Source organism: Antechinus flavipes, chromosome 1, assembly GCF_016432865.1.
Source record: "Antechinus flavipes isolate AdamAnt ecotype Samford, QLD, Australia chromosome 1, AdamAnt_v2, whole genome shotgun sequence".
Taxonomy (NCBI): Eukaryota; Metazoa; Chordata; class Mammalia; order Dasyuromorphia; family Dasyuridae; genus Antechinus; species Antechinus flavipes.
In genome coordinates this window covers 672758289-672902467 of record NC_067398.1, presented here as the reverse complement: position 1 = coordinate 672902467, position 144179 = coordinate 672758289, and the positions used below count along the sequence as shown (strand labels likewise).

The 144179-nt window shown below is 41.4% G+C and overlaps 1 protein-coding gene across 2 annotated transcripts; it reads left to right on the top strand.

The window, feature by feature from the left end:
• The first annotated feature begins 44785 nt into the window (after positions 1–44785).
• Positions 44786–136144, top strand: CSNK1G2 (casein kinase 1 gamma 2). 2 transcript variants are annotated; one of them, XM_051972253.1, is made up of 12 exons: positions 44786–45009; positions 93027–93510; positions 126901–126941; positions 128358–128427; positions 129286–129434; positions 129911–130145; positions 130485–130570; positions 131290–131374; positions 131743–131891; positions 132020–132103; positions 132584–132690; positions 134337–136144. In XM_051972253.1, the coding sequence occupies exons 2-12, from the start codon at positions 93324–93326 to the stop codon at positions 134389–134391; spliced, it is 1248 nt and encodes a 415-aa protein (XP_051828213.1). In that variant the 5' UTR covers positions 44786–45009; positions 93027–93323; the 3' UTR covers positions 134392–136144. The 2 variants fall into 2 exon arrangements, with proteins under 2 accessions (XP_051828213.1, XP_051828214.1); XM_051972254.1 differs by lacking the exon at positions 44786–45009 and adding an exon at positions 84808–84916.
• Positions 136145–144179: the final 8035 nt, after the last annotated feature.

The window sequence follows — 144179 nt, the reverse complement described above, 5'->3', positions numbered from 1 at the left end:
TATAGCCACCTGGAACCAGTGGTAACATATATATATCATGACAACTGGAGATGGCCCCCGATGCAGTAGCAGAATATTAGGAAATAATTAGCAAAGGGAAGGCACTGGAATTAAGAGAGATTGGGGAAAGAAAAAAAAAAAAAGAGAGAGATTGGGGAAGGCTTCCTGTAGAAGGTAGAACTCTAGGTGATATAAAGGAAACCAGGGAGGTCAGTAGTTGGAACAATGGAGCACTTCTGACATGGAGACCATCAGAGAAAATACCAAGAGCCCAGATGATGTGTGTGGAGCAGGAGGTTAATGACACTAGATTCAAGTACATTTCTTTCTTTTCTTTATTTAATAGTATTTTATTTTTCCCAATATATGTCAAGATAGTTTTCAATATCTATTTTTGTAAAACTTTGTGTTCCCAATTTTTCTCCCTCTCTCCCTTGCCTCCCCTTCCCTAAGACAGCAAGCAATCTGATAGAAGTTAAATATGTGCAATTCCTTTAAACATATTTTCATATTTGTCAGGTTGTATGAGAAAAATCAGATAAAAAGGGAAAAATATCACAAGAAAAAAACACAAACAACAACAAATCTATATTCAGTGTCCATTGCATGGATGACGATGGCCTTTTCCATCCCAATGGCCTTGAATCACCTCCTTGTTGAAAGAAGCCAAGTTGATCACAATTGATCATCACTCAATCTTGTTGTTTCGATGTACAAGGTTCTCTTGATTCTGCTCACCTCACTCAGCATCAATTCATGTAGCTCTTTTCAGGCTTTTTTGACAGCCTGCTCATCATTTCTTATACAACAATATTCCATTACTTTCATATATCATAAATTGTTCAGTTATTCCATAAATGATAGGCAACTGGAGATGCAAGATTAGAGGCTGGGACAGGAAGATTTAAGAATCTTCATCATAGAAATGGTCATTCATTTTCCTTTTCTGTTATATTAGTCAATTTTCTAGGCTAAGGCCCCATTTGGTCATCATTTAGGTCCTGATTGACTCAGATTAAATGTAAATAGCAGTCATTTCTGCTTTGGCCAGAAACCTTGAGGGTCTTCTCCCAGATGATTAATTTAGATTTTCTTTTTGGGGGGGGGGTGGGAACTAGATGAAAGAGGAGATTCTTTGACTCAGTTGCTACCTAACCCTAATCACTGAAAGGGTCTAATCAAACTGAGACCTGTAGAAGACTTGAGCTTACAAAGCTCAAGGTCCCTCACTTTATCCAGGACCATCTCTAATCATCCTGATCTATATCTGGTCACTGGACCCAGATGGCTCTAGAGGGGAAAGTGAGACAGGTGACCTTGCCCAGCTCTCCCTCACTTAAATCCAATTCACTTGCACATCACAGCATCACCTCCCTGATGTCCTGGTCCTCTTCAAGAACAAAGGACAAACAACAACAACAAAGGAGCTGATGAGATCACAAAGTGAAATAGCATAGAGAAAGAAGAGGGCCCAGAACAGAATCCTGTGAGACAGCTATGGTTAGAAAGTGTAAGATAGAGAAGACAGAGATGGAGCAATCAGAGAGGTGGGAAGAGAACCAGGAGATAATAGTGCCCTTAAAGCATTAAAAAGTCGGTTTCTGCCCTCAAGGAGCTTCCGATGAAATAACAACAAACATGCTAAGCATTGTGCTTTTTACTATGTTAATGCTCAGCTTAGCTAGAACATTCAATTAACCAGAATCCCAGATAGGTTCATAGAAGTGAGATTACCCAGCTCAATTCCCTTATTTTAATGTTAAGGAAACACAAGGTTCCCAAACGGGTTCTGTAACTCACTCAGAGTCCCAGATGGGAAGTCACAGAGCCAGGATCCTATCCCAAGCCTTTCATCAATCAATCACTCCCCAAGGATTTATTAAACACTTCCCACCCACGTGCCAGGCACTCCACTAGATATTGGAGATACAGGTAAGAACAAGGTCACCTTTGACACGTATAGTCTGTGTTATTACATGGAACTCCCTCCCTCCTCACGACTTTAAGATTTGGGGAGAGGGGCAGTTCGGTGGCTCAGTGGATAGAGCAGCCCTGAAATCAGGAGGACCTGAGTTCAAATCTGCTCTCAAGACACTTAACACTTCCTGGCTGTGTGACCCTGGGCAAGTCACTTAACCCCAATTACTTGAGGGGGTTGGGGGGTTAGAGGGGTTGGAGGGATTGGGGGGAAGACTTAGGAGAGTATGGGGAAAATTAGGTATTGATTGTTCACCAGCCTTTACCTTTAATTTGTTTTGTAATCCTCTACTTTGCTAACGCTACACAATTAAGTGATTTAGGGACTCCACACTTCAGCAGCCTGCGGGAGGAGGCTAGGAAAGAGAAAAGATTAAGCTCCCCTGCCTGAAGACTAAATTGCAAGTACCAATCCTTATGCAGGATTTAGGGGGATGGGAAGCTGCAATCTGCACTGGCAGATGGAGTTTTCTTACCAGGGATTTCCCTCGAGAAGTAAAATTCCGGCTCTGGTCCTATCCTGTCTTAGCTAAAAGTTGAGTTTTGCCACTCTCTAATTGGGAATTATTGTGGCAGAGCAGCTGAGGTGAGAGAACGTAGCCGGTCTACAGCAAGCCTTTCCCCGTGTCTGTGAAGAAAAGGGGGGCGACCGGGCGTTGGGGCTCGGAAGGTCAGGACGGTCACCTTCCTCAGGCCGCCGGCCCTTTCTTGGAGGCGCCCCCCCTGCTTACGCCTAGCTTGGCGGCGTCGGGCTTTTTTAGGTTCGGGAATTTTTTTTTTAGCTCGGAGTTGCTGCTGACCTAAAATTGAGCCTGGGCTGCCCTGACTCAGCAGGGCACGGATGCGGGAGTCCAGCTCAGGGCAGAGGAGGCGGAGGCAGGGACTCCAGGGGCACACAGGGGCGCCCACCCCCGGGGCATCTGGGAGCGCATCCCCAGCCAGCCACGTCCGTGCTGGCGTCAGGGAGCTGGAGAGGCTGATGATGGATGGCAGGTGTGGCGGAGCCTCCCGGGAGCTGCTGATGGTTTCTAGAAGCAGAGGCTAGTCTTGCAGCAGCAGCAGCAGCGAAGATGTCCCAACTGGGCCCACCGGTCGGCTTAGCGACTGCTTCCAAAGTCAGGGGCGCTGGGCTGGGGGACGGAGGGAAGGACAGGGGCATTGAAAGTCGGGCTTTATGAGCCCTTGTTCAGCCCAGGCATCGCCCCTGTCTGAGATGTTACATCAGCCTCCTAACCCGCTTCTCTACCTCCACTCAGCCATCCAAACCCTTCTGTACAAAGAAAAAATTTTTTTTAAGTTTTAATTTTAAAAATTTTAAAGAAAAACTTTAAAATAAATTTTTATTTATATTTTCTGTTTCTTACATCACTACAGTTATTCCTAGTATCCCTTCCAGAGAGCCGTTCCATATAACAAATATGTATATATATATATATAATTTTTTAAAAGAGGAAAAAGAATCAGCATAACAGATCGATGAATTATTGTTTGGAAAATATGTACAAAGTGTTAACACCTGTGGACCTCCACACTCATTGGACCTGCTTTATATGAGATAATATTTGGAAAGCACTTAGCATAGTGCGCAATACATAGTAGGCATTTAATAAATGCTTGTTTTGCCCTTCTCTTTGTTCCCATTGTATATCTTAGTCTTCATTCATTCTTTCATTCAAAACACATTTCTTATAAGCCTACTCTGTGCAGAGCACTGTTCTGGACTCCGGAAGTTGGAGGAAGGGCAGTATGTGAACATCAGTTATGGTACAGTCTTGGAATATCAGATTTGGGAAGAAGCTCAGAGACTGGGAGGCTGGATAGGCTGCTTGTACGTGTTTAACAAGTGGCTCTCCATAAAAATGTTAGCATGCCATACTTTTAAGTTTAATCTGTGTTATTAACATTTTTTCCATGACTTTTTTTGTTGTTTAGTCATTTTTCACTTTTGCCAAACCCCCATGAAGTCACAAAGAATCGGACTTAACTGAAAAAGTTATTTTAAAAGCTTATTAAAGTTATACCAAGATATTTGAGATACCCTGAATTATCTCATTTGATCTATACAACTACCCTAGGAAGTCATAATAATAATATTTAGCACTAATAGAGCACTTTTAGTTTTGTCAAGTGTTTTTATGTATTATCCCATTTGATCCTCAAACAAACCTGGGAGATACATACTATTCTTATCCCCATTTTCACATGAGAAAACAGGTTGAGAATAATTAAGTGACATTTTTAGGCCACATAGCTACTATGTGTCTGAGAGCAGATTTGAATTCAGGACTTTGCAAGACCTTGTGTTCCAAAAATTTTTTCTCCTTCCCTTCCCCTAAGTCCCTCCCCTAGACTGCAAGTAATCCAATATATGTTAAATGTCTGCAGTTCTTCTACACATATTTCCACATTTATCATAGAGCACAAGAAAAATCAGATCAAAAAGGGAAAAATGAGTAATAAAACAAATGCAAGCAAACAACAAAGTGGTAAAAAATATTATGTTGTGATCCACACTCAGTCCCCACAGATCCCTCTCTGGATGCAGATGGCTTTCTCCATCACAAGTCCATTGGAACTGGCCCGAATCACCTCACTGTGATGGTATTCTTTTTACTGATTGCTTCTCTTGGGCTTTTCTTAATTGTTAGTATATTCACTCCTGCTCCCCACTTTCCCCAGCCCTACTGCTGTAATGTTCTTCTCTAAAGTATAATGTTCTCTGGGAGCAGGTTTCTTTAGGGCTTCTGGAGGCAGCCTTAGTTTTAATTCAGAGCTATCACCCTGCATACAGTCCAAATCCTTTATTGTCTCTTTCCAAGTATTGTCTCCTTCCTAGGGCCCTGTTAGTTTTCTTAGAGGCCGATCTCTCTCCTTGGTTCCGAGAGCTCCTGCCTTTGTCTCTTCCAGCTTCAGCCTCTGCTCCCTCCGAATCTCCAGTCAGCACAAAGGTGGAATATGGAATGAATCTGACTCTGCCTCCGAGAGTGGGCTTGTGGTCTAGTGGGCTTCCTCTTTATAGATGCTCTTAAAGGTATGGATCTTGTGGAACTCTAATAAGTACATCTAGAGAACTGTTAAGTACTCTGCTAAACAACCATTGTCTCTATCAATTCCACTGACTTAGCACCTTGTAAGAATTCTAACATACCGATGCATGCTTCCCCATTACCCTGTAAGTGACTGATCCCCAGCTTCTATTCTTTGGAGCCTGTGGTACTTTGTGACTCACTAGTGTGCAGCTCCATTAAAAGAATCTTGTTAAAAGGATGGGCCTTTCTAATTCCAATAGACTTGGGATGGAGAGAGCCATCTGCATCCAGAGAGAGGACACATATAATATGGATCACAACATAATATTTTCACATTTTTTGTTGTTGCTTGCTTGTTTTTTTTTCTTTCTCATTTTTTTCTTTTTGATCTGATTTTTCTTGTGCAGCATGATAAATGTGGAAATATGTTCAGAAGAATTGCACATGTTTAACCTATATTAGATTATTTGCTGTCTGGGGGGAGGAATAAAGAGGGAGGGAGAAAAAATTGGAATATAAGATTTTGCAAGGATAAATGTTGAAAACTATCTTTGCATGTATTCTGAAAAATAAAAAGTTATTAGTGTTAAAAAAAAAAAAAAAGATGGACCTTTGTCTTTAGGGAGAGATTTGATTTGAAAACCATTAAAAACACTATCAGTTTTCCTAGAGGCAGCTGAGAAAAGTCTCCTCCTCTTCAGTTCTAGGATGAGTTCACTGTCCTTGATCAGAATGCGTTCACCCACCTGCACATCATAGTAGAACAATAGAAACTCTTCATCCACTTAGTTTTTCTGATGTGGATAATTTAGGTGAAATCTTTGAGTGATGATAGGTCTCGTTTAGGAATAGGCAAGGAAAATGTAGGAAATTAGAAAATACAAGGAAGCAAAGAAGGAAATGTCTGAATTTGTCAGAGCAGTGGCTCACATAAAAATTTAAGAAGTTTCAAACAACTCTGATCATTAGAAACTTTTTTCCTGAAATGGAACCTAAAATCTGCCTTTCTACCATTTCCACCCATTATTCCTACTTGTTATTACAATTCTTCATAATAATTCAATTTATGAACTACTTTTAAAATGACAAAGTCCTTTCATCACAAAACCCTATAAATTAGGGAATTTATTATTAGCTCATTTTAAAATGGAAAACCTGATATTCTGAGCAGCATATTGGGGGTGTGAGAGAATTAGAAATTGAAGGGATGCCCAACAGCTGGGATATGACTAAACAAGAACAAGCTGTGGTATATAATTGTGATAGAATACTATTGTGCTATAAGAAACAATGGAGTGGATAGTTTCAGAAAAACTCGGGAAGATTTATATGATTTGATGGAAAGTGCAGTGAGTAGAAAGAGAAGAACTCTGTACACAGTAACAACAAAATTATAATGATGATCTACTATGAAAGACTTAGCTACTTTGATCAACACAATGATCTAAGACTGTTCTCAAGGATTCATGATGATAAAGGCTATCCATCTTCAGAGAGAGAACTGATCTAACTCTAAGAGCATAGTGGAGCATGCTCCCCCCCCCTTTGTTTTCCTTGCTTTCCTTTTTGTTGTCCACTTGTTCCAATCACATCCAATTCTTCATCCAATCCCATTTGAGATTTTCTTTGCAAAGACAGGGAGCGGTTTGCCATTTCCTTCTCCAGCTCATTTTATAGATGAGGTAATTGAGGCAGGCAGGGTCTAGTGACTTGCCCAGGATCACAGATGTAATAAGTGTCTGAAGTCAGATTTGAACTCAGGACGATGAGTCTTTTTTTTTTTTTTTTTTTTTTGCAACATGACTAATGGGAATATGTTTAGGATGATTTCACACGTAAAACTGATATCCCATTGCTTGTCTTCTCAGTGAATGAGGGAGGAGCAGGATGGGAGAGGATTTGGAAGTCACAATTTTAAAAAAATTAAAAATAACTAATGAATGTGTTTAAAATACACAGAAAGAAACAGAGACAGGGAGAAAGGGATAGAAGGAGGGGGAGGGAGAAAGAAATGAAGAAGCTGAGGTTCAGAGAGATTATTTTTATCTTTCTAATTCTTCATTTGAAGGCCACTAGATTTATTCAAGATCACCTGGCAGCAGATCTGCCCTTTGGGTCTCCCACTTAGCTTAAAACCAGTGACGAGTTGTCATTCTCCACATTTTTTTTTCAGAAGCCCATCCAGGACTTAAGTCTTGCAAAGCCTCAGCAGAAAGGAGAGGGAAGAAGGGAGAGAACTCATCCCAAGTCTTCCAGTATTTCTGCCTCCCTTATCCCCCGTGCTTGAGATTTCAGTCAGGATTAGACCAGCCACGGGTGGTAGGGTGGCTGATTGAAATAGCTATTGTTTTGTCTGCTATTGATCGATAGCTCAGCAAGCCTGTGACTGTGGCAGAGACGGTGAGAGGACATAGTCACCTCCTCTCCCCGTGTTTTCATGTGGCTGTAAGTATTTCTGGGCCCTCTCTGGGACACCGTTCCTGCCCAGAATCCTGGATCCAGGGGAGCACACTACCTACCTCAGGTGTTCCTCAGCCTGTGCAGGGCAGGGCAGTACAGTGGTCTGAGCATGGACAGTCAATCAACCAACATCTATTAGAACATCCTGGTTCTAAGAGCCCTCCCAGCTCTGGCCTCCTGGGTTCTAAGGGCCCTCCCAGCTCTGACCTCCTGGGTTCTAAGGGCCCTGCCAGCCCTGACCTCCTGGGTTCTAAGGGCCCTCCCAGCTCTGACATCCTGGGTTCTAAGGGCCCTCCCAGCTCTGACATCCTGTGTTCTAAGGGCCCTCCCAGCCCTGACCTCCTGGGTTCTAAGGGCCCTCCCAGCCCTGATCTCCTGGGTTCTAAGGGCCCTCCCAGCCCTGACCTCCTGGGTTCTAAGGGCCCTCCCAGCTCTGACACCCTGGGTTCTAAGGGCCCTGCCAGCCCTGACTTCTTGGGTTCTAAGGGCCCTCCCAGCTCTGGCCTCCTGGTTCTATGGGCCCTCCCAGCTCTGACATTCTATGTGCTCTTGTAGGTCCTTCCCACCGCTGACGTGCCATGATCCTATGGGCGGGGAAGCGTTGGGGAGCTGAAACCCGGGAAGGTAAGCTTTGTCTTCTTCACCATTTAGTCACCAGCTGGTCCCAGCTTCCTTATCCCTACCCTTTAATCAGCTGAGAGTTAAGCGAGTCCAGCTGGTCCTTGCAGGTGTGCAGGGGGAGGGACGGAGGGACATCAGACAACCTGCCAGTGGGTTGGCTGCAGCCGCATCCCCCTCACATGACAGGCCCAGGCATTGAAGCCTGACAGCTGTATTTATCATTCAGCTCTTGCAGAAGAACTAATTACACAGGATGAAAATTTCACACCCACAGTGGAAAACAGGATTTGTTCAAACAAAGACAGGGAATGTTTAAATTAATACATGTAAACATATCTCTCGTACAGGCTTTCTTGCACATAGATAGCCTGGTGCTGGTTTTGGGTTTTGTTTTTTTTGTTTTTTTTTTGGTAGGGGATACTGGATAGTGAGCATTAGATTTTACATCTGTAAAGCATATTACCATTTACAAAGCACTGGCCAGTTCACTAAGTGCTCTACAGTGTGTACATCATCATTTACAAAGGACTTTACAATTTGCAAAATGCTTAATCTTTTATGAGGCACAGTTTACAAAGTACTTTATAGTTTACAGAAGCTTTTTAATTTAAAATGCATTATAGTTTCAGTACTCTACAGCCTTTACCCTTTATAATTTCTCCTCCTTAGAGTACAGGAAGGTTGGAAAAATAGACAGGGAGCTAACCTTGGAGCAAGTCCTGCTTCAGACCTCACCTGGCTGTGAGATCCTGGATAAATCACTGCTGTAGCTGTGGAAGCCAGCTTCCACAGACAGAGGGAATATCCTCACCTACATACTCCCTCTACTCATGAAATTGGACATCTAGTATCTCTCTTCCTTTACATTTTACAAAGCTCTTTATGATTTTTGAAACCCTGTATTATTTTCAAAATGTGCTCACAACCCATTTCCCAGTGTCCAAAGACTTTCCAGTTGAAGATATTTTACAATTTCAAAAACCCTTTTTGTTTACAAAGTGATTTTTCATTTACAAAACCTTTGAAATATACAAAAGCTTCATAGTTTCCAATTCACAAAGTGCTTTACAGCTTGGAAAATGCTTTCAGGTCCATTTTCACATCAGAATCTCATCCCAGCCCCGAGATGTGTACGGGTTATCATCCCCGGCTTACAGAGGAGGAAACTGAGGGCCAAGGCTGGAGAGCTGGCTCAGCCAAGGGCAAGCAGCCAGTCAAGGGCAGGCCCCAGAAGCTCCATCTTCAGATTCTCCTCTCTGGTACCATGCTACCTTGGAAACAAAGGGCCTCCTGGGGGAGGAACGGCATCCGAAGCTGCCCCTCTGGGGGAAGGACTGGGGGTCCCCAAGGCAGGGAGCATCTCCACCATGGAAATGACAGCGTTGCTAAGGCTCTTATGGAGAATTATGAGCTTTGTGCATAAAAAGTCTGGGGGTGGATTCCTAAATGCAGAATCAGATGAGCTTTCATTCTTGGCTCTGCCGCAGAGTTCTATTTCATTCTCCCAAGATTTGATGTTCTTTGTGCACCACCCTCCCTCTGGCACTGGCTGGGCTCCAGTTCTCTTCGGGGGTGGGGACTTTTTGTTTCCTGACTTTGAAAAATGAGGATGATTTTGAGAAGAGTGGCATCTAGCTAAGATACGTGGAATCATCGGGAAACGGAGGCTGGTGAATGGCCATAAATAAGACCCAACAGAGCCTGGATTAACTGTCACAAAACGCTGCTTTCATCGCGGGTCCTCCCTCTTGAGAATCTTCCCCAGCTGCCCATAGACTACTGTCCAAACTTTCGGGTCAACCATCTGAGACTCTCCTCACACTCGCTTCAATTTTTCTTCCCAGCAATATCTTCCACGGCTCCCTTCCTCAAGCCCAGCTCAGTTTCCTGCCTGTTCCTCTATGTGAATTTATACGTAGGATTTGTAGCTGAGAGACTTTAAGCAGATTATACGACTACTTGTTGAGTGTGATCTTGGGTATTCCTCACTATATATTGGGCTATGTGGGAGGCTCAGGGAGGAGCCCCCTCTCCAGAGCTATTCATCCATCTTTGGGGTTCTGCTGGCACTCAACTCTCACCAGTGTCTCCAAGCAGCTGTAGCGCAGGTAGTGACCACATCCTGGTGAAAATCATCTAAAGGTATGGTGGCCCAGTGGATAGAGCCCCAGCCGTGAAGTCAGGAGGACCTGAGTTCAAATGTGATCTCAGGCACTTAACACTTCCTAGCTGCGTGACCCTGGGCAAATCACTTAACCTCAATTGGCTCAGCAAAAAATAAATCAAAATCAAAATCACCCGGGCAGATGGGCTAAACCAGAGAAACAGAGCCTAAGGGTAACCAACAAGCCTCAAACCCATGGATGAGTTAGGGAGATATGAAGACTTCCCCTGGTAGAATGGGTGGATGAGAGCAATTTGTTCCAAAAGCCAGTAAGACAAGAAGCAGAGACCAAGTGCTTGGTTGGGCAGTGAAGATGCCAAGGTCATCCATGGCATCTGAGGCCTTTTTGTCCTGAGACTCAGGAAGAGAGAGTGAGAGAATGACTTTGTGTAACTGTTCTTCACTTAAATCCAATTCTCATGTGAGTCAAGACATCGTCCTGTTAAGTCACAGTTTTTATGAAAAACCACAATAATGAAAGTCTCCTAGTACAAGAGCAGGAGCCGAGGAGGAGAGAAAAACTGTGATCCAGGTACCAAACTAATTCATGAAAGAAAGGGTGAAGGTCTGCAGACAACAGCGATCAGAATTTTGATTGGTTGGCAAATATAAATCACAAGAATCTTGAAACAAGGGAGATGACTGAGTGGTGGAAGCAGAGAGAGAAGCTGGACATAGCAATGGATTTATCACAATATATAAATTACAATCCAAGGAAGTATCACAATTCTCCTGCTTCAACCAGTGAGTCATGGGGAGAGTACTAGAAAGTCAGTCCTAGAAAGAGTGACCCGGGAGGCTGTGTCATCAGAGAGGAGCCAGTCTCAGTGATTGCTAAAAGATGGAAGGAGTGGGAGAAAACAAGATTTTAGGATGAAGGGGAGTTCATGTCTGTGACACAGTGGAAGGGCTGGGCAGGCTTTCGGTTAGGATTTGGGGGTTGAAAGGGATGAGACTAAGGAATTGATAGTGGGGGATGGAGGATGGAGTTTGGGCAAAGAGGGGCTCAGAATCACTGGGACATGACTCATCACCGACTGGAAGGCACACTTCCTCTTCACCCTTGGAGAAAGCTGGCTGTGGACAAGATGGAAGGCAGATGGTCAGATGGGAGGCTTCCTTCTACTTCCTTCCCAAGGTTGACTATTAGGCAGGAAACTGCAGCAAGAAATGGAAGCCAAACCTGCATAGCAGGAGATGGAAGTCTCCCTCTTTCCCTTCCCTCAAGGGGCAGCAGGAGATGCAAGGGCTGAGGTCAGAGGGAAGATGGATCTTTTTTGCACTGGAACTTCTCCCCATCCCAGTTGGCAGATCAGGATGGAAGCAGAAAGTAGCAGTTGCTTTGTTCTGATACAGAGGGAAGCTTTTCCTCAGAGAACTCAAGCAGCAGAACATTAAAGGCTCATGGTCATTGGAAGATCTCCCTTCTCTGGGCACAGCAGGAAGTGGACATCTCCTGGCCCTCATTTTACAAAGGAGGAAACTAAGACCCAGAAAGGAGAAGTGGCTTTGATTTTACTGCTGATAGGCAGGCAGAAATGTAAAACAAAGGATCTAAGGTGAAACCCCAAAGCCCCCAACTCTTATTCTTTGTCCCAGGATAATATACATACCTGGAACATGAGGTTTCAGTGAAGGTTCTCAGAGGATGAAGAATGACAATCAGGAATGGGACAAGAGTCCAAAGGGATTTTCCAGCCCTATGTCAGATAAAAAGTAGCTCTAGTGACTTCCAGTTAAAGAAACAAGTTCAAAGGACAGACTTTGTCTAAAGGCTCCTGCTGGTGTGTATGTCTGGCTGCCTCTGACATGGCCCTAGACTCTATGGTGTCAAAGATCCTTTATTCTTGCCTGGAAAGGAGAGCCTTACTAGCTGCTGTACCCCAGCTTATGGGAGCAGAAAAGAGGAGGTGACCCAAAAGGATGTCTGTACCAGCAGATGGTAGCAAATGAACATTCCACTTCCATCTCTAGTGGACAATATGGTGCCAAGTTCAATACCTAACAGAGCAAGAGAGCAAGGGTAATGACATCACTGGAGGAGATAGGCAATTCTTTATAGCATATATATATATATCTAGTCTATGTGCCCTTACACCCCAGGCCATGTATTTTCACTTAGTCATAATCACTGAAGAGATATGTATTTATATAAAACCAGTGAATACATGGGTATGTGCATATTCTTTCAGTATGGAAATATTTTCCTCAATGATGATGTGATTTGGTATATATGAGACTTCCCAAACAGCTGAGGAAAGAAGGAAAGTGAAAAAGAGAGAAAGGGAAAGATATATCCAAGTGAATGCAGAATTCCAGAGAACAGCAAAGAGAGATAAGAAAGTCCTCTTAAGTAAAAGAAATAGCAGAAAGCCTAGAATGGGAAAGACAAGAGATCTTTCTCCAGGAAAATTAGAGATCTCAAAGGAATGTTTCATGAAAAAATGGGCATGATAAAATGTGACAAAAATGATATGGACTTAACAGAAGAAGAATTTAAGAAGTGACAAGACTAGCAGAGGAATTATACAAGAAAGATTTTAACATCATCAATAATCACAATGGTGTGATTATTAATCTAGAGCCAGACATCCTGGAGAATGAGGTCAAATGGGTCTTAGAAAACATTGCAAACAATAAAGTTAGTGAAAGTGATGGAATTCCAGCTGAGCTTTTTAAAAACCTAAAAGATGACACTCTTAAAGTGCTGCACTTACTATGCCAGCAAATTTGGAAAACTCAGCAGTGGCCCCTGAATTGGATAAGATCATTCTACATCTCGATTCTAAAGAAGGGCAATACCAAAGAATGTTCAAACTACCAAACAATTGTGCACATCTCACATGGCGGCAAGGTTATTCTTACGAGGCTTCAGCAATATGTGAAACAAGAATTACCAGGAGTGCCGGCTAGATTTCAGAGAGACAGAGGAACTAGTGACCAAATTGCCAACATTATCTGGATTATGGAGAAAGCAAGGAGTTCCAAAAAAACATCCATTCTGTTTCATTGACTACTTTAAAGCCTTTGAATGTGTGGATCACAACACAATATATGACAGGTCCTCAAAGGGATGGGAGTACCAGATCATCTTATTTGTTCCTAAGGAACTTATATGAAAGTCATCAAGTAACAATTAAAACTGAACATGGAACTAGTTGGTTTAAGATTGGGAAAGGAGTATGAAAAGGCTGTGTATTATTAGCTAATTTATTTAATTTAAATGCAGAGTATATCATGCCAGGCTGGACAAATCAAAAGCCAGAATTAAGATTGTCAAGAGATATATTAACAACTTCAGAAATGTAGATAATACCACTCAGTTAGTAGAAAGTGAAGAAGAATTAAGAAGCCTCTTGATGAGAGCAAAAGAGAAATGTGTAAAAGGTGACTTGAAGTTTAACATTAAAAAAAACCCCTAAGATCATAGCAATTGGTCCTGACACATCCTGACAAATAGAGGGAGAAGAAATGGAAGCAGTGACAGATTTTATATTCTTGGGCTTGAAGATCGATGCAGTCAATGATGGCAGCCATGAAATTAAAAGATGCTTGATGCTTAGAAGGAAAACTATGGCAAATCTGGATAGCACACTAAAAACCTTGCCAACAAAGGTCTGTACAATCAAAGCCATGACTTTTCCAGGAAGTAATGTATGACTGTGAGATTTGGGTTATGAAAGCAAAATTAATGCTTTTGAATTATGATGCTTGAGAAGACTTCTGAGAGTCTCTTGGACAGCAAGGAAATCAAATCAGTCAATATTTAAAGAAATTAATTCACCCTATTCACTGGAAGGTCAAATACTGAAGCTGAAGCTTAAATACATTGACCACATCATGAGAAGATGGGATTCACTGGAAAAGACCCTGGGAAAGATGGAAGGTAAAAGATGAAAGAGATAACAGAAGATAGACAGTGTCATGGAAACAATGAACATGAACTTGGACAGATGCTGAGAAATAGTGGATGTTAGAAGAATCTGGTGTTCTGTGGCTCATGGGATCACAAAGAGTTGGGCATGACTGAATAACAACAATGGTATCTTCTCTTATTAAAATTTGCTATATTGTTTAATTAATGACTTGATTTGAACAAATGCTTCTCCTTGGCTTGGACAAAGTAAATGAATCATTTTGGTTCATTTTGCTGAATTGCTGTTTTTTGTTTTTATTCTTTGTTCAAAGGGATGTCTCTAGATGGAAGAGAGATATATTAGGAAATGTAGTAAAGTAAATACAACAGATGCCAAGTAAAAAATATTTAATGTGAACACATCAGAGGCAGAGCTAGGTGGTGAAGTGGATATATCAAAGCAGCAGTTTTGGAGTCAGAGAACCTGAGTTCAAATCTAGACTCAAACACTTACTAACAGTCGCTGGGAAGCGACTGAACCACATTGCTTCAAAAAAGAAAAAAAAGATCATACATATCAGGGTGAGTAGGGGGGAAGCCTTTCAAATTTGCCTTGAAATGCCTGAGTTTCTGGTAGACTTTGGAAGGCTCACTTGAGAGGAAGTAATCATAGAACCGCCTCTAGAACACTCTGGATCCCTAATGCAGGAATCTCTCCATGAACCATACTCTGTTATAATCCCAACAAAAATGAAAAAGGATATAAGAAAAGCCAGCATTTTTGTAGCCTTTTAAGGTGGGTAATGTGCTTTAACATGCTATATCATCTGATCCTCACAATGACCTTGGGAGGTAGGTGCTATTATACTAATTTTACTAATGAGGAAACTGAGGCAGACAGAGAAAAATAACTTGCCCAGACTCACAGAGCTGGTAAGTATGTGAGGTCTGATTTGAACTCAGAACTTCCTGACTCCAGAGGAGATACTATCCACTGCATCACCCAACTACCTTTCTTCAGTTCCTACTTAACACAAAAAGAAGAGTTTGGAACAAAGTCAGTAAATAGGAAAAGTGAAGGCCTTGAAGGATTAGGAAATTGTACATTTCAATTTAAATGATTAAAAGGGGAAAATAGAAGAAAAGGAGTTTGTTTTCTCTACCGAGGGAGGAACAGAAGGCCCTATCCCCTGCCCACCTCTCCTCCAGTTTGGACACTGATTATTGGACAAATCAAAAGCCAGAATTAAAGTTGCCGGGAGATATATTAACAACTTTAGAAATGTTCTTCTCTCTGCAATTGGGCTTTTTAAAGAGACTCCACTCTCCCTAGCCGGGTTTGTATTTCCCAGCAGTGCCAGGAGAGCTGCCTGGAGAAGCAGGCTGGCTTGGTACTGCTGGGCCCGACGAGCCCAGGGAATGGCCTCTGAGATCCCCAAGCCGCCAGCCACCCGCTGCTTGGGACTCGACATGACAAATGGAGGTTGTGGGGCCCAACTCGGACAACCAGCATTTTTTCTGAAGAGTTACAAAGTGCCAGACACTGATTATTTAAATAAAGGAAAAAATATGGTCTCTGTCCTCTCAAGGAGCTGACCTCCTGATGAGGGAGAGAGAACGTGTCATTAACTGGTCATCTATAAAATAGAGCAGCCTCCAGTGAAAGACATCGGGGAGGGAGGAGACTGGGAAAACCTACAGAAAGTCACTTTGGAACTGGGTCTATGTGGGAGGCAGAGAGAGCAGGCTGGTGTAGACAGATTGTAGAGAGCCTGGAGAGATGGGAAGCGGCTGGCTGTGAAGGGGCTGAAATGGCAAACAGAGGGGTTTCTATTCCCCGAGAGGGGTCTGCAAACGCCTCGGCCTCCCTGCCTCCCTGGCAGTGGGCAGAGGGGAGGACCCCTCATTGGGAGGCCAAAGATCCAAGCGGGAATCCCAGCTCTCCTATTTACCATCTGTGGCTCCCAAAGGAAGTAATTAATTTCTCAGGTCTCAATTTCCTTTTCTCTCAGCGAGGAGCCTGGATTAAAGGTCTCTAGGATTCCTCAGAGCTCAAAATCCTGTGAAGCTTCTTTCTGTCTTCTTCTAGGGAACAACCGAGTGAGAAAACTCTGTATTTAAATCAAACTGACTGAGGGGGGAAAAAAGGGGAGCAAAGAGTCAGTTATATATTATTTCCCCAGAAATGGAGAGTCATCATGTTCCTAGTGATGTAATGGAGAGATCTGGGCAACCTAGATTCAAATTCCAGCTCCCTGGCTGTGTGATCTGCCTGTGCAAGTATACTTTCTGGGTCTTGTTTTTTTTCATCTGTAAAATGGGAATGATAGTAACATTTGTACTATCTACCTCCCTGGCCTTAAAGCACTATAGAATATTAGCTCCAGGGGAGGCAGGGATGGTCTCCTATCTGTCTGGGTACATGACAAGCTCTTTCCCCCACCCCTGGCAGGTGTGTATGTGGCACAAATATAAGCAAAAATATACACACATGTATACACGTGGCACATACTAGCAAGTACATGCATGTAGATGGCCACACGTGGATATATATGCATGCACCTGCACATATAAGCGAATTTACTCGATGTCTGTTGGTTGATTGCTTGGCAAGTCAATGAGAAGAACGTCCAGGTGAGGGATGCTGCTCCCCCTCATTCCAAGCTGTGATCCCAGCTCTGATCTTGCCCCACTGGGACCAGGCCCCATGCTGGGCTCTAGGACTCTCAGTCCTCAAAGGATTGTGGACAGATTTCCTGGGGTCTGTGAACCTGGATGGAGGAAGAAAATAGATTTTTTCATTTTTATTTACTGCTAACTAAAATATAGAATTCAATTACTTAAAAATATGGTTCTGAGAAGGCTCCACAAAAACAACAATTACTAACATTTATATCACGCTTACCCTGCGCCAGACCCTGTGATGAACACTTTACAAATATTATCTCAGTGGATAATAGACTGCCAAGGGATCTGTCACCAGTAAGACTAAGAACCTCTCATCTAGTCTTAGCCCTAGAGAGCCCTCATCCCAAACTGAGCCCCAACACTTGTAAATCTCTGACTCCAGCCCCAGAGTGGCCCTTCTCTCCTAGCAGCTCAGTCACACAGCAGATGAAGGGTCAGGAAAACCTGTATTCAAATCCTGCCTCAGACATTTATTAGTTGTCTTATCCTGAGAGATCAATTAACTCCATTTGCCTCAGTTTCTTCAACTGTAAGAGTATCTACTTCCCAGAATTTTTGTAAGGATCAAATGAGACAATATTTGTAAGGCATTTAGTTCAACATCTGGTGTGTTGTAGTTTACTTAATAAATGTTGTGTCTCAAGGTTTTGCAAGGATGAATGTTAAAAACTATCTTTGCATATATTTTGAAAATTAGAAACAATATTATTAAAAAAAAACAAAAAAATTTAGATAAATAAATAAATGTTGTGTCTGCATGCCAGGATGGTTATGAGTGAGCAAGCCCCTTCGTTTTTTTTCTAATGCCCCAGACCACAGAGAGGCCTCCAAAGGGGATTAGGGAGATGACCATGATTTGTGCTAATAGGCAGGAAAATCCTTCGAGATCCAGCTATCCTGTCAGCATTTATTTGTACTGCTGGTGTGGGACAGGTCAATCCATTCACAAACAATCCTGACAGACAGAGAGGCTTTACGTGGAGCCTGCTTGGAATAAAGAACAGACAGATGCAAATCACACGACCACGCAGGACAAACTAAGCTGGACCTACCTCCTGCTTCTGTGCCAGCCTCTCAGTGTTCTCTTTCCTTTCCTACCACCTCAAACCATACCTGATGTTTATAAAATCACAGATTGATACTCATTCATTCATATATTCATTTATTCAAAATAAACCTTTTTTTGTACATAATCCCATGTTTGGTGATGTCTGTGGGAGACAAACTTAACAGACATTTATCATATGTCTACTACATATTATATATTATACATTAGAGATATAAAGACACTTGGCTAAGATGTCAGGAAAAGATTATGACAAATGTTGGAGGGGATGTGGGAAAACTGGGGTACTAATACATTGTTGGTGGAGTGGTGAAATGATCCAACCATTCTGCAAAGCAGTCTGGAGCTGTGTCCAAAGGGTTTTCAAATTGTACACGCTCTTTGAACCAGCAGTGACATTACTGGGCTTGTATCCCAAAGAAATCATAAAGAAGGGAAAAGGACCCACATGTGCAGAAATGTTTTTAGCTGCTCTTTTTGTGGTAGCTAAGAATTGGAAAATGAGTAGATGTCCATTAAGTAGGGAATGGTTCAATAAGTTATGGTATATGAAGATGATGGAATATTATTGTTCTATATAAAAAATGATGAATGAGCTGATTTTAGAAAGGCCTGGAAAAATTTACATGAACTGATGCTGAGCAAAACAAGCAGAACCAAGAATACATTGTACAAAATAACAACAAGAATGTGTGATGAGCAACTATGAAAGACTTGGTTCTTCTCAGCAGTTCAGTGATTTAAAGCAATCCCAATTTGGACAGAAAACACCATCTGCATCCAGGAAAAGAACTATGGAGATTGAATATAAATCAACACATGCTATGTTTACTTCTTTTTTTCTCTCCCATGATTTTTCCCTTTTGCTCTGATTTTTCTCTCCCAACATGATTCATAAAAGCAATGTGCATTAAAAATAAACAAATTAAATGTGCAAGTTAAAAAAAAGAGAGAGAGAGAAATAAAGACATGAAAGAAGCTGATCTTGCCATGAAAAAACATGCTCTACTGCAAGATACTCCAGGTAATCAAATAAATAGGAAGTTCTTCGAGGAGGAAATGAGCATTAATTCTTTGGGGAAGTGGAGAAGATGAGCGCATCAAGAGAGATTTCATGGAGGAAGTAACATCTCATCTGAGCCTTGAAGAAAGAAGAGCCTGAAAGGTAGAGATGAAGGAACATATTCCAGGAACTTCATAAATATTGCATCAATCCAGGTGAGCTTCTCAGTGCCTCCCCCCACAATGAGGTTCCCTGGGAACCTGAGAGGTATTTTTTATAATCTCCTTTTTCTAACCCTCTCCCCCTCAACTTGACCAACTTGCTGTGACTACCAAAATTATCCTGCTCATCATATTCCATAATGGAAAGAATTGGTGATTGTGGACCTCTTGAAAGCTCGTGGAGGATCCGAGAGGTAACACTAGAGCAGATGAGGACAAATGCCGTGCCCAGATTTTTTAAAAGGGGGGAATGAGGGACAGAAGAAAGAGCCTCCATAAATGATAGGCCGGGGAGCTTGATTTCAAATGCCTGTTATATTCTAAGATGTGTCACTGAGATGGTTAATGAATTAATATCAAGAAAGGGAAGCCCGGGTCCCAAAGACAACTTCCATAGCCCATGCCATAAGACACTCATTTTCATCTTGGATATTTATGGCACTCTTACATCAGAGGAATTCTGTTAACATAAAAAAATAGCATTTTTATGGCATTTTACAAATGTTAGTTCATTTGATCCTCACAACCACCCTGGGAGGGAGGTGCTATTATGATCCTCATTTCATAGTTGAGTAAAGATGGAGGTAGTTGAGGTAGAGATTAAGTGACTTGCTCAGGCTCAACAGCTAATAAGCACCTGAAGACTCAGGCCTTCCTGATTCCACTGGACCACCCGGACCCTCGGGACAGAGAGGTGTGAGCTGGACAATGGTACGGGTAGCATGGGATGAGTAACGGTCCATGTTCTCATTCTATTGGTGATATACCACATGTAAACAAGATGCATATACAAAATAGATTGAGAAGAGAATGGGGGACTGTGAAAGACTTCCCTTAGGAAGTGGCTGATGAGCTGACTCTTCAATAAAGTTAGAACTCTAAGAAACTGAAGTGAAGGGGGCGGGGGGTCCCAGGCAAAGACACAGAGGTGAGAGATAGAAGGAATACTGAGTTCTGGAAGCATCAGGCTCTTGACCAAAGGGAATCATGTGAAATAAGCCTGGAAAGGAAGGTTAGATTCAGTGTGTGGAGGACTGTATGTGATAAGCAGAGGAGCTGGTATTTATATTAGTAGCGATAGGGAGGCTCAGAACAATCAATTAATAATCATTTAGTAGGTGCCTTCTATGTCAAGCACTGTGCTAGCAACAAATATACAGGAGGGAGAGGTAATATTGTATGGAGTGAATAGCAAATAGGCTCATTTGGGTAGAATATACAAGGCATAATCAGCCTGGAGAAATACAGTAGCACCAATTTGCCAAGGCTTAAGTGCAAAGCAGGAGTGTATTTTAATCGAAAGATACTGGGAGAGAAGCTTCTTGAGCAGAAGAATACATGATCAGATTTGTGAGCTAGGAACATCAACTAGTAGCTATGTAAAAAATGGTCTTTTTTGGGGAAGGGGGGTGTAAGGCAATTGGAGTTAAGTGATTTGACTAGGGTCACACAGCTAGCATTTAAGGCTGGATTTGGACTCAGGTCCTCCTGGCTACAGAACTGGTACCACCTGACTGGTACTAATCTAACTGTACTACCTAACCGCCCAGATATGTAGAAACTGGATCGTAAAGGGAAGAAACTCTATGCAGAAAATCTACTTAGAAGTAACAGTCATTCAAAAAAGAGGTGTTAGAAGATATACTTGCGCTTTGGGGGTATTCTTTTGTCAGTTGGAAAGGGGACCAAAAGCCAAAATTCCGATTAAGAAGCTATTAGAATAATCAGGGGAAGATGGGAGAAGCATTTGTATTAGGCTGGTGGCCCCATGAATGGACTGAAGGGCATGGGTACATCAGGGAAGTAGAACTGTCAACATTCAGTAACCCATTGAATAGAGAAGGGAAGGAGGAAGAAAAAGAGGGAAAGAAAAATCTATTTATTAAGTACCTATTATGTATCAGGCATTGGTGCTTTATAGATGTTTTCTCTTTTGAGCCTTACAAATACCCCTCCAAGGGAGGTGCTATTATTACAATAACTACTTTATTGTTGAGGAAATTAAGACAAACAGAGATAAATTACTTTCTGGGAATCTTAGCTAGTAAGTGTCTAACACCAGATTTGAACTCAGGATTTACTAACTCCAGGCCTATACAGGGGGAAGGATAATTCTGAAGTTATGAGCCTGGGTGGAATTTTGGCCCCTGAAGCAATTAAGGGAATATAGAAAGGACCTTAAAGATAATCTAGTCCCAAATTTAGAAATGAAGACTTGGGCCCAGTCAGCTACTTAAATGGTAGAGCATGAAGTCTAACTCAGGTCTCTGACTACAAAGACATTACTTTTCCCACTGCACCCCACTATCTCCCTTAGTTAAAGAATTATAATGCTGTCAGCTGACACACCAGATATTTTACTGACCAAATGCTAGACTTTGGGAGCAACCACTCCCAAGAAAAGAGTAGAAGATCTGACGACGTAAGGGCAAAAAGTGCTCTCTCAGTGAGTGAAAGGAATAAGTAAATCCTGGCCTTTCCCTATCCATGGATTATCAACAAAAGCAGTTAAGGATAATAGAAGCTTTACAGATCTCTGAGGTATTAGGAGGAAGGGTACCAAGTGATCCCCTAGGGACTTGGGAACAAGCATTTTCTGAAAGCATTGCTTTGTAAACAAAACTGTTTTGAAGTCTATGAACCTCAGTGCTAGTAAGAGAGAACTAGAGGTCACTCTTGTAGTAGAGTGAGACACTGAAGTTTCCCAGGTTCCATCTGGCTATTATGCTAATTGGTCCAATAAGGAAGAGGTCCCAGAAAAGTCTCAGTTAGAAGGATTATCTCTAGTCTAAAAGACCTTTTAACTCAAGTGAAAGTTGTGAGTCATCTTTTAAAATGGGTGGAGGAGTACTAATAGACTTTAAGCTCTATTTCAGCTCAGAAATAAAGATAAAAATCCCTTGTTTAAATTCATGGACTATCAGAAATATAATAAACAACAAGTACAAATTTCTCATTTGAAAGATAAGAAAACTGAAGTCAAAGAAGGGAAGTGGACTTTTCAAGGTCATATATCAAGTCTGGGGAAGAATCAGGCTTCGAACCCAAGATACCTGATTCCTGAGCCTAAGCTCTTCTCTATATTAGGCTGCCTATCTCCAAAGAGAATGTAATCTTTTTAGGAAGAGAAAGGTTGGGGTGAGAGGGGAAAAGTCATTTAACACAAAATAATTAAACTCTAGAATGAGAATGGTGTCAATATTATTAAAGTATTTTTCAAAAAATAAAATAGATTCATTGATTCATCTTGATTTTTTGTGACATTGTAAACTCCTCTGAAGTCTCATAGCAGATTCCTTGAAAAACCAAGAAAAACTAACAAACAAAAGTATAGGAAAGGAGAGATGTGTCTCATCATCTGTAATACCCCATTTTATGGATGAAGAAACTGAGGCTCCTGGTTAGAGCTGAGTCTAGAACTAAAGTAACCCAAATTTCAAGGTGATTCTCTCTTTCTATATCTGTTTCTGTCTCTGAGTCTCTGACTCTGCATCTCTGTCTCTCTCCACCCATCCTCCTCATCCCTTTTCTCTCTGTCTCCTCTCTTTCCTTTTCTCTGTCTTTCTGTGTCTCTGTCTCTCTCTGTGTTTCTGTCTCTCTGTCTGTCTCTGTGTGTGTGTGTGTTTCTGTCTGTCTGTCTCTGTGTGTGTGTTTCTGTCTGTCTGTCTCTGTGTGTTTCTGTCTGTCTGCCTGTCTATCTACCACCCACCCTCCTCACCCCTTTTCTCTCTCTGCTCTCCTTCCTTCTGTCTCGGTCTGTCTGTCTGTCTCCTCCTTGCCTCCTCCCTCCAGCCAGTCTTGGACCACATGCTGCACTTGTAGGTAGGTGTGCACGATCAGAGAACACTGGGAGCTCTCTGACCCAGCCCCCTCCCCTGTAAGCCCACCAAGGGCTGGGCTGCCACCACAGGCCGGCCTGAAGGGCATGCTCAGTTAAGTGTCTGCTCCCGGAAGGCTCTTTAATCAGCTTTCAAAGGGCCCGTTTCTCTCGCCAGCTCTGCCAACGGCAGCAACCGTTTCCTCGCCAGGCTGTGCCAAGAGTCGGGGACTGGGCCTCTCAGAGCTCCTTGCTCTCCCAAAGAGAGGCCACGTGGCAAACGGCTGGTCCCCAGGAGCCAGCAGGTCCTTAGTTACTCACCTCCAGGCCTGCTGGATGGCAGGTTTGAACAGCATCCAAGACCCTGCTGCTTTCCTGCTCAATGGCCATCTTTGTGCTCGGCTCTGCGGCCCCGCTGGACAGACCCCAGAATGCAGAATGAGCTCTGCTGAGTCTCGCACCTTCGGCAGCCCTGGACTCTGTGCAGACACTGGCTAACCGAAGAGGACGTTTGTCCTGTGGTCTGGGCCCTTGGCCTTTCCCTTAGGTTTTCTCGCCCAAACATAAGATTCTAAGGTCCCCTCTACCTCTGAAACCCATGAAAATACGCCTTTTTGAACCTTAGTTTCTAAGGTCCTCTCTACCTCTGAAACCCATGAAAATACGCCTTTTTGAACCTTAGTTTCTAAGGTCCCCTCTACCTCTGAAACCCGTGAAAATACGCCTTTTTGAACCTTAGTTTTCCCATCTGTCAAATGACCTCTCTGCCAGGAACTGACTTGCTACCTCCTGGGAAAGTCAGGTCTCCTATCTGAGACTCAGTTTCCCCTAGATAAGATGAAGGTACTAACATACACGGGTCTGTCCAGTTCTAATATGCTTTGGCTTACAAACACAAGAAAAAAAATAAGATAGCATATGGGAAAAGAGTAATGACAGTATTTCCTAGGATGCAAAAGCTGGAAGAGACCATGGAGCCTTAATCTCCCCAATCTGGGGTGGGTTGAAGGCAGCTCATCCTGCTAGCTCTCATAAATTTTCATTGTGCATAGACATGCCTCAGACACTGGCTGCTAGACCAATCAGGGCTTGACTTAGTATTCTGGCGATTCTCTAGACTTAAGAAATAGATGGAGACAATGTCGATAATGCTGATTAAACTTGAGCGTGTCAGACTTTTTTTTTTTTTTTTTTTTTTGAGAGCCAATTAAACATTTACCAGTACATCACTGCCCAAATTGTATAGATGGAGAAACTGGCTGGACGAGGAGAAATGACCTACCTAAGGTCATATAGGTGGTAAAGAGAGAGACTTCACAGTTTAATCTTTTTATTATTATTATTACTTTGGAGGCAACATCATTAAGTGACTCCAAGGCCATGGCTCTATCTATTGCACCACCTTTTTAAAAGTGAAGGACAGTTTAGTAAAACGAGTAACCACCAGCTATTTTCCACCTTGTCACTCTGTTTCTCTACTTTCCAAAACATCAGAGACCATGACTTAACTCCCTACTCTGCAGGGCTATCTCCACTCTGTCACCCATGCATGCACCCTCCCCTCATCTTCCACCTTTTGCTCTGAGAATTGCCTCCAGAGAAGGAATGTCAATACACATATTGCTTCAGTCACCATCTTTGTGATTGCTCTAGTTCTCAGGCAGTAATTCCCTCCCTAGTAACTGCTCCATCCAACATGTTGTCTCTCTCATTAGAATGAGTTCCACGCTAATACATTGTTGGTGGAGTTGTGAACTGATCCAACCATTCTGGAGAGCAATTTGGAATTATGCCCAAAGAGCTATAAAATGATGCACACCTTTTGATCCAGCAGTGATACTGCTAGGTTTGTGTCCTGATGAAATCACAAAAAAGGGAAACGGACTCGCTGTACCAAAAAAGAATATAAGCTCTTTAGGTGGTGGCAAAGAATTGAAAATTGTGGGGATTTCTATCAGTTGGGGGATGGCTGGACAAATTGTGGTATATGAATGTAATGGAACACTATTGTGCTCTAAGAAACATGGTCAAGCAGATTTCAGAAAAGCCTGGAAAGACTTACATGAACTGGTGCTGAGTGAAGTGAATTAGAACCAGGAGAACACTGTACACAGTAGGAACAATACTGTACAATCAGTTGTGAACGACTTAGCTCTTCTCAGCAATGCAATGATCCAGGACAATTCCAAGGGATTCATGATGGAAAATGCTTGAATTATACTATTTTTCTAGGGTCACAGAGTTAGTAAGTGGCTGAGATCAAATTTGAATTTAAGTTCATCTGACTCCAGGGCCACTGCTCTATCTACTGGGCTACCTACTTACCTCTCAGTGAAATCTTTTTAAAAGTGAAGAATATACAAAGCAATCTCAGTAGACTTTGAACAGAAAATGCTATTTGCTTCCAGAAAAAACTATGGAGAGTGAACGTAAATCAATATGTATCATGTTCACTTCTTTTGTTCTGTGTTTTTTTTTCCTCTTTCATGGTTTCCCCCCCCCCCCCTTTTGGTCTGATTTTTCTCTCCCAATATGATTCATAAAGCAATGTGTATTAAAAAATAAATAAACTAAGTAGAAGAAAAAAATAAAAATAAAAGTGAAGGACAGTTTAGTAAAATGAGTAACCATGTGGCCATTTCCCACCTTTTCTTTCTCATGATTTTTTCCTTTTGCTCTGATTTTTCTTTCACAAAATGACTAATGTGGAAATATGTTTACCATGACTGTACGCAGATAATTCATATCAGATTATCTGCTGTTTTGAGAGGGGGGGGAGGAAAAGAAAGGAGAAAAATTTGGAGCTCAAAGTCTTACAAAAATAAATATTGAAAATTACCTTTTCGGGGCAGCTAGGTGGTACAGTGGATAGAGCACCAGCCCTGAAGTCAGGAGGACCTGAGTTCAAATCTGGCTCAGACATTTAATACTTCATAGCTGTGTGACCTTAGGCAAGACATTTAACCCCAATTACCTCAGCAAAAAAAAAAAAAAAAAGAAAGAAAGAAAGAAAGAAAGAAAGAAAAGAAAATTACCTTTACATGTAATTAGAAAAATACTAATAAAAAAATAAAGAATAGGGGGAAAAAATGAGTTCCTTAAAGGCAGGGATTATTTATTTTTTATTTGTAATCTGACACATAGTAAGTGTTAATAAATGGTTTGGGTTATCTTTCCCCATTTGTTTATTAGTTTCCTTATAGCAACTCTTCTGTACAACTCTTTCAATTCAAACTTGCATTTGTAGATAGACCCTAAAGGACAGCTGCTATCTTATGTTATAGGGAAAACATTCCTAATACTATGATAAGCTCCCATTGGTGTACTTGCCAATAACAATAAGCCAGTAAATTCAATTGGTTCTTATCAAAAGTATTTATTCAAATGGAGTAGTAAGAACAGTATTTACAAAACATTCTACAGCACAAGCATGCTCTTCTACAAATATGCACAGTATTTATAAGAGGGATTGGCTCACACTTAGTGATGATACATATAGAGAATAAATAGCTAATAAAGCTAATTCCCAGTATTGCAAGACCTAGAAAGTCTTTTTCTCTTTATAGGATTTTCAGGGTGTATTCCTCTCCAGAGCCCAGCTCTTGAGGGTATTACCCTCTTTGAATCTACTTTCTACTTTTTCCCTCACCCAACTATTTGTATCCATGTCTTTCTTTAGTAGGTGTTTCTGCTCTCCAGTTGATGATAAAGTGGTTAAGCACTTCAAAGCTACAGAGCCAATGTAGGGGAGTAAAATTCCCTCCTCCTTCCCTTGCAGGGTCTTCTCTACAACTTCTCTGACTACTTCTTCAAGGCTTAACTATTTAATTATGATAAAGGATATCATATTCTTTGCCTTCTCAATGGGTAGGAGAGTGGTGAAGGAAGGGAGATAATTTGGATCTGATAATGGAAATAAAAAATTAAAAGAAAAGATATTGTGTGTTAATTTTTTTAAAACCATTAGTTTAATACCTCATGAATACATTAGATTATATTATGGGTTTTTTTCTGGATAGACTGAAGTGGGGAAGGACTTCTCTTCCTTAGATATTCATCACCTCATCTGATCCTCCCTTTTAAGATGGCAGGACAGCTATTATCCTCATCTTGTAGATAAGGAAACCAAGATTTAGAGAAATGACATGACTTCATGGAGAAGCATTGTGGAAAGAATACTGGATTCGGAAGCCAGAGGACTCAACTTTAAATTCAGGTTTTGCTATTTATTAACTGTGTGACACAAAAGGCAAGTCCATTCATGTTTTTGAACCTCAGTTTCCTTGCCTGTAAAACATAAAGACTTGATTCTCTTTTTCTGCTCTGTCTTATACAAATTAATACCTTTATTTGATGTTTGCTAAACTCAGATATTAAAAATTGTAATTAAAAAATAAAAAAGATTGGACAGAGTAATTTCTAAATCCCTTCTGTTCTGACATTTTGTGTTCTAAGGTCTCCTCTAGCTCTAAATCTTATGATTTGCCCAAAGTTCATCCCTGGTAAGCGGCAGAGACAGGACCAGAATCTGAAGCTTCCAGGTGCTCATCTCCTTCCATCGCCTGTGGTTTTGATGTACCAGCAACATGGTTCTAAACCACTGTGATTTTTTCCACCAGCCCTCCCTCCCAACCCCCACCTCCCAAAGTCAGAAGGAGACTACAGGCTGGGGAAATCAACATGGCAGGGTTTAGCTAGAGAGTGAGTGACTGTCCCAGCTCCTATTTCAAGGAAATAATGAGTGTGCAGAGGATGGCTGGAGAACAGGAAGCCAGGAAGATCAGGTGGCTTTGGGAACAGAAACAGTTGGGAAGGCATGGCCAGCTTCTGGCACAGGTATAGGGCTTCTCCTATGGGGGAAAAATGATAGGAGGGAAAGGACAAAGAGCTCAGGGACCCATTGCTGGCTGAGAAATGGAAGAGAAGGGAAACTGGCAACAGACATTTATAAAGCGCTTCCAGTGTAAAAGATACTGTGCTAATTACTGAGGATAAAAATACAAAGGAGCTTCATTCTGAAGGGGGAAGGGCCAGGTTCAGCCTTTCCTTTGGGAAATAAGGATCATAGCTGGACATTAATAGAGCACTTTAAAGTTTGCAAAGCGCTTCACATGCATCACCTCTTTTGATGTTCCCAACAGTTCTGGGAAGAAGGAGCTATTTTTATCTCTGTTTACAGAGGGGGAAACTGAGGCAGATGTAGATTAAATGACTTATCTATGGACACACAGTGAATGAATGTCTGAGGCTAGAAATAAAATCAGTACATCCTGATTCTAGGTCCCAAATTCCACTAACCCCAACTAGCAACCTCTAACCAAGGTTTGATCTTTAGGGTGCCTCTCAACCCTGGTATTCTATGTTCATTTATTTCCAGTGTTTATATTCCTGAGAATGATCCTCCCGTATATCAAAATGAAATCAATCTAAAGCAGAAAAGCATTTGATTATATAACCAAAGTACCATTTGTTGTGGATGTTGATAAAGATGTCACAGTTATAGAGTCAATTCCATTGCACAAATGGAATTTGTTCAATGCTCATTAAGCACTGACTATGTGCAAAGCATTTTCTAGGTGGGAAGAATTTTTGTTGTTCAGTTGTTTCATTTGTGTTGAGTTCTTTGTTACCCTATTTGGGGTTTTCTTGGCAAAGATACTGGAATGATTTGCCATTTACTTCTCGAGCTCATTTTACAGGTAGGGAAAGGAGGGCAAACAGGGTGAAATGACAGGATCTTACTAAGTCTCAGGCCAAATTTGAAATCAGGTTTTTCTGACTCTAAGCCCAGCACTCTTATCTACTACCATCTATTTGTCCTAGTTGTGAGGAATACAATAATAAAAACCAGAATAACCTTCCTTGTCTTCAAGAAGCTTAAAATCTACATGGGAGAAATGTGACATGTCTACAGATCATGATAATATGATAATATGAGGCAGAAAGCATGGGGGAAATTACCTTGGACTAGCTCCCTTACAGCTGTTGTTGTGAGAAAAGTGCTTTGTAAATTGTAAAGTGTTATGCAAGTGGGGCCTGTGGTAATTTGGGAAAGAGATTCTCTATTTATAGATTCCTCTTTGCTCCCACCCCATCTTGATTTTTATCGCAGTTAAGAAACATCCTTCTTTTCCTCTCCTGTTCCTTTCCTTTGACTTTTTCTTTTCCTTTTTAGAGGGGCTGTGTTCAAAAAATAATTGGTGAGTGGGGAAGAAGCTTATTAATTGAAGTCCTTCCTCAGCAGGGTTCTAGGCCTGGTAGATTATTTGGAAGCTGTTTGTGTGACATTCACAGAGTTAGGCCTTTTTTGTAAGATTCAGGGAGGTGGGAGGTTGGGATAAGCTGCACAGAGCAAGAACATGTAGCCATATCTTCTCTCCCAGCCCCAGAATCCCAGTCTTCTGGTGTATATGCAAACCTCAAGGAGGATAATAGCTTAACATTTATATTGTGCTTCCCATGTGCCAGTTCCCATGTGCTAAGTGCTTTATAATTATTTTCTGGGGGTGAGGGGTTAGGTGCTATTTCTATTGTCATTTAATAGGAAACTGAGTCAAACAGAGGTGGTTAGGAAAATGCCTGAGGTTGGGTTTGAACCCAGGTCTTCCAGATTCTGAGTCTGGTACGCTATCCACGGTGCCAGCTAGCCACCTAGTTAAGGGGGCTTAAAGAAAAGGATCAGCCATTAGAAGGACTCCTACTCCACCTGGGCCTTGGCTCCCTTGATTCTCAACTCAGCCTTCTTCCCATTCTAAAGATTATTAATCTATCAACCTGCCAGCAGTCTGGCTCATCCTAGGACAGGTAGCTAGAGAGCAGGATTTAATTTCTGGCTTGGCTAGTGACCTGCTAGGTGCTGCTGGGGCCCCAGACCCATTTTCTCCATTGGCAAACTGGGACATCTGTTATTCTAACAGGCTGCCCTTGAGAACTGTGGACCTCAATCATACCTCTTGAATGGGTTCCTATTCCATATCCCATAATTACCATTGTCTCCTGCTTAAAAAAGTATTCCATATTATTGTTTTGTAAGAAATGATCAGCAGGATGATTTCAGAAAGGCTTGGAGAGACTTACATGAACTGATGCTGAGTGAAACAAGCAGGGCCAGGAGATCATTATATACTTCAACAACAATACTGTATGATGATCAATTCTGATGGACCTGGCCCTCTTCAACAATGAAATGAACCAAATCAGTTCTAATGGAGCAGAAATGAATTGAACCAGCTACACCCAGCGAAAGAACTCCGGGAGATGACTATGAACCACTACATAGAATTCCCAATCCCTTTATCTTTGTCTACCTGCATTTTTTATTTACTTCACAGGACCATTGTATACTATTTCAAAGTCCGATTCTTTTTGTATAGCAAAATAACTATATGGACATGTATACTTATATTGTATTTAACTTATACTCTAACATATTTAACATGTATTGGTCAACCTGCCATCTGGGGGAAGGGGTGGGAGGAAGGAGGGGAAAAGTTGGAACAAAAGGTCAATGCTGAAAAATTACCCATGCATATATCTTGCAAATAAAAAGCTATAATAAAAAGGAAAAAAGAAAAGGTATTCCAGCCTCCCAATTGGTTTCTCTTTCTCCCAGACTCTGATGATAATAATAGCTAGCATTTATATATGCATTAAGGTTTGCGAAACAATTTACAAATAATCACTTATTTTACTCACACAATAATTTTGGCAGATAGGTACTATTTGCTTTCAACCCTTTATGACCTTATTTGGGGTTTTCTTGGCAAAGACATTGGAGTGGTTTGCCATTTCCTTCTTCAGTTCATTTTATAGATGAGGAAACTGAGGGAAATAGGGTGAAGTGACTTGTATCTTACTCTGAGAATAGTGATCAAATTAATACTAACATTGCTAATGAAAAAGATGTAATATTCTGGTGACTTCACTTTACTTTCCCTTAGCCATCACTCATATATGTATTGTTAACTCCTTTCAAAATGTGAGTTCTTTGATAAGAAAGACTGTTTTGCTTTTGTATATGTATTTTCAATCTTGGTACAGTATTTAATGCTGCTTTTTAACCTGGAGAAGCCCTCTGGGACTTTTTTCTCCAATTCCCATTCTCATTGGCAGGTTGGGTCCTAAAGTCCTACCATCCAGAGTTCTAGGAGTAACCCTTGAAGGTGTTTTAGCACATTCCTTCCCTCCAGTGTGCTTTCCATTAAGATCAAACTGATTGAAAATTAACTTTTAGAAAAATATATTTACTAAAGAGATATAACTAGAATTTGGAATTATGACCAGAGAGCTATAAAATTGTGCATACCCTTTTATGTTACTACTGGGCCTGTATCCCAAATTGATGATAAAAGAGGGAAAGGGACCTGTATGTGCAAAAATATCTGTGGCAGCCCTTTTTGTAGTGGCAAGAAACTGGAAACTAAATGGATGCCCATCAGATGGAGAATGGCTGAATAAGTTATGGTATATGAATATTATGGAATATTATTGTTCTGTAAGAAATGACCAGCAGGAGGATTTCAGAAAGGCCTGGAGAGACTTACATGAACTGATGCTGAGTGAACTGAACACAACCAAGAGAACATTTTACACCACAACAAGATTATGTGATGACAACTATTACAGACTTAACTCTCATCAACAATGAAGTGACTCAAGGCAATTCCAATAGACTTGGGATAGAAAATGCTAGCTGTATGCAGAGGGATATGGAGATTGAATATGGATTGGTGCATAGTATTTTTGCGTTTTTTTGTTTGTTTTCTTTCTTCTTTTCTCTTCCCCTCCCTCCCTTCTCTCAGTTTGATTTGTACAACATGGCAAATATGGAAATATATTTAAAAGAATTGAACATATTTAGCCTATATCAGATTACCTGCTGTCTTGGGAAGGGGGGGAGGAAAAGAAGAAATTGGAACACAAAGTCTTACAAAAATGTGTGGAAAAACTAGCTTTATATGTATTTTGAAAAATAAAATACTATTGAAGTTTTGGGTTTTTTAAAAAAGAGGTGGTTAGAAAAGTTGGTATCTTTAAAAGCTTGGTGCATGCTCTCTCCCAAATACACACAAATTCATGAGAAGAATGAACTAAACTTAAGACTGTGGTTAAGGATGTGTCTTCTTGAGCCCACAGACAACATTCTTCTTTTAACAAAGGGCTGTTTCCTCACTGTGTGACTTTATTTCTGTGTATCTGGGTTTCTGCTCAATTTGCCCTTTGGTTGATTAGTCATTCTAATAAAACTGTCAATATCCCTGGAAAAGTCACTTAACCTCTGTCTACCTCAATTTTCTCAACTGTAAGATGGAGATAGGGTAGCTAGTTGGGAAGGGAAGAGAGCATGAGGAGAGGAGAAGGGAATGGAGAAGACAGAAACACAGAGGATTTCTATGGCTCTTTTGTCCACAGACCCAAACAGATATGTTTGATCCTTTCTTTCTTTAATCTAATCAGAGAAGAGCACAAAGAGTAAAGGGATGACTGGATGCAAACCATCATGTTTTTGCATTTAAACATCATCACTATTTGGGTTATTTGGGATGTTCAATGAGGACTAGCACCTCTTGTGTGGGAGTTTACTGAACCCTTTTCAGGGCTGCTCACCCATCTTTAGTGTTCACCTTCACCCAACTTTAAACTGTAGCAAAAAACTGTAGCATATACAGCAGCCATATCCTGGTAAAACTATCTAGACAGACAACCCCGAGGATAATTAAAAACCCATGGATAAATTAGAGAGCGTCCACCTCAAGCATGTGAAGACTTTTCCCTAGGGAATTAGTGGAACAATTTGTTCTAATAGCTAGGAAGGTTCCTGAAGCAAGCACTATGAGCTTAGTCAGACACTGAAGGTGCCAAGGTCATCGGATAGATGCTGACCATCCCTAATCATCCTGACTTTTGTCCTGCCACTAAACTTTAACTCTGGAAGAGAAAGTGAGTCTGATGACTTTGTGCAACTCTGCCTTACCTAGGATTCATTCATTCCACAGGTTTAGGAGGAGAAATTACTGAAAGAACTAATCTGATGGAAGAGATAGACTCAAAGATGGGCCTTGTCTTCCTCTGAGCCCAGAGCAAAGGAAAAAACCAATAGTGATGTGATCAAGTTAGATCAGATTAGATTTAGGAGCTCCCTTGCAAAAGATAATCTTAAATTTCTAAAAGAAAAGAGAAGACAAGGGCTTTTGAGTATGTGTATGTGAGGAGGGAATTTGGGAAGTTAAGAGGAAGTTTGGAACTATAGTGTCAGTGAATGTGATAGAGAAGAATAAAATAATTCCTATGAAGTAGTGAGGACCTAATTAAGATTAGATGACATAAACTAGCATCTAGGCAGAGCAACAAGGTGGCACAATGCAGTCAGGAAGACCTGAATTCAAATCCAGTCTCAGAAACTCATTAGTTTTTTACTGTTGGCAATGTATTTCACCCTGCTTGCCTTAGTTTCCTTCTCTGTAAAATGATCTGGAGAAGGAAATGGCAAAGTACTCCAGTATCTCTGCCAAGAAAACCCCAAAGACACAGGCAGACACAACTTATTACAATGGGCTCAAAGGTTTGACCTTGCTAGAGGCATCTGTTTAACTGAGGCCCGGGGACTGGCAATTTGCACCAATCCTCAGTTTTAATTCAGCCATGGGACTCTGCCTAAATGGTTTGTCTGTCAATCTAACCCTCCAATAGGCCTTTATGAAACATCTACTATAATAAGCAATGGGGATTAAAAAAAAAAAAAAAAGGAGATAAAAGAGTACCTGCCCTCAAGGAGCTCATATAATGGGGATAAACAAATATAAATTATGTAGAAGAAAAATAGTAAATACTTAACATAGAGAAGGCAATAATAGAATTGAGAGAGGGGAAAAAGGCTTCCTGTAGAAGATGGGATTTTAGTTGGGACATAAAAGAAGCCAGGGAAATTAGTAGGCAGAGATAAGGAGGGAGAGAATTTCAGGCCTAGAAGATAACCAGAGAAAACGCCTGGAGCTGAGAGATAGAATGTCTTGTTTACAGAATGACCAGGAGCCCAGCATCACTGGATTGAAAAGTATGCTGTGGGGGAGTTAGGTATAAGAAAACTGGAAAGGTAGGAAGGGACTAGGGAATGAAAGGCTTGAATACCAGGTACATTTTGTATTTGATCTTGGAGTCCTTAGGGAGCCATTGGAACAATTGAGGAGGGGTGGGGACAGGAGAAATGACAGGGTCTGACTTGGACTGTAGGATACTCTCTAGTAGCTGAATGGAGAATGGACTGGACTGAGGAGAGTCTTGAGGGAAGATGACCTGCCAGCAGCTACTGCAGCTATCCAGGAATGAGGTGATGAAGGTCTGCATTAGAGGGATGGTAGTGTCAGAAGAGAGAAGACGGGTATTTGAGACATGTTGCAAAGATGAACTTGACAGACTTTGGCAACAGATTGTATTTGTAGGGGTGAGAGATAGTGAAGAGTCCAGGATTATACCTACCTACTGATGGAACTTAAAGAACTTGCAAGATGTTGGTGAACATGAAAGGGATGAGGAAGTTTGAAGGAAGGAAGGAAGAAGGAAACAAAGTGAGTTTAGTTTTGGATATATTGAGTTTAATATGTCTGCTGGATACTTAGTTACAGCTGAGAAAGTAGAAAGATTGGGGCAGGAAAAGTAAATTTGAGAGTCATCAGCATAGAGATGTAATGACATCCATAAAAGATCACCAAGTGGATGTTTTATAGAGGGGGAAAAAAGAGGACAAAGGACAGAATCCTGGGATACACCTTCAGTTAAAAAGCAAGAAGTAGATAAAGATCCAGCAAAGAAGTGGGTCAGGAGGAGGTCCAGGAGAGAATGGTATCCTGAGAAATTTGAGAGAAGAGATCAAGAATAAGGTAACCAACAGTGTAAAAGGTTGAAAAGAGATCAAGAAGAATAAGAGTTGAATAAAGATCATTGGAATTTGGCAATTAAGAAAATATTTATAATTTTGAAGATATTAGTTTCAGTGGGATGATGATGTTGGGAGTTAGATTGTAAAGGATTAAGAAAAAAGTAAAAAGAGGAAAAGTGATGGCAGTATTACAGATAGCCTTTTAATGAGTTTAGTCACAAAGGGCAGAAGAAATATTGGATAATGGTCAGCAGGGATTGAAGAAAGAAATTAAAGTTTTTGAAAATGATGTTGAGTCATGGGAATGTTCATAGGCATAAGGAAGGAGCAACTAGATAGGAGAGATGAAGATATGGATAGAGTGGGGATTGTAGAAGGAGCAATCTGTTGGAGCAGATGGGATAGAATGAGACAATTTGTGCAGTTAGGTGGGTTGACCTAAGGAGTAAGACTGGCTCTTCATGTAAGACAGCAGTGAAGGATGAGATAATGGCAGGAGGAATATGAGAAATATGAAATGAGGAAGACAGGGAAAATGGAAACTTAGAACAAATTTCCTCAATTGTTTTTTCTGCAAAATAAGAGAGAAAGTTTTCAACTAAGAGTATAGGGAAAGTAGGAGCCATAAGCAGTTTAAGGAGGGATGAAAAGGCTTGGAAATGTTATATAGAGACCAGGAGAGTGAGTTGATAAGTAACAGTGAGAGCCCAGATGAGGTTGTACAATAAAAATTTGTAGTGAATCCAATTAGAATGGTTGTGTGATCTTTTTGACCTTTGCCCATCAACTTATTTGTAAGAGTGAAGGAAACAAATGGTGGGAGTGAACCAAGGCTGAAGTTTGGCAGGGAACAACTGGTAAAATGATAAGGGAGCCAGAAATTTAAAAGATGTAAAGGTGAATTGGTTCACCAAGAGTCAAAGTAGAAAAATAAAGAGTAGCAAATGCAAGGAAGATGGCTGAGAGAGAATTGGGGAGTCAAGGGATTGGAGGTGATATAGGATTTGGTAAAGGAAGGCCAAGGGAGAGATGGAAAGCTAATAGACTATGGTCAGATAAGGGAATGTTGGAAAGGAAATTGGTGAATTTGAGTGATGGTAAAATCAAGAATATGGCTATTTTTGCATGTGGTTGAAATGGGTTGGTCATGAGCAAGTTGAAAAACTGAGTGAAAAACTGAGAGGGCTTGAGGGAAGAATCAATATTTATGCTGAAGTCTACTAGTATGAGGAATTATGGAGGAGCAAAAAAACTCATTGAGGAAAGAAAAGTCATCTGGAGATTTGTAATCAATAGCTATCAGAATTCTTATTGAGTGACATATAATTCACATGAACCTCAAAGGAAGAAAGATTACTGAGTGATGGAGGTAGGGGAGGAAGCTAGAAGTGGCCATGGGGAGCAAGGAGTATTCCAATTCCTTTGCCTCAAACAGTGAGCTGAGGGAAATAAATCAAAGTACATACATCCAGTATTAGAAAGAATGGTCAGGGAGGCTGTGTCATCAGTGAGGGACCAGGTTTCAGTGACTGCTAGAAGAAACAAGAAGAGATGAAAAGATTTAGGATGAAGAGAAATTTGTTGGAGCAGGCATTCCAGAGGCTACAGTGGAAGGGATAGGTGGTATTTTGTTGGAACTTTAGGGTGGGATGTTTGAAGAAGATGGGAATAAGGACTTGGATTGGTGAGGTATAGGAAATGAGATTTGGATGATGATCTTCAGGGATCTGGAATCACTGGAATTTGTAGGATATGACCAGGTGTGAAAATATTCATTCCTGAATGGAAAGCACTGAATTTCTTCCTTTCTGAATGGAGACTTGAGATCAGACAGGCAACAAGTACAACACACATGGACAGATGTGAGGCTTAATTTCTTTACTCCTCTTCCCTTCAAAGGCTGGAAGGTAGGCAGGAACAGTTCAGTGGAGAGTGATATAAAATCTGCATCAAAACATGGAAATCCTTCTTCTTAGCATTTTTCCTCTTCTTCTTTCCCCAAGGGACAGGTGAAGGAGGGAATAGAAGACCCAAGGTCAAGGGGAAGTTTGCTTCTCTTTGTTCATCAAAGATGGGAGATCCAACTGTCCTTCCACAGAAAGTAGTCAGGGCTACTGGCACCTGAAGTCTTCAGTCAGGACAGGAGCAGCAGATAAAGATCTTACTCTTCTCACCTGAGGTTGGAAAGGTTTGCTGGTGTAGCAGCCATGAGTCTCTAGTAACCTTCCCTCAAAGAAAGGGCAACTCCATAAGCATTCTTGACTTGTCCACAAGGAAAACAAACTTCCCAATTCTCCTATTCTTTGTCTCATCCTCAGAATTGTGGGGAAAGTTATTATCTAATAGTAATATTAGGGTTCTACATTTAAGAGTAATATTTAGGGTTTCCTATTCCCCATGAAAGGGGGAAGTTAAAAAGGCACCTAATGTACAAACATGAATCAGGTATGGAATAGTGTTGTATCACGGGAGCCACTTGACAGTGTTGCTGGAGATCCAACCCAGACCTGCAGAATAGATCTCCTCATGTGAAAGGATAATACAAGGAGACTGAGAGGCAGTTGCTGTTCTTTGATTCCTCTGCCTGAGAAGCTGTTGTGTTGTCTGACCTCTCTCCTCTTCCTTCTGCCTCCAATTTATCTCATTCCAATCCGCAACACCTGTGTCAGTAAAGGCTGCCCTGCAACTACTTCAGATGCTATGACTCTTAGTGCAGGAGGCATGAGAGCCACCACAAGGCTGGTCAAAGATAGAATGTCTATCTTCCAGTCCTTCTTAGCCCTTATATACCTTATTGTAATTATGTCATTACAGTATACTGATTATGTGTGAACTTAGAGAACTATTACATCACCTCACTAAGTACTAAGTATATACATGAACTAAAGAACTATTATCTCATCAGTTCCACTGAGTTAACACCTTATTTCAAATATACTTCTCCAGAGTTCTGGCCCTCTACAGAATAGGTCATTTATTTCTACATAACAGAGGAAATGCTAAGCATTAAATAAACATGGAATCCATTAGGAGCTATTACACATATAGCTTACTTATAACTTAACTTTTGCAATCTGCTTGAAAGGCTGTTTGAGAAGCCTTATCAAGGCATAACAGAGCTTGGTAATTCTGCTAATTAGCTATTTCACATTCAATTCTTTGCTTGATATTTTTTCTTGTGACCTCTTTTCTGGTGGCAGTTGAATTGATTCATAAAAGTGTTTTTCCCTTACTCTCAGATTGCTATGCTATGCTGGGGGACACAGTGCTACTGCCTTGCTTGTGAGAGAGGCCATATTGCTGTTTCTTCACCAAGGTGATGCTAAAGAAAACAAATACAAGACAGACAAAGGTAATGAAGGTCTTTGTGACAAGCTTGGCTAAATGAGGCCCTGTTCCATGTAGGAAACAGTGCCATTCGATTGGAACAATGATGGGCTATCCTCCAACACGGAGATCGCTCCTTGTCCCTTGGAGGGCTGTCCAAGATGCCTACCAGAGAGACATAGCTCCTCTTCTTCTTCCAAGTATGGCACTCAAGTGTCATCGCCTCTTCCACCTCATGATTAGCCCAAAGCCAACCACCAAATTTTGTTATGGTTAATTTGGTGAAACTTGTGCATGTTCTGAGGGGCTAAGGGAAAGGGTACCTTACATACAACTTTATAGTAGATCTTGTTGACACGGCTGTTTGATTTCCTTTATTGGCATTCAACAGCACTCAAATTAGAGAAGAGAAGAAAGATGGTGGGTGGGAGGGGTGGGTATAATATAAGGTAGAAGTTTGCCAAGCACTCGGGATACACATATTCAGTGAAGATAGATCCTGCTCTCAGAAAGTGTACAGTAATCCTAAGAGAGACAACAAATGTTGGAAGGTTGATGGCAACTTAGGAGGTATCAGGATGCTTATCTTATAGAAGTGTCCCACCACCCAATTTCTGAAAGGGAAAATAAATCTAAAGTCAGAGAAGAATTCTTGTTTTTTCTAGTAAGAGGTTCAGTGTCTTGCCAATAGGGAAATAAAAAAGAAAACATCATTAAGAAAGTTGGGGGGGAGGTCTGTTCTGGGGTAAGGGCAGGGAACAGTGGGATCCTACTGATTGCTAGTTATGGCTCCTTAAGGGAGTTCTGGACATTCTAGAGGGGATCTAAGGTGGTCTGCTGTCAGGGGAGAAGTATTGGAAGCTTCAGCTGGAATCTTCCAGGTGTCCCAGGATGCCTCAAGAAAAAAAGAGCTGGAAATGTAGGTTGGGGTCAGGTTGTGAAGGGCTTTAAATATCCAACCGAGTTTATATCTGATTCTAGAGGTAAATGGCCTAAAGGGATTTACTAAGAAAGCATAATAAAAGCAATAGCTATAAAACATTCCCTCTCCCCCCTTCCCCAACCACGAGACCCACTCTGCTACACTCAGAGATTTGTGAGAAGAGTGGGTTACAACTTGGTAGTGAGACACCAACAGAGGGAAACCATACAGCTAAGACTGCTCTGCCAGGGTAGCCTGAATGGCCTCAAAATCCCTTTCTCCTCTGGGAGTCCACACTGCAAGGCAAGTCTTAACTGCCAGGGTTAGCTCTGGTTGTTGCTGGAGGTCACCCTTCTGCTTCCAGCTTAAAGCTGACTGTCCTCTCTGTGTCTTTCTGGAGTCTGTATCTTCCTTCAGCACCTTAAACTCTCTTGGACTGCTACCTGATGTATTTTACCTCTTGGATAAGTAGGTCTGCTGTTCCAATGCCATGGCCAAAGTTGGGTAAGAGAAAAGATACCCTTCTCTTCCTCCTACCTCTCAGCTCCCCAGGAATAAAGAGCTGGGTTCTTTCCTGACTCCTGGCTCTGATTCAAACTAGCTGGACTATATCTTTTAAGAGTCACCTAGGAAAGTGGTCAATTATTTATCCAATGATTTTATCACTTTCTGACTTAGAGATATTTATATTTTGTAAAGAGATTTCAAGATATTAACACCTTGTTGACTCATTAAAACACCACCATTTATGATTTTATCCTGTATCAACTGAGCTGATAAAGGGGGATGGAGAGAGATGAACCAAATTTTCCCCTTCCCTACCATTAAGTATATGCATAATGTATACACAATTAAAACAAAGTTTTTAGAGGGAGAGGAGAGGTAAGATCAAGAAAGCTTTCAAATTAAAGATGGAACTTGAGTTGAATGTTGAGGGCATGGGGGAAGCCAACTCAAAGGAGACTAGAAATGGAATGCTCTCTGTGAAGCACAGAAAGTAGGTCAGTCTGTCTTCTCCTTAAGATGAAACATATATGTAGAATAGAAGGTTAAGAGAAGGTTAGGGGGTTATTTAAATGTCCAAACAAATAATTTTATATTTGATAATAGTGGTTAACATGGAGCCATTGGGGTTTATTGAGTTTGGATGTGGAGGAGTTATAGACCACCACTTTAGGAAAGAAAGATGTAGTGGAATGGGCAAGTTGTAACTAGGGAGACCAAATAGATTATTGCAATAATCCAGATGTTAAGGTGATGAAATCCTAAATTAGTGTTACTTCATGAATGGAGAGGAAGGGAGATATATTCTGATAGTAGAAACAATCAAATTTGTCACCTGCCTAGATTTCTAAAGGGAGAGTGAGGAGAAGACTATGACACTGTGATTGCTAATTAAGCTGGATCATGGAAAGATGGTGCTCTTGGCAATAACAGAGAAGTTTTAAGAGAGGCTGATTTGAGTGGAAAGATAATGAATTCTGTTTCAGACTTTTTGAAAGGGACATCTATTTGGAAATCATAAGTAGAACTGGCTGATGAGAAAGATTAGGACTGAATATGGTAGTCATCAGCATAAAAATGGAACCCATGGTGCTGATGATATGAGATAGAGATAAAAAGGAACTAAACCCAGACAGAGCCTTGGGGAAAATTCTACAGTAAATGGGCATAAATATGAACAATGAATGAGCAAAGCAGCCTGAGAAGGAACCTAGATGGAAGGAGAACCAAGAGACACCACAGCCATGAAAATGCAGAGAGAAGAGGATATTTAGTTAAGGATCTCTGAAGAGCAAGTGCAGGTTGTCTAGTTTTTCAGACATCCTGAGCTAGTTTCAAACAATACAATAATGTTTTTTTTCCCCAATTTCTATAAATGAATAAAGTTTTCTCACAATTCAGAAACTGCAGTGGAATTGTAACTGAATAGAAAGGGAACTAAACTAGCTCCAGAACTGAGTCACAAGATGGAGTCAGTGTGGTTCACTCAATTCACACAATTAACCACTTGCATCCCTAATTCTTTCGATTAGGCCACTGTGCTTTAGGGCTGTTTATGCGTTTTATTTGCTTTGTTCATAACAGCCATGATTATCTGGGCCTTGGATTTCCACCACCTGATCTCTGGTGTTTCTACTAATCTTTCAGAGATCACATTAACTTCAGCTCATTACAACTGATCCATTTGAGATGAAAAGGCATTTCTTTACTTCGAAGCAAATTGACAGGAAATAATCATATCTGTCCATATTCAAATCTAGTTAATCCTCTTTCTCCTATCCTAACACTCTGCATATGCTGAGGTCTTAAGAAGCATTTATAATATGGGGAAGGAACATGTAAATTATTAGATATATACAAGATAGATGGTTTATGGAATCCTTACAAAATGTTAACTCATTAGAGTTGATAGAGACAATAATTATCTAATTTAGCATGGTCCAGTATGATTGATCTGATCCTACGAGGAGATGGTATAGGCCAGAATTTGAAACAAGGTACTAAGTGGAATTGAGGAGACAATGTTTAAATCTAGTTTAGCACTGATTTAATCATACAACAAATAATGGTTTCCCAGATATAATGATTGGTGTGTACTCAGTGTACAGCATATAAGCAAGAAGCTCTCAGGGCCAGAGAACACTCTGGGAGATACAGGTGCCCACAACCCCACTCTCGGAGATGGAGTCAGATTCATTCCATCTTCCATCTTTGTGCTGGCTGGAGGCTGAAGAAAGCAAAGGCAAAGGACATGCTGCAAGAGCTCTTGGAACCAAGCGGAGAGATAGGCCTTTAAGAAAGCTAACCGGGTCCAAGACTTGGAAGGAGAAAATTAACATTTGGATTTTATCAGCTGGCTGTACTTGGGAGTGATTATGACTTTGAACTGAAACTAAGGCTGCCTCCAGAAAACCTCCCCAAGAAACTGCTCACAGAGAAAGATCATATTACAAAAAAAGAAGAGAACACCACAGATGGCAGATAATCTGAAAGAAAGAGGAGATTAAGGGAATTGAGGAAGGATTCCTAATATAGAAAGTAGGTTTTGACCTGCATCTTTAAAGAAGATAAAAACTTCAAAGCAGAGGTGAAGGAATAGAGCATTCCAGGCCTGGGGATAGTCAATGAAAAGGCAGGAGATGGATTGTTATATTTGAGGAACCTACAATGGCCAGTATTGTAGGGGATGAATATCAACACATATACTGAAAAATCCTAATTAGAAGACAGGATTTAAATTGAAGAGGAATACTAGAAGCCAAGTATTAAGATTATTAATAATAGGAGAAAAATTTCCTATTAGATAATAGCCACGAGCATTAGACTGAGTAACAAATTTGGGCAGAGTGATCCTCAGAGGAGGATACTGAATAATTGTAGTAAAGAGAGGATTTAAATTTAATTTTTTTTGCTATCATAAAAATACCCTCATTTGGCATATGGGACTTTTTTCTGTCTTTTTTGAAGTATACGCCCAGTAATGGAGTCATTGTACCAAAAGAGATGAAAGTGATTATTTTTGCGTATTTCCAAATTTTTCCTTTAGTTTCCAATTTTGCATTCTATCAACAGTATATTAGTATGTCAGTCCTCTTGCAGCTTATAAATTACTCTTATCTTTCATTATCTTTGCCACTTTAACAGTTGTGAGGAGACTTAATAAACTTTAAAACACTACAGTCATATAGGGATATAACAGTCATTCAGGGATTTAACAGGCAAACACTATGTACAAATAATATATGTATAGGGTAAATTGGGAATAATCTCAGAGGGAAGATACTAAGGTTAAAGAGGATGAAAGAAGAAAGGAAAAGACTTCTTGCAGAAGGTGGGATTTTAGCTGAGATCTGAAGGAATCCAGGTAAGCTGATAGGGAGGAAGAGGGAATGAATTCCGGGGATGGAGAACATTCCCTAAAAATGCCCAAAGTTGGGAGATGAGTATCTTAGACAAGGAATAGCAAGGAAATCTGCAGCCCAAGACAGAAGTATACATGGGGTGTAAGTAGTAAGGATGTGAAGGACTTTGAACATCAAATAGATTTTATATTTGATCCTAGAAATGCTAGGGACCCCCTGAAGGTAACATGGTCAAATCTGTCCTTCACAACGATCATTATGACAGATGACTCAGAACAGACAGACTAGTGTGGGCAGATTGGAACAGGGAGGTTGACCAGCAGTCCATAGCAATAGTCTGTGAGTGAGGTGAGTTATTATTATAACCCGGAGCAGCAGTGGAAGTTAGAGACAGATTTTTGGCTTGACAAAGCATTTCCTAACAATGACAGCTGTCCAGCATCAAATGTCCTCTGGCTGGAAACAAACATATATAAAGGCCAGAAGACAAGTCGGGGTCCCCCAGCAGAGGGGATTTCTATTAGGTGTTGAGGCTGATCCCTGTTGGGAGGGAGGGTTTCCTCTTTCAATTTTGGGGATTCTTGGAAAACGAAGCCCTGGGTCCAGAGTGGGTCCTCAACGAGAATCCTAGCTGACCACTGATGGGCTGGGTGACCTTTAGTGACCTCTGAGTCCACGGTCCCTTCTGTAGCTCTAAGGATGTTGAACCTCAGGTTGCCCCCAGCTCTGGGCATCTGCGAGGACTTTTGAGTGTCCCAGACTTTCATCCGGCTCCTAGGAGTTCTTTAAAGGTGGACCCCAGTGTCCCACCCCTTCATTTTACAGATGAGCAAACTGAGGCTCAGAGAGGGGGAGTGACTACGTTAAAGTCACACTGCCTGCGACTCCATGGGCAAAGTTTTGCTCCTCCTCATGGAATGACAGCTCCTTACCCTTTCCCCTCGGGGCCCCACCCTCTTATTTTATCGCTGCAGGGGGCAGGAACTGTCGCGATATCCGCCCCAGGAGGGAGGGCGGCGCCTCGCTGGGGCTCACGCTATTGACGTAAAATGGCGAGATTGTGACGCAATGCCCACGACGGCGGGCGGCGTCATGGCAACCCGCCTCCACGGCATCATGGAAACGCTAGGGTGGGGTGGGCTAGAGGGGGCGCCAAGAGGCCTCCGAGAATCCGAGCCCCCCGCCCCTTCCTAGGCTTGTTCAGTGTTTGTCGACTCGCGATTGGCGAGGACGGTGGGCGGGAAACGACTGCGAACGTCAACTTTTCCAGCTGCCGGAAAGTGCGGTCGCTGTCGCGAAATAGCAACTCTTTCGGCTTCCCCCAAAGCCGTGTCTCCTCCGCCTCCGCGCTTCCTCCTTGCCTATTCCGCCCAGTCTCTTATTCTCGAACACTTCCTGCGCCAGTTGCGCGGGCGGGTTGCGTAGGGTGGGCCTGCCGCCTGCGCACATTTCCTCCTCATTTTCCTCCTCCACTGTCCCCCCCCCTTCCCCTCGTAGTTGTCTTCGTCGTCCTCCTCCTCCTCCTCCCACTTCGGCATCCCCGAAAGGCGGCTGCGCCAAGTACGCGGCGTAGCGGCCTCCTCCCTCCCTTTCCCGAAAGGCGACTGCGCCGAGAGCGTGGCGTAGCAGCCGCCCCTCCCCCCGCCGCCGGCATCCCCGAAAGGCGTCTGCGCCAAGAGCGTGGCGTAGCTACCGCTCCCTGCCTCCTCCCGCCGGCGCTGCCCTTACGCTGGCGGCGTACGTGGAGGCGTCGCTTTGCCCACACTGGCTGCTGCGGGGCGGGCTCCGGGCCGCCGCGGCGGGCGGGGGAGGGGGAGCCGGAGCCGGAGCTTGAGTCGGAGCCGGCGGGGAGGAAGAGGCGGCGGCGGCGGCGGCGGTGGCAGCGGCGGCACCAGCGGCAGCAGCGGCAAAAGCGGCAGCAGCAGCAGCGACAGGGGCTTAAAGAAACCACAGGTTGGGTAGGGCCGAGCAGGCAGACTCTGAGGAAGAGGAGGAGCGTCGGTAACGGCGGCGGCGGAGGCGGCGGCCCCCCACCCCAGCTATGAGGAGCAGGGCGGCGGCGGCGGCGGCGGGGGTGGGGGCTGCGGGGCCCTGTTGGTGATCGCCCGGACCCTGAGGTAAAACCCCTGGGCAGGGGGCGGGGGCCACCCTGTTCCTGGTTCTGGCCTTGGTCCTGCCGCCGCCCGCTGTCCCCGGACCGATGAAAGGGAGGCGAGACACGCATTTTCTCTGAGGTCTTGTTCAGATCCCCCCCCCCTCGTTACCCCTTCCCCAAGCTCCCTGTTCCGCTTCTCCTTCCCTGACCCCCCTAGCTGAGACCCCTCCCTTTTCCCACACTCCCTGCTCCCCCCCCCCCGGTGGAGATTCCTCCCTTGCCGAGACCACCCCCCTCCTTCCAGATTGCCTGCTGAGTTCCCCCTTCTCTTTCCCAGACTTCCTGCTGAGATTACCCCCTCCTCTGGGGCTCCCTGCTCAAGCACCCTCTTTGCCCACGCCGCTCCTCCTTTCCTCAGCAGCCCTCCTCCCCTTGGCTTTGTTTTCTGGAAACCCTTGGAGTGAGGTGGGGAGGTCTCCCCCCAGGTGTAGGTGGGCGCTCCCGGTAAGCAGAGCTAATAACCCGCCCGGGCACTTTGTTTCCCCCTCCACCCCTCTGGAGGCGAGGGCTGGGAGCAGGATCCTTGTGCCTGTCACCCTCGCACACCCCCTTTTTGCAGGGGCCCGGGCTGCTAAGCTCCAGTGTGGTTCTCCTGGGTTCTCTTGTCTGACCCGCGGCCTCCCTGAGGGGTCCGGAGACCTTGGACTCTTCCTCCAGTTGGTGGGAAAGGAGGCTTGGAGGGCTGAGGCTTCCCTGCCTCGCCCGCTTCCCCCCTCCCCCCCTCCACCTCTTAGACCGGAGATGTGGAGCTCAGGCCCTTCCCCCACTCCGGGAAGGGAGGTTTTTCCTTAGTTTCCCACACCCTTCTCCTTTCCCCTTTCTCCAGGTTTAAAGCTGGTGGGCTTTGGAATCCAGATACTTTTTTAGAGCCCTTGAGGGGCGTGTTTTCAAGCACCTTCCCTTCCTTTACTCTCTCCCTTTCCCCTAATCCTCTCCTCCCCCCAAGTTTGTCCCTTGATGTAGGAGTTGTGCCTTACTTTGGAAAACTAAGGTGATGTGGCCAACATCCGATACCCCCCCCCCAACTGCTTCCCAGTGGGCTTCCCTACCCCACCCCCCTTTCACTGTGGGTGGCCTCCAATAGTCTTCATTTCCCCTTCCCAGAGTGCTCCCCACTCCTGGACAAAACCCATCTGCTCAACTCTCAGATGAGAGAGAGAGCCTTACAATTACAAAGGATTCAACCTGGGGGGGGTTGGGGAGGGGTCAGGGGAACCCAGGAGAGGGAAACTTAAAAAAAAATAACCAAAGACAAAGCAGGGGGCTTATGTAGAGTTAGTGTGACCGGTAGTGTTGATGGGAAGCAGAGGAATAAGGGTGGTAGCCATTTTTCTAAGCCACTCGCCACAGTAAAAAAAAAACAAAAAAAAAAACAAAAAACAGATGTTAAACTGAAAAGGTGACCAGGATATCAGGCCTGAAGGAAGGAAGTTAATAATACTGTGCATGGAGGAAAGACCCCTGACAATATGGTTAGGGGTTCACTCATTCAGATTGCCTGCCACCAAATGGAATTTGGGGAAATAAAGTGGCACAGACTTTGGTGAATATACTTGACAGAAGAATTGTCCAAACAGGCAGCCAGGCAGTTCTTGAAGTCACACAGCCTGTCTCCTCCCTCCTTCAGAGAGCAGAAGCTGTTTAAAAAAAAAAAAAAATCATTGGAGATGTTTGCTGTCTGCGGTGAACAAACAACTTGAGGATGGAAACAGGAAAGAGCAGGATAGCCACATGTGAGAAGGGTGGTAGGTATGGGGGAGGACAAGAGTTTTGGGGAATGGCTTTAGATGAATTCTTAAATATGGTTGTTAATTGGACATCCATTTGTTCAAGCCATACATTTGATAATATTATTTAGCCTTTGGGGAAGGAGGAGATTGGGATTGGGGGGTAGTGAGGGAACTGAGTATCAGTTCTTCCATTAGATTAGTTATTTGAGCCAATAACAGTTACTTTTGGTGGGGGGGTGAGATTACCTTTGTAATTTCTCATCTTGAATGAGATCTATATGAATGAATGAATCTATAAAATTAGCCCCCCCCCAAAAAATCACCTTTTTAAAATTCGGGTCTTTTTGCTTGATACTGTTTCACTGAAATATCTTGGGACGTGAATAATTGGGACTCATTGTAGTTCAGGTAGTTACCAGAAGTCATAGAATATTTGAGCTGGTATTGTTTGAGGGAGGGAGAGGAAAAGATCCTTGTTTATTTATTGTACTGTGTTTTATTCCCTGCGATTTCTTTGAATCCCTGATTAATGTCCAAGGTTAGCACCCTTCCCAATATTGTGCATGGTCTTAAAAAAAAAAATTGGATGGTAATTACAGTAGGAGTTTGAGAAAGTATAAGAGGAAGTGATGAATTTGGTAGGATTCCTGTATATCCATGGTTTTCATTCTTTGGGAAAAGGTTGTTTATACTTGGAGAGAGATGTGGCCATTTTTGCTGGTACATATGTCTTTCTATGTTTTATGTATTTATGTCTCTATGTATGTGTATGAACTAACATCAGGCCCCCATTCCATCCACCTGAGGTTTACTTGCTTCCCAGACCGTTAATACTAGAGTGACTCAGGGACTCTGAAAACAGGCTGAAGATTGCTGTTATGGACATTGAGCTTTTCACCTTGGACTGGAGAAGCTAAATCTTCTCACACCAGTTGCCAGTAAATATGTTCACTGGATTTAGGCCTAATGCCATTCTGTGGTTCATTATACTTTCTTTTCCTTCCTCAGTCCCTGGCATTCTGCGTAGGCTCCAACCAGAAGAATTTCTACTTGCTGAGGCTGGGGCCCTGTTCACTCCCTTTGCTAGGTCATAGCCTAATACAAGGATCCATTTATTTTCAGCTTGATGTGAGAAAGGTTGAGTACCCCCAGTGACCAAAAATGTAAGACTTCCTTCTTGGAGGTGATTATTTGGTCCTATAGAATACAGCTTCTAGCCTCCTTATTCCCTAGTCAGGTGGAAAGAGGACCAGATTGGCATTTTTTTAAAGCCATTGTTCTTTGCTCCCATTTCTTTTCTCCTCCTCTTTCCCTGCCCCCAACCCCTTTCAGGCCTTAGAGAAGTCTTGTTAGCTTGCCAGCACAAGATTGACCAAGTCAGGTTTGCCAGTTGACCTGTTGGGGACCTCTGTCCTAATCTGTGATCCCCTCTCTCATGTGTTGTGTTGTCACATGTAACAGGGCAAGTGTGATCTGAATGAGACTGGGAAATATTAGAGCACCGAGTTTGTCCTCTTTTTCCTTCTCAAATCTGCTTCCAGGCCTTTTTTATTTAAAGGTGGTTCATGGCAATAACCATTATTGCCATGAATCTAATTTAGCAATATCATGAGAGGCCATGAAACATTGAACGATTCTTTGACTGTTAACTTGGATGTGAAATTTGGGCACAATTTAAAGATTCAGAGGAATCATAACTTTAAAAAAATAGCTTCTGGCTTACAGCAACTTTCATCCTAGAGGCTGCCAACCAACCCTAAGGACAGAATTTCAATACGGAGGGACCCTGGAAACACTGGGGCCCAAATTATATTGACACAGTTCATACATTTTAGGGAAGGTTGGGAGGAAAAAATAAAACCACCCAGAATAAAAAGATTGCTAGACATGGAAACTTCATCTGTCATGGAATTCATAGTAGATGAAATTTAAAACCTATCTTATGCTCAAAAATTGCCATATAAAATAAGAGGTAAACTGTAGGACAAAACAATTAACATTGGTATTTTCTCATGGAACCTCTGTTCATGTAATATAGAATAGCAGGGTTCTATGGAACCTCAGGAAACATTGGTCTAGTGTCCCTATTGCTGAATTGAGGACTTTTCCTTTCTTCTCTGGTGGTCTTATTTTGTAGTTAACTGAGGTTTGGGATGTTCCTCAAATGTTTCCTTTGCATGAGAGCCCTAAATCCAAGCTCATAGAAGCTGGAGTTTTTTCTAATTTTGGTGTTTTGAAGGAAACTGACTGTTTTGGTCTCTTAAGATATTTTGGGTGATACAGGATTCTCTCAGATGTCTGAAAAAGGGTATTAAAGCTAGTAGTGTTTCTCCATAGAGATATGATTGACCTCTTCCCTTTGGGAACTTTTGAACTCCAGGGTTCTGGAAAATGGGTTCTCAGATGTCTGAAGAAGGGTATTAAAGCTAGTAGTGTTTCTCCATAGAGCTGTGACTGACCTCCTCCCTTTGGTACTTTTGAACAGGTGGTCTTGCTACCATCCCCTAGTTCAATATGGAGTATTTGACATGTTCTAATAATCATTTGTATATCATTGCTTATTTGTATTTAGAAGGCTGACAGTCTTCATCAGTGTCCAAACACAAAGCTTGTGTACTTAATTACCTTCTCTAAAACAGGTGCCACACTGTCACCTCTGTGGTGTGTTGTACAGAACACTAAACTGGGAAATTGGGAGACTTGGAGTGCAGGGGTTTGGGGCCTGGTGACTTTGGGCAAGTTGCTTCTCTTGCTTGAAATCTATTCAGTTATCTGTAAAATTCGGGGAGGGGTCATCGAATTGGGTAGTGTCTATGGTATTTTTCAGCTCTATTAGTGGTTCTCTGTCATAGTATGTCAGAGCTGCTTACTCAGGAAAGCATTCTGAGGTTTCTAGCTAAGCATTAATAAAGCTGATTAAAGTGACCTAAAAGCTGGAAGTGGTAGAAGCCACTTAGGCTGATTTTTTTGAGTTAGATTGTATGCTCTTTGAAGGCAGAAGCTGTCAAATAAATACTGCTTCCACATTAGGATTGCTTAGGTAAGAGTATGATAAGGGTTGAACAGAGTATACTTCCCAGCACCTATGCCCTGCATCTGTACCACAAGTATAGTCTATGTAATTGGTTTTTTCTTATGTTTTATTTACTTTTAAAGAGAAATCATTTTGGGACTAGAGCATATAGTCAATCCATAGTTAGCCTCATATTTGGGGGAAGGTACAAGAACAAAATCAGGCTTTGCCTTCAAGAAATATAATCTTATTCAGTATTGTATATGCTATTTTATCAGATTTAGCAAGGTATAATACTAGGCTTAGGGAGAGCTGGGTGTGAATTTTTCTCTTAACAAAATCTGTAAAATGGGCATTTTGGTATGATGACACCATCTCCCTCCTCCTGCCAATTAACAGGATTGTTCTGTTAAATGAGATTAGGTAACTCTGCTTTGTAAACCTCAAAGATCTATAATAATGTCAGCTGTTTTTATCTTTGGGGTGGTGGGGTGGCAAGTGGCAAATGTATCGGTATGGTACTTGTTTGGTGTATATTGTTATCACAGCTCACTCAAATCATTCTGTGGTTAGAAAATCATAGTTCTGAACAAACTTTTTGATTTTTTAAACATAATTAAATGGCATGGACGATATCCTTTTTATTTCCATGGTGCTCTTATTCATGATAACTTACATGAATAGACTTAAGTCCATTCTACCTTAACAAGCATTCTGGTCAGGGAGAATGTTCCCCTATTCTGGTCAGACCATTTCTGGAATGTTAAATAAAATTCTAGGTCTTGCATTTTAAAAGTCTAGAGTTCTACAGACAAGTTACCTGGATAGTAAAGGAGTTTGGAAAATATTTTGGTAAGGGTCAAGATCTGTATATAGATATAGTGTTGAAAATCAACAGTCTCTTTGCATGGATATATCTGCATTTAATGTGCATGCTTGGAACTATCTTGTAAATATTCTACTAAAATGTGGCAGCCTTACCTTTCGAGCAGCTACTGTGTTTTTTTCCTGTAAGTGGCAAAACCAAGTCTACTCCTTTGAAACCTTGATTTTTAAAAAGTTTGTATTTTATTTTTTAAAATTTCATTTCCAATAACCCTTTAATTATCCTAAGTTCTATTGATTTTATCTCTGTATAATCTCACATTCTTCTCCTTTTCTCGATTATCATCAATCCTTTTATAGTCCAGACCTTTTGTTTACCATTTTTCATTGAGAACTCTTCTGGGTATTACATTTTGGGGAAGAATTTTGACAAATCTATGTAGTCATAGGATGGGGGCAAGATTGAAGATCATGGTGGACAAGGATGGGTTGAGGCCACTGAGGATGTCTAATGGCTGTCTTTCAGCTTTTGAAAGACTCGCAGTGGAAGGAGTAATCTAAGCGTGTTCCATTCATTGTTGGAGAGCAAAACCAGATTAGCTGATTCTATAAACTCACTTGTTCCTACAGCCTGTCCCCTTTCCAGTCCATCATTTATATTCTTTGACAGATTAAATATCTGACAAAAAACCCTGATCCTAGCACTCTTCTGGTATTACCATCTGCAGGGCTCAAATCCCTTCAGTAGTTGTATATGGAATACAAAATAAGGTTCAGAGTTCTTGCTGATCAATAGAGCATTTTTAAAGTACTTCTCATTATGCACAATACAAACACAAAAATTGCCTCTTTGTATATCATTCTTCCAAGGCAGACAAACATAAACCTAAATAAGTCTCAATTCAAAGTAAATAAGATGTGTTGAAACATTTTTCTTGTAGAAGTTGGTGCTTGAGATAAAACTTGAGGGAAGCTAGTGATTCTCAGAGATGAAGTGATGAAATGTAAAGGCCTGGAAATGAGATGGAACATCCTGTCTGAGAACCAGAGTGCCTAGACTGGTAATGTCCAACTCAGAAAGAACTCAATGCCTGTGGGCTGCATGCTGACTTAGAAAGCCATAAGTTAACATTATCAGTGTTTTTATTCAGTGTTAAACCTTTCCCAGTTAGATTTGTTAAGGGCCACATTTTGGATAACTCTGGCCTAGATGTGAAGGGGAGCAATATGCATTAAAGCTGAAAAGGGTAAGTTGAGACCAGTTTGTGAAGAGTTTTGAATACCACACAAGAGTTTCATTTAATTCTAGAAATGATGGGGAGTTGCAGGAATTGGAGTACACAAAGGAGGTGTACTTTAGGAAGGAGGAAGGATTAGAATATAGGGAGACAGGAGGCTATGCATGGCCTGGCACCTCCAATGCCTCTGCCAAATGGGACTGCTTACTCCTCCTCACCCAATTTGCCCTTCCAACCCCTTCCTTCCCTGAAAAAAGCTTCATCCCTTTTCTGGGCCTGTGTTTCAGCCATTCCTATGGCTGAAAAAGCCATATATTAGGAAAGCCTTTCTTCCCCTCCTTTACCAACCTGTTGAAGTGCTCCTTAGCTTTTAAGGCTGACTGCAGCTGCCATTTCAGGGGAGTGCCTGCAATTTAGTGCTGGGAAACAGGCATTTATCAAACAACAGCTCCATTCATGGGATCATGCTGGGGATTCCTGGGTCCTTGGGTGCTGAGGGATCCTGGGTGCCAGGGTCTGCATAGACCAAAACTCTGCATTCTAGAAGTTTATATTTTATTGTTGTCATTGTGACCCTAATGAGTAAATACAAAGTTTTGATAGGCATCAGACATGCTTACAGTGGGAAGAAGGGATGAGGAAAGGCTTCATGGGGGGTAGCTAGAAATTCCAAGGTGTGGTAGGGGAAAGAGCAGCCAAGGTCTTCAAAGGCATACAGGAGGCATAGTGTTGTGCACAGGGAAATGCAAATAGCCCATCATGCATTTGGATTCTGCAGTAAAGAGAGTGATGGGAAATAAGTCTGGAGAGCTTAACTGCAGCTTTCAGTGTCTAATAAGGTTTAATATTTTATCCTAGGGGCAGGAGAGAGCTATGGAAGTTTTTGATGAGGGAAGTAACATGGTCAGACCTTGGATTTAGGAATAATAATGTGGCAGCTATATGGAAGATAGTTTAGATAAGTGTCGAGAAAGTAGAAACAGGAAGACCAATTAGGAACCTCTAATTGAAGCAGTGATGTGGGATCTGACTGGGGTGGGAGGTGGAGCTGGATTGATAGATGCACAAGATTTGGAAACTTGTATGATGTATATTTGTATATAGTTGTATAAACTTGTATAAGGTGCTAAAGGAGAAGGGGAAAGAGTCAGGGATGACCCTGAGATGAACCTTAGGGACTTTTGTCTCTGGCGAGGTCTTGTGTCTCTCAGTAGAATGTGCTCTTAAAACTTTTATTTCCAGCACCTGACATACCTTAACAGTAGAAAAGAACTGGCTTCCTAGAAGATTTGGACTCAGGTCCTGCGTCTGAGGCATGGGGTTACGTAACTTTTAGCCCAGTGCTCTAGGCAACTCTAGACTTGGACTTCACATTACTAAGAAGGTGAAGACCTGATTTGGTAGAAGGAGCTTTTTTCTTTTCATTTCTTTTTTGTAGCCAGTTAGATTCCCATGTCTTTTTTGTAGCCTTTGGAACCAAGTCATTTACTCCATTTGGGTAAGCACTGCAATGCCAAGATGAGGCTATAGTAGTAAAAGCTAGTAATAGTAATAGCTAGGATTCATCCAGTGCTTTAAGGTTTGCAAAGCACTTTAAAACTATCTCATTCTATCTTTACAATAATCCTGGGGTTGGGTACTGAGAGAGGTTAAGTGACTTGGGTAGGTCTAGAGAAGTAATAGGGGAGATGAGAAATGTTTCCAAACATAATACAAATTAAATAGAAGGACTTTGGGAAAAGGTAGACAAAATAGTGTGAAAATTCATGACATTTCCTGGAATGGAGATATATTGATTTCAAAAAATCACCCCCTTGTAGCTTGAGCACTTATGCTTGGGAGTTAGCAGATTTATAGGCAAAGAAATTACTCAACAAGTTAAGTAGTTATTAAACATCCTCTGTTTCATTGGAACTTCCCAGTCTCTGTTGTCAGTGTTGTCTTGTTGCTGAGTCTCCTTCAAACAGCTCTTAGTCTCTGCCTGATTCCGAGAGCAACTCTTTTATTGAAAGAAACTCAAGAGCTCTAAAAGATTTAAGTGTGCTTCTGGAGAATGTGTATGTTCAATTATTTAAAAGTTTTAAGGATTAAAAAATGTGGAAGTGTTTTGTAAACTATGAAACATGGTACAAATATAAGATACATTATTTTGTGTTAGATAGTATTGGTATGGTTTAAAAATATTTTTTATTCTGAAATATTTCCATATACAAATGAACAGAAGATTGTACATGAATTTGCACGTCTTTTTATAAAACTTTTCAAATATATAATAAATTCAATGTGGAACTTTCAAAGTTGTCTTGCATATTTGTAATTCCTCCTGTGCTTTTATTTTAGGGGGAGAACCTTATCCCACTTCCACTTCCCCTTCCCATTGAAAACCAAAAAACTCCCAAAACCTTGTAACAAATTACACACAGTCAAACAAAAGTCCCACAATGTATCACAGTCCTCTTTTCTTCACCTGCTTTTGACTCAGTAGAGGCAGCTACTTAAAAGAGTTCTATAGAAATATATTCAAAGTAGCATCTTTTAATCTCTGAAGTCAATCATAGTCACATGATCTGATCTGAGGGGAGAAGTGAATTAGTTTGAGTTGACTCTGGGATTTTCCTTATTTATAAAGATTACCTAATTAGATTATGAATATAAGGTTGAAGTGATTTTGAAACATAGGATTAGAACAGGAAAAGACTTCAGATATTATTTAATCATCTCATTTTAAGGATAGGGAAACTAAGACTCTAGAGTGGCAGAATAACTTGCCCAAGATGATAACAGGTAGCAAATAGCTATCCATATAAAAACCAAGTTCTCCAATCCCCAGGCAATGTTTTTCAACCCCACGATGCTGATTGGCCCACTAATGGTTACATGAATAAATGGAGCCGTGAATTAAACTCAATAATCCCAAGTTCTGGTTTTTTCCTTCACATACCCCACACTTTAAGATGTTACAGTGGTAATCTTAAATTATCAAGTAAAGTTTAAATTATGTTCATTATATGCTTTTAAAGAAGGCTGGGAAGTATTTAATAGTCTTCAGTTATCAGGAAAACAGCTGTCTGGAGTACCTTGTTTCCTCTGAGACTTTTGCTAAAACAAAAAGTTCAGACTCACTACCTTGAAGCTCCTTAATGGAATTTGTTGTTTAAAAGGCTCTGGATTCTTCTCTCTGCTGATAGGTTGTCAGAATGTAACTTTACTTGTAAGGATTTATCTCATAGGTGTACTTTGTTTCCAAGGGACACCTTCTAGGGCAAGTCACAGGAAGCAACTTTCAAACTCTTAATGTAGTTTGATGTTGGCATGAAATGTTGTTCCTCAACCTCTAAATTAAGCTTCTCCCACCTTCATACCCAAGTGAATTTTGAAGCTTTCATCACACCTTTCATCGTCAGCAGGATGTGTCTGTAACAAATGTAATTACACCCTCCTGGGTCACCAGAGTCTTTCCAGAGCAAGGTTAGTGTTACATTGGCAACAAGTTCTTTCCGATTGGACTTCTTGGCGTGAAATTCCTTGAAAGTCTTGAGTCTCTGTGGCACTAAGTGGGGCTATTATGTAGCTAGGAATCCTTAGTTTACTGACTCAGGCTTCAGGGTTGTTGCTCCTTTAGGTCTGTGTTCAGATATAGTGAATATCTGTTTGTCTCCTTTATAAGTGATTTTTTTTTCATTTTTTAAAGAACTGTCAGAATTGCAAATGTTTATTTTTATAATTTAGAATCCAGGAGTCTTTGAAGGTAGACTATCAAATCTGAGAGGAGTTTTAGAGCAGAATAGTAGTGTTTCAAAGGGTCTTAGAATAAGGGATATAAAATAATAGTCCTGAAAGAATTCTTAGAATGTAGAACACAATATAAGATGTGGAAAAGGATCTTAGAAAAGCACAGGAAGCCACGGTGTTAGTGGGTTGTAAGTTTAATATTCATCATTAGTTGTTGTAGTAGTATAGTAATAAAAAAAAAAGTTATTTGGTTTGCATTGAGGGAAATCATGTATAGAATGAGAATGTATTCTAGTCTGACTACACTGTAGTGTTGTGTATAGGGCATCACCATTAACAAATTACTGAACCTGTAGAGGAAGGAGCTCAGGATGATGAAAGGACCCTGCTATGTGAAGATAGGGGGAAGGAATGTGGAACCTGGAAGAGAAGCTCTGGGGGGACATAATAGTTTTGAAGTATTTGAAAGGGCTCCCATGTAGAAGAGGTATTTCGTTTGTTTTGTTTAGTCCCAGAAGGCAAAGTAGGGCAATAGGTGCAAAGACATAGCTTGAGACTTGCTGTAAAGAAAAACTTGTAGCTATGAGAACTTTCTAGAATTGGAATGGACTTTTGGCAGTTACTGGGTTCTATCTTTAAATAAAGGCTCATAAGACATCCTTTTGAATATAATCAGGATTCTCAGTAAATTATGGAGTGGAATACAAGGTATTTGAGGTTCCTTCAATTTCTGAAATTCTATGAGTTGGATGGGATTTTTTAGAATACAGTATTAGTACTGAAAGGTAATCTAGTTTAAGTTTCTCATTTTACAGATGTTCCCACAGAAGGGTATGACTTGCTCATGGTAATCCATAAACTACTATGTAATGATAAAGGTTCTCAAATTGGTTAGTTTCAGAACTTCTGGACTGTTGTTTTAATATATTTTTCCCCAATTGCATTTTAATTTTTTAAAGCATTTCCTTTTTATCTTTTAAATTTTGAGTTCCAGATTGTATCCCTCCCTTTCCCTGAGAACAGTAAGCAATGAGATATAGGTTATACATGTGCAGTCAAGTAAAACATTTTCATATTAGTCATTAACTTGACATTCATTAGATTTATTTAGTATCGTTCCAAAGAGCTTTTGCTATTTTGTGGATTCTATCAATATTTACCATATTAGAAATTAAGACATCTTTGTATTGCTATTAAATAACTTTGACATTGTGGATCCTATGAAAAGGTCTCCAGACTCCTTTACTGTATATTGAGAATCAGTGGATTAAGAGGAAGGTTAGAAGTTTTTAGGATTGGGCAAATGTCTCATTATTAAATAGGCTTTCTTTTCAGGTTTGCCTCCAGAGGTCATAATATTAAACCCTAGGGCATTAAAAAACAATAACAACAAACTTTTAATTTTTTTTCAATTATATTTAAAAACATTTTTAGAGTCTTTTTTTTTTTTAATTTTGACTTCCAAATTCCTTTCCTTCTCCCCATCCTTGAGAAGGCAAGCAATTTGATATAGAAAATATATATGTAGTCACGAAAAACATTGCCATATTAGCTATGCTATAAAAGAAACAGACAAAAGGCCCCAAGAAAAATAAAGTTAGCAAAAGGTATGCTTTGATCTTCGTTCAGATTCCATCAGTTCTTTCTTTGGAGATAGGTAACATTTTACATTATAAGTCCTTCAGAATTGTCTTGGATCATTGTTTCACAGAGTCATTCACAAATAAAAACAGTTCTTAGGGAGATTATATGTTATTAGTAAAAGAGCATGTAAACTGATAAATGGACCTCTTTTTGCTCATCTATAAAATGAAAGGGTTATACTAAATGGCATTTGGAGTCTTTTCTCATTTTAAATCTGTGCTCATATAACCCTAAGTAAGTATAAGTAAAATATAATTTAATATATTAAAATGTAATTTGAAGATAAGGAGAACATGAATAACTAGGATTGGACTTTCCATGAGTGGTGGTCTCTAAAATTAAGTACCTTCTAATTATTGAGAACTATCTGTGCAGAGGCTTGATGATGAGATTACAATGCACAGTTTTGTTTGGGGGGAAAAGCATCTAAGAATACTTTTTCTACCTTAAAAAAGAATTTGGTTTACAGCGTTGGTTTAATCTGTCCCTTGTCCAGAATGGTTGTGTAGCTCACAATTCTCCCAGTATTGCATTAGTGTCCCTGTTTTTCCACACCACCTTCAACAAATTTCGTTTTCCTTTTCTGTCATATTAGTTAATCTGATAGGTATGAAATGATCCCTCAAGAGTTTTTAAATTTGCATTCCTCTTAATATGACTCATCTTTTCAAATGAGTATAGGTAACTTTGATTTCTCTTGAAAAATGCCTGTTCATATTTGACCATTTATGCACTGGGGAATTTGTATTCTTATTAATTTGACCTAATTATATATTTAGAAATGACTCCTTTGTCAGAAAAACTTAATATAAAATTAGCTTCCCAATTTCCTGCTTTCCTAATCTTGGCTTCATTGGTTTTGTGCAAAATCTTTTTAATGTAATCAAAATTATCCATTTTACATCCTATAATACACTCTCTCATTTGGTCATAAATTCTTCCCTTTTCCATAGATTTGATGGGTAAAATTTTCCGTGCTCTTCTAATTTGTTTGGAATATTATCCTTTTTGTCTAAATCACATGACCATTTTGACCTTATCTTGGCATACAGAGTTGAGATGTTGGTCTGTACCTAGTTTTTGTCAAACTGTTTTCTACTTTCTTCAACAGTTTGTTTCATAGGTGTTTTCATAGTGAGTTTCTTATCCAGAAAGCTTGGATCTTTGGGTTTATTAAACACTACATTATTGTTTTCGTTTACTACTAGGTATTGTGTATCTAATTTGGCCCATCACTACTTTTTTTTTTTTTTTTTGCTGAGGCATTTGGGTTTAAGTGACTTGCCCTGGGTCACACAGCTAGGAATTGTTTAGTATCTGAGGTCAGATTTGAACTTAGGTCCTCCTGACTTCAGGGGGCTGGTGCTCTCTCCACTATGCCACCTAGCTGCCCCCGCCACTATTTCTTAGCCAATACCACATTGTTTTAATGATTATTGGTTTGTAGCACAGTTTGAAGTCTGGGCGTACAAGGCCACCTTCCTCATGTAAATTACTATGATACAGGATATACTGGTTTTATTTTATAGAACTCTGTGGCCGAGGTAGAGCTTGGAAATCATTCGGTTTAATCCTTATCTTAAATATGAATCAATCAAAAAACATTTAAGTACTTGATGTGTGCCAGGTATTGCCAGCCACATTCTTGACAAATAGTCATCTTGTATTTAAGGATCTCCAGTTTTTAAGAGCTTACAAAGCAGTTTACTTAGCTATTAGCTTTAATTAGGAAGTCTTCATGCTGAACTAAAATCTGTTTCCCTTTAATTTCTGTCCGCTTGCCCTCATTCTCCGAAGCTGAGCAAAATAAACCTATTCCTTCTAAGGGTACTTAACCTTTATTTGTGATATCGACCCTTTTGGAGATTTAATGAAACCTAAGTCACTTCTCAGAATGTTTTTAAATTCACAAAATAAAAATACATGCATTTATAGGAGGAACCAATAAGTTTGAAACATAGTCTATAGATAAGAAGATTGATCACATGTAATCTAATTGTGGGTATAAGTATAGTAGTTTTGAAATAATGAGTATATTTTGAGAATTGTAATAGTTGTGATATACAAAATTATAAGTACTATACTATATACTATACTATACTTCTATAGTTCATTTTCTAAAATTCATAATTGAAGAAATATAGATATGTATGCAGTCATCTAAATTTCAATTAAGAGTTTTGTGAAAATAAAAATGTAAGGTTTTTTCCTCCCATTCAGGTTCACTGAGTCCTGGAAAATTATTCGCAAGAACCGTTCTAGGGAGTATCAGGGCAGTTGGCATTTAAATGTTTCACTTGAATTTAGAGAATGAAAGATTCAAGTGTGCTTATTTAAAATGAGTTACAAATGAGGAAATCATCTAAAGAGAAATGAAAGGGAAGGCCTTCATGGGTATGGAAATAAAGTATATTATTACATATAGAAAATTATTTCATATAGTCTGTATTCGGCATAGATTAATCTTCAAGCAACTTGTATGCTTGGATAATATGTCCAATGGGAATGCAAGAAGGTAGCATGATTGATACAATACAATGTTGGTCTGAGTGAGAAAGGCCTTCTTAGCCAGTAGTTACCTGAGCCATCTCACATTGCCCTTTTGAGCATCTTTTTTCCCCAACTATACAATGAGATTTTGGGTCAAGGTGTCCTCCAGGGGCCCCATTCCAGTCTGAACATTCTATATTTCTGAGTTCATCCTGGTGTCTGTGATCTATATCATAAAGTTCCTACAGTTCTGACACTGAGTTACAGCTTTGTAACTGTATGTGAAATTGTTTACTTGTTAACTGGGCACCATTTAGCCAACTGGAATTGTATTGGAACAGAATGGCAAAGAACAGGATTCTAGTCTGAAAGGGCTGCCAGTTCTTGGTGAAGTCAGGTCATCTTGTTATGTGCCAAATTCAGGACACATCTGATTTTCTTCCCTACGTTAAAATGACTATACTTTGGTTTTTGGGGGCCTTGAGAATAGGGAGAGCAAAAAGTAATTGAAGATAATTCTGAACTAAATAACAAGAATGAGAATAATAATGACTATCTCCATAGTGCTTTACTGTGTTCCAGGCACTGTGCTAGTGTTTTACAATTGTTAACTCATTTGACCCTCACCACTACCCTCAGAAGTAGGAGGGATTGTAAATGTGGCACTTTTCAGAACAAGGACTGTTAAATTGAGTTGTCAAGCAGCAGACTTCATTTTGAGAACAAACACACACACACTGAAGTGTGGAGCCATAGTGACTATTAAGACTTAACTCCTGAGTTTTGCCATGGAAGTTTCAGTAGCTTCAGTGAATTTTACTCTCTTTCCACATTAAAACAAAACAAAACAAACAAAAAACCCACAAAACACTCTAATTTTGACTGGCACTTCCTATTTTCTAGAAATTAGGTGGAATCCTGTTGCTACCACTTTGTTCTTACTCCTTGTTCAGTTGTTTCAGTCGTGGCCCCATTTGGGTTTTGGGGTTGTTTTTGTTTTTGTTTTTGGCAAAGATATAGGAGTGGCTTGTCATTTACTTTTCCAGCTCATACAGTTGAAGAAACAGGGAAACAGGGTTAAGTGACTTGCTCTCAGGATCATATAGCCAATAAGTATCTGAGGCTCAAATTGGCTCAGGCCTTCTTGACTCCAGGCTTGGTATAATATCCACTGAGCGATTTCCTGCCCAATGTTCTTAATGCTACTATTATTCTGTGTTAGGCCTTCATTAATTACCACTCACCTGGCCTGTTGTATTTGCTTCCTAACTAGAGTCTCTGCCTGCAATTTTCACTTTTATTCATTTTATCTCTCATCTGTGACTAAATTAATTTTCCTCATTGTCTGATCTCTTAAAAGTCAGGGACTAATTTTTATCTACTCTTTAGATCCTTAATATCCTATATACTGTAAACACTTGCAGAATGTTTGTTATATCTATGTCATTTCTTTCTCAAAACCTTCAGTCATTTCTCCTTGTCTGTCTAATCAAATCCCTACACCTTAGACATTCCAGGGCTTCTGGAGTCTGGAAGCCTTCAGACCTTTTTGCCTTATCTCCCACTTGTCTCCTACCTTACTCTCTAGTGAAAGTGCATGGTCCATTAGCCACTCCCTGTCACATATTCCACCTTTAGACCTTTGCTCATTGTTCATTATACTTGTAAAAATCTTCCCTTCTTCTCCTTCACCTTGTTTCATTTACCTGTTGAAATTCTACCCATCTTCAAGATCTTGCTCAGAAATGGTCACTCAACTCCACTCTGGACCTTAATTTGCTTATTACTTCTCTTTAGAACTTACTACTTTGTATTCTTTTACTTGCTGATATGAAGTTGCTTCAATTTGTTAGTGTTGTTTTTTTTCCTACTGAATCTCAGCATGGTTGAGACACGAATGTTGTCCGAAACAGCCTTGATAAGTGGTTATCTAGCCTCTACTCTTAATATCCTCCTGTCCCCAGATTATGAGCTTATGAAATTAAGAACTATTTATTCCTCAGGCCAATTCATAGTTCTCAGCATATTAGATGCCTAATTAAGTATTGGGGCTTGAAGCTCAATTGTTTCCTAATTTTATTCTTAAACATTGTATTTTCCGGTTGATCTGATTTGCTGCCTTTCTGTTCTTTATAATTTGCAAGGTATACTCCTTTGGGTTGCCTTTGAAATAAGAGAGGCCTTAGAAGGCATTGTTTCCCAGCACCATTTGGAGCTTAGGATAGAATCTAAGAAGGCTAGGTCTCTGTCATGGTTTGTTATGGACTATGAGTCAAAGTACAAAGCCTAGCAACGAAGACTGGGTGATTCGAAGGTGCACTGTCTGCTTATTTAGTGCCAATATTTAACCTGATTTATGACTATAACTTGGAAACTGCTTCTTTTAAACTGTAAATATTTATTTTGAGTGAATAGTAAGGGGTGTATGGGGTGTGTGTGTGTGTGTGTGTGTGTGTGTGTTTGAGAAAGATGTGGAAGAAGTAGGAATGGAATTGGTCAGATGTTTGATTAAGTTGATTAACTTACTAAAAAGATTTGGCAGATTTAGTAGGAATTAGAGTTGTTCTAACCACATCTTCTCATTTGAAAGACAAGGAAAGTGGGAATTAGAGAGAAGGAAATGACTTGCCAAGTTTGTCTAAGTGGTGTAGTAGGGCTGGAATTCTAACCAAAGTCATCTGATTTCAAATCTGGTTCTCTTAGAAGCAAAGCACATTTTCAGCCTTTAGGGACAGGGGACAAAAATTGGGGGAGAGAAGAAAGATCAAATGTTAACCATTGAAGTAAATGAGAGTCTGCTGAAGATCTGCAAGGATTATCTGGTTAAGAGTCAAAGAGGAAGCTGAATTATGTATAGGCTGTTTCCTATGTCTAAAAATACTATTACCAGCAGAAACATGGCAGCCAATGGTCTTTTCCTTCATCTTTATTTCCTTAACTTTTCCCCTCCTTTTTAGTATTTATAGTGAGTAGATCCCCCACTTTTTAGCTGGAGCAGCTTTGATGGCTAAGAAATATCAACAAACTGCTTATTGCTGTTTTTATCAAATTATCAAATCAAACTATCTTTAGTGGACTAATTTGTGTGTGTATTTGTGTTATAGGTTCTACTTTTATTTAAATCTACATGCAAAAATATGTATGGTGGGCAATAGGTATTGTTGAGGATAAGATGTGGATATCTTCCTCCTCCTTGGGGAAAAACAGTGAATTTTATTTTTTCCCCAATATATGCATACATATTTGTACATCTTGCTGCATAAGAAAAATCAAATCAAACAGGAAAAAAATGAGTAAGAAAATAAAATACAAGCATTAACAAAATGCAAACAATAACAAAGTAAAAATGCTTTGTTGTGAACCATACTCATTTACCATATGGACTAACTTTTTTTTCAAGTTCATAATTAAAATGAATGGGACAGGTATGAGGGGAAAAAGTAGTTTCTGTAAGAGTAAGCACCAAAAATGCTATGTACCACAATGAAACTTGATGTCATAGAATCATTAGCTCTGAACTTGATTAGTTCTTAATTTAAAAAATATAGTCCCCTAAAAAAAAAGAAAAATCTCCTAGAATGTCAAGAGTTACAAGTCCAGCTCATTCATAGTTTATTTCTTAATTACTTTTTCAATTGATGAAAATTCAGCCCATTTTTTTTTTTACTAAATTTTTTCTCAGTCAACAAAAATCTAATCCTTTTATTTTTATATGTATGTAAAGTGAGGACTCAAGATTATTTCCCATTGACTTGCCCAGGGTCTCACAAATACTAAATATGAACTCGGGTCCCTTGCCTGCCAATTAAATAGTCATTTCTAGACACCTGTTATTCTGCTTGTTATGAAGTCTTACTATCCAGATGTGGAATATATTGTAGAATCAAGTCTACAAATATGGGGTGACTTTATATTCTGTTGTCTGGGGAATGGAAAGAATTGTATATAGTTTGTCATTAGTGGCTAGGATGGTGAAAAGGCCATGCAAAAACTGTTGAGGAAATTAAAGCTATTTAGTCCAAAGAGATAAAGAACTTTTAAAAGTTGTGTGAAAATAGTCTTCAACTATTTGAAGGACTCTAATGTTTAAGAGAGGTTTCTTATGCTTTGATCTTATGCTAGATCTAGGAGCATAGGGTGTAAGGTACCAAGAGAAAATTTTCAAATTTGGGGCGGGAGGTGAAGTCCTGTGATTTTATCCATGTAAGAAATTCCTGGTCTGAAAAATCCCTCCACTGTTGCAGATTAGCAGCATTTGTAACTTCCTAGAAATTTGCCTGGACAACTAAGAGATTATGTGACCTGCTCATGGTCACCCAGCTAGTATAGTATATGTCAAAGGCAAGATTTTAACTTAGCTCTTCCTGATTTCAAGTCCAGCCCTCCATCTGTTATGGATCCATGTATCTCATCTTGAAGTTCTTAATACATAGATCTATCTAGAAGTTGCAATAGGATGATCGTAATAGGCTTACTTTGTTGAAGATGTTCAAATAGAGCTTGGATTACTTCTTTTTAGGGATGATGGGAATTCTGATTTAAGTTGAACTAGATGCCTCTCTTGAGGAATCTAGTGTCTAGAAGGGAAGATGAAGATGTATATATGTAAAATGGTAGATAAAAATCAAATAATGCTTCAGGATATTGAGAAATGTCAGAATGAAAAATGTATGATGACTTGCTAAATAAAACTAGAAGTTGAGATGATGATGAAAGCATTCTAGAAAATAGGTAGGATTTGGATTAGAGGGCATTTCTAAATATTGAAATGATAAGAGCAAAGGTTTGAAAGCCTGAGATGTAGAATTGTATAGTGGAAAAGAGTATTGTTAGAAGAACTAGGTTTGTGATTCCTCTATGTCCATGGATTACTTAACTTTGTTGGCAATTATCACTCCTAGACCTCAGTTACCTAATCTGTGGAAATTGGACTAGTAGGTTCCTTCTAGGTCTGATTATGTGGTTCCAAGTCATTCCATGTCTCCCTGACCTTTGTTTTTGATTGAATCCATCATAGGATTTTGTGGAAAAATACTTAGTATGAATTTCATATGCCTTAAGATTCATTTAGTTGAACTGTTTGGAGGGTACTACTGATAAGGAGCACTGTGGCAGGATTGAGAGGAACTTCAAATAGCAAGTATTTTTGCAAATCCAAAACCTGTTGATTTTTGGCTCATTAGATAGATTAGGAGAATTCTACTCTGGAGAGCAGAAACATACATATACACATCCATCCATCTATATATATGTATATATTGTGTATGCACACATGTATATGCATATACCCTTTAATTTACTGAGAAAAGGAGCTAAAGAAGCATGGGCTGATTGTGAAACAGAGTAGGATGTGCTCAGTTTATATAATGGGAATAGTAGTATTCATTTTCTGAACATTAATGATTTAGTCCTTTTGAAAGAATAACAGTAGAAGAGACTTCAAAGCCTAGAATTCAGTTCATTTCCACAAACATTTATTAAATTCTTTTTTTCATATTATTTCAACTAGAAGACAACTCAACAAGCATTTGTTAATATGTCCTAAGTGTTGGGAAAGTTAGATGTGTTCTGTGCTTTCCTGAAAGGACCATGGCATTGATTCTTTCATCAAAGGAACTTACAGAAGACATTTACATATTGAGTGTTCCAACTTTGAAAATTAAATTCTCATCAATACAATGAATAACTCTCTGATTCCAGGGAGTTGTCTCTAGGTTACCCACCTGATAAGAGAACTGATGAACTAGAAGGTGAAAAAGTAGACTGTGACATACATTTTTGGACACAGCCAATGTGAAGTTTGTTTTGCTTCAGCACAAATATTTGTTACAAGATTGTTATCATTTAAAAATTTTTAATGGGGAATAGATGTTAAAGGGAGGAAAAATAATTGTTAATTGTTATGATTCTTACAAGGTACTAAGACAGTGGAACTGATCTGATCCTACAAGGAGATGTTATGGGCCAGAACTTGAAACAAGGTACTAAATGGAATTGAGGAGACAATGATTAAATCTAATTTAGCATTGATTTAATCCTACAACAAATAATGGTTTTCTAGTGATGTAATGATTAGAGTATATTCAGTGTACAGCATATAAGCAAGGAGCCTCCCACAAGCCCATAGACACCCAGAAGTCTACTCTTGGAGGCAAGACAGATTCATTCTATATTTGACCTGTGTGCTGGCTGGAGACATTGGGAGTGAGAGGCTGAAGCTGGCAGAGGCAAAGGACTAGTGGCAAGAGCTCCTGGAACCAAGGAGAGAGATAGGCCTCCAGAGAGCTATCCAAGCTCCAAGTGAAGGAAAGAGAAAATAAAGCCTTTAACAGCTGGCTGCATTTGAGGTGATTATTGAACTGAACTGAAACTAAGGCTGCCTCCAGAAGCCCCCCAAGAAACCTGCTCGTAGAGAACAATATAATTTAGAGAAGAGAACATTACAAATTTAAATTCAAAAGTTGTTTTTTCTCCTTAATTGGCATCAAAGGTTATATTTGAATGAAGAATTCATTTTATTCTAATGCATGAAGGTATATTTTTGTATTTCAGGTAAAGACCTTCCTTTTCTAGCCTTCATGTTACTTCCTTCCTGAGATTTCTCCCTTTTGGGATAAAACTGCCAGTCAGTGAGCCAGGACTTTTAGTTTTTTCCTTCCAATGTGATGTTTGCTACATGCCTTGGATTTTAGGAATGTGTGTTCTGGAGAAGCTTAGCGAAATAGTGGATAGAGAGCTGGCCATGGGATCAGGAAGTTCTGCATTCACATCTCATATATCACATGTGGACCAGTCAAGTTATTCTTTTCAGTGTTTCTGGCCACACTGAAGGACTCTACATTGTAGAGACAGTGTCAGCTTCCATTGATAGAAGGCATTTCAGTGAAAGCACCTGTGGCCTAACCTTGCCCTTGGTTTTAGTATTTTGTAGCAAAGTGCCCAGTGGTGGCGGCATGCTGCTTTTACCACTCTGTGTGTAAGGAATGCCACTTGTATGTTTTGTCATTCACTTCTGTCCTAGTCTTTCTTATCCAGGTACTTCAAACAAGCAAGCAGAAGTCTTGGCTCTTTGGCTCCTTCTGTGATTGAATACTGATCCTTGTGAAGTTACTTCCAGCATACGCCTGCTAGTTTTAGTCAGCTGTTGCTAAGTAGGAATTGTAAAACAACTTCGGCTTGAGGATCAGTAGTCTGTTTGGTTTTTAGTGCTCCTTGTTACAGTGCTGACCATTTGCTTCTTCTCTTGAATGTCTGAGCATTACTTAGTCCTTCCTTAGTCCTTCTAGGTCTGGTTTCTCTGAGCCTCTTCAGAACACATATCCCTGAAATCCAGGCCATGTAGGCAAGCATTTCATGGAAGGGAAAATCTTCAAGTCCTGGCCCACTGATCCAGGTAATCTTATACTAAAAGGTGGAAACCTCAGGAAGGAAGTAACATCAAGACTAGGAAAGAAAGGACTTTGCTTGGAATACAAAGACACATCTTAATTTTTGTATAGATGTTTGAGCCCCAATGCCTGTCCCTATTCTTAGCTACCCACTCTGGATTTCTTATTCCTGTTCCTTGATTTCTTTGAAATCACTCTAAATGGTTGTTAGATTCCTGCTTCCTCAGGTCTGTGTTACTTGGACATTTCCTCTCATATTTCTCCTAGCTTGTTTGTTTTTCCTGACTCTGGGTGCTGTATTCTCTGGATTACGATGTCCAAAACTTGTCTGCAGACTAATTTGACATGGTCATGACTTCCCTGCCTTCTGATCTCTCTTGGGAGCCTGAATTTCTGACCTGGCTTATCCTATTGCTCTTTCCTGTTGTGACTTGGCATAACATCACCTAACAACACATAAAAGTAGCTGGTTACTGGCCTGTCTTGAATCTACTTGTGCCCATGGAAAACTGGAAGCCAAATTCTCTCTGGAAACTTCTGCTGGTGTGACCAAAAAAAAAAAAAAAAAAAAAGCATTCCAATATGTTTGCTTTTTGTTTGCTCCCTCTTACTGTAGGCCTCATCTGGATACAGAAGTCACTTGCCTAGTTGCCTCTCTCATTGCAGCTTAGTTTGTTGCCTGATGTCATAATATGACAGCATTATAATTGGTCAAGCTTTTGGGAGGTATGGATGATAACCTGATGTCACAAAAAGTTTCCATTTAAATAGGCTTAAGTAGTGGATAAAATTTCAGAGATGGGGGAGAAAATATCTTCTTTGGTAATTAAAGTAGTAAGTCTCAAAGGCCCAGGATGACTTGATTAAGTTGAACTCAGAAAGGGGAATGAGTTTGTCTTTTGAATTCATAGATAGAATTCTCAAGTTTCAGGAAGGTGGAAAATGTTGTTTCAGGAAGTGCCAAATGTTGTCATAATACTTTTATGTTATACAGTTTATAGAGTGCTATTAGATACATCTAAATTTGATTCTCAGTTGAGGCTGATAGGTGAAACAACTGGTGTCTCTGGTCACACAGATTTGATGACATTACAATTGAGAAAACCAAGCCCCCTAGAAGTGAAGGGACTTGATTAAGATGTGGAGGGAGTCTGAGTCTTGAGTTTGTGATTCAAAGCCATGCCCATTAACAGAAAATCCAATGCTCTTTGACTGCATTGGGCTGCCTTGAAAAAAGGTTTTTCCTGGCACCTTCTTGTTCCAAGTGGTGGACCAAAATCTGACACTTTAAAACATTTAACCTAATTAAAGTTTTGGATATACCTAGGACAGCCATTCTGAGGAGAACTCAATAGAATGAAAATCCCATGAGGGCAGGGACAATTTTATTTTATCTGAAGTGTTGTGGCACCTAGAAGGTGCTTAACAAGCATTTAAATTGAGGGTAGTTGGGAGGAGTGTGGCAGGATGGGGGAAGAAGGAGGAAATATAATGTCACATCTGGAAAGAGTCTCCAACTCTAGTCCAGTTCTTCCTTTGCTATTTGTCAAATATTGCTGCGTAATTGTTTGATTCTATTTGATTTTTTGTTCTGTTTCCTGATAAATGGGTCATTGTGTCATGGAGACAATGACCCTGGGCTTGGCTGTCTGGTCCCTTTAAGCTCTTAAATCTAGAGCCCTTTGAAAACACTATGCCACTTTCTACCAAGCTAGAAAGATTTTGAGTACAGCCCCAACAGTGCCCTGTTTGCTTATTATCCAAGACCCATCTTAGCTTTGTTTAGAAAGGCCCATCATCAGAGGGTTCACTGCCAAGGTGGTGGAGTTTTGAGGCCATAGGAACACATGCACATTGTTTTCTAAGGTGGTGAGGAGGTTCTAGTCTGTGTTAACGGAGGGGACATTCACACAAGAAATTGTAGATCCTTGAAGCATCTCACATGAAAGATAGCAGAATCTTAGAATGACTTGGACATGTAGGGAAACTTTATTAACAGATCCAGAAACCTCCAGGCGTCCCAAAGCTTGCCTCTCTCCCTCCCCCCCCCTCCCCCCATCCTTCTCTGAAGAATTGAGCACTGTCTAGGGTGGGCTCTTGGGAATAAAGCCCAGGAGTAGAAAAGTCTTGTGGTTTAGCATTTACTTTGCCTTTCTTCAATTCTCATCTGACAAGGTAGATGGTGGGGAGCTTTGTTAACAAAGTTTATGTTCTATGAAAACCAAGTTAGATGCAGCAGCTGCAAGGAGCTCCCAGAGTAGTAATGTCCTTAGAGCTTGCAGTTTGCACTGTGTACTCTTAGGACTCTCAATTCTGATGACATGGAAGAACCAGGAAAGTTTCATCCCTTTCCCTGGGTTCTGGAGAGAATGCTGAATAGTTGTAAAATTTTGTGAGCAAGATTCAGGGTTTGTTTACTTGGATTGGAGGAATGGCTGTTTTGCAGCATTATGTCATCTTTAACCCAGCGATTCTACTTTAACGACCTCAAGCATGAGCTCCATGGTCCTGAATTTTTTCATAGAACAATAAAACCTCAGATTTAGAAGGGGTCCAGGAGACCATCAAGACTATATATAATTTTGTTAAAATATATAGTAATATATGTGTGTGTGTACATGCATTTGTATGCACATGTATGCATATATACACATGCCAGCCATTGCTAGATGTGGGTCATTTAGTTCAATCCCCTGTACAGGAATTGTCTGTATGCATGTGTAACAAGTGGTCATCCAGTCCCTGCTTAGAAGTTTTTCAAGGATGTTCCCAGCCTCCCAATGCAGCCTCTCCCATTTGTGGATAATTTTCCTTTTTAGATGGTATTTTCTTAAATGAGCTGAAATCTTCCTCTCTCCCATTTCCATGATTGTATCTAAAAGGATAGATACAATCTCTGTTTTTCACAACAATCTTTCAGATGCTTGAAGACTATAGTCACATTGCCATTGTTCTATCTCCTGAGTTCATCTCCATTTTTTTGATCTGCTCTTCCACTTCCCTCACTATCTTGGTATCTTCCTCTGGATATTTTTCATCTTGTCAATATTTTTCCTAAAAGATGGCACATAGAACTGAGCACAGTGAATGATCAGGTTAAAAAATTAGTAAAGGAACTCTCATTTTCTTTATGTTGGACACTTTAGTTTCTCAGTTTTCCATGAGATTAATATATGTAAAGTGTTTTTCACATCTTAAGCTTAAGTGTGAAATGCTGTTCATTTTATCATCATCATCCTCAAGTTATTAATGTTACTTCAAATTTGGGGGTTATGTGTTGCCAAAATCTTCAGCTGGCCTGGATAACAGGATTGACAGAGCAGCATGGCATCATGGAAATCTCCCTGGATTTGAAGACAAGGGAACGTCATACAAAATAGATCTGTTTTTTTACCTCTCCGTATCTTCTGGAAGTCACCTCACTTCTTTATGCTTCATCATCCTCTTGTGCCAAATGGTTGATTGAATGATTTCTCTTAATCTTGGGATCCTAATAATTATAGTCACTTGATAATTATTCTAAAGCATTGGTTTTTTTTTTTTTGTTTTGTTTTGTTTTTGTTTTTTGATCCTCACATAGCCCCTCAGAAATAGGTAGAATATGCATTATCTCTGTTTTGCAGATGAGAAGATTAAGGCTCAAAAATAGCTTAGAAATTGTTCCCAAATGCAGAACTAGTCATTGGAAATACTTGCATCCAGCTCTTGCTCTAGACACCTTTTCAATCAGAAGCTATTGAATTAGAAGTCAGGATACCTGATTTTTGATTCTTGCTGATGTTTTGTGACCTTGAGTTATTATACTTAATACCTTTCGGATCTGCACTAGATAATGTCCCTCATCCTTTCCAGCTTTAACATTCTGTGATCTTTAATATTCCTCTAGCCCATAAAACCTGGAATCGAGCTTTTGGAGTTGGGGAATGTTAGCCTGTTGCTGCTTACTGAAGGAAATGACCTGACTTTGGGGAGAAAGACCTCCTTTCTCATTGGGGCAACTCCTGGTGAGGCTCTGATTTTTTTTGAGGATCCTGTGGAAGAAGACTCTTGCAGATGTTTTTTCCTTTGCCAGCCTAGTTCCTATTATTCCAGAAAAAAAAAAAGTTTCAAACAGCCTTTCTTGGGTTAATTAAGGTTTAGTGTACCGATAGAAGGTAGGTGATAGTTCCTCTGTCCTGGTGAGGCTACATCCAATAAGAACAGGGATGGAGAACTGAAAGAGAAACTTAAAGAATCTAATCTTTTTTCTCCCTCTGCAGTTTTCCAGTGGGAAAACTGAGACCTCGAAGTTGTGATGTGCCCCAAGTCATTGAGGTTGTATGGGAAGAAGTATCTATAGGCAGTGGGTAACAAAGGAGTTTTGATTTTACTCTCTTGAGACTTCAAGTTCTGTATCTGTTTAAAAAGAGGGGAAGGGGAATCCTTAATGCAATCATGATCTTTGTCTTCAGAAATACTTGTTGGGGATGAAGGGATTCCGATTTAATTATGGGTTGGACTAGATGACCTCTGGGATCTCTCTTCTGGCTCTGAGATTATGGTAGCCTCACCACCCCCAGATGCTGGTTTTTATGGTAGTGTTGCCAACGCCAGAGCTTTCATCTTCTCGGGTATATTTCAAACCCTTTGGAGGAAGTAGTTTGCCCTTTGGTAAAGCAAGCAGAATGTGCTGCCATTATGAGTGGGGCTATAATTAAAATAATAACTGCCTCCTAACACCTTTCATCTGAGAATCTTGAGGTACTTTCCAAACATTCTTTGTTGGCTGTCATTAAAGTGCCCATTTTCTAGGTGAGGAATCTGAGGCCCTTAGAGGGTGGAAATGAGATCTCCTTGCTGGCTATAGAAATTCAACAAATATCTTTTAAGTGCTTCCTGCTAGCCAGGAGAGATGAAGAGCAAAATTAATGAGAATTCTTGGTTTTAAGGAACTTGTACTTTTTTTAGTTGCTTCTCATTAGCTTCTATTCTAAGTGGAATGTGACCCATGACAAGGAATGGAATGAAAGATGTGTGACCAGAGAAGGCCCCTTTTCTCCCACTCTTCTAAGTGCTGAGGTGGGGGAGGGCCCCAGCTGCTCTGCTTGATGACTCTACCTGATTCCCATAGGATATCTTATAGATTCTAAAGTTTGGTTGGGACCATTCTAACCTTCATTTTACAGATGAGGAAACTGAGGTCTAGGGGTGGGAAGTGACTCACCCAGGGTCACACAGTCAGTAGCACCAACAGATTCCAATCCCAGCCCACTGACTCTGAATCCACTTTTAGACACGTGCCTTTCACATGAAAAAAAAACATGTTGGGACCACAGTTTTTTTCAAATTCACTCTGGTCTAATGTATTGCTTTGAGTGATGTCAACCCTAGCAACTGTGACATCACTGAATAGAGCAAGTCAGAAGAGAAAGAGATTCCTGGGTCCATCAAAGGAGACCTGGTCATTGGCCTTGACAAGATGGGAAATGCCCAAAAGAACAGGACAGGTAACTGGGCCTTTGACAAAAACTTGTGGCAGAACTTGCAAGACTATAACTGAGATGCACAGCTAAAATGTAAACCCATGCCGACTCTGTTGGGAACCAGGTGTCCAGTCTTAACACAGAAATATCCACTGATCAAACCACCCCCATGTAAAAATGCTGGTTGGGTTCTAGAGAGCACATCCTCACAATAGCCCTGGGCCTTTGAACATAGTATTTTTATGGCTAATTAGGAGCAGCAGCAATACTGTAATGAAAGCACTGGCCTGAAAGTCAGGAGACATGGATTCTTGTCCTATATCTTCAGTTATCTTTCTGTGTGTCCTCTTGAATAAGGCCCTTCCTTCCCATGTCTGTTTTCCCATTCCCATCTGAAAAACAAGGTAGACAAATTAGCTGAACTCTAAGGAGTCTTTCTAATGCTAACCTTTTAATTCCATGATCCTTCAGTTGGTTATCCTCATGGACCTGCTCATAGTTCTTATACCATCTTGCCTCATAACTTTGAACTGTTCACAGCCACAGATAGCACCCCTTTCAAGGTAGACTTGCCACCTGGGGAACAAGGGAGTGTTAATGACTTAACACATTCTTGCTGCTAGGGAACAATGCAGAACATACAGGTCTGGGCCTCAGTTTCCACACCTGTGAAAAGAGAAGTTGGAATAGATGATTTCTCAAGTCCTTTCCAGCAGCAAGAATAATAAGAAGTGTGGAACACATTTTATAGTTTTTTTTTAATTGATTTTTGAGATCCTTATCTGGGGAATCAGTATAGAGTTGTCTGCTAAGAAAGCAGATTGGTTTGCATAACCTTTGTCTTAATAGTTGGTGATGGACTGCAATTTTCCCCGAGTTCCACCCATTAGAGATCTATACTACAGCTTGAGTAACATTGGTTTGTATTTATTCTTAAATACAAATGACAGCTAAATTTAAGTGGATTTCACTACAGATGAGCAGTTGGAAGCTTTAAAAGATTCCCTAGAAATCAATCTTAAAACTGTTTACCTGATCCTTATATTGAGTTTGTCTTTAATTTTAGAATATTCCTGGCCCTCAACTCTTCTAATACATAATTATTTTTAGTTTGGGTATCTGAAGCCTATGCTTCTGCTAAAATTTCCATTATGGCATTTATTCATACCTTTGTATCTCATGGTGAATATTTCCCAGGCAGGTCTAACTGAGGCAGTAAGAGATGCAGACAGATGATTGATTGGCAGTTACTAATAATCAGGGAATCTGTTGAAAAAAGGGCAGGAAGAAATGGGGAGGTGAGAGACACTTTAGAAAGGTTTACTTCCTCTATAATGAAATAATATGAATATCATCCATTTCTGGAGTTATTGTCTAAAATCTGACTGAAGACACACTATGGTTTTGGTTTGCCCATTAGCTTCCTGTGGTTGTGGAATAATTTGTTTGAAAAGGAGGCAACATAAATGAAGTGCAAAGAATCCTGTTCTTGGAGTCAGGAGACCTGGGTCCAGGTCCCAGCTGTCTGGTAAGTTACTAGTTGTGGGACCTTGCATAAATAATCAAATCATGAGATCCTCCAGAACCTTCCTGGGTTGCCCCATATGGAAATGAGAAGAATGGATCAGCTGAATTCTAACGTTCCTGCTGCCTCTAATGTGGCTAGGAGAAAGAGGCTAGACTTGGAGCCAGGGAACTGATCAGGTTCAGATCTTGCCTTTCTTACTGTGTGACCCTTGGTAAGTCACCTAACCTGTCCTCATAATAATAGCATCTATGTCACAGGACTGTTGTGAGGGTCAAATGAGATAGCATGTAAAATGCTTTGCAAACCCTAAGGCTCTCTGTATAAATATTTGTTCAGTCATTTTTAGTCACATCTGACTCATGGTGACTCCTTTTTGGAGTTTTCTTAGAAATACAGGAATGTTTTGACATTTCCTTCAGCTCATTTTATAGATTAGGAATCTTGAGACAAATAGGATTAAGTGATTTTTCAGGGTCACACAGCTAGGAAGAATCTGAGGTCAGATTTGAACTCAGGAAGAGGAGTCTTCCTGACTCTAGACTTAGTACTCTATCCATTATGCCACCTAGCTGCCCCATATAAATATTGGATATTATTATTAGTAATAATTAAATGATAGTTTCTATGATGGGGTCTCTGAAAACAGGAATTAATTTCAGCAGTACCTTTGTTACATGACAAGAAATTTTTTGTCACATAAATGGCTTATGCTCAGTAAAATAATGTTGACCTTTCCTATGGGAGAATTACAGTAAAATATGTTGGCTTGTAAGGCCTAATTCTACTTTTACAGAAAGTTTTTGTATATATTTTATCATGTAGCTGATAAGATCCCATTTATTCACCTAGAAGTTGTAGAGTGGCAATTTTTTGAGGTAGAAGTATCCCAACTAAGAAGTATCTTGGCGTGGAGTGGAGTGGAGTTGGGTCCACCCACCATGGGGGAAGCATTCTTCTTCCTAAGTTGTCTTCTTAGTTTATTCTTATCTAGCCTCTTCATGCAATAAACCCCAGGCATTGCACTTTCTGACTTCCACATATCTTTGTTATTGCTTTTACATGAAAAAAATGCCCATTACCTTTTTTTTTTTTTTTTAAATTTTTTATTGATAGAACCCATGCCAGGGTAATTTTTTACAGCATTATCCCTTGCACTCACTTCTGTTCTGATTTTTCCCCTCCCTCCCTCCACCCCCTCCCCCAGATGGCAAGCAGTCCTTTACATGTTGAATAGATTACAGGATATCCTAGATACAATATATGTGTGCAGAACTGAACAGTTCTCTTGTTGCACAGGGAGAATTGGATTCAGAAGGTATAAATAACCCGGGAAGAAAAACAAAAATGCAAGCAGTTTACATTCATTTCCCAGTGTTCTTTCTTTGGGTGTAGCTGCTTCTGTCCATCCTTAATCAATTGAAACTGAGTTAGCTCTCTTTATCAAAGAGATCCACTTCCATCAGAATACATCCTCAAACAGTATCATTGTTGAGGTATATAATGATCTCCTGGTTCTGCTCATTTCACTTAGCATCAGTTCATGTAAGTCTCGCCAGTCCTCTCTGTATTCATCCCGCTGGTCATTCCTTACAGAACAATAATATTCCATAACGTTCATATACCACAATTTACTCAAACCATTCTCCGATTGATGGGCATCCATTCATTTTCCAGCTTCTAGCCACTACAAACAGGGCTGCCACAAACATTTTAAAATGCCCATTACCTTGTAGAAATGCCACTGTCTCTTAAAATTGCCATCATCTATATATGTCTGGTTTCTGTTCAAAAGAAACCTTCCATTGTATCTTCTCATTGTTCAAAGCAGCAGTGTTATTTCTCTCCCTCTGAACTCTTTAGCCACTTCATTACTTTCTCAATAGTTTTCTCACATAGTCCTATCATTTCTGGGTTTGATCCTCCTTGCAAAATCATAAGACTCTTTTAATTTCCCTTCCCTTCATTTGACTCACTTGCTCAAAAATCATGACCTATAGGATGCTCCTCATTTTGGCATTCAGAGCCCTTTGGTTCCAGCCTACCTTTTTAGCTTTAATTCACATTCAATCCATTTACAACACTGCATGTTCAGCCAAATTGGACTATTTGTTCCCTGAATTCAGCAGTTTGTCTCTTGCCTAGAGGCTTTTGGGCAGGTTATCCTTAATGCCCAGAATGTTTTCCTTTTCATCCTTACCTGTTAAAATCCTCTTCCTTCAAGGTTTTGCTGTGATTCAACTATTTTTTTAACTTAAGATTATCCTTTTATTTTTGAATTTATTTTCTCTCTTCCCCTCTCCTTACCTTACTAAGATTATCCTTTTATTTTTGAATTTATTTTCTCTCTTCCCCTCTCCTTACCTTACTAAGATTTTCCTTTTATTTTTGAATTTATTTTCTCTCCTCACCTCTCTCACCCTCCACAATGACCCCCAGTCATTGGGGGGAGGGGGGAAGAGAGAAAAACAAATCCTTGTAACAAGCAACAAATTCCCACATTGTTCATGTCCAGCTCGGAGCCAGTAGATTGTAAGATCCTTGAGGGTAAGGATAATGTCATTTTTCATGTTTGTATCTGCAGTGCCTTTATACAATAGATGCTTGATGTTGAATTGTTAGTCCTTTCAACAGATGGTTAGTGCCTGCTCTACAACATAGCTCACATATTTCTGTAGATACACACACAGTGGCTTATACTATCTCTTTATATTTGTTGGTCATTTAGTTCTAAGCTGTTTTGACATTAATTTGGCTTTGAACATGAAATGGAGATTTGAGCATCTGGCCTGAGCTACAAAGGGATCTTGGTGATTATGACCATCAGTTTATTCTCTGACAAGAGGATTGGGTTACCATGCTACAGAATGAACTGGGCCTTTGTTTCAATGAGGGAGTTAGACTAAATCTTGGGTGTTCCTTCTAGCTTTAGATCCTAGGTGTCCTGTCCTGTGGGTAACTGAATGATTTTGCTATCTGAAAGCTATTATTATTAGCAACAGTAACTTGTGTTTTTATATCCCTTTAGGGTTTACAAACAACTTACTTACAATAGCCCAGTGGAAGTAAGTAGTACTGTCTCCTTCTTGACAGATGAAGCTCAGAAAAGTCGAGTCAACCTAGCTCATGTAGACACTAGCTATTAAGTATCAGAATCAAAATGTGAACCTTAATTTTAGGTCTTTAAGTCAATTTCAATCAGTTTTAGTACACAACTTCTCAGCAAAGCTCTATAATATTTCTTATACATGTATGGTCACTACAGAGAATTGGGATTTGATGTTCAAACTATAGTGGTAATGATCCTACATTTCTATTCTAGAAGATACTTGAGGATGGAATGAGGTTTTAGAACTTTCTCCTTTGAACATGCATCCACAAATACAAAATTAGAGAGCAAGTACAGTAGAATGGGCTTCTATGATGTAGTTTAGAGATTGTTTTCTTCAGTTTTTCTTTCAGTTGTTCTGTACCTACTTCTTTTTTTTTAATATTTTATTTTATTTTATTTTATTTAATAATAACTTTATATTGACAGAATCCCTGCCAGGGTAATTTTTTTACATTATCCCTTGCACTCATTTCTGTTCCGATTTTTCCCCTCCCTCCCTCCACCCCCTCCCCTAGATGGCAAGCAGCCCTATATATGTTAGATATGTTACAGTATATCCTAGATACAATATATGTTTGAAGAACTGAACAGTTCTCTTGTTGCACAGGAAGAATTAGATTCAGAAGGTAAAAATAACCCGGGAAGAAAAACAAAAATGCAGATAGTTCACATTCGTTTCCCAGTGTTCTTTCTCTGGGTGTAGCTGCTTCTGTTCATCATTTATCAGTTGAAACTCAGTTAGGTCTCTTTGTCAAAGAAATCCACTTCCATCATAATACATCCTCATACAATATCGTTGTCGAAGTGTATAATGATCTCCTGGTTCTGCTCATTTCACTTAGCATCAGTTCATGTAAGTCTCACCAGTCCTCTCTGTATTCATCCTGCTAGTCATTTCTTACAGAACAATAATATTCCATAACATTCATATACCACAATTTACCCAGCCATTCTCCAATTGATGGGCATCCACTCAGTTTCCAGTTTCTAGCCACTACAAACAGGGCTGCCACAAACATTTTGGCACATACAGGTCCCTTTCCCTTCTTCATCTTTGGGATATAAGCCCAGATGTAACACTGCTGGATCAAAGGGTATGCATAGTTTGATAACTTCTTGGGCATAATTCCAGATTGCTCTCCAGAATGGTTGGATTCATTCACAACTCCACCAACAATGCATCAGTATCCCAGTTTTCCCGCATCCCCTCCAACATTCATCATTATTTTTTCCTGTCATCTTAGCCAATCTGACAGGTGTGTAGTGGTATCTCAGAGTTGTCTTAATTTGCATTTCTCTGATCAATAGTGATTTGGAACACTCTTTCATATGAGTGGTAATAGTTTCAATTTCATGATCTGAAAATTGTCTGTTCATATCCTTTGACCATTTATCCATTGGAGAATGGCTTGATTTCTTATAAATTTGAGTCAGTTCTCTATATATTTTGGAAATGAGGCCTTTATCAGAACCTTTAACTGTGAAGATGTTTTCCCAATTTGTTGCTTCCCTTCTAATCTTGTTTGCATTAGTTTTGTTTGTACAAAGGCTTTTTAATTTGATGTAATCATAATTTTCTATTTTGTGATCAGTAATAGTCTCTAGTTTATCTTTGGTCACAAATTTCTTTCTCCTCCACAAGTCTGAGAGATAAACTATCCTATGTTCCTCTAATTTTTTTATAATCTCTTTCTTTATGCCTAGGTCATGGACCCATTTTGATCTTATCTTGGTATATGGTGTTAAGTGTGGGTCCATGCCTAGTTTCTGCCATACTAATTTCCAGTTATCCCAGCAGTTTTTATCAAATAATGAATTTTTATCCCAAAAGTTAGGATCTTTGGGTTTGTCAAACACTAGATTGCTATAGTTGACTATTCACCAAATGGTTTTGGTGACTGCTGCTTTATAATATAATTTTAGATCAGGTTCTGTACCTACTTCTGTCCTGTGCTGGATGCCAGAAATACAAAGGCAAACTAAAGAGTATCTTTTCATAGAAATGAAATTTAATTGAGAGAAAACATATGTCATTAAGTGAAGGACAAGATAATTTGAGGAAAGTAAATTACACTAGTGGGAAAGATGGCCAGAGGAGGTTAAACCTAGAGTTCAGAGCTTTGAAGGAGGAAGATAAGTATTTTGAAAGGCAGAGATAAAGTAAGTTTCTGCTATTGGCCCATTTGCCATTTGTGTCTTTTCTCCTTTTTAGGATGAGCAGTGGTTGAAAGGATGGCCTGTTGGAAGGAAGGCTTACGGGATACTTTTGTTCATTGTCTTTAAATGCTTAAAGGGATACTTGAAGGGATTTGAAGAGAAAAAAGAGACTTGTTATGATTAGTGATAGAGTAGTAGTGTCAAACTTAAATAGAAACCTCCAGGCTGCATTCGACTTAGAAAGCCACATATTAATATGATCTTTTGTATTGTGTTCTTTTTTTTGGGGGGAGGGGTGTTAAACATTTCTTAGTTACATTTGAATTTGTTTGGGCCTCACTGACTCCCCACTTCAGAGGACTGAACTCTTTTTTTTTTTTTTTTTTTTTTTTTTGCTGAGGCAGTTGGGATTAAGTGACTTGTCCAGGGTCACACAGCCAGGAAGAGTGAAGTGTTAAGTGTCTGAGGTCAGACTTGAACTCAGGTTCTTCTGACTTCAGGGTTGGTGCTCTTTCCACTGTGCTACCTAGCTGCCCAAAGACTGAACAGTCCTTCTCTAGTTCATTTGACAGATGAGGAAACAGAGGCAAACTCGGTGAATTGATTTGTCCAGGGTCACACAACCAGTAAGTGTCTTGAGACCAGAGTTGACCTCAGGAAGAGGAATCTTCTCCACTTCAGGCCCAGTGCTTTGTCACTGTATCACCTGCTTTCCTTGAAGACTGAACTAGGCCCAACCAGACACTGAATAGACTTTGACATGATATAAAGAGTGTGTAATTATCGAGTTGAAATGACTGTTAATGGAATGGGCTTCCTTAATGATTTTCATAGCACTTTCAGCTTTACAAAACATTCTCCTTAAAATAGCCCTGTGAGGCAGGTAGTAAAAATGACAACTCCATTTTTCTGAAGTGGAGATTAAGTTATTTAAACAGGATCATACATTAATGAATGTCAGAGGCAGGACCTCAACTCAAGGTGTGACTGTCAAATCCAGTACTGTTACTGATGAGTACATGAGTAGAGATGATCCTGCTTTGAGGGGGAAATTGAATCAATTACCCCTCAAAAGTCCTTCCCAAAGTTTTTCAGCTGTAAAACTCAAAAGAAAATGCCCACTTTTTATGGGGGAGCTTTCTAGTTATAGATTAAAGTTAAATGGAAATTTTTCCTTGTGTCCCCTTCTCATGCCCTGCCCCTCCTGTTATATACTGTGTTGTATCCTATTCCTTTTCATTGGGCTGAAATAATGAGCAGGAAGAAACCATTTGATACTTTTTTTAGTTTTGGTTTTTAAGGGAATGTGGAGACTAATACACAGTTGACTTGGCTAAAAATTTGTTCATCTGTTGAGGAGAAGGAGAAAGAGGAGGAGGATTTTCCCTTTTGCTTATGAGAGCCACCTTCTTTTCCTTCCTTTTTGCTGATGATAGTTGGCTAATGTAACATGCACTTCACAAGATTCAGGTTTATCCTCTTTAGAATGCCTAGAAACAAGGATTAGAATGTTGGCAATTAAAATCATCACAATAAGTGAGGAAATTAGAATTAAAAAAAAAAACCTAAAACTATGCTTAATCGTTATGAAATCAAGATAATAATAACTCCCATTTCTCTAGGGCTATAAAATTTACAAAGTACTTTCCTCATGATAGCCCTGTAAGCTCAACTATATGTGTACATAAATATACACGTATACACATGCACACAATTTTTCTCTTTTTACTGATGAGTAAACCAAAATCCAAATGTAGTAGACTTGCTCATAGTCATGTAGGTAGGAAATATCAAGAGCTTGAAGTTGAATCCATTTCCTCTAGCTTTTGAATCTTATATTCCTGCCATAGGCAAACAGGTATAGGCAGATTCCAGTTTCTATTATTTTGCACTTCTCCTGTTATTTTACATTACCATCTCATTTACAGCTTTCTGATGATATCCATTTGGAGTAAGGCAATTAAACATCTGTGACCACAATCTAGCTCAAGTACAGTCAGGATTTCACTTCAAAGCAGTTTATTTGGAGATTGCATTTCCAGGGACATGTTGCATAGCCCAGTATCTTCATAAAAGGAATCTTCCTGATTGATCATCACAGATTTAACTTAAGTACTCCTGTCATTGAAATTGTAACAAAAATTGTTGTGGAAACAAAAATTCTGACATTCTTAATGCTGATCATGATATATTCATAGTTATTGGAGGGGCCTTAAAATCATCAGAGAGAATTGTGTACACTATATATTGGATTTAACATTTATTTTAACATTTAACATGTATTGGATTACCTGCCACCTAAGGGCAGGGGTGGGGAGAAGGAGAGAAAAATTTGGAACACAAGGTTTTGCAAAGGTCAATGTTGAAAAATTACCCATGCATATGTTTTGTAAATAAAAAGCTTTAATTAAAAAAAAAAAGAATTATGTACACTATAATTTTATGATGGGTATTCTTTACCCTGATTGCATTGTATCGGAACTATTGTGTTCACTACATTTTAAGGAATACTTGGCATAGTGGAATCAATCCAGAAAACAATAGGATTTAGAGACAGAGAAAAAAAACCTTAGAGATTATTCAGAGACTTATTTTACTGAGGGGGAAAATTGAGGCTCAGGGAGTGGAAGTGATTTGCCCAAAGTTACACAAATTATATCGATTCAGATCCAGGTCCTCTGACTCCAAAACCATGCCATAATAAGGGTTGCATTACACATGCAGAAATTGCATCTTGCCAAAAAAAAAAAAAAAAAAAAAAAAAAAGATGGAGATTGGATAGGAAGTGATCATTGTCTTCTGATATCTGAAGAATTGTTATAAGAAAGAAGGATCAGGTAGGCTTGTTCTAGTTGGCTTTAGAGACCAAATTAGGACCAATGAATAGAAATTGCAGGAACGCAGATTTGGAGCTCTATATAGTAAAGACCATCTAAGGCTGTTTCAGAAGGGAGGTTTTTAGGTGGAAGCTGGTCTACATTTAATGTGCTACATCTGGAGTCAGTTTCTTGGTTCATATCCCAACTTTTGCTATGTGACCTTGAGCAAGTCTATTAATTTTGGTTTACTCATCTGCAAAATGAACTCTTGGACTTGATGACTATTTTGTTTGGAGTGTTGAGAGTGGAGGACAAGAAAAGAAGTGAGATCATTTGTTATGAATGGTGTAAATTTGGATTCATATTAAAGGTAGGATTTGGATTCAGGGATGCCTTAAGGTCCTTCCATTTCTTGAAATTATTTGGAGCTAAAGCAGATATCACTTGCAAAATAGGGTCCTGAATATTGCCAGTTTTAGTTTCTTAGTCTGCTCCTTAACAAGGGATGCAACTAGATGACAGTTTAGCTAACTGGATATAAGTAAAATGTCATGTTTATAAAATAAGTAGTGTGTCTCCATGGCTTCCCTTTCAGTCATCTGAGATCAGGCTGTTGCCTTTTGGTTCTTTACTAATGGCCTGTGACTGAGAGCCTCTTCAGAAAGCCTTACAACTCATTGAAAAGGTGGAGAAGCAGCTGATGAGGTTTTGACAGAAATGAATGTTAAAGTGATATGTTTCAGAGAGGAAAAATTGCCAAGTGACCCATATGTTGCCTGCTGGACAAGTGGAAATAAGCTGATAGCACGGGAAATTCTATTCAAACAAGGACATGGAAATGCGCAGGCAATCATCCATCTATCCATCCATCCATCCATCAGTCCATCATTCTGCTTGAGTTTGCAATTCAGATAGCCAGTGCAAACCCTGGGCAACCTTGTCAGGGGAAGATAGCAAACCAAGATGGGAATCTTCCCAAGTGAGGAGGAAGCTTCAATTATCATCCCAGGATACTTCTCAGATAAGCCAGGGCCAGGCCTAGTTTTGAGTGCCTTGTTGTAGAGACCAGAGAAGTCTTCAGTCAACTAACGGATATTTATGGAGCATACAGTAGTTATATGAAAGGCCTATCACAGGTACAGAATACCTCACATAATAGGATCTGGACCAGCATCACCTGACAGGATCATCATGGGCATTTTTTAACCAAACTCTATTGGGTGACATCTCTCAGCCAATTGTAGAATAACTGATTGGCAACACTATTTTAATGCTTGAGCCTCAGCCTACTTTTCATTGACACATATTCTTTATGATCTTTTTATTTTAAAAAAAATCCTTTGCAACTAACTACTCTGCTCCAATATTGCTCTACTGCATTTATTGTGTTTTCTTGGAATAGGTGTGATTGTATTTGAAAAGAATACAAAGATTGTATAAGTAGTGTTAGCTGCTGTCAGGAATCTATAATCTGGCTAGGGATCTGAGAGAGAGAGAGAGAGAAACAGAAACAGAGAGACACAGAGACAGAGACAGACAGAGATATATAGATATATATAGATAGATATATAGATATATATAATAGGTATAATGCCAGGCTATTCAGTTCCCCAGATGTCATGAGCCCATGTTTGATAAGTGCTGGTACAGTAAATAGTATTGTATTTTATAGTACATAGTTGTCTCAGAAACAGGAGGATTTTGGTTCAGATCCTTCCTTGACACGTACTGGCAAGTGTCAAGTCACTTCACTTCTCAGGGCCATCAAACACTAAATGTTATAGAGAAGGTGCTAGCCCATTTTGGCAATGGCAGGTTCTTCATCAAAGATTTCACCAAGTCAGAGAAAATCTATTCCTGTCTCAATAAGAACCAAGTAATACAGAGCATTTTAAGTTAGCATTTATTTCCACCTGTGGGAACTTACAGGCAGCAAAGAGCAGTGGGGTATTTTTTCTGCTACACATCATGATACCTTTAGGCAACATGATTACATGCTTTTTTATCATAAAGGGTTCCAGAAACTGAATCACCCAACAAACTTTTTAACAGTTGTATTATACCTCTATGATGTATGCATTAAAGTCTGAAAACTGAGCAGACCTCAGATCTGCCTTATCAGATAATATGGTTATTATTCTGTATAATAATTCATAATGGAATGAATTACAAGTTTTATAATTTTGTTTTAAGTAGAAAATCTTTTTTTCAAACCTTTGTTGTTGAATGTTGAATCTTTTTTTAAGTTGTGAGTATTTATTCTCTTGCCTTAATAAAAATAGCAGAGTGAACATAATTACATCTGAGATGAATCTTGGTAGATTCCCTTTTGTGGGGCAATTGTTCCAGTCAGCAATCATCAGCCAGCTTTTATCCTATAATACTGTAGAAAAAATATAGGAGGATTGGTGTTTATATGTATGTCAGAGGTGTTGTAGCTGATGACTTTGGGCCAGTAATAGGGAACTGCAGAGGTTGGGTCCAACTGACTAGAATTCTCTCTTCGGCTTACAATTGCCCATCCACAAGCATCACTGTAACATTTATGATCAAATGACACCCAGTCACTCTTTTCTATCTTCTGCTCAGTAGGAAAGCAGGGATTAGAACCATGGCATTCCAGATACCCATAGAAGATAAGAGCTGGGAAGCTTCTCAGAGATGCAGTCCAATATCCTTCATTTAAAGAAGTGGAAAGCCTAAGAACAGGAAATGACTTGCCTAACATCACATAGTAAGTTAATGGCAGTCAGGACTAAAACCTAGACTCTAAGGCCATTGTGTTTTCTTCTGTAGTAAATTGCTGTTTGAAAGATTAATTATCCTAAAACTGGGAAAGTGAGCCACATTACTGATCTGATTCCATCCCAGTGATATAGTTCTTATGACTATATTGCGTTATAGTTTACAAAGTGCTTTCCTCCCAATAGTCTCTTGATTCTGGTTTTTTTCCTTTACTTCTGTTCAGACAGAATTTCTCTGAATTCCTCATATTTGTTTCTAACTATTCTAATATGAATAATCATATTCCATGTTGAGTATGATAATTTTTTCAGCCATTCCTTCAAATGAACTATATCTACTTTTACTCCAGTCATTTGCTACCACAAAGTATTGCTGTAAAATATTTACTAGAGCAATGTCTAGGGATCTCAGAGGGATCATTGGGTCAAAAGGACATTAACTATATCTTGAGAGGATGGGGGGGGGGGGAATAGAACTTCCCCTAACTCTAATTTCTTTAGCTTAATTCAGAATTCACGCCTTGTAAGTTGATTTCCTTGTAAGCTGATTTGGTACTTCAAAACTAAATTTTTCATCATTTCTAATGTTTGTTTTGAAGAACTGAACATGTTAAGCTCTAGATGTGGACTAGCTTTCGAAATCCTGTACAAAGAGTTAGGGCTCTATAGGGGAAAAGATATGTTTGGAGTTGGTATACCAGTTGAGACAATTACCTCTTTTAAAAAACAAAAACAAAAAATTTCTTTATGTCAATTCTCAAATGACTCAATTTGGAATCATTTTTTCTTAGATAGTGAATGTATATTTCTGGTAGCTTTTAGATAAAATTTGTCAGGAAAAACTCCCAGGTCCTTGCACTCCTTAAAGAATTCTTAGAAAAAATTTGTTTTATTAGAGTACCAAAAACTTATGATTTTATTTTTATTTTCATAGGTATTTATTGAGGGCCTATTGTGTGGAGAGGTAGAATAACAATAAAGGGTAGTTTGGTTGGTCTATATTGTGTAGAAGACTAGAAAGGTAGAATGGAATAAAATTGTAAATGAATTTAAATACCACAGAAAAATTAATTCCAGAGTTATTAGAGAGCCACAGAATTTCTTTTCTTCCCTGATAGAATGTAAGCTTGTAAATTCTGGAGATATTTTCTTTGTCTCTCTCTCTCTCTCTCTCTCTCTCTCTCTCTCTCTCTCTCTCTGTCTGTCTGTCTCTCCACCTAGTACAATATCTGGCACATAGTTGGCACTTAATAAAAGCTTTTTTATTGAGTGGGGAAATGATGTGATTAGAAATGTGATTTAGCTGTTACCAAGAGGATGAGTGAGAGAGAAGAGACTTGAAAGCAGGATTACCATTGGGAGATAAGGAGTGTCTGAACTAGGGTGTATTCTGGGGAGAAGAGAATATATACTAGAAATATTGTGGATTGAATTACATATAGGAGATCTCTGGAGAATATTGAATAGGCATTGAAATGAATATGGCATCTTTTTAAAAAGTGGTCATATTAACGCAAATGAACCAAAACAAATATTAGTATATACTTTATTGATTATAGTGCAGTGTAATCAACAAGACATGCATTTGTAGAGAAGAGAGCTGGAGATTTTATCTAGAGCTCTAGAAGAAGGGGGAGATAAGCATTTATATAGTACCTACTATGTGTCGGAACTGTGCTAAGTGCTTTTTATAACTAATGAATCATTTGACCCTCACAAAACCCCCTGCAAGGTAGGTGCTATTATTATTCCCATTTTATAACTGAGGAGAGGAAAACATTTAATGATTTGCCTTGGGTCACATAGCTAATAAGTGGCTGAAGCTGGATTTGTACTCAGGACTTCCAGCCCAGTGTTCTATCTCTTGTGCTGCCAGGTGCCTCAGTGCATCTGGGCATCTAGAATATTATTATGCAGAGGTGATAATTTTATCAAATCCATTGGATATTAAGACATCATCAAGAGAATGTTAAGGGAGATGGGACAGAACCTTGTAGCAAACTCACATTGGATTGGATATGGGTGATGTCAAGTTGGAGAAGGGGTAGGCTGGGGAGAATAGAAAGGGGTGTTAGAAAATACAGAGAGGAAAGAAAATGGTGTCAAGGAGCATGAGGATTGAGAAAAGGCCTTTGGGAACTTAGGTTTGTTATTATCTTCCCTGCCCTCCCCAAAAGACTGAGCTCATTTAGGCTTGGGTGGGCTAAGCATAATTGCTTTGCTTTCCCTTCACTGGTAAGTGAGCTGTCCCTCTCCCCCGCATCTTTGGGTTATAGGGCTCTATCCCTTCCATCTCCTTTAACTAATTCTATCTGGACAGATTTTTTCTGCCATTACTATTTATTGGGAGGCAGAAAATTTAATGAGGTTTGAGCAAACAACCTGCAACAAGGTAATTTCCTGGAGGGTGGATTTTATTTACTTAATCCATAGGTTAAAGGCCAGGCGTCTTATAAGCCAGACTAGAGAGAAGAGAATGTGGCCTTCCCAAATGTGCTGGCTCCCTTGGCTGCCTGTAACTAGAGCTAATTAAAAAGAGGCCCTTGGAAAGTGTCAGGATGGGGCACTTTCTCTCCTGCTTGTCCCAGTTTGAGGCTAGAATGACCAAGCCTGGTGGAAAGCTGCCCATTCTGTTACCCCCAGACTCCAACATGTAGACTGAGACTGAGCTCCACTTCATGTTCTCAGACCACTCCAGTACCAGGCCGAGGTGGAAAAGCTACAAGCCCAGACACGTGTCCTCCTCCCCTCACCACCTGCATTACATGAATTGCTATCATCTTGGTCTCACCAGCCTAAAAGTGAGATGAAATCATCTGTTACTTTCTCCCTGGAAATAAACTTTGGCATGAGGGTTTCTGCCTCGCGATATCTTAGTTTGGGGAGAGATGTTAGAAATTATTTCCAACCTGTTCTTCAACGGGAATTGCAAATCTAGCTCACTAGATTGTAAGCTTCTTAGAAATAAGGATTGATTGTGTCATTCATCGTATTTATATTTCCATGCTTAACAGTGTCCAATATGCGGTACTTAAATACTTGCTTGTTTAATTAAAATTTATTTTATTTTACACCCACAAGCCTCTATTCTCTCCTCCTTCCACCTACATTAAAGTGGACTTCATACCATTTTGGGGCCCAGAAATTTCCTTCCTGAAATCTAAAATCTCTCACCTTGCCCTCTTATTTCTGTGCATTCTCTCAGGCCACATTCTAAATCTGAATATCTAGGACTGTCTTTATCTCAGGCCCTCAGGTTGGTGGTGTCGATCCAAATGTGCCAGAATGAGGTAAGAAGATTGGAAAGGGTAATGACTTTGAAATCAGAGGATCTGGTTGCATATTCAGCTTCTGATTACTGGCTGTATGATATTGCCAAGTCACTCATCTCCCTTGAGTTGGGCCTCAGTTTCCCCATGTTTAAAATGAGAATGTTGGAGTAGAAGGCCAATGAGAACTCTTTCAGCTATAGTCCTATGAATGTGTGGATTCTCTGTACCAAACCAAACTTTAGAATCAACCTTCTTCCCAACCTTTGGATGACAGTGAATTGTCATTGGTGATCAGAGAAATTTAACAAGCATCTCTCCTCATCTCAACTTCAGCTCACCCTTGTTCTTATCTCATGTTGTCTGGACTATGAATTTGTCCTCTTGCTTCTATTTTCTCCCTTCTCCAATTCTTCCTTCATTTGTCTATAAAAATAATATTAATGAAAAGGTCAGATCACCCACCTTGAGTGGTTTCCTATTACCTGTAGCATAAAATCTGAACTCCTTATGGCAAAACTGGCCCTCAACAATTTAGCTCCAGATACCTTTAAAAAAAAATATATATATATATAAAATTAACATGTCTTCCATGACAGTTATTTCCTATCCACTTGCTTAAGATTGGGACTTTTTTTTTTTTTTTTTAATAAAAATAATTAAGCAAAACCATTTGCTACAGAAACCTTGTTTGCTGAAGAAAAGGAGTTATGTTTTGTTATCTCTTTTCCACAACCTTTGATATTTTTCCCCCCATTACTCATACTTCCTTTTGGTGACTTTTTTTTTTTTTTTTTTTTTACATTTACCTTGTTGTAGTCATCGTGTATTAGTGTGTCGTTTTTCTTTTATCAATTACATGCAAATCTTTGCACATTTCTTTGATTTTCTCACATTAATCATTTTTCCAGATTACCTTTCCAATCTTATTTTGATCTACTCTTCTTCTTTTCTCTATTCTCATCCTTCCTTTTTTCATCTCTGTACATTGACTGAGATTATTAGCCATAACTTGGGGAGCATTCTTGTGTATGTATGTCTTTTTTTTTTTTTTTTTTGGCCAAGGCAATTGGGGTTAAGTGACTTGCCCAGGGTCATAGAGCTAGGAAGTATTAAGTGTCTGAGCTCAGATTGGAACTCGGGTCCTCCTGACTTCAGGGCTGGTGCTCTATTCACTGCGCCACCTAGCTGCCCCATATGTATGTCTTTTTTACCCCCGAAAATCCAACTCAAGTACGACTTCCTCCTACTTGATTCCTTTCCTGAAACTGATCTTTCCCTTCTTTTTAAAGTATTTTAAAGGTAATGATAATAATGACAACAGTGATAATAAAAACTAGTGTTTATATAGCATTTTGCACTTTAAGGTTTAATATATGTTATTTCACTTGATCTTCAAAACAGTCTTTCCAGATAGGTACTGTTGTTATTTCCATTTTGCAAATGAGGAAATAGATGCAGACAGAAATTAATTGAGTTGGCCAAGATTGTATGGTTAAGTTCTGAGGCAGGATTTGAACTCTGGTCTTTCTGATTTGAACTCTGTTTTATCCTTTGTCACCTACCTCTTTAAATCTTCCTCTTATCTTTATTACATTCTGCTTCCTTATTTGCAGTCTTTTCTCCATTAGACTATAAACTCCTTGTGGATAGGAACTGTCATTTCCTGTCCTTGTATCCCAAGCACTGTTTATATAGTAGTCAGCAAATTATTGAATCACCTTCTGATGGGCTTTTCCTTGGTTCTCTTTAAGTTTCCAACCTATCTTTCTACTTTGGTGACAGAGTAATCTTTGTCATCATCATTATCATCTTCCACCCCTCTAATAACATTCCCTTGTTGAATAAAACCTTCAGATGCACCCTTTTGCTCTTTAAACATAGTATAAAATCATGATCTTAGAATTTAACATCTTCCAAATATTGACTCCAGTTTTATTTCATACAACTTATTAATCCCTTATATGGATTCTGTTATAGCCAAATTGCTTTACTTTTAGCTCTCATTCTAGTCTTGTGTTCTATTAATATTTGCTTCTATTTAAAACCCTATTAAGCTGCTCGTGTTTCTCATTTCTCTTTTATAGTTTTATCTTTGGAAGCCCTTACTTTCTCTTTCATGCCTAACTCAAGTGTCACCTCTCTCAGGAAGCTCCTGTTGATTCTCTGGGGAATAGGAGGAGCAATTGTGCCTTACAGTGGTAGTGTGATTAGCAAATGATGGTTGAATTGAATTTCTCCACCTCTACTTTGGAAAGTGATCTCTCCCTCCTCAAATTTCTCATGCGTTTTGCTTAGGCCTCTCTTTCTTACTTATCTCACTCTCTCCTATGTTCTAGTTACTTTTGTATGTATTTTATTTTAGAATTTATATTTTTCTGTTAGATTATAAGTTCTTTGGGACCAAGAATCTTGCACATAATAAATGTTTGTATTTGGAGAATTACATTTAATTCACTTCCCAGCAATTCATCTGAAATCTCAGTCAAAATGAAACTGGTCGCAGAGAGGAAAATAAAAGGAAAGACATCTTTCTTTAATAAAAAAATTATTTACGTTGCTATATCTACTCAGATCTTATTCCTTATGTTTTAAGAAATATTCATAGTCTCCAGTTTTCTAGTCCCTGTTGATTCTTGCTTCTCCAACACATTTATTTTCTTTTAAAAAGTTTCAATGTGTAGCCTCTTATCAAGCAGATAGGTACAAGAGCAAAAGGTAAAAGCAGGTATCCTTTTTGGGTAGGAAGATTTTGGAGTGAATCGGGTCCCTGGATTCAATTCGCATTGTCTCTGTTTAACCTTGGGGCAAGCCTTCTAGGCCCCATTTTTTTAGACTAGACATTTTGGAATTCTCTTCAGACTTCCAAAAAAACGCATAAGATTCTATGAAAGTAAACAGACTCCCTCCAAGAGAAACTGTGTTCTTAATCTGTGCAGTGAACTATCTAGACTAAGACTAGAGAAAGAATTGAATATAACCACCTTTCTGTAAGCTAATGCTGCAGAGTGGAAGCCTGTTTGTCAACTTTATTGATCCTAGCTACCTATCATCTCTTTGAAAACAAAACTCAAAAGTGGAGTTTTTCCTCTGTTATCCTAGAGCAGCTACTTTTCCAATCTCTATTGACTGTGCCTGCACTCTTGAAAAGAGGCTTTTTATACCCCGACAAAGCTCTGCTCAATTCAGACCCCTAACCGCTACTGATCTTGAGCACCTTGGCTTCTCCCCATGGCCCTGCCCTGCCCTCAAACGGCTGTGTGTACATTTGGCACAGGGCCTCCTCTTGACTTCCTCTGGCAGGCTGCTGTAGGACCCATAGTTATGACTCCCCTGAGATCACTTCCTCCCTGAGAACAATGGAGGTATTTGTACACCTGCCTCTGAGGAAGCCCAAGGCCAGAGCTACTTAGCTTCCAGGCCTTATGGTTTTCCTTGGCTGCTTTCAGGTCAGAGTTGCTAGAAGCAGCCATTTGGATTTCCCCTCTTCTGACCTGTTGCTCTCCTAGGGCCAGACTGGTTTGTTCTGGTCCCACTGGTCATCCTGTGGTGGTTTCCCAGTAAAGGATGTTTTAAAGACTTGTGTGCAGGTGAGGTTATTATTAGCAGTGTCCTGCTATCTTCCCTGGGCAAAGGACTGACTTTCTTTCCTCTCTGTTCTCTATCTATACTCCTCCCTAGAAGTGTAAGAGGGTCAGAAAGAGAATTAGGAGACCAGGTCAATTCTTTTGCTTTTTCCACATGGATGGAACATTTTTAACTAAGAGAGAAGTAGAATCTTAATGCCCAAAGTGGCCTGAGACATCCTATAATTCTTCTCTCATTTTATTGATATAAAAAAAAAGTGTGACCAAGGTTGGGGTTTATTTAAAGTCACATTATAATGGTATCAGATCTGGGATTAGAATTAAGGTCTCCTGACCCCCCAGCCCTTGCTAAGAATATATTTCCTCTCTCTTTTTGCTTTCTGATAAGGCACATGACATTTTGTGGCTAAAATTCAACAGGTAAGTGCATTGTCAGCTGTCTTGCTATTGGGGGAAGTTGACGTGGTGGCATCCTGCAGTTGTGGCATTGAGGAGGTGTGAGAAAATAAACCTCAGGTGTTAGGTGGGGTCTCTTGCCCTCAACAGCATTCTTTCCTGTTGTCTGTTCCTACCCCAAAGCTACCTCCTGTCCTCAAAGCTAAGCTAAATTCATTTTCTTCTAGGAAGTATGCCCAGTGTAGAGTGGTGGCCATTTCTTTCTCTGGCCTCCTAAGATTTGTTAGGTATATGATTCTTAACAATTAACACTACTTTGTAATTTATCTCATGGTTTGTCTTATATTAACCAATAGTATATTGTCCCTTTACAGTTAGCTCCTATAGGGCAGAGATTGCATTTTTTCCCCTTATTTCATTAAATAGTTGTTAGATTAATTAATTTTATGGAGTGATTCTGATTTTATTGACCTCAGTCTAGAATTTTCTTGGAGGAAAAAAAAATTAGTATTTCTTGTTATGTGATGATTTGAATGTGTAGGATAAAGGACCCAACATACTGGATTTAGTATCAGACTAAGATTTAGAAAGGTTTAGGGATGTGCCAAAGATGCGATCCCAGGTAGTTACTAGCTGAACTAGAATTTGAACCCTGGATTTACAGATTTGGAGCTCTTTCTGTTTCCCTGCATCTGTTATTACTTGTATGTTTTATCAACTAGTTATTGTAAAGAAAGCACTTTATAAAGCAAAATGTACTATAAAAATGTGTGTAGTTATTGATAACATTGTCATTAGTAATAGAATCGTCAAAGTTTCCTAATTTTTTTTTTTTTTTTTTTTGGAAGCTGGGAGCCAAAGGATCTAAGCTGGAAGGAACCTTCCCACAGAATGCCTTCTCCACCAAAGAGCGACCTACAGGCAACAAAGATGAGAGCCACACTAGGACTTTGGAAACCACTAACATTTCAGTAGCTGGGAGCTTGTGGGTGACGTTTTCCCCTTCACCCCACCCACCGCCTCTGCCTTGGGCCGCAATGGTGTATTGATCACAAGAAGAACCACGCTTTGTCCTTGAGTTTCGGCGGATTGGGGTTTTGTATGGCAGCAGCGTAACCGTGGAGAGGCCAGGGTATCACAAACTTATGGATTTTGACAAGAGAGGAGGGAAAGGGGAGACAGAGGAAGGCAAAAGAATGGCCAAGACAGGGGGGGGAAGGAACACCCATGGCTGTCGGAATTCGGGGACCAACTCGGGAGTCTTAATGGTGGGCCCAAATTTCCGGGTTGGAAAGAAGATCGGATGTGGCAATTTCGGGGAGCTCCGACTAGGTGAGAATGTTTTTACTCTGTTACACATGCCTAAACCACCAGACTCTGATGTCTAGAGAGCACAAGTGTGGCTCATTGACAAAGCCTCCTTTGGGCGGAACAAAAAACTGATGGTACTGTACTTTGTCCTCCTGCTCCACTTGTAAAGTACTATTGCCTATTCCTCCACACCCTCACCCCAGAAAAAAATGATCTTAGGGTCTTAGAGAAGTGAAAATCAGCTCTATGTGACATATATATTGGGGGATCATTCGCTTAGATAGGGCTCTGGCCTAGTTCTCTTCGTTCATCACTGATAAAGGGTGTCATTGCTGATATCATGGGTATCACTGCTTTCTTTTTTTTTTTTTTTAATTTAATTTAATTTTATAATAACTTTATATTGACAGAATCCATGCCAGGGTAATTTTTTTTTAAACAACATTATCCCTTGAACTCGCTTCTGTTTTGATTTTTCCCCTCCCTCCCTCCACCCCCTCCCCTAAATGGCAAGCAGTCCTATATATGTTAGATATGTTGCAGTATATCCTAGATACAATATGTTTGCAGAACCGAACAGTTCTCTTGTTGCACAGGGAGGTATCACTGCTTTCAAGCAGAATAATGAAGGAAGGAAACTGTTTCCCCTTCTTGTTCCATGTTCTATTCCAACTTGTTTCTTTGGACAAGTAGTTGGGGAAGAGGGTAAGCAACTGGAGATCTGATCACTTGCAAATATTGAGGCTATTTTTAAAGGAGGTGAAAGAAGGAGGTCATAGAATACACCTAATGATGCTGACAACCCAGCCCTTTTGCACACACCCTCTCTCTTCTCTCTCCCCTCCCCCATACACACTTTTTTCCTGCTCTATTATTAGTTTCATTAACCCTCATTAATTGTTCTTGTGGAGTTATGTTTGAAGTTGAAAAAGACCTTGGAAGTATACAAAGTGTTATTTTCAGTGTTACAGCATTTATGTGTGTGTGTATTTTAACTAATGGCAGATTGATGGCACAGTGGATAGAATGCCTGATCTGAAGTCAAGAAGACCTCAGTTTAAATTTTGCCTCAGATATTGTGGCCCTGGGCAACTCACTTTAACCAGTTGGCCTCATTTGTAAAGGAGAAGGAAATGGCAAAAATTATTTCAGTATCCTTATTAAGAAAATCCCCAGAATCTCAGGAGTCAAACTCTACTAAAAACAATTAAACAGCAACAGCAGCAACAGTTTTTATGTACCATTTCTCCACTGCTACCCTCTTAATAGACGCCAAACAGAACAAAGGACAGATGTTAGCTCTGCTTCTACAGGATCTTAGACTCAATGTACTCTGTTAATCCAACTCCTGTATTTACAAGAGCTGGTGGGGTCTATGGTATACCAGGACAGCTTGCATATTTTCCCTCCTGTTTCCTCTTTTTTCCTCTTCCCTTTTCTTGTTTCTCTCTCCCCTCCCATCTTTTTTTCTGATATCTTTCTCCCATTTCTCTCTAAATTGAAAAATTAAATATAATTAAACAAGTATAAATTGCAAATTTTCACTTATCTGTCATTCATAGGACCAGATATAAAAAGAGATTAAAAAGCTATCAGTTCAATTCCTTCATATTATTAATGAGGAAACTGAGGTTTACAGTGATGCTGAGTTATCAATAAAAGTAAATACCATGTTCAGTATACTCTGTTTAAGGAAAGCAGGGGGAAGTTCATAATACTTGAAAATAACTTCTTTTTAAAAAGTCATATTTTTCCCCAGTTATATGTAAAGATAGTTTTTAACATTCATTTAAAAAAAATTGAGTTTTATTTATTTTTTCTTTACCCCCTCCCTCCCTGAGATAGTAAGCAATTGATATAGCTTATAGTTGTTCAATCTTGTGAAATATATTACCATGTTAGTCATATTGTAAAAGAAGATGCAGACCCAAAGGAAAAATAAACCATGAAAAAAAAATGTAGAAAATGAAAATATGTATTGATCTGTATTCAGACTTAGTTCTTTCTTTGGAGGAACAGAGAATTTTTCAGGATGAGTCCTTTGGAATTGTCTTTGATCATTATATTGCTGAGAAGAGCTAAGTTGTTCAAATTGATCATTGTACAATATTGCTCTTACTGTGTACAGTGTTCGCCTGGTTCTATTCACTTAACTCCGGATCAGTTCATGTAAGTCTTTCCTGGCTTTTCTAAAATCTGCCTGATCATCATTTCTTTTTTCTTTCTTTCTTTCTTTTTTTTTTTTTTTGAGACATTTGGGGGATATGTGACTTGTCTAGGATCACACAGCTAGTAAGTGTCCAGTGTCTGAGATCGGACTTGAACTCAGGTCCTCCTAACTACAGGGCTGGTGCTCTATCTACTGTGCCATCTAGGTGACAACTCCTCCCCCCCATCATTTCTTATAATGTAGCAATATTCCATTATAATCGTATACCACGACTTGTTTAGCCATTCTCCACTTGATGGGCATCCCCTCAATTTCCAACTTTTTGCCATTATAAAAAAGAGCTGTTATTAATATTTTTGTATATATAGGCCCTTCCTCCCCCCCCAAACCCTCTTTTTGGATGTCTTTGGGATATAGACCTACAGTGATATTGCTGGATCAAAGGGTATATACAATTTTATAGCCCTTTGGTCAGAGTTCCAGTTATCTCTCCAGAATGGTTTGTTCAATTCACAATTCTATTTAAATGGTGCCTTAATGTCTAGGGAGTAATTACCATTACAAATACTTAAAAGGTTTTAGTTGCAAGTTCTTGGCTCTCTTAATATAATTTTTTAAAGTTCAGTTTTTTATTCAGTAAGTTACAAAATATATTTAGTCTAAGAGACCACAAGCTCATGTCATCATCTAGCTCCTTGGATTCTTCTTTTTTTGCTTCCTTTTTCTTCTCCTAGGCAGGAGTAGCTGTGTTAGCCAGAGCAGCACCTCCAACAGTGGAGCTCTAGTTGCTGGTATAAATTCACCAACTCTTACATTTCATATGAAATTTCCAAAACACTGGACAGTGCCTTTGCTAATAAATCAGGCCAGAAGAGTTCAACATTTACAACTCCTATTCTAATGAGTTCATTAATTTATTAAATGTGACAGTGATCTCAAACCATTGTAACGAATGAAGTTAGAATAGATGCAGATTGGTTCTGCTCCTAAGAGGACTATTTTATAGACTGAACAAGTAGCAACTACTGCTTGTAGTGATATTAGTGACCAATCAAAATGCAGGTTTTAGTCCCTCCAAACTTTAAAGGAAGGACCAAATATCTTAGAGACAGTTGAATAGAAAATATATTAAGATTTTTAAGTTTTCAGTAAGACTTTAATTCCTTAAAATCTTTGGGGTAGGAGTTGTTCTAAGTAAGGAGTGAATTTTCACTTTACAAAAAAATTCATAATAGGATACTTTTTAAAGTCCCAGCTAATCTTCCTTGGTGCATTTAAAGTATATAATTTTGAAAGGCTGATGGGGAGAGCAGCTAGGGAGCAGCCCTGAAGTCAAGAGGATCTAAGTTCAGATCTGGCCTCAGACACTTCTTAACACTTTTCCTAGTTGTGTGACCCTGGGCAAGTCACTTAACCCCAATTGCCTCAGCAAAAAAAAAAAAAAAAAAAAAAAAAGACTGATGGGTTGTGATGTACATTGGTGGAGTATACCCACATTGAATTAAAATTTATGTTCAGCTTTTCCTAGAGCTGTGTCTGTTCCATATCATGAAATTAACCTTTATAGTATTTTATATCTATAAGTGTGTTTTTTACAGGCTTTGGAGGAAGTTCTCAATAGTCATGTCTATTGAGGATCCTTAATGAATTTGAGCCCCTGGAAGTCTAGCGGTAGAACTCTGATCTTGTCCAGAAGTAAATACATTTGATTTAACACTATTTTCTGTATGTGCTGCTACCTTAGCCAATAGTTGCTTGGCTAACCAGTCCAAAGCTTTGGTTTGGTGTATTGCCACATCTTGAATTCAACCTGTTTTTCTCTGTCCTTGAACTACATCAAAGAGTGAGATCCTGTTGTTGTTTTTTAAGTAGTATTTTATTTTTCCAAATACATGCAAAGGTACTTTTCAACATTCACCTTTGCAAAATCTTGTTTCAAATGTTTTTCCCTCTCTTTCCCCCTCCTCTCCAAGATAGCAAGCAATTCAATATAAATTAAACATAGCAATTCTTTTAAATATTCCCATATTCATCATACTGTGCAAGAAAAACCAGACCAAAAGGGAAAAAAACACAAAGAACAACAACAAAAAAGTGAAAATATTATTCTGTGAACCACATTCAGTCTCCATAATTCTCTTTCCTAAAGCAGATGGCTCTTTTCATCACAAGTCTGTTGGAAGTGCCTTGAATCACCTCATTGTTGAAGAGTCATTTAGTAGATTATTGGTCCAGGGAAGGTTTGCTGTGCGGCTTTCTACTGGTGGGTTCAGAAGAGAGTTCTGGAAACCAGTTTCACCAAAATTTTAGGTTCTTAAAAACTAGTGGCCTCGACTCTCTGTATTTACATAGACCAAGGATGGGGAGCATCTAGGCCATAAAAAAACCTAACAAAATCATTTGGTTTGGCCCCTAGCAAGACAATGATGAGCTGAAGATTAAGTACAACAACCTCCCACAGCTTGAGTTTTTAAGTTGATAATTTTGTATGGTCCATGAATGGTGTTATAATATCTAAATGGCCATTGGAAGAAAAAGGTTCCTCATCCCTGACATAAGAATAAGCCAAAGGCCAGTTGTCTTTTAAACTAGCCCTGATTTCTGTAGTTTGGATATGTCTGGAGCCACTGTCTTACACAGGCTGTGAAGAGGGGCCATAGTAACAGTCTGTTGTCTGTACTCTTCATGATCAGAAAGGCAATGTGGCATGGTCTCAGGAGAATTGGATTCAAAATTCTGTGTGACTTATTTCATCAGCTGATAAAATGAGGATAATTAATGCTTGAACCACTTGCCAAATTTGTTTTGAGAAGGACACTTTGTTATAGAAATAAGAATATCATTAATATAATGATGTTGAAAGTTGATGGATTTTTTTTTAACGTTGATTGGTATTGTTCTGTGCTACATGCTGGAGATAAATGCCAAGAAAGGCAAAAGACAGCCCCTGTTCTTGAGGAGCTCATAGTGTGAAGCATAGCTCCTATTTCTATTTTAGCATTGAGTTTACAGCTATAATAAAACATTAAGTTTCTTCATGGTGCAGAATGCAATCTCATTGCTAGTGCTTCAGTAAGGTCTGGCTTGTGTCCTAATGGAGATTAATTCTAGTAAGGAGGTTAGATACAAACTCACATAACCATATTATATGGGATAGCAGAAAAAGTTATAAAACAAAATGCTCTGGGAAGTCTTGGGAAAGATCTTTAGCAACTGGGGATCACAGAAAAATGTTTTCTTTGCAACAGATGAGAGCATTTTTATTCCCATTTTACAGATGAGGAAACTACAGAAGCTGTTTCGTAACAAATGCTTGTAAAGCATAAGGTAATACAGAAATGTGAATTGTTGTAATTCACTTTGACCCTTTGAAAAACATTTAATGAGTAATAACAAAAAATGGTGGTCATCTCAAGGGGGAGAGCGGTAGAAGTCAGGCATTTTTTTTTTTTTTAATAACTGAACATAGGAAGCAAATTTGACTTCATAGGTATTGAGACTTAATGGGCTAAAAGACCTATGACTGGAACATGACTCTGGAAGGCTATACTTTCAGAAGAAACAGAATAGGTAAAAGTGGAGTAAAGTAGCATCGCATCTCAAGTAGATAGATTTGTGGGCTGGAATCCGGGAACCAAAATAGGGGGTGCTTTTTGTTTGAAAATGAGACCAATTATATCACTGAAATATATTAGAGACCACCTTAGATAGAAAAAGGAAACAGATGAAAAGTTTAGAGAGTGGGATATGTTTTTGATACAGAGGCATGATAAAGTAACAGTACAAGATTTCAGTTGTCTGAAAATCTACTGGGATGTATTCTCCTAAAAGCAGAAAAGCTGGGTAATTTTTTTGACTGTCCTTAAAGATAATCTCAGCTAACAAAAGAAAATTCTCATCAACAGGTTGGAAACTAATAAGAGCAGATAGGATGGGAACCTTAGTGGCACATGAGTACTTCATATTAGAATTTGTGATTGAGGAGAAGGAAGCTGGGCTTAGTCTGACATGCACTCTGGCTTTTAGGAAAGCATACTTCAGAGGATATAAAGAAAAGATCCCATAAACTGAAAATCATTAAGAGAAGTTATCCCACAGATCAATTCATCATTCAACACGTATTATAAAACAATCCCTACTTGCATGGAGCTTACTATGGGAAAGATAAGTATAAATGCAGAGTGTGTGTGTGTGTGTGTGTGTGTGTGTGTAGAGACAGAAACAAAAATATACATAGTAGTAACATACTAGGAAAATAGAGCTGGAGGGATAAGAAAAGGCTCATTTAGAATATGGTCCTTAAGCTACATATTGAAAGAAAGGAACTCTGTGAGGCACAGGGAAGGAACGATTGCATTCCAATGCATATTAGATGGCCCATACAAAGGCATGGAGATGGGCGCCATGGAAGGAGCACTTTGGCTAGATCACAACAGTGTGGGAGAGGAAGTATAGGACTTTAAATACTAACCAGAGGAGTGTGTATTTGACTATAGAGATAGGAGGGAGCTACTAGAATTGGTCAAATATGGGGGGTCACATGGTAAGATTTGTGTTTAAGGAAAATACTTTGGTAGCAGTGTACAGAATGAATTGTAGAGACTTGAAGCGGGGAAACCCATTAGGGGGCTATGTTATTTATGTGTACTTAGGAACCAAATTGGTAATAAGTAATCATGTATTGTGAGGAATCTAGCATGATGCCAGAATTGCCAACCTGGGAAGTTGGAATGATAGTGCTAACTTTGATAAAATAAGGAAATTTGGAAAGGGAAGTTGTGGGGTTGAGTTTGGGATATATTGTTTGTAAGATGGCTCTACTATATCCAACTTGGAAGTGTCCTATAGCTAATTGGTGATACTGGATTAAAGCTCAAGTGGATAGTAGGCATTCAAAAATAAAATTCTGAAATCACAAAGAAGAGAAAATTCCAGTGGGAAACAAAAGTGCAAAATTTCTAAAGAAACAGAAGTAGACATTCAAAGAACTCACGGAACACCCCAGTTAAAAACAAAAACTAAAACCATGTAGACCATAACAGGGTATTAATACAGAAGCTTAGTGTGTTTCTTTTAGAGCTGTCAAGAGGGCTCAAGCTCAGAATGGAAAGAATACTGAAGGATAAACAGGGGAATTTTGGTTTTTCCCAGAGTTAAATTGGGGGCAGGGGGAAAGGCAGCCAAGTGCATCAAGAAAGGAATATTTTCTAGAAATGAGAGAAAGTCTTGCTTGTTCTACTTTGATCAAATCACATCAAGAGTTGGAGGTGCTACATTTTGGGAAGGATATTAAGAAGTTAATCATGGGGCTGAGGTTCATGCCCTTTGAAAATCAATCAAAAGACCTGAGAATATTACCTTGGAAAAGAGAACATGGAACAAGTTGTCTTCAACCATATGAAGAATTGATTGTAAACCACCAAAGGGATTGGACTTGTGCTTCTTGATCCTAGAGGGTGAGCTAAGAGCAGCATGGGGAGCATAGTGAGAGAAAGTGTTGCAAAGGGAAAAATTTTGACTAGATGGAAGGAAAATATACCTAAAAAGAGATATGGAAAAGCTATGAACTGCCTCAAAAAGTAGTGGATTTCTCCTAATATTTGAAGATTTTTGGTCATCTGAAACTATTTCATTTGATTATGTAATTTTGTTTCCTTTTTTTTTTCTGTTGTGAGGGGTAGTTGTAAAGAGAGGATAGTCAAAGATAGGGCTCTTCATTCTTCTAATTATACCTTCCCACACTCCTTCCCTCCTGAAAAAAAAAAAAAAAGGAAAATAACAAAACGAATCAGATCAGCAGGACAGCTACGAAGATGGTTATACCTTTGAACTTACTATCGCCCATAAATACACCTTTTCCTTGTTCATGATCGCTGAAATCCCCGTGTTTGAGGATAGTCAGGTCATTACTACTCCATCAGCTATACTTTCCTCCCTTGACCCCTTAGTGAACCAGTTCAATTATACAATGTCCTCTTGACTCCCTTGTCCCCTTCTATCATCAGTCTTTCCCTTCCAAGTGTCTTGGATCACTCCCCAACTTTCTGCCTTTGCCCCTATACACATATTTCTTAATGAAGGTGAAGAAAGTCATAAAACCGTGATGACTAGGTCCACTACAAATTTATGTTACTTAACTTCAGTTGGACCTCTCTATACTAAAGAAGTCCTTCCTAATTAACTCACAACCCCACTCACCACAGTGACTCTTCTAAACCTTTTCATCCTTCTTCAAACTCCCCTGGGTTCCCCTTTCCCCTTTCTTTTCAGCTAAAACTTGTCTCACATTTCAGTAAAAAAATTTAGGCCATTTGTTGAGACCTCCCTCTTCATCTCACATCATCCAAATGTCTCTATCACATCTCCTTTATCCCTGTGTCAGATGAAGAGACGACGCATATAAGTGATCCCATTCCAGATTGCTTACTGTCACCCCCACTTCCTCACTTATCTGCTGTCTTTCCCTGTCTGCTTCCTTCTGCCTACAAACATGCTCATGTCTTCAGCCTCGAAAAACCTCATTTGATTACATTTACCCTCAATAACTTTAGTCCCACTTTTCTCCTGCCTTCCATTTAGCAGCGCAGAGCCTCCTCGCTCTTTTCATATAACATTCCATTGGGTGGATTGTGCTCCCTCCTTATCTCCACCTCAAGTCACAGTAAAAATCCTATCTTCTACAGAAAACCTTCCTAGATTCCCCCCCCTTTTTTTAATAATAGCTTTTTATTTTCAAAATATATGCAAAGATAGTTTTCAATATTCACTCTCGCAAAACCTTGTGTTCCAAATTTCTTCTCTCTCCTTTCCCCTCATTCCCCTCTCCTAGACAGCAAGTAATATGTTAAACATGTGCAATTCTTATATATATATATATATATTTCCACAAAATTATCATGCTGCAAAGAAAAATCATATCAAAAAGGAAAAAAATGAGAAAGAAAACAAAATACAAGCAAACGACAACAGCAAAAAGAGAAAATACTATGTTGTGAACCACACTCAGTTCCCACAGTCTTCTCTCTGGGTGCAGATGGCTCTCTCCATCACAAGATCATTAGAACTGGCTTGAATCATCTCATTGTTGAAAAGAGTCAAGTCCATCACAATTGATCATCACATAATCTTTTTTTTCTTTTTTTTTTCTTTTTTTGCTGAGGCTACTGGATTAAGTGACTTGCCCAGGATCAATCATCACATAATGTTGTTATATCTGTGTACCATGTTCTCTTGGTTCTACTCACTTCACTTAGCATCAGTTCATGTCTCTCCAAGCCTTTCTGAAACCTAGATCCCTCTTAACTATAGTGCTTTTTTTCTAATAATCTCCTATTTATCCTGTGCATAGCTTGTTTGTACGTGGTGGTTTCCATGTTATCTCCCCAGTAGATGTGAGTTCCTTGAAAACAGGAACTGATTTTTACCTTCATTTGGTAGCACAGTATCTGACATTTGGTAGGAACTTTTAATTAATGTATTTTAACTGAAGGACAACATTGAAAGTTATAAGCTTTATGTGATAGGCTTTTGCAGTTTCGTTCTGGCTAGGGGGTGTGTGGGAGGAGTTTCATGTACAGTCTTCTCCTAGAAATTCTCATTTTATTTGGTATTAGTTTAAAATGAAAATAAAATTGATGGGGGGGGGGAGTATGAGCAGAGATCAGATGACTTCTTGGCAAGTATGTTATAGAAGGAATACTTTTTTCAGTAAGTGTTATAGCAAAGTCACCATTGAGGTTCTTTTTATCTCTGTAAATATATAATCTTGAATCCTTGAATCTCCGAGCTGAAAAATATCTCAAGATATTTCATGTAGGTTGGGTCTTGAACAGGATTTCTTGTGGTCATCCAACTTCTGGACATCTGTAGGGCTTAGGCTTTCACGGGACACTTTCCCGAGACATGCAATTCTGGGCAGCCCTTTTCTCTAGAAAGTTTTTCTAAGTAGTGGAATGATTTAACACCTTTATATATTCTAGTCATTTATCTTACAGTGGATTCTGCCCTTTGGGACCAAACAGAATTGATGTAATTTTTCTTGTCTAAATAGCTTTTCATTAAAGATAGTGACTTTCTCCTATCTTTCCTCCTTCAGCCTCAATGACTTTAGCTCTTCTTGCCATTTTTTTTTTTTCCAATTGTTTCCTAGGCTTTTTCCCATCTCATTCCACTTCCTTTGGACATAGGTCATTTTGTGCCTCCTTAAGTAGCCCTTTTTGTCTAAACATGGAACATGATTCATACCAGCTTGGGCAGAGTGAATTAATTTTCTGAGTGTAGACTCAGGTGGCATTGGCTTCCTTGTCTGCCACATTCCATTGATCATTATTGGGCTTGTATTTCACGAGAATGTCCAATTCCTTGTTGCTTCCTGTTACCCTCAGAACTAGTTGTAAATACTCTTGTCTTTTTAAGCTCTTCACAACCTTCCTTTTCCACATCACTGGTCTTCTGGTTTTCCCTTGTATATAATACTCAGTCTTCTAGCTTTGTGACTTTTCACCAGTTGTCCCTCAAACCTGGAGTTCTCCTCATTTCTGGCTCCTGGCTTCTTTGAAGACAACTCAAATCCTGTCTTTTGCAGGAGCCTTTCTCCCTCAGGGCCTTTTCCTGCTCATCTTTCATTTATACCTCATACATTTGAGCGCATTTTTTTCTTTTTGCAGATTGTCTCCACCACTAGAAAATGAGCTCCTTGAGATTGGGGACTTTTGAGGGGGCCTGCCTTTGTATATCTATGGCTTAGTACAGAACCTGGTCCATATTAATCACTTGATAAATACTAGTTGACTGAATTAAATCAGGATTATTCTTTGTGAATTGTTTTCAGTCACATCAATTCATCTTACCAGTGGCTTAGATTCATTTTTTCCCAGCTACATGATAGCCATTGGGATACAGTTAAGCTGAAATTACAGTACCAGTTAGGTAGTACTTATTCTTTGAATTAGTTTACATCAAAAATGTGACTCCATTTTTTCTCCTGTGTTTTTATATCTCTCCTGTCAGTCAATAAACATTTATTAGTATTTGTGACAGGAACTGTGCTAGGTGCTTAGAGGTAGAAAAACAAAGAAATACTAAACAATTTCTGTTCTCTAGCAGTATGTGTTCTTTTGGACAAGACAATGTACATACATAAATATATGCAAACTATTCACAAAATATATGCATGTTAGTTCCAATGGGCCCCAGGAATTAGGGGAAAGACACCAGAAAAGGCATTGTGTGGAAACTGATGGCTGAGTTGTTGCTTAAAGAGAATGAATGATTCCATGAAGTGGATGTAAGGAGGGGAGTATATTCTAGACAAAATATGTAGTTGTACCATGACATGGAGATTTCTTTGTGTATGGAACAGAGCTCCCACTTTGGCTGGAATGTAGGAAATGTTGAGGAGGTTTTGGAGAAGTTGGAGCCATTTTGTGAAGGGCTTTAAAAGCCAAATGGAAGTATTTCTGTTTCATACTAGAGATAATAAGAACAGAAGTTTATTGAAGAGGGCAGAAACATGATTAGGGACATCACTTTGGCAAATGTGTGAAGAATAGATAGGAGTGGGCAAGGCTTTCAGAGACATCTCATTTTAGCAGACAAGCCTACATTTAAGGTGGTTTATCTTCAGTGAGTTCTAACCAATGTGGCTATTAGGAAGAGGACAAAGAGAGAAAGTGATCCCTATGCTCATCCTCTGTGGCCTCTCTGCAGCCTTGAACATTATTGATCTCTCCTCTTTGATACTCTGTTCTCTCTAAGCTTTCAGCATACTCCTCATTCCTGGTTCTCTGACCTTTTCTTCTTGTTTCCTTGGCTGGATCCTCTTCCAGAATATGCCTATAATCCTAGGTGTCCCTCAGGGCTCTGCCTCTGTCTGTCTCTGTCTCTGTCTCTCTCTCTCTCCCTTCATGATTCTCAGATCTACTTTTCCTTCCCCAAATCCACAGACCTACAATCTTACATCTCCAGTTCCTTTTCAGACATCTTAAATTGGATGATCTTTAGACATGCAAAATTCAATTCATCATCTTTGCCCCTACACCTTTCCCCAGTCTTCCCTTTGCTTTTATTATTAGAGGGCAACACTATCCTCCCAGTTCCTCAGACCTAGGAGTTGTCTTGGACCCCTTCTCTCCCAGATCCAAACTGTGGTCAAGGTCTCTCTATTTCATCTTTGCCGTATCTTTCCTCAGACACTGCCGCCCCCTGAGTACTTATTACCTGCATTACTGTAATTCTTGCAGATTGGTCTGCCTGCCTTGAGTCTCCCCACTCAGTGACATCATAGTGTTGGGGTCAAGATACAGTGTGTCCAGCTCCTTTGGTCTGCCATATTGGGTGGTCCTGTGACACTATCACCCATTCCCTACTCATCCATTAAAGTGGTTCCCTAAAGCATGGCTCCAACTAACCTCCCCGCCCCCCAGTAAACTCCAGGGGCTTCCTGTCACTTCTAGGAGAAAATACATTTTCAGTTTGATAGTCAAAGCCCTTTATAACCCAGCCCCCTCCCATCTTTCCAGTTTTCGTATATTTGTACTCTTATATCCTGTCACTCTGGCCTCTTGGCTGTTCCATCTCAGCTTGGGACATATTCTCTATCTGATCCCCATGCCAGGAAAGGTCTTCCTCTCTTGCTCCAATTACTGACTTCCCTGATTTCCTTTAAATCCCAACTAAAATCCTACCTTTTACAAGACGCCTTCCCCAGTTCCTTTTAATCCTAGATTAATCCCCAGCCCTCCTCTGCTAATTATCTCCTCTGTATACTTTGCTTTGTATAGATTTGTTTTTCTGTTTTGTCTCCCCTACCTCTCCTTCCTTAGATTACAAACTCCTTTCGGATTGTTGTTTTACTTCTTTTGGTATCTCTAGCACTTTGCACAAGTGCCAGTATGCAGTAGGCACTTAATGTTTATTGATTTATTGAATAATGTAAAGGTACTGGAGGAGCAGAGAAGTAGTAAGGGAAAGTGAAAGAAATTGGTATTGAGGTCAGTAGAGGACATTCTAGGTCTGCTGAATCTGAGTTTATTCAATTTTCAGCACGTATGTGGGTACACAGAATAGCACACAGATCTCCTGCCTTGTTTCTTCAGTCAACACTTGGTAGTATCAAATGAGAGCATGTATGTAATGATGTTTTGTCATCATTTTAAAGGTATTTTTCAAGTTGAATTGTGAAGTATGTAGAACTAGGTGGTAAGAGTGTAGGATGCACCATTGCTAGTTTTCAGGAAGGGTCAGGAAGATAGTTTTCCTAATTGGTTCCCTTGCTTCTAGATTCCTCTTTCTTCAATCTATCTTTCACTCAGTTACTCACAAACCTTCAGTGACTTCCTGTGGCCTACTGGATTAAAATGAAAACCACTCATTCTCACCTATCAAACTTGTTGGGATCTGATTCTGACCTACCTTTCCAAACTTTGTATTACTCCCTTTTATATATGTATTCCTTTTCTATGTTTGAACCAGTTTGTATTAGCAGTTTTGAGATCAGTGTTCTATCCTTCATCTCTGTACCTCCCCCATCCTTGGAATTATCCCTCCTCATTTCATAATCCTTTCCTTCCTCCTAGATTCTTCTCAGGTGCTGTTACCTCCTTGCCCTTGTTGCCCACTTCAGATGACTTTTCTTTTACTTGTTTGTGTTTCTGTTTTATCCCAGTTCTTTGAGGGCAAGGAGTGTTTTACTTTGGTCTCTCTTTTGGGTCTAAAACTGTATGTTATATAGAATTCAAAGTTGAGACAGATTTGAGAGGTAATCTAGTCCACCCCATCCTCATTTTACAAGGGAGGAAACTGAGGCTTAAGAAGTTTAAGGAGTTTTATCTCCTTAGTCAGTAGTCTAATGGGACTATTTCATGTTCTCCTGGGGTTACTTTCAACTCTTTGGCAGAATCAACATATTGCCAGCAGTGTTATTTGACAGATGGGAAACCAGGGCCTTAAGAGAGCACTTTCTTGGGCCTCCTAGGAGAGCCCAGGTTTTCTGACTCTGAGGTGTCCACTCTTTTCCCTCATATATTGAGGGTTGGGGATCCTACCCCCTTGGACTGAATTTCTCTCTGCTGAATAGGGTTATAAATACAAGGCCAGGAGGCTTGCATTCCTGGCATTGTGGGAGGAAGTTAACTAGTTGTTTTTTTTTTTTTTTTCCCCTGGGGCACTACAGACTTGCCTCAGAGGGTGGGGGGACATCCTGACTAAGCAGGGGGGTTCCAGGGGCTCAGGATGCCCCGGAAGCACATGGCATTTAGTTGAGAGAGATCGCACCACAAAGGAGTTTTGAGGTGAAATACTTTGGGTCCACCAGCTGTAGCTGGTGACAGTAAGGGAGTAACTGAATGAATTTCTGACCAGGCGTGGTGGGGGACTAACCTGGAAACTCGAGGTTGATGCTTTTGAAAGAAAAGGGAAAGAAAGTGATTGCACGTGGGAATGGAATGTGTCATTTGGATTCCTAATTCTTAATATTTTTCAAAGGCGAGTTTGGCTTCAGCTGAGAGTATCTGGAAAATAAATTGTTCTGCAGGGATTAAGCACTCTTTGTTCCCAAGAGTTGGGTCAGAAAAACTCACAGACTGACAGATATCACAACCCAACCTGTCTCATTATCTTTTAAAATGTGTCCATTTCCAAAATCCATAGAAATGGGCTCTGCTTGAACTTCAGGGATGGGAGCTCACTACCTCCAGAGGAAGCCCCTTGTATCATTAGACCCCTCGAACTAAAAAGTCTTTCCTTTTATGGAACTGAAATCCCTTTTACTATGTTCCCCTCCCCACTTCCTGTTTGTCTCCTAGAGCTACATGTAACAACTTTACTCCTGCTTCCCCCATGATAGTCCTTTAGATAATTGGAGGAAGTGATAAGCTCCCCTAAATCCTTTCTTTAGGGTAACTTCCCCTGTTCCTTCAGTCCTTGGTCTCCTACTCCCCTCCCTGCGCTGGTTGCCTTCCTCTAGGTGTATTTCTGCCTGCCTGTGTCCCCTTTGGAATGTGGTCTTTGGCATGCAGTGGGAGGCATTGTGGCCAAGGCAGATGACAATGACGCTACATTCCCTTTTTCCAGGTGCTTTTTTTGCTCTTAAGCTCTAAAGCTTTCCCCCCATTCTGATCTCCCTTTTGACAAACCATTAGATAGAATGGAAGGCCAGGTGGAAACCTTTCTTGTTTGATCTCAACAAAGCCTCGGGCCTGCCCTCATCATCCAGGTCCATTGCTGCTGCTCAGAACATTATGATCCAATTTGATTTCATTTGTTGAGGTTGGAACCCATGTATGTCTTCCACTAAAGAGACTCTTGTGAGATAGGGAAAGTTCAGTTCTTTTATCACTTTTTGGGAAGGAGAATAAATATCTAAACTTATAGACTATTGTTTGACCTGCCAGAGATTGTAGTCAAATATAGAGCTTTAGAGTGAAAATCTTACTACTTAGGCTCTTATGTAGAATAAAAACCCTTAAAGAAGCTTGTGAATACTAAAAATAACTTCAGTTTTTATTTATTTATTTATTTATTTTATTTTTAAAGAATTTTTTATTGATAGAACTCATGCCAGGGTAATTTTTTTACAACATTATCCCTTGCATTCACTTCTGTTCCCATTTTTCCCCTCCCTCCCTCCACCCCCTCCCCCAGATGGCAAGCAATCCTTTACATGAATAATTTCAGTTTTTAAAATTAAATTTTATCTATTTATATTTCTCACTGCTTACCTCTCCTAGAGGGCTGTTCTTTAAATTTAAAAAGGGCCAGCATTTGGAGTGGATGTGGGAATTCAACAAAACTAACCAACATATCTTTTAAAAAATCTTATCTACAGTGTTCCACACCCATGGTCTCCTGCAAAGAAGCTGAGGGAGGTGTGTCTTCTCCAGTAAATGGGCATTTACTTTGTTGTTTCCAGTTCTTTGTTAGTGTAAAAAAAAAAAAGTGCCATTATATTTTTTGTCATTAATTTCCTTAAGTGTTTGCCTAGCAGTGGAATCTTTTGGTAAAAGGGCGCGCGCGTGCGCGAGTGCGCACGTGTGTGTGTGTGTGTGTGTGTGTGTGTGTGTGTGTTTTCAAAACTATTTACAAAGTGCTTTTCAGATTGGATGTACCAGTTCACAACTCCACCAACAGTCTGTTAGTGTGTCATATTTCTAACACACTTGTCCAGTGTTGATTTTTCTCATTCTTTGTTATTTTTGTCAGTTTCCTAGATATGAAATGAATTCTAGGTGATATTTAGATTTGTATTTTTTATTTGTGCTTTGAAACTTTTCATGTAGTTATATCATTTTCAATTCATTTAAAAATTCTTTATATTATGCCTGAAATGATTTCCATTTCTGTAGCAGTTTAATTTTGCTTCCAACACTTTTATTCTACTGATATGGAAACCAGGGCTCAAAGAAAATTAATGACTATTGTTCAGTGTCATTCAAATGGAAAATAATACCATTGGGATTTTAACCTAAGTCTTTCAGGGTCAGTATTGAATGTTGGAGGTGAAAAGTAAGTTAGGTATACCAAAGTGTCAGAGCTGGATGGGTTCTTTGAATGGTGTCAAATCTAAAGAATAAAGGAACCTACTCCTCCTTTTATTGAAGGGGTAACAACTCTAAGAAGAAGGGAGGTCACTTAACAAGGGAGCAACAATCAAGAATACTGATCCCTGTTAATCTGGTATTGTTTTGTTTTGTTTTTACATAAGTGATGCCCTCACTCCCTTTCACTTCTTTGCTTACTGTAATAAGCCAAGCCTGGTGGATTGCCTTACCTTTGCTGATTTAAACATTATTAGCTTTCATATGATTTAGACACCTCAGTCCTCTTGCTCTTAGGTGCTGCCGGGGAAATGTTCATTTTTTTCAGGAAGTTTTTTGGTTTTATATTTGTCTGGTATGAGAGATCCTTCAAATGATTAGCCCACCAGGTCTCACACACTGTGGTGACAGCTGAGAGAACTTCTACTTGGTCTTGAAACTCAAAAGTTTAGTCTTTTTTCCTATTCCTTCAACTTTTTTGTTGAACTACTCTAGGTGCTTATGATATTTTCAAGATCAATATAGAATAATGGGGGATTGAAAATGATTCCTTCCTTTGGGGTTGTTTGTGGGTAAAATAAATATGTTTATTTCCTTGAGTCAGATGGGGCCATCAGGGAGATGGTCTACACTAGCTCAACTCTGCATAGGCTACTGATGCCTCCCTGGTTGTTAAGCATCCTGCTGCAGAACCAATTAGCCTTCCTGGTCCATGGAAATGAATATTTTTCAAGAGACCAGATGAGAGGGAGTGACTCACCACTGAGTGAACTTTGATCCATCTGGAGGAAAGAGTATTGAACGTGACGCACAAAACCAGTGAGAGTCCAGCATGGCCAAGAACAGCCTCTTCCTGTCTGGCCACAGGGTGCTTCTGAGGGATTAGAGGGAGGAGGTGGCCATGGTGAGGGCCAGAGAAGAAGATTGAGCCCAGCAGTGCCACATTCATTTTTTATTCTCAGGCTTTTGGAATTAGAAATAGTTACCCTTTGGAATAGCAGGAAATATCCATTTAAACCTGTCAGTTATAATTAGTAAAAGATCTCTTGAATTTTCCTCTCCTTTTTAAAGTATTTCCATTTGTGTTTCCCCATTTTATAGACAAGAGTTGATGCAACAGAATGATTACATCACTTTGCTAATCAAGTTAGTTTGTAGTATCCAAATTTTTCTCATCTGTAAAAATAAGTAGGCTGAATAGTCATTTAAAATCCTTTCCAAACACCAAAGCCCCATGACCTGTTGTCCTTGAATTGTAGAATTGGAAGAAACCTTACTCAACCCCTTTTTACAGGCAAGGGAACTGAGTCCCAGAAACATCAAGTGACTTACCAGTTTTGGGTCACTTCAGCTCAGTTAATCAATTTATTACAATCATTCAGAAAAACCACTTTTTTCAGGCGAGAAGGAATAGTCTCCCAGGATGTAATTTGATGCAGAGGGTCCTGGGTGTGGAATTGGAAGACCTGGCTTTAAAGGCTATCTCAGGACTTGAAAGACTGGGGCATGTCATGTCACCTCCTCTTCCCTGCTTCTCAGTTTCTTCATTTGTAAAATCAGGAGGTTGGGTTATTTTAAAAAAAAAAAAAAAAGCTTAAAGAATTTTGATCTTGTTTTGAGCTAAAATGTATTCTTCAAAATTAGCTACTAGGATGCATATAGTAAGAAAATGTTTCCTCAGAGCCAAAAATCCTTTGCTTTCTCCATGTCCTCTGAGGCCTTTTAGACAAGAAGCTATGGCTTCAGCTCCCTGTCAGAACCAGATTTAGTTGTTGTTCCTCCAGTCAGCCAGAAGGATTGCTGTGGAGATGAGATCACCATTCCCTTTGGTCTTCGGCCCCAATGGTGCGGTCCCCGACGAGTGCTGTTATTGGGGATGAAAGAGAGAAAAAACATAAAGGGGAATAATTAAAAAGCAGTGAAGCTTTTTTTTAAAATTAAAATAAATATTCATTAATGATAGCCTTCTCTGGTGCTTGATCATGCTGAAGAAGTAGCCCTGCGCTCTTGAAGGCAGCAGTGTGTACGCCAAGCAGCAGTAAGGCCATCTGAGCTACAGAGAGGACCAAATGACTATTTATAGGCTGAGAAGTAGCTGGAGATGCAGAGATTCACAATATCTAAGATGTTGGGAGAGTGAGTGGTGGTAGGATACTTACTATCTGAAATCATCAGCTTTGAAGTATGAGCATTCAGCAAACATTGAGAGCCTAGAATCTTTGAATTTAAGCCCAGACTGGGGTCAGCTTCTCACCTGCAGCAGCAGGAAAAAAGGCTAAACTTTTGAGTTTCAAGACCAAGTAGAAGTTCTCTACTTGTTGATGGTGTATTGATGGCCCTTTGACCCAGCAGTGCCATTACTGGGTCTGTATCTCAAGTTCTCTCAGCTGTCACCAGTGTGTAAGACCTAGTGGGCTAATCATTTGAAGGATCTCTCATACCAGACAAATATAAAACCAAGAATTCAGATCTTCTAATAGCTGAATCAGCATGCTATCCTTAACAGATGCTCATCCAGCCTTTAAAGACAGGCTGCTGATCAAATACGAAGTGCCTCCTCCTAATGAGTCAAAATCATCCCCTGTAACTTCTCCCATTGAGTCCTATTTTTGCCCTCAGGGCCTGAACAGAACAACAAATATGCTCCATATTTCCCATGAAATTCTTTTAAAATAATTGTTTTTATTGTAACTTCCAGCTATAATCTTCTTTCACTACTGGGTGAGAGTCATCCTTTATAACAAAGATTTACCACCAACACTAGCACCATCCAAAAAAACCTACCCCAGAACACACATATGAGAAAAGAAGTATTTCAGCAAAACTGATCAAAATCGACCCACACTTTTGAGTTCTCCACTTCTCCCACCCCAAAAGGGACAGTATGGTTTCCCATCTGTTGCTTAGAACCAAGCTTATCATTTGATACAATTTTGATATTTTGTTTTTGTTTTATTTATATACTTGTAATAATTTTTATTGTTTTCCTGGTTGTGCTTGTTTCACATTGCATCAATTCTTATCTTCATAATCAGTCAGTAAGTATTTATTGAGTACCTACTGTATAATAGGCACTGTGCTAGATTTTGGGTGTCCAAATACAAAGCAGGGCCAACAATGGCAGTAGATTAACAATTACATGTGCCAGGTTTTTTTTTTTTTTTCCCCCAGTATCTCAGGATACAACCACCCACATCTTCTTAAGTCATTTAACCCACTTAGATAATTCTGTGGAGAGAACTAAACAGATTTTTAAAAGATCTTTAGTTGACACAGGAGACCATCAAACTTCCCCAATCCCCAAAGACTAAGAAAACCAGACTCATATACATAAAGGTGTAAATTTGGCAGCCAATGTGTGACCATTAAACATTCAGCAAAAGATAGGTTTGAGATAGATCTTAGCTTGAGAACAAGCTACACTATAAGATAAAAAAACTTAGAGTTTTGGAATTTTTTTTTTTTTTTTTTGGATAATCTCCTTTTTTTTTTTTTTTTTTTTTTAAACTTTTTATTGACAGAACCCATGCCAGGGTAATTTTTTACAGCATTATCCCTTGCACTCACTTCTGTTGCGATTTTTCCCCTCCCTCCCTTCACCCCCACCCCCAGATGGCAAGCAGTCCTTTACATGTTAAATAGGTTACAGTATCCTAGATACAATATACGTGTGCAGAACCGAACAGTTTTCTTGTTGCACAGGGAGAATTGGATTCAGAAGGTATAACTAACCCAGAAAGAAAAACAAAAATGCAAGCAGTTTACATTCATTTCCCAGTGTTCTTTCTTTGGGTGTAGCTGCTTCTGTCCATCCTTGATCAATTGAAACTGAGTTAGATCTCTTTGTCGAAGAAATCCACTTCCATCAGAATACATCTTCAAACAGTATCATTGTTGAAGTATATAATGATCTCCTGGTTCTGTTCATTTCGCTTATCATCAGTTCATGTAAGTCTCGCCAGTTCTCTCTGTATTCATCCTGCTGGTCATTTCTTACAGAACAATAATATTCCATAACATTCATATACCACAATTTACTCAACCATTCTCCAATTGATGGGCATCCTTTCATTTTCCAGCTTCTAGCCACTACAAAAAGGGCTGCCACAAACATTTTGGCACATACAGGTCCCTTTCCCTTCTTTATGATCTCTTTAGGATTTAAGCCCAGTAGAAACACTGCTGGATCAAAGGGTATGCACAGTTTGATAACTTTTTGAGCATAGTTCCAAATCGCTTTCCAGAATGGCTGGATGTGTTCACAATTCCACCAACAGTGTATCAGTGTCCCTGTTTTCCCACATCCCCTCCAACATTCCGCATTGTCTTTCCCTGTCATTCTAGACAATCTGACAGGTGTGTAGTGGTATCTCAGAGTTGTCTTAATTTGCATTTCTCTGATTAATAATGATTTGGAGCATATTTTCATATGGCTATAAATAGTTTTAATTTCTTCGTCTGAGAATTGTCTGTTCATATCCTTTGACCATTTATCAATTGGAGAATGGCTTGATTTCTTATAAATTAGAGTCAGTTCTCTATATATTTTGGAAATGAGGCCTTTATCAGAACCTTTGACTGTAAAAATGCTTTCCCAGTTTATTGCTTCCCTTCTAATCTTGTCTGCATTTGTTTTGTTTGTACAAAAACTTTTCAATTTGATATAATCAAAATTTTCTATTTTGTAGTCAATAATGATCTCTAGTTCTTCTTTGGTCATAAATTCCTCCCTCTTCCACAGGTCTGCGAGGTAAACTATCCTATGTTCTTCCAATTTATTTATAATCTCATTCTTTATGCCTAGGTCATGAACCCATTTTGACCTTATCTTGGTGTACGGTGTTAAGTGTGGGTCAGTGCCTAGTTTCTGCCATACTTATTTCCCATTTTCCCAGCAATTTTTGTCAAATATTGGGTTCTTATCCCAAAAACTGGGGTCTTTGGGTTTGTCAAACACTAGATTGTTAAAGTTATTGGCTGTTTTGTCCTTTGAACCTAACCTATTCCATTGATCAACTAGTCTATTTCTTAGCCAATACCAGATGGTTTTAGTAACTGCTGCTTTATAATATAATTTTAGATCTGGTACAGCTAGGCCAAGAGGTTTGGAATTGAAAGGGACCTCAAAGGCCATTTATATCTGTGTGGCCCTAACTCAAAAAAAAGAAAAAAGAGACAGGGAGAGAGATGAAAGAGAATTGGGCATATTCTCCCACTTATCTAAGGTCAGTCAAAGATGTCACAGCTGAGAGGAACCTCAGAATAGAGGATTATAGTGCTTGTAGATGGGACATTGGGAAGGACCAAACAAAAGCTATGATTGAGCCTGCCTGTTTTATTTCATTGATTTATTTTGCCTGCCAATTTTATAAAAGTGCACATGGCCAGCCCACAAGGGAAAAGTTTTATAAAACCAATTTAGAACTGAAAGGAAACCTTTCAGTCTACTGCCATCATTTTACAAATTAGAATACTGAGGTAATAGTAGCTTAATTAAGTTGTGTTAATAATTAAGTAGCTGAGACAGGATTTGAATTCAGATCTTCAAATAGCTGATCCAGCATTCATTTCACCATATTACATGCCATCTAATATGGAACTTGCATGATCATGGTATAGAATTAACTCTAATCAGACTCTTGAAGATTGAGTTCTCTCTATGTGTGTGTGTGTGTGTGTGTGTGTGTGTGTGTGTGTGTGTGTGTGTGTATGACGTATCTAGGAAAGTGTATTGATGGACCTCAGCCAGAGTCAAGTTCTCAGGCTCACCTTCATTCTCAGTGCTAAACCTAGCTAACCCAAAACTCTGAATCATACTATCAAGAGCCACATCCATGCTTCTGAACAGGGAAGTCCCCAGGGAAGCACAACTGCCTTTTCTTAGCAGCCATCAGCCCAGAGTCAGGGGCCCCTCTCAGCATTTGAGAGTGTTTATATTTGTGGGTAGAAGCCTTAGGTCATTATAACTTGGGCTATGCTGTATTGATGATAAGATTTTGGGGGCTGAGGTGAGCTGGAGGCTAGTTTGGTTTTTTCATTCAAATGAAAACTAGGGCCCCTCACGCAAAAACTACTTTAAAGGATTTTTTTTAACCTATCAGATCTTTGGAGAAAGGAGGAATTTATGACCAAAGAACTAGAGAACATTATGAAATGCAAAATGGGCAACTTTGATTACATTAAATTGTTTTTGCACAAACAAGATTAATAGAGGCGCAGCTTGTTGGTACAGTGGATAGAGCACCAGCCCTGAAGTAAGGAAGATCTGAGTTCAAATATGGTCTCAGACACTTAATACTTCCTTACTGGGTGACCCTAGCAAGTCACTAAACCCCAATTGCCTCAGCAAAAAAAAAAAAAAAAAAGATTAAAAGAGAAGTACAAAGTTGGGGGGAAATTTTATAGCCAGTATTTCTGATAAAGATCTCATTTCTAAAATATATAAAGAATGGCATCAAATTTATAAGAATATGTCATTCCCCAATCGATAAGTGGTCAAAAAGTATGAACAGACAATTTTCAGATGACAAAAGCAAAGCTATCTATAGTCATATGAAAAAATGCTCTAAATCACTTTTGATTAGAGAAATATAAACCAAAACAACACTGAGATACCACCTTACACCTCTTGGATTGGCTAAGATGACAGGAAAAGATATATATTGGAGGGAATATGGGAAAACTGGGATACTAATGCATTATTGGTAGAGTTGTAAAATGATGCCTCTATTTTGGAGATCAATTTGGAACTGTGCCCAGAAGGCTATAGAATTATGCATACCCTTTGACCTAGCAGTGCCATTACTGGGTCTGTATCTCAAGGAAATCATAAAAAAGGGAAAAGCACCCACACATGTAAAAATGTTTTTAGCTGTTCTTTTTTATGGTAGCAAAGCACTGGAAAATGAGTAGATGCCTGTCAATTGGGGAAAGGCTGAATAAATTGTGGTACATAAAGGTAATGGAATGTTATTATTCTAAGAAAGTGATGAACAAGCTATTTTAGAAAGGCCTGGGAAGATTTACACTGATGCTGAGCGAAACAAGCAGAACCAGGAATACATTGTACACAATAACAGTAAGAATATGTGATGATCAACTATTAAAGACTTGGTTCTCCTCAGTGGTTTAGTTATTCAAGGCAAACTTTGGAGAGAAAACTCCATCTGCATTTAGAAAAAGAAAGTAAATCAACACATACTAACTTTTTTCATTTTTTTTTTCTCATGGCTTTTTCCTTTTGACTTTTCTCACAATGTTTCATAAAGAAATGTGTGTTTTAAAAAGTTTCATATATATATAACCAGGGGGAAAAAAAGAACAATTTTTAAAAACCTAGGAAAACCTTAAATTTGAACCCAGGCCTTCTCACAACTACCAGTTATTCTCATCTTCCATGATCCTTTTCCTTCCAGTGAAATTCCTAGCATTCATTGTGAGATTCCGATTTACTTTAGACTCTCTAGATCACTGTAATGCATTTGATTCAATTTTCTGAACATAATTCTTTTAAAGTCGAAGGTGTTAAAAGCTTTGTAATATATTGACTAAAATTGCCGTTAGAGGTTGAGGGGCAGAGGAAGAGACTAAGAGTGTGCTGCATTGCATGTGCTGTCAGACTCAGTTCATGTGCTGATTAGTTTTTTCCTCCTTATTCTTTGTGATAAAGGATGGCTTACTGGTTAGGGAAAGTGGGAAATGTACCTACATTTATTTGGAAATGAATGTATTATTAAAAACAAAAGTTGGCAATTTAAATGTTTAAAAAAAAAATTCCAACCTGGCTAAGTTCCATGTGTATCTGCACTGGTCTCAAGAAGTTCTCATTTTCTTTGTTAGTCTTTGGAATACTTTTTTCTTATATACTCAGAATTTTGATCTTTAATTTGTCATCTTCCCATGTAGAATATTCATTCGTTAATTATTGCAAACCCTTTTTCTAAACTCCTTGAAATCTGCTCTCCCAAAATACAGAGACCTTTTTAAAAATTTGCCTAGTGGTCAGCAATTTTTAAAGAAGAACTGTTTTAGTACTTTTTAAAGAACTGCATTTTTTCGTATCTTTTTAAAGTTGATAACAAATTCTGTATCGTCTTTATCTGTGCTTATGTTTTCATTTTTATTAATTTATGCAAATAGTAGGGCAAATAATTTTTATCAATGTTGCCAGAAGACCCTTATTTATATGTGTATAATAGCTAATGATAATAGCTAACATTTATGGTATACTTACTGTGGGCCAGGCACTTCATAAAGCATTTCATAATCATTATTTCATTTGATCCTGGGAGGTAGATGCTATTGTTATCTCCATTTTACAGATGAAGAAACAAAGGCAAACAGATTAAGTGACTTGCCCAGAGTCCCACAGCCAGTAAGTTTCTGAGGCGTTTTGTCCTCAGGTCTTTCTGACTCCAGGCCCAGGGTTTTATCCATTGACTCACCTAGCTGCCTCTACAGCTAATGTAATAACAGCTAGCATATATATGTTCTGGGAACTGGAGGAATGATGTAATGAGAATTGCTTTAACTTTCTCTGTGGTTTATAACAAAGCTATGTAGTAATGTTTTTATAGATGAATAGATTATCATTTTGGGAAAGTCCGCTTACCTGATCCTTATGGAGAAGGTGGTGGTAGATTGGGCAATAAAGAGGAACCCCAAATGTGGGCCCTAATTCTCTGGGTGCGGAGGAAGGATCACAACTTTCTTTGACCTGAACTCTGCTAATATTTCCACACTTAAGAATGAATGTTGTGCAGCACACCCTTTTTGCCTAAAAGAGCCACGTAGGGATAGGTCTCAATAGCTGAGGGCTGCTGGAATCTGTCACGGGCTTGTGGTGAGTTGATTATCAACTATTTTTTCTGGTGAATTCTTCATAATCTACTGTTTCCTGCTATGTTCTGTATGAAGGCCAAATTTTAGGAAGATTAAACTTGGGGGGTGAAGGAAGACACTAAGGAGTTCACAGAAACCTTGTTATCCAAGTTATCACTGAAGATACTGGGGATGTTTAGCTTGAAGAAGAAAAGCCTAAAGGGGATGTGATTGTAGTCTTGTAGTGGCTGGTGGTAATGGTCTTAGGAGACCTAAGAGCTGTTCTGCTTGGCCCCTGGTTGGGATAATTGGCAGCAATCAGAGGAAGGTGATTGGTCAAGTTTTAGCTTAGTAGAAACTAGAATTTCCTATCCAGCAATGAAATGATATGCCAGGGGGCAGAGGTAGAATTTTTTTTGGAATTGATACAAGTGGAGGCCGGATGTCCACTTATGAGTGCTATCATTGATGGAATTCATTCCTGAGTTAATAAACTGAAGAAAATACCCTACAAGTTCCAGGACTAATATTCTGTGTTCTAATCTTCCAGGTTTGAGTTCTTTCTAGTTCTGTGTTCCATTCTGTATTTCCAATTGCCTTGCAGGTCTGATATTCTAAGTTCCAGAGTTCTTTCAAGTTCTTTGTGCTATGTAGCTCCATAAGGGATACTGACTAATTTTAGTTGGTATATCTCCAGTACCAAGTGCCTGGGGGCAGCCCTTGACAAATGCTTGTTAAAGTGGATTGATATTTTGTACTCTAAGCAGGCCTTTCCAATTCTGATGTAATTTGTGCTTTAAGGGGGTTTCCAGCTCAGGGGTTTTGTTTTTAAAGCATTTTTTTGTTTAAACATTTTGTTCATTTTTCCCTAAATCCTCTGTTCCCCTTCCAACTTCCCCACCTTAAGTTAGCCTTTTCTCCCAGCTGTGTAAGTTTGCTGGTGGCAAAGAATGGTTTGAGAATTGAATCTGTTATGTTCTAGTTCCAATCTTGGTTCTGAATTTTATCTGTGTGACATTGGGGAACTCGGCCACAGTCTGGGACTTTTGTGGTCATATGTAAATTAATGACATTTGGACAAGATTAATTTTCCATCTTTTAAAATCCTGTAATCCCATGAAGGCATGTGAGTGTGTTCTGGCCTCTTCTCTCTTCTCCTCTCCATTATGAGTTCTTCTGGATTTCCACAAGTCCTGACTATTTGTGTCCCTGAGCATTAACTTGTGTGTGTGTGTATGTGTGTGTGTGTGTGTGTGTGTGTGTGTGTGTGTGTGTATGTTTGCTTCTCATCCTCACCCCCCTCTGGGTGTGTAGGGAAGGGGCTGGGTCTTTTTTCCTGTCTTTTGGGGTGCCCTACTTAACAGCAGCTCAAGAAATGTTTGTGCCTGGTAGTGTCTCCCCTTGGTTTCCAGAACAACCTGTTCTATTTGTCAAGACAACCTAAGCTTATTGGGAGTCAATTCTCAGTTGATTCACTTGCCTTCAGAGTCTTTCAGGAGCCAGCCTTCTTACCTGCATGTACCCAGGGCATCAGTGGTAGTGTGGGGAAAAACTCCCGATCCCAAATCATTAGTCTTAAGATGCTTTTTGACCCTCTTTTTTCATCTTTGTCTTCTAGGAAATTTCATTATCTATATATATTTACTTAAAACATTGGCTATGTTTCATATAGGTTAGTTGAGTCAAAAGTGCTGGTCAAGTTGAGTGAGAAAAGAGTCACAGCTTTGCTAATTTACTGTGGGACTTTGGGCAAATCAACCCCTCCTTTGTCCCTTCCTTCCTCCCTCCCCCTCCCTTTCACTTTCTTCCTCTAGAACATGGGGAGGGGTAAATAGGGTGCTTTGCCCTGGGTATCTTTATCTCTGCCAGGAAGTACACAGACAGACTTTGTACCAGCCATTAGCTGACTTGGTTAGGTCCACGGAAAGTTTTAATGAAGCTAACCGATATATATCTAGCAAACAAACATTTATTAATCGCCTACTATGTGCCAGGCTCTGAGCTGGGAACTAGGATACAAAGACAAAACCAAAACAGTCTCTGCTCTCAAAGTGTTTCCCTTCTGTTGAGTGAGAAGCAGCGTAGGTGATTGTAAGTAAATCTCAAGAGAAATAGCAAGTAATTGGGAGTAGAGATATGGGGAGCAGTAGGCCCTGATAGTTGATCATCTTTATATAGGATGTATATATTTTTTTGTTTTTCTCTTTTTAAAGTATAATACTTAAACCAGCATCTTTTGTTCCCTCATAGTCTAATGAACCTTTTCATCCTGAAGAATTGCCCAGAGGCCAGGGATTCTTATTGCTTATTTATATGGCAGCATCCCGTTTGAATCTGAGTCTTCAGGCTCTAGTGGCAATGTTCTGTATGTATCTAGAATGGGGGGGTGGGGGGGTGGAGAGTTGCATTCTTCTCAGCCTGCTCAGTCCCTCACGCTTAGCTCTGGGTGCCAAATTTTTTAAATTGAGAAAGTGGAATTTGTCTGAGGCCAGACAATGGGTGAAAGTGGAAGATGTCCTCAATCATTTGCAGGAGCTGGGAGTGCTTCACCTGAAGAGAAGCCTTAGAACGGCATTAGTGTTTCCAAATATCAGACCCATCCAACAGAGTTATAGGCAGCTCTGAGGCTACCTGTGTGAGTGGCAAAGGTCTTTTTACCTTCTTGAAATGTGGTTTCTCCAACTGTAAAATGAGGGGATTGGATGGCCCCAACATTCTTTCCATCTATGAGTCGGTGACCTTGAGTTTTAGATCTCTTGTCTGGAATGATATGGAACAAATTTCTGCCAAGATACAAGTTCTCTTGCAAATCGGAGATTCTATTCTTTATAAAAATTATTTTTACTCTCCTCCTCCTTCCCTTCAGCCCTTCCTTGGCTCAAATGACTCTCCAGACCCATAGCCTTCTCTTTGACCTGTTTACTTCTGGAAGGTGTGTCAAATGGATGCAGGTTAAGCCTGTGTGTTGATGCCATGTCCAGAATGCTACTATCTTTAAGTCCTACTTTCCTTATGCCAGGGGACCTCCCTGGAGCCTTATTCACCCTGAACTCCGAGGGGCCTTCTCCTATGTTTGTTGCCACCACCACAAAAGCAGGGAGGAGAAGGACAAAGGCTTGAATTAAAGTAGCAGTTATAACACTGATTATCTTGCTGTCCTGGGAGCCCCGGGGCAGCTGGTCCTGCAGGGTTTCTGGCCTCATATCCTAGAAAACTCACCACCACCCCCACAGCCAGATGGCATGATCTTTACTGCCCTCTGAGCAGAGGACCTCAGGAACAAAGGCGGGGGCAGCCCCACGGGCTTTCTGCCCACAGCCTTTCCCTTAGGACACCGGACATCTGCGTCATGTTCCAAAAGGAGAGGAGGTCCTTCTGAGGCCAGACAATGGGTGAGAGTAAAGGAGGCTGAGGTCAAGAGTTTACTCCCTAAACTTGAAGCTTTCCTTGGCTGGTTCCTGGACAGTTTGTGGAGAATTGATTTGCTTTCACCAGGGAGCTTGGGCTGCAGAGTGTGACTGATTTAAAGCTGCGTAGCCCCACTTTAGGGAAAATTATTCTTTGTTGTCTTGTTAAAGCATCATTTCTAGATATATACCTGCCACTTTTCTCCATTCCCTACCCAATGGGTCTTCTTTGATAATAAAGAAAAATGGTCAGGGGAGGGGGTGGAAGGAGGGAGGGGAAAAATCGGAACAGAAGCGAGTGCAAGGGATAATGTTGTAAAAAAAATTACCCTGGCATGGATTAAGTTATTATAAAATAAAAGAAAATATATAAAAAAAAGAAAAATGGTCAAACAAAACTCATAGACCCATGAACTGTGTTTTAATGGTATATACAACATTCCACATACGGTATATACAACATTCTTAAACTAAAGGAGGGGTTTTCTTAATTTTCTCTGGGTTTAGAGCAATTATGTTACATGATACAACTTGAAGCTTTTTTTTATTCATTTCATGGCCATTATTTTAGTATCTGACATTGCTTCTACTCTGGAAGGGCTTATTTGATAGTTTGCCTGAGTCCTTTTTAAAAAAAAAAAAAAAAAATTGAAGTCTAGACTCACCCAGAGGTACACTTTTTTCTCCCTATTGGAAATCCAAACTTTTAGCTTCGTCTATAGAATCTTGTTTTTTGGATCTTGGAATTCTCTCACGACTAATGACTAGGTCATATTTCTGTGTAAACTTTTTAGAACGATTGTCCACCAAGATGCTTGCATACCACTGAAACAGCCAGCTGCTACCAAAAACCATTAGGGGAAGATGGGCATAAGCCAACATTTGCCTTAATTCCAAGTATTTTAGTTAAAAGCTTATGGTGTTATCCCACTCCTCAGTAACAAATTTTGGAAAATAACCAAATGAATGGTGTCCAAAAAGTAAAATCTCAGTAAAGAGTAAAAATTTAGTCTAAGCCTAGGATAAGAACAGTTCAAATTTATGTCATTCTGCAGCTTGTAAATCATTTTGTTCATAACAGCTTTGTGGGATTAGTAGTGAAATAATAGTCCTCTTACAAATGAAAATGATTTTGGCTTGCCTATGATATACAGTTTGTGTGCGTGTGTGTGTGTGTGTGTGCGCCCCCTGTAAGTATATTATAAGTCTGTAATTCTATAATACTCTCTGTCTCTCTGCCTCTGTCTCTCTCTTTCTCTTTCAAAAGACAAGAGTCCTATGGCCAGGCCATAGTACCCAGATCCATCAACCCCTTGGCCCTTTGGCTACCACCATAGGCCCACTACCTCTTGGGAATTGTAAGATGTAGAGCTGGAAAGGAGCTTTTTGGAAAGGAACCAAGTTCCCTAACAGTCACTCACCTCATTTGGTAGAAGAAAAACCTGAGGCCAGAGAAGGGAAACAATTTGGCCAAAGTCACACATAGCATCAGAGCCAGAACTAGCACTCACACCCAAAGCTCCTCAGGCCAGTGCGAGTGTTAGTTCTGAAACATTCTGCTATGGACATCAGTGCCTTTCCAGGCAGAAAGCTAGAAAAATTTGCCAAAGCAGACTTACTGCCCTAGCTTTTTCAGAAGTATCTACATTTTCTAGTGCTTCAACTTAGCTTTCTTCCTATTACATGTTGCCTCATCCCAAACTTGTTTTAACTGCTTAGTTTCATGACCTTCCTCACTTCAGTTTATAACTGTTGCAGATCACCGGTCTTATTAGTCTGGTTCCAGCTCCCGCATCTCTTTATTCCATAGCAGTATGCCTATCATCCTTCTCGACCTGCCTCTGTGTGCTCAGGCCAGCAGCTAATTTCATTTAGTGGCATCTGGGGGACAGGGAGACTCCTTTTGATCCTTGCCTTCAAGTTTTTAACAGTCTAGTGGGAGAGAAGGCACGGATACCTAAGTAGACTAAATATAATTTCAGATTTGGGTAAATGTAGAATAGGGTACAAAGTGCCATGGCAGTCTATAAGTCAGGGTGAGAGGCAGTCAGAGAAGGCCTCCCTTAAGGAGGAAGGCCAAAGTAGGGCATTCCAAGCAGAGGGAGACCAAAGATATGGAAATGGGAAAGTGGAGGAAATGTTTCAGCTTGCCCCCTTTCCTTGTTCCTCTGGCCTTTGGCGAGTTTCCATGTAGCATACCAACTGCCTACACACCCAACATACAGGACCTGGTTGGAAGCACAAATAGTCTCCTTGCTTTGGGACTGAGCCCACCTTAAGAGGAAGGGGCATAGTCAGGGCCAGTAATCTTCACAAGATCAAGGAGTTGGTTAATTATAGAATTGAGACCCAGAATTCCTTTGCGTTATAAGAGCAGGGAGCAAGCTTTGTCCCTCTGTCACACACCTCTCCCCCTCATCTGCCAGTCACTCTGAGCTTAGGGACAGGAGCTAGGCAACAATTTAGGAAGATTGAAGGATGGAGAAAACCCTTTCATTGGGAGATGCAGCAAAAGTTGGAGAAAGTGGCACGTAGGCTGGTCCTTCCAAGGGAAAGAGGAATTTCAGTGGATGAAATTGGAAGGGGAAGATGGGAAGTGCCCTCTAGGCAGGTGGACAGACAGCATGAACTGAACTCAGGCCAGGCTTGTCAGAGGAGCAGCTGTTTGAAAGAGAGGCTAAATTTGAAGGTAAATAGAATTTTCTTTGCAAGAAGATATACTTTTAGAGGAGAGGAAGGCAGCTGTATTTGATGACAGATTAAGTTTAGGCACCTCATCTGGGAATGTCCAGTCAGAAACATACTGGGCTGGAAGGAAGGCTTACTTGGTGGCATTTTGGTTTTCAACATTTAATTTTATTAGATTTTGATTTCTTTTGTTTTCTTTCTCCATCCTGTCCCTCTCCCTTCCCTAAGATGGCAAGCAATCGGATATAGATTATACTGATTAAACAATCATTTTAAACATCTTGCTGTCATTTTGAGGAGGGAAGGATAATCTTGGGAACAGATCCCCATTTTCTTTCCCACAGTAGCTTTCCATTTTATAGATTAAAAAAGGGAGATTTCTCCTCCTAGTACCTAGATGAAAGGTTTGCCCTCATAGTCCTCTCTTTCAATTCTGTGCCGGAGCTCTTTCCTAGGGGGATGCCTTGGGTTGAGAATAAGAATTTCCACCAGAAAATGTCCCTGGGAAGGTGGGAATTACTAGGACCAAAGGTATCTTGTTTGGGGGCAGGGGATTTCAAGTTGGGTGACTACATGTTTGATACTAGAGGGAGTTCCAGTAGCAGTAAGGAGGAATGCCTCTTCAGCTGGACCATCCACTCAGACTTTTCCCTTGAATTAGAGAGGGATATGGCACAGGAAGAGAATACAATGGGATGTCTGAATGTTGGGGCTCAAAAAGTCTAGCTCTGCAGCTTATTAAATGGAACATGTCTTATTTTTCCCTCTTAGCTAGTTTCCTCCTTTGTTCAGTGAGGGAGTTGGGGAAAAAGTTCATTTTAATACACGATTTGTCAAGCACCTTGTATACAAGGCATTCACCAACTGCTAAGGATAGAAAGACCATCATCAGCCAGGACAAGCTGGTTCTGTCCTCAAGGAACTGCCATTTTTCCAGTATGGACCAAGAATCCTTCACTGCTCCAAATCCCCGTGGCACCCTTTGTTTCCCTGAAACTATCTAGAGCTTGCCACTTGTGGACAGGCTTGCCTCACTGTACATTTTCCTGTTACTCTGGGCATGCTCAGACCTTCACTAGAGTTGCTAAGTTCCCTGCTCTCTTCCCCATGAGCAAGGGATGTGCATGTGCTTCTGAGCTCTCTGAAATTCAGTATTAACTCAGCAAACACTGACTTGCCCTTGCATAGTTCCTTCCTCTTGGGTTCCTGGGTGACGAGGGATACGGCCCAGAGCAGCAGTCTCCGCCAGAGGCTCAGGGTGCAAGGCTCTTGAGGACAGGATCTTAGGAAAGGAGCCATTTGAGTTGGGCCCTAGAATTCAGCCTAAAGAGGAGAGAAGAGGCACATGAGCAAAGGCCCAGGCCCTCAAGAAGTCTCTAAGCAAGAAGAGAGTAGAATTAAGGTGCAGCAGTGTCAGCTCCCAGTGAGTCCAGCGCTTGAGAGCGGGCTCCAGTACTTCCCAGCTTGGTGACCATGGCCATGTTACTTAACCCTCCTGAGCCTCAGTTTCCTCCCTGATGCTTTTTGTGTGTCAAGGAGAGGTGGATCACCTTGATTCTGGTGGCAAGAGAGAGTTATTGAAATTGGTTTTTCAATATCTTCCTAAGAAAAAAATTCTCCAAAACAGTGGCAGGAGACATTGGTGGTTGGGGATAATCTGTGCCAGGCCTGGAAAATGGCTTTGATTCTAAACTGAACATGTGGATTAGAACCAAATTCAGATTATTTGTTCTTGAGTGTCTCAAATTGTGTTCTTGCCAACAACATATTTACAACCCCTTTCTTTCTGCAGGAAAGAATCTCTATACAAATGAATACGTAGCTATCAAATTGGTAAGTGCTACTCCCTTGCTTCCCTAATACCCTCTTTCCTCATGGCAATTTTGAATTGATTTTTCCCAACTCAGGTCTGTAGTCCTCCTGACTTTCCATCCCGAACCTTTCCCTCAGCCTCATACTATGGAGACTTATATAAATTTGCTAAATCCTAACCTTATATAATTTTCATTCAATTTCAACCAGTCCCATGGGGTTGAGGGAGGTAGAGCGGGAATAAAAGAAATCTAAGAAAGGGGCCGACAGTTCAGCTCAGCTATTACACAACAGCCGGGGCACCTTTGTCCGCACCAAAATGAGGACAGCTCATCGAAAAAGTGTGGTGGAAGTCCAAGAGCTAGGACCCCACAGATCCTCTGAAATAGATGGGACAAAAGCCGTCAAATCGATACAGCAAAGGCTCTTCTAAATTGTACCCTCTTTCCCTTGAGACCTCTGGTTCTCTGTGGGGAGAGAACTAGACCATCTTCCTCCAATGGAAGACTTTCTTCTAAATTAAAGTCAGGGACTAAATGGGATAAAGGACTGATTTTGGAAGTAACTTGGCCACATTTTATTTTCCAATTGGAAAAAGACAAAACATAAATAGTAATTCTCTCAGGCCCACATTGCTTCACACACATCCTTCGTAGCCTAGGGACTGAGCAACCCAGCTCCAGCTTCAGGGGTGGCCTGCCCTGAGCCGTCCACATTCCCTCATACAGGCTTTTTGTGGCTTGTCACACCCACGGTCAGGCTTAGACTCATTTGGGGGCTTAGAGCACAATGAAACCCTGGGCTCATAAGGACCGTGCAGCTGTAATCCTGACTTCTTGGGGGGATTCTTGGCACTGAACTAGAGTGCCAGACTTGGGAGAGTCCAGAAGATGTGGGATATCAAAGCTATAGGAGCCATTGGCCCGCATGGCATCTGAGAGGGGAGGCCCCAAAGCACAGAGAATCTTGGAATTGCTCTTGTTCAGTGCCCTAATCCACAGATGGGGAAACTAAGACCCAAAGAAGAAGAGGAACTATCCAATGTCATCCTATAATTCAGTGACCAAGCCAGGACTGGAACCCAGATCTCTGGTCCTCAGATCAGAATTCCTTCACCTTTGCCTGTGGTGGCAGGTTGAGGACATAGTGACTTGCCCCACCAGGACCAAGACCCTGAGTTCCATCTTCATGTCATTCAGTTCTGCTCCATCCCCTTGGCACATCCTGGACCGCTGGCCTGAGGCAGAATCTCAGCCGCAAGGCGGGGCCCGAGTCTGGGCTCAGGGGGGCAGCTCCTGGAGGCAGAGCCGGGGTCAGTGTACTGTAGAGGAGGGCTCTCAAGGGTTCTGTGAATCCAGGGGGCCAAGCTGCCCTCGCTGCTTGCTGACCACACTCGCCTCTCACCATGACTGCCTCTTGTTCTCTCTGACTCTGAAGGAACCTATAAAGTCCCGAGCCCCGCAGCTGCATCTGGAGTACCGGTTTTACAAACAGCTTGGCAGTTCAGGTAAGATGGACTCCGGGTCAGGGACTGCCTCACAGGAGCCAGGGCAGGCAGTGTCGGGGTTGAAGAAATATTTTACTAGTCTGAGAGCCAAGACACCCATGTTCCAGGCCCAGCCCTGCTGTGTGACCCTGGGTGAGTTGCTTCCCTTTGCCGGGGCCTTGGTTTTCCCCTTTGTTAAACAAAAGTTAGACTGTGGCCCTAAGACTCCTTCCAGCTCAGACCTTGAAGGTCAAGGATGGCTTTCCAGATTCTTTGTGCCCACCCCTCACCTGCCTTTTGGACCAAGGCCTAACCCTCTCCCCAGGCCAGTCTCCAGTTTTTTGATAAACCAAATACAGGGGAAGGAAAATATATTAATCCAGTGGAATAGGAGAGACATACGAGAGCTGTTCCAGAGAGAAAAGGGGGTGCTCACCAGAAGATGGGGTGATTGGAGTGTAGGGAAGAGCCCTGGCAACTGGTGTAGCCCCTGCAGGATTCCTCACTCCTCTGGCCCACACAGTGGATAGAGTCCAGATAATCAGGAGGCCTGGGCTGATGGTGGGACCTTGGGCAGGTCACCCACCCCTCATCCTTCCCTGCAGCCGCTGGCTGGTAACTGATGGGAAGGCTGAGCCCGTCTCTCAGGAGGACGGCACCAGGATGGTGAGGGGAATGGCACCGGGCAAGGAGACTTAGGCAGGACGACATGGTCCGGGGGGAGGTGGGGGGGAGATCCGAACTGCTAAAGATCAGGTCCAGGCTCCTCACCTGAGAGGGACAGGCCACCCCGGTAGGCAGAGCCAGAGTGCTTTGTGCTCCCCTGCCGGCCCCACCACTCACATCTCTGCTGCACTTTCCCACTCTTGCCTTCTGCAGAAGGGATTCCTCAGGTTTACTACTTTGGCCCGTGTGGGAAATACAACGCCATGGTGCTGGAGTTGCTGGGACCCAGCCTGGAAGATCTGTTTGACTTGTGCGATCGGACATTCACTCTGAAAACTGTGCTGATGATTGCCATCCAGCTGGTGAGGGCCCAGGGGAGCACCCCAGGGGCTATGGCGGGCAGGGTGGTCCCTGGCCTGGGCCTGAGGAGAAGGAAGAAAAGAGTCTGCAGAAGAGTGGGCAGGGCTCTGGGGCTAGGGAGGCGAGGGGACTGCAGGAGCCCCAGGCCTCGCTTCGGGCCCATCTCTCTGATTGGAACGCTTCTCCGGGCCGGGCCGGGCTGTCCCCTTGCTCATCACCCTCGAGTACCTGTATTTCCCTCAGCCAGCCCTGGGAGAACTTCCTATGAGAAGTGACTTCTGGCCCAGCCTGGTCCTAGTAGTCATTCAGTAAGAACAGAGTCTGGAGTCTGGCCCAGCCTTGAAGCAGCCCCTGGGGGCCAATGGGGCGTCCCCTCTGCGGTCCTGCCAGGTGTTTGTGGTGCAGGAGTACTCCTCTGGTTGGAGGTGAGAGGCGGGGCCTGGCCTCAAAGGGTCTCCATTCCCTCCACACTCTCCAGATCACGCGGATGGAATATGTCCACACCAAGAGCCTGATATACCGTGACGTGAAGCCGGAGAACTTCTTGGTGGGTCGGCCGGGGAGCAAGCGCCAACACACCATCCACATCATCGACTTTGGCCTGGCCAAGGAGTACATCGACCCCGAGACCAAAAAGCACATCCCCTACCGTGAGCACAAGAGCCTGACGGGCACGGCGCGCTACATGAGCATCAACACCCACTTGGGGAAAGGTAACTGCCAACGGGACCCCTGAGGGAGAGGGGGAGCCCTTGGTGGGGCTCTCACCCCCGTCCCATGAAGCGGGAGAGCACCCAGGGCTGGAGGAGGGGGGAGCGTACGAAGGAGCACCTGGGCCAAGCTGAGTGTGCCAGAATGTGGAAGTGAGCCAGAGGGAGACCTGTCCGTACTGGAGAGCACACCTTGATAAAATGCAGAGCCGGCCCCCAGGCAGCGTCCCTGTGAGGGTGGTGGGAAGGTGCACTTGGCTCCTTTATCCCAGGGGTCCCCGCAAGCCTTCAGTCGGTGGGTACCGATGGATGTTGTGACATGTTTCCTATGTGCTTCTTCAGAGCAGAGTCGGCGGGATGACCTGGAAGCACTAGGACACATGTTCATGTATTTTCTCCGTGGAAGCCTTCCTTGGCAAGGTCTTAAGGTAAGTAGTTACCAGCAGCCGCAGACCTGGGGATCCCTAAGCAGACTGCTAGCTCTTGTTAAGACTGGCCCCTTGGACCAGGCTTGGGGGCTTCCATTTAGTCTGAAGGGTGGTTAACTGCTGTATAGATAGCCTGGTTCATCTTTGTATCATTTGACTTAAATTTCTGTTGTGGGCGCTCAGGCCATTTGGAGGAGAGACCCGAGTTCTGTTGTGTCAGAATTTCCTCTCTGTGTTCAACGCTGGCCCGTTCCAGAGCCCATTTTACCATCTCGCCTTTTCCACACAAAGCCCCTGAAGGTCAGAGAGGAGCTGGGACGGCACTTTCTTCTTTACAGAACCAGGGGAGAGGGAAAATTACCAAAAAACTGAGCCTGGGTGCCCTCCCCACGCCTGTGCCCTGAAGCCTTTGTGTGAGAAGTCAGGAGCTCTGGGGTCTCAGCTCAGGCTCCCCCCTTCATCGGCAGCTTAGGGAATGGTTTACAGCCACAGGAGTGCTCGGCTGCATTAGGGCACCATTGTGGGCCTCTAGGCAGAGGGAAGTACCAGTTTTCACCATCACAGTTTGTCGGACAGTGTGGCAGGAGCCGCCAGAGGTCTCCTGGCCCTGGAAAGGCCCGTCCTCTCAGCCCCCAGGATCGCGGGGGTCCCGAGCTCACCGAGGGCTCATTGTACACAGCGGCACTGAGATCCGACCCAACTCTGGTTTTCTCCTCTAGGCAGACACCCTGAAAGAACGTTACCAGAAGATCGGGGACACCAAGAGAGCAACGCCAGTCGAGGTCCTCTGTGAGAACTTCCCAGGTAAGCACCCCCAGCCTCACGGGATCCTCTGTCCAGAAGGGGTCGTTCTGGGCATGGGGGGACCCTCCCATCCCCAGATAGAGGAGGCAGCAAGAGCTCAGGTGGTCCCACGTGGTGCTGGGGGCCTCCATCATTAGTGTGCTCCCTACTCCTCACCCACAAAGCCAGAGTGGCCGACATCCCCTTCAGGAAATGCCGACTCACATGGTCGAACCCTGGCATGTTGAGACACCAAGGGGTCCACAGCCCTGATGTGACCAGGGAGGAGATCCAGCTGACTTCTGAGTCCTTCTAAAGGAGGAGGGGGTGCAGCCCTTTATGGGGGGCAGGCTCCTTACCCCCTCCCCCCACCCCCCGTGTCTCTGCAGAGGAGATGGCCACATACCTGCGCTACGTGCGACGGCTGGATTTTTTTGAGAAGCCCGACTATGACTATCTGCGGAAGCTCTTCACGGACCTTTTTGACCGCCATGGATTCGTGTTTGATTATGAATACGATTGGGCTGGAAAACCCCTGGTAAGACACCCCCCCAGCCTGCAGACTGGCACCGACCAGCTCTGTTCTCGAGGCGATGCTCGCTGCCCCTCGGGGGACCCCAGGCCTCTGACCCACAGCCCTTGACCTTCCTCTGTTTTGTCTTCCAGCCAACCCCAATTGGCACCATCCACAGTGATGTCCCTGTCCAGCCAGTGAGCCGGGACAAGAATCAGTCCCACATCAAACACCAGGTGAGAGTCTTAGACTCTCAGGGCCTTCTTGGCGGCCACTTGAAAGGTCCCTTCTTTAACACTTGCTTCTCCGGGGCCTCTGTGGGGAGGTGCCGGGGGCCCATCTGTGACGGATGGGTGGGCCCGAGTCTGCAGTGGGCACTGTGGGCACCAGGGGAGGCCTCTCCTGGGTGAGTTGGCAGCTTGGGGAGGAGGGTGGGGGTGGGCAGAACTGTGCCCATGATGAAGGACAGAGCCCTGTCTCTGGCTCCCAGCTTGGCAGGGCTTGGAGCCAGGGGAGATCTGAACTCAAATCCTGACTCGGGTCTGTCAGGGACCCAGTGAAAGTTCTTTGGGCCTCAGGCAACTAGAAGCCTGGCACTCACCTCCCGAGCTCAACGGTGATGAAGTAAACTGGTGCCCTGGTGAAGGGAGGGGGCCGAGGAGGCCTTCTGTGGGGACTCAGGCACTCACTGCCCACCTTCCCCTCGTGTTCCTCAGGTGATGAGCTCCACCAACGGTGAACTAAACACTGATGATCCCACAGCCGGCCACTCCAACGCCCCCATCACGGCCCCTGCAGAAGTGGAGGTGGCCGACGAAACAAAGTAAGATGCCTGGCTGGGCCCCCCAGTCTGCAAGCGTTCATTCCCTGTGCCACGACACAGTCTCCACCCTCAGGGATCTTACCTTCTTCTGGGGAGCATTTATTTAGCTCCTGTTGTGTGCCAGACATTGTGTTAAGCACTGGGGGTACAAAGAAAGACAAAGGAATCCTTGCCCTCAAGCTGCCAGTCTAGTGATGGAGAAAGCAGCCAGAGGCTGAACCTCCAAGCTCCATGCAGCAGAACGGAAGGTCAGGTCAGAGGGGAAGGGGGAGCAGGAAGGGCTTTATTGCAGAAGCTAAGATTTTAACTGAGGTTTGAAGGGAATAAGGAATCCAGAAGGTGGAGAGGAGGAGGAGAAAAGAGGGATGGCCAAGGAACACGGATGGAGTCAGGAGACGGGGGAGGAGGAGCAGGGAGGGCGGCCCAGGGAGACCTCCAGCAGGCTGCTGCAGAGCCACAGGCCACAGGCCCAGGGGGGCCCAGGCCGGCGCCCGCACTGGTGAGCAGCTCTGAAGTGGACAGAAGACAGACAGTGGGGGGCTGGGCACTCTCTGTGCAGGAGGGCAGGGAGCATGCTAGGCCCGAGGCCCACCCAGCCCTGAAGAGACAAGCTGGCCTGGGGAGAGGGAGGGGGGGGGGGGGCTCCAAAGCACAATAGGGAGCAGGCCGAAGGGGAGATCTGGCTCCTGATTGGACTAAAGGAGTGGGAGAGAATACTGAGCTTAGGAGCCTGGGATATCAAACATGATGGTGTTTTTGCCAGAAACGGGTTTTTGGGAAGGGGCTTCAGGGGTGGGAAGGAGAGTCCAGTCTCTGGGACATCATTTGGAATGCTTTCTAGGCAGATGGTGCCAATGAGACAGGATGGGATCTAGGGCCGGAGATAGACCTAGAAGACATCTGCAGAGGCAGGATGATTGAGCCCGTGGTGGCTGATGAAGACCCCAGAAATTAGTAATTGAGTTATATAGCCCCTCCCGTGCACCAAGCACGGCCACTCCCGGAGGTGGGAGCCATTACACACCCCATTTTACCGACAAGGTGACCCATCTAGGAAGTACAAGGCCAAATCTGAACTTGTCCTGACCCAGGCAGGTGGAGTGTCTAGAGCAAAGAGAGACATGGTATGGGGGAGGAGAGTCCTGAAGAGCATGAGTGAGGAAGAGGAGGATGCCCTGGCCGGGGAGGGGAAAGGAGACGAGTGGGACAGAGGCGGCGTGGCAAGGGAGCGCCCGCTGGGGGCCTGGGCTTGTGGGAAGGCGCCAGGTGCCATGAACGAGGGGCTAGCCCCACAAGGGATCGGGGAGGAAGCACGTCTGGGGCATGGAAACCAAGTGGGGATTGGGGGCTGGCCTTCGGGTATTTCTCCTTAGCCCTGGCAGATGAGCCAGCAGTGAGGGCACAGGCTGATCCTCAGGCTGGGCTTGAGTGGATGAGGATCAGGGGTAAAAGGTAAAGCCCTCAGGGGTCAGAGGCCCCGCCTTGTGGTGGTGAGGGGCCACGGGATAGACAGAAGGGGCAGGCGCTCGGAGGGGAGGCTGCCGGTTTTGACCTGAAGCAGAAGGCAGGTTCCTGGGGAGTGGTCACCTCCTGGGGTGACTCGGGGAGGGGGCGGCCCTCCATCATCTCTCTCCCCCATCCTCCAGGTGCTGCTGTTTCTTCAAGAGGAGGAAGAGGAAATCCACCCAGCGGCACAAGTGAGCCTTTGGGGCCCAGGCGGACCGACCGGAGCTCTGTCGTCTCCACCCTTTCTGGCCCCAGAGATGGCGGGTGGCCCCTGCCTGTTGGCCCTGCCTCCTGCAGCCGGGGCAGGGGGTGGCCAGGAGAGAGGCCAGGAACAGAGAAGCCCGGGGAGTTAGGGGGACCGCTAGCCCCAGCCCCCGCCCCCCCCTGGGCCCAGGGGTCACCTACTCCAAGCAAGACTTTGGCAGAAATTCCTACATCTGTGTCTCGTCCAGTCCACCTTGAGAGCGCTAACTATTTAGAAACCACACACCGAGGAACGAACCGAAGCCCACAAAGAAAGCACTTCCCCACCCCCACCCCTTCCCTTCACCCTTCAGTTTGAGGTTTGACTTGCGTGCGTCAGGGGTCGCCCCGCAGACTCTGCCTCCACGTGCGCGCTTAGGTCTAAGGTGAAGCCTGGGAGGGCCCGCCTCGGCCCTCCGCAGCGTGACCTTCACCACTTAGTGTTATAAAACCCAGCCTTTTTTTCCTTCCTCTTTCAGAAAGGCTGTTTTATCACGGTGGGGGGAGGGAGGGAGGAGGCAGCTTCTCTGTTGTGGAGGCGCCGCCCCCCTCCCCTCGGATGTCCTGTCACCCGTGCACTTTGATCATCCAGTGGTTCTGGGGGCAGAAGCTAGGAGCGAGATGAGGGAGGGGGGGAGAGAGCCCCCAGCCCCTCTCGGAGGCGGCTGGGGGAGTCTGAAACCAAAGGGAAGGGGGAGCCGGTCCCCGCAGCTGGGAAAGTCGATGCCACCCCAAGGTCTCACCCCGTGCAGGGTGGCCCGAGCTGCTCTGCACGTTCTCCCCCACCCCCACCCTAATCGGAGCCAAAAATGCTGCACCAAAGCCCCGGGGAATTTGGGTCTCCCCTGGAAGGGCAGGATGGGGAGCAGCCGAGGCCCCCCTCACACCCCCATCCACCTCGGGGAAAGGCGAGCTCAGCCGGCTGTACCCCACCAGGGCGGCGCGGCCTGGCGAGCAGCCAGCAGAGGTCTGCAGTGGGTGCTCGGACCCCCTCTGGGGGCCCTGGGAGGAGGCACGGGGCCTGAAGCACCCTTGCCCTCGGCGCTGTCCCAAACCCCGCTCCTCTCTCCCCCAACCCCCCACATCGGTTCTCCTGCTCAAGGCTGTCCAGGCCAACCTGTGTCCTCCCTCCATCGCCCTGCCAGTGTCCAGGGGACAGCGGCTCCTGTATCACCCCTCCCCCAGGTAGCTCTCTAAGAGCTGGTGACGCGCACTGGGCGGCCCCCCCTCCCCAGCCAGCGCCAAGGACGACAAAACGCCTTAAGACCCCGGCCCCTAGAGAGGGTCCGAGGACGAGTATGTGTGGCCGGGGAAGGAGGAGCGCCAGTCCCTGGTGGCCACAGCAAACAAACCTAAACCCGGGCGCCCTTTCACCTCCTCCTCCCCCAAGGAAACGGTCCAAGGGAGCATTGGCCCAGTCTGTACATGAATCTCTGCCTGTCGAGTCTCACTTCTTTTGGTCCATGTGTCTGGCTTGGCTGAAGAGCAGCGGCTTGAGGCTAGAAGGCGTCTCCCTGTTCCAGACCCGAGTCCCAGCGTCAAGATCGTACCTGCGCAGCTCCACAGCAGGCGAGCAAGCGTCCTTGTGAGTTTAGTTACTGCTTTACAAAGTGTACAGAAATGGCATTTACATTTCTCTGATGCTTCCTGGAAGCCATAGAATTTAGGGGCTTTTTTAAAAAAAATAAACAAAAATGAAAACGAACTCAAGGCCTATTCTTGCTCGGGCATCCCTGGGTGGGAAGCTGGGAGGGCACCTAGAGATGCCCAATTGGTACCAGAGCATGGTGTTGCCCAGAGTTCCTTGGTAGATAAAGTGCAAGGAGGGAAAACTCTTAGAACAGAAGCAGCCGCAAAGACCATTTTGTCTAGGAAACCGGGATGTGACTGGCCATAGGGCAAATTAGCAGCAGGGTCAGGTTTTGAGGCCCCCACTCTTTGTGCCATCCACAACGAGACTGTGTTAAAACCCCCACGGACCACTTTGAACTTGGGCCCTGCTGCTTCAGAAGGGCTGGGGTGCCCCCTCTCGCTGGTGGGAGTGCCCCGTGAGATAGGCGGGGCCAGGGTTCTCATCCCCTTTTACACATCATCTTCCCATTCTGCCGGAGAGCAGAGAGGGGATCAGATAAAAACTGACGTCGAGGGGAGGACCTGCGCCTATCCTGGCCCACCCTCTCATGGGAGCAAGAAGAAAAGGCCGATGATGACTAGAGAAAGGGCACTTCTTTTTTTCTCATGTGAGCATTTGTCCAGCCTTAGTCTTCCCGCCAAGCTCAGGTCCATGTTTGTTTGAAAAAGGAAGAAGAAAAGCTTTTCACCAAGAATCAAAAATAATACTTGGGAAGAAAATGTGCTCTCAGACTGCCCACTTCTGCCAGATAGCCTCAAAGCTCACCTTCGCTCCCCCTTCCCAACGTGAAACCGCCCTGTGTCATTCCTGACTTTCTGGTCTTGGTGCCGGCTCCAGATGGCTCCTAATGATTGCTTGTGGGGTGTGTGCAGAGACCTTTAGCAGATGGAGAAAAGGGTCCAGAGCGGGAGCCGTTCTTGGAGCCGCGGCTTGTCAGTTCTCTGCGGATCCGGGATCCCAGCTCGCTGCCTCTTGGCTTCAGAGGCTGTTCTCATGCTGTGCTTTTGGACTAGACCTGAACAGGCTGCGCTCACAGGAAGCTTCATAAAAACGCTGCACCATGAGCCGCAATGATAGGAGGCGTCACATGAGATCGGGGAACACTCCAAAACAGGACAGGACTGCCCAAAATGTCTGTAATGAGGAGAATGAAGTCGTCGCTGGCAGTGACAAGGCCTCCCTTTCTGTGCTAGGTGGGCTGGCACTGTGGCGCAGACTCCCCGTCCAGAACCTTGGAGCTGGGTCCCACTCCTTCCCTCTCGGCTCAGTCTTTCTCTCCTGGCCCAAGCGCCAGGGATTTGGACATACTGACGTCCCCTCAAATGCCCTGCTTTCCAGTTCCTCAATTTTCTCATTCCCCATGATCTCCTTCACCCCAACACATCCACAGCCATACCCCCAATCTTGCCATCACCCCAAAACATTCCACTCCCGCGTTCACCCATTGGTCTTCCATCACGCCCATTTTCTTTCCTTTGATTTTAACTCTGCTGCCTTCATTGTGACCTCAGATTTCGCCACTGTATTCATGACACATTCAAAACTATATTCCCCAATCACATGTAAAAAACATTTTTGTTTCTTACAATTTCAAGTTCCAGATTCTCTCTGACTTTCCTTCCCTGCCCCCATCAATGAGAAGGCAAGCATATATGTGTGATCGTACAGAACCGTTCCATGTCAGTCCGGCTGCGGAAGGAGAACAGAACAAAGCCAAGAAAGTGGTGTTCGATCTCCATTCAGAGCCCACCAGCTCCTGCCAGAGCAGGTCTCTCCGCGTTGCTTTGGGTCTCATGAGACTGGGAGTTGGGTGCGCGCTCATGCTTCTCTCATCGTGACCTCCCCAGCAGCTGTCCGTCCCCGTGAGTCCTGCGCCCTTCGCTGCCTTGCCCACCACCTACACACAGAGAAGGGGAAGGGACTGACGCCGTCACTGCGGCAAGGCAGACCTGAAGACTTTTCCTCTACAGCCTCCCCCAAGAATTCCCTGGCAAAAGCGCCCTCTGCTTCCCTCCGTAGAAGGGATATTGTTCTTCCTTGCCAGAACCCCTCCCAGTACAGGTGAATTCACCTTGCGTCCCACCTTCTCCAGCAGACTTTCTCCTGTCTCCTGTCTCTGGGCTGCTTTCCTGGCGCCGATACCCACGTCTCTGCCAGCCTTAGAAAAAGCTTCACTTGTTCCAGTTGTCTCTGCTAACTGTGGCCCCATCTCCCTTTCCTTTGCATCCCTCCCTGGTTTTTGTTCCCCCCTGATATTCCTTCTTCTTCTCTTGGTCCCTTTTGTGACTGGTTCTTCTGGTAGTTCTCACTCTCTTCCAGGTCCCACCGAGCTCAGTTCTGGGACTCTTGTCCGTCTGTCATTTCACCTGGTTGTCCCTAGTTTCGGCGGATCCAATGGCCATCTTTGTACAAATGATCTTTGCAGCCCTCAGGTCCACTCTCCAGATGTCCACTGAACATCTCAGTAACTGTCACTCATCTGGCCCAGACTTAGCTGGTTCCATCCCCTTCTCCTAACCTCACTACTGCCACGGGCCCGCCATCCTCCAGCCCCCTCCATCCGCCTCTTTGCCACTTCCAGGAGCAGATGTTGGGTTCTGTTTGGCTTCTGAAGCCCTGCCCAGCCCAGCCCCTTCCCAGCTGCCCCGGCTTCTCACACCTCCCCCACCCTCTATGATCCAGGCAGACCTTCCCCTCTTCCACATTCTGTGCCTTTTCAGGCCATGCTGAGGTCCTCCCCTCCTCCCCTTGGTCCCTGGGAGATGAGACGTTTGTACTGTGCGCACATGTGGCCACACACAAGTCGTACACACGTTTGAAGTGCACTTCCTGAGAACAGGGACACGCCGCCAGCTCTCCTTTATAAATGGTGGTGAGTGTCGATAGAGACTGTGAAGTCCTGGGCCCTAAACCGGAACCACACGGCTGCAGGCGGCTTTCCTCCGCCGCTCCTGGACCGCGGCACTCGGGCCGGGAGTGTACTCAGAGCGCATCCATGTCTACAAGGTGCTCTCGCGGCTGGGAGCCTCAGGTACTTGAGTTTATCCGGATCCTGTCCCTGAAAATTATCTGGATTTCTAGACTGTGGCTCAAGCTATCAGCGTGATGAATTTGAGGGCAAGAAGTGTGCAGAAATACTAGGTTTTGCTGGTATGTTTATGTGGACGCCCCCGAGCTGATCAAGAGCATTTTAAGCAGAAAAGGAAGGCAACAGGACAAAATTGCCTCCCGCCGCGCGTGTCTGCACACACACACTTAATTGTGCGTGTCTTTCTGGATATATATAGTCACAGACATAATTCGTGATAAGTGGCTGCTAAACCAGACACCAGAGTGGTACAGCTGCAACAAGAAAAAACGGCAGCAAGAAGATCTACTCGTGTCTGCACAAAGCGAGACACATCCAGGAGGCGGCAGGCAAGGGAAATCCGGTACAAATGCACCACGTACCAATATGAGAGGGGAACAAGGATCCAACAGGAGGAGGAAAGGTCTAGTTATAGATGGGACTTAGAACCAGAACCAGAATGACCCTAAAAATGTCGTGATGGAGGCAGTTACGCAGGGCGCTCCCTGCAGAGCGCTCTTTGTGTTTGCAAAGTACTCCTTATAGCACTGAGGCCTTAAAGCACGGTCCAGCAAAGTGAGAGCTCTGCGTTTGGGTCTCACCTTGTAGACAGGACAGCTAGCGTAAGCCGGGGCAAAGGCATTTGTTCGGGGTCTCGGAGCCAGTGAGCGCCAGCCAGAGGCAAGACTTAACCCAGATGGTTTTAATTCTGAGGTCTGCACCCCATCTCTCTACTATGGCAAGCTGACCGGAACACAATAGACCAAAATAAAAAAAACAAAAACAAACCACACCGTGAGTGTATTTAGAATATATCCATGTCTACAGGGTATTCTCACAGCCGGAAGTCTCGAGAACCAGAGTGGGGAAGTGTGGGAGAGAAGATTTGGGTAAAGATCAGTGAAGGCATTAAGAGTAGCAGTAATGTGGTGGAAGTCTGTGTGAGAGGGAGGGGAGGGCAACGACATTACCAACTGTCGTGGATTCATGGTCTTTATCTGGAATCTGACAGCTTGAGAAAGCAAAGTAACTGATATTTTCCTGGTTTGCCTTAATGATAAAATTAAGTTCCAAAGAAAGTTGAGGAATTTACAAAGCGATGACTGCTACTGTGGACTTGATTCTAACCAAGAAAGAAATGGATGCTGAAGCAGAAATGAAAAAACTGGGCAGGAGGTGCTGGGGGGGAAGGGGAGGAGTTCTTTAATATAATATAATATAAAGAACTCCTTTAATATCCTGATATCTTTGATAAAGGGGAAAAAAGCCAGGCATTGTCTGCTACGTGCTCCAGAATTTGGGAAGATGGATTTCAAAGAATTCTGAAAGGACAAGGGAGAGTGCTCTGAACAAAAGTAGAAAATCCACCACACAGAATCCTGATGGGGATGAATATCCAAGGGAATTAGAAGCTGGGCACAAGATATGCAAAACCTTGCCTAAGCAATAAACTCCATGAAAATGAGAAGACAAGAAATAGTAAAACAAAAGAGTAAAAAATATATAAAGCATTTCAAACCAAAAACAGACAATGTGGAAAACAGATTGAGAATGAAAAAAGACTCACTGGTCTATATGAATGTCGTGACCAAAACAAAAGCCTAGAGATCCTATTTCAAGAATTTTAAAGGAAAACTTCCCAGATCTTACTTAGACTAGAGGGCAAAAGCAGAAGCGTAAAAGAATCTACGTGTTGGGTCACGTCCCAACAAAAGAATACAAAACTTACATTATGTTACCAAACCCAGAGATTCTAGTTTAAGAAAAAATGCTGCAAGCAGCCAGAAAGAATTAAAGTACAAAAGAAGCAGAATCAGGCTCACAAAAGAGTCGGCAAGTATCACTTCTTAGCACAGCCTTACAGTCAAGAATATCAATCAGCAAAACAATCGTCCTACTGGGGGAAATCGGACCTTGAACAACATTCTTGATGAAAAAGTCCAAACACTGTAGAAAGTGAATCCCAAACAGGATTTTTTAAAAAAAAAAGAAAAATGAATAATAAGGGGCTAAACCAAGGATACATGTGTCCCCTTGAATCAAAAGTGCTTAGCATGGGAGTCTAATTAGACTGAAGGGCCTCGGAATGGTTTTAAATAGTATAAGATCATCTGGACATTTTTTTTTAAATTTTTATTTAATAATTACTTTATATTGACAGAATCCATGCCAGGGTAATTTTTTTTTTACAACATTATCCCTTGCACTCGTTTCTGTTCCGATTTTTCCCCTCCTTCCTTCCACCCCCTCCCCTAGATGGCAAACAGTCCTCCTATATATGTTAGATATGTTGCAGTATATCATCTGGACATCTTAAAAGAAGAATGAAATAAGAGGGAAAGAGTGAGAAAGGAGTGGGGGAAGGATGGAAGAAAAAGGAAATGGAAATTTTACATAATCACAAAAAATCAAAAAAATCTACACCAACTGGCAGGGTGTCAGGGGATGAGGGTGAAGGCTGATACTTTAACCTTATTCTCACCTGAAATGGTTTAGTGAGGAAAGAATACACACACAACACACACACATAATATTTCATTCAACAGGAAAAAAAATAAAGAAAAAAGAGAAATGAGAGGGAAGGTAGATTAAAGAACAGATCCATCCTAAGCAAAATAATTTTAAGGACAAGGATGTATAAAAACCTTTAAGACTTTGAGGTTGCAAATAGGAATCTGAGAGGATGTTGATTAAATGGAAAATAGTTAAACAAATTAGAGTATATATAAATGTGACATTGTACTACAGTGCTGTAACAATGGTAAAGGGGAAGGTTGCAGGAAAACCTGGGAACACTGATGAACTGATGCAGAGTGAAAGGAACAGAACCAAATTAATTTGACAATTTGGAAAGAATAAGGAACTCTGAGCAGTGTAACGACCAGCCATGATTCCCAAGGGATGACATTCGGGGGGGGGAGTGTGTGTTTCATATAGACATGAGCACACATGTATATTTTTAAAATTTTTTCTTAATTGTTGGGGGTAGGGGAAAAAAAAGGGCAATTTATATTGTTTGAAAAAAACAAATTAAAAATTTGATGGGAGCAGTCAGGCCTATACAAGAGGGATGGGTAGCTCTCAGATATTGCCATCCCAGGTGAGAGCCGTGGAGCTGGAAGGAGCCTTGGCAGCTGCCTCATTTCATAGGGAGGGTATTTGGGGCTTAAAAAAGGCTAAGTGACGCTCCTAAAAGCAGCCAGCTGAGGAAGCAGAGGAGCCGGAATTTAAACTCGACTGCTGACTCCAAATCCCATACTTTTTTTACCCTGTCCCTTGAACTGCACTGAAGGGGGTGGATTATGTTGAAGGAGGCCAAGCCATGAAAAAGCGGAAACTGAGCTAGAAGGAAAAGGCTCTTTCACCGCTTGGTTTGTGTGTCCTCGGGGCCCAATAGGGCCAGGCAGAGTTTGCTAATGTGTAGGTGAGCCAGTGCTCCGCAGGCCCTCGTCTAGGGAGCACACTCCCCTCCTTTTAATTCTACTTGTCATCTCAGTCAAGTCCACACCTGACCCAATTGGGGTTTCCTTGACAGCAGTGGGGTTTGCCATTTCCTTCTCCAGCTGTTTTTACAGATGATAAAACTGAGGTAAACAAGGTCACACAGGGAGGACATGAGTTTCTGACTCCATCCTGGCACCCAGATGCCCTCTGTTTCTTTCCTCTAAACTAAAACGATGCAATTTCAGTTAAGCTCAATGTGAATACGTTAAACAATTCACCGATCATGTTCTTCAAATACAGATGCAAAAACGAGGCTTTGCAGCAGTAGGGGCCTGGGCACGGAGAAGGGCACCGGGCATCCCTAGGGGTGGGCAGTGAAGGCCACAGCATGCCGGGCTCGAGGGGCCTGCCCGCTGCTCAAAACAGGTAAAGAGTGAGTGACAACAGAGACCACACCGCCTCAAATTTTGCTTCCTTAAAAAATCATCAAAGTTTGGTCTTTGCACCGAGAGAGAGATTAGCAAGGCACTGAACTGATGGGGCCCTAGGACCCGAACAAGGCCAGGCTACAACTACATGCTAGGGAGGGATCTGGGTGGGTGCGGGTGCCCGAGACCCAGCAGGATGGGAGAGGGCACGGACCTCTAAAGGAGGACAAATGTTTGTCCCAGCATTTCACTCTTGGCTTTTCATAACAAGCTGATGAACCTGTGAACTCATGGTCTCCAAAGCTTAATTACTGGCAAAATCTAAAATGAATCATTTAAAGGCCAGCTGTGAGCACTTAGTAAAGGAGACTGATCATGGGAAGGAAACAATCCTATATTAAATGCTTACTGCATACAGGCCGGGCACTGTGCCAACCACTTCACAATTACCATCTCATTCAGTCCTCACAAGGTCCTGGGAGGTTGGTGCTGTGCTCCCCGTTTTGCAGACCACAGAGCGGTAAAAGGCAGGTAGTCTTCCAGGCCCGGGCCGTCTCCAGTGGCACCAGCTGCCAAGTCAGCAGTGCTTCAGCCCAAACAGCTCCCACTAAACTCGTTTTTTTTAAGTTACTTTTTTAAGTTCCTTTTTTAAGTTACTGGACTCAGATGGGGGAGTGCTGTGGGCACGGCAGGGGGAGGGGGCAGAGTAGGAGCCTCTCACAGGCTCCTTATGGACAGGCCAGAGACACCATGAGGTCTCTACCGGGCCGGTTACGGGGCCCAAGCCTGTTGCATGCTGCCATCCCTACCCTACCTGGCACGGTTACCAGTCACAGACAGGACTAAGCTGGCAGGGAATGAATCCGCCAACCATGTGGAGAGAACCGTGTGAATCAGGGTCCAGCCTGACACGTCCACAGGCCCAAATTCTGCACTTCAAGGTCTCCGTCTCTGACATCATGGTGAGCGCCCAGAATTCTGAAGCAGCGAAAATACTGGGTCAGCTCCGAGGGGATGAAACCTCCCAGGGATAAAGAGGCAACTGCCCAAGCACAAAAAGGGGCAGGGGTGCTGGCGATCTTGGTGCCCGGGTCAGGCACATGCGAAGTAAAATGAATATTCAGGGAGAAGGAAGGGGAGAAGGAAGCCACTTCCCGTTCCATCAGTA

Coding starts and splice junctions, on each gene's coding strand:
- CSNK1G2 (XM_051972253.1), top strand. CDS start 93,324: ATGGATTTTGACAAGAGAGGAGGGAAAGGGGAGACAGAGGAAGGCAAA. Junction 128,428..129,285: donor CAAACAGCTTGGCAGTTCAG/GTAAGATGGACT, acceptor TGCCTTCTGCAG/AAGGGATTCCTCAGGTTTAC. Junction 132,691..134,336: donor GAGGTGGCCGACGAAACAAA/GTAAGATGCCTG, acceptor CCCATCCTCCAG/GTGCTGCTGTTTCTTCAAGA.